This window comes from Phaseolus vulgaris, chromosome 8, assembly GCF_000499845.2.
Source record: "Phaseolus vulgaris cultivar G19833 chromosome 8, P. vulgaris v2.0, whole genome shotgun sequence".
NCBI classification, from domain to species: domain Eukaryota; kingdom Viridiplantae; phylum Streptophyta; class Magnoliopsida; order Fabales; family Fabaceae; genus Phaseolus; species Phaseolus vulgaris.
In genome coordinates, this window is record NC_023752.2 from 27,511,674 (window position 1) to 27,655,852 (window position 144,179).

At 40.8% G+C, this 144,179-nt stretch overlaps 1 protein-coding gene across 1 annotated transcript; it reads right to left on the reverse strand.

The window, feature by feature from the left end:
- Positions 1–101,163: 101,163 nt before the first annotated feature.
- Positions 101,164–104,670, reverse strand: LOC137825952 (probable sodium/metabolite cotransporter BASS3, chloroplastic). Its single transcript, XM_068631769.1, has 5 exons — positions 104,153–104,670; positions 103,122–103,217; positions 102,722–103,028; positions 102,392–102,639; positions 101,164–101,722 (listed from the first exon to the last, which is right to left on the reverse strand). Exons 1-5 carry the CDS (start codon positions 104,488–104,490, stop codon positions 101,485–101,487), a joined length of 1,227 nt encoding a protein of 408 aa, XP_068487870.1. The 5' UTR covers positions 104,491–104,670; the 3' UTR covers positions 101,164–101,484.
- Positions 104,671–144,179: the final 39,509 nt, after the last annotated feature.

Genomic DNA, 144,179 nt, shown 5'->3' on the forward strand with positions numbered 1-144,179 from the left:
CGCGGGGCCCTTCCAAGATGACTCCAGCACCGCTACCCTGCTGGTTCGACGATCCGTCCACGGAGAGGACCCAACGAAAGTCATCCCCCTCAACTCGTGTCGATTCAGATGAGAGCTCGACCACGAAATCCGCGAAGATCTGCCCCTTAATCGGACCTCGGGGCTCATACTTAATATCGAACTCCGACAGCTCCACCGCCCACTTCACCATCCTCCCGGCGACGTCGGGCTTCTTCAGGACCTTCTGGATGGGCAAGTCGGTCATCACCAGTATCGTGAAGCTGTGGAAATAGTGGCGTAACCTTCTCGCCGAAAAAACTACTGCCAGTGCAGCTTTCTCCAAGGCCTGATATCTTACTTCCGGGCCCTGCAGCACCTTACTGACAAAATAAATAGGCTTTTGAGCCTGATCTTGGTCTTGGGCGAGCACCGCACTCACCGCCCTCTCAGTCACAGCGAAATACAACCTGAGAGGGGTCCCCACCAGCGGTTTGCACAAAACCGGCGGGCTCGCCAGGTACTCCTTAAGCTTGACGAAGGCCTTTTCACACTCCTTCGTCCAGGTAAACTTGTTGTTCCGCCTTAAACACTGAAAATACGGATGGCCCTTCTCCCCGCTGGCTGACACAAAGCGAGACAGGGCAGCCATCCGACCTGTAAGCTGCTGCACTTCCTTCACGGTAGCCGGGCTCCTCATTGCCAAGATGGCAGCACACTTATCAGGGTTGGCTTCTATTCCTCTTTCAGTCAAGAGGAACCCCAAAAACTTCCCAGCCTCCACGCCGAAGATGCTCTTCTCGGGATTCAGCTTTAACCTGAACTTGGCGATCGTAGTAAACAATTCCTCCAAGTCCGCAACGTGCTTGCTCTTCTCTGGCGAGGTCACGACCATGTCATCTACGTAGGCTTGCACATTCCTTCCCAGCATTGGTGCAAGTACCCGATCCATCAACCTCTGGTACGTGGCCCCCGCGTTCTTCAGCCCAAATGGCATCACCTTGTAGCAGTAGCACGATCTCTCGGTCATGAAGGCAGTCTTCTCTTCATCCATGGGATGCATCTTTATCTAGTTGTACCCCGAGAAGGCATCCAGGAAACTCAGCAACTTACACCCTGCAGCACTGTCAACCAGGGCGTCTATGCTTGGCAAAGGATATGAATCCTTTGGGCAGGCCTTGTTCAGATCGGTGAAATCGACGCACATGCGCCATTTCCCGTTGCTCTTCTTTACCAACACGACATTAGCTAGCCACTCAGGGTACTGGACTTCCCTGATATGGCCTGCAGCGAGGAGCTTCTGTGTTTCATCCCTGATCGCCTGCCTTCTCTCCTCGTTGAATTTCCTCCTCCTCTGTCGTACTGGTCTAACCTGGTTGTCCATCGCCAAATGATGGCATAAGAAGTCGGGATCAATCCCGGGCATGTCCGAGGCGGACCATGCGAACGCATCCAGATGCCGCTCTATCACCTTGGCGATCTGGTCCTGGAGCTCAGCCTCCAGAGATCTTCCTAGCTTGAAGATCTTTCCCCCGATCTCCCTTTCGAGCCACTGCTCAACGGGTTTCGGTCTGGTCTCTCTGGCGATCACCGCCCTGGCGATTCCCAGCTCCCTCGCTTCCTCGCCTCTTCTTCCTCTAGACCGGCGTTCCCCTCCCCCAGCTCAGCATCCACCATCACCACGTCACTTCCGGCGGTCTCCTCCATTACCGTCGGCCTGGGCTTCACACCGGGAGGCGGGGTGGTTGTCACGTAACTCACGGACCTCTTGTTCTTCTGGCTATTCTCATAGCACTTCTTTGCTTCTTTCTGGTCGGATTTGATGGTGATCACCACCCCCTCCATAGATGGCAGCTTTACCTTCATGTGCCGGGTCGAGGGTATAGCGCCTATTCTGTTGAGCGTGGGTCTTCCCAACAGAATGTTGTATGCTGAAGGAGCGTTCACGACAAGGTACTTGATTTTCTCTGTTCTCGAGCCCGCCTCATCCGTAAACGTAGTCCTCAACTCAATATACCCCCTGACCTCCACTTGATCACCAGCGAAGCCATACAAGCACCCTCCATAGGGCCTCAGCTGGTCAAGGGGTAGCTCCAACTGCGTGAAAGTCGGCTAGAACATCACGTCTGCCGAGCTTCCTTGGTCCACCAGAACCCTATGGACCTTCCTTCCCGCCGTAATCAACGATATTACTGTGGGGTCGTTGTCGTGAGGCACAACGTCCCGAAGATCTTGCTTTGTGAACGTAATGTCCGCATCCGGCGAGTGGTCCTCAAACATATCCACCGTCATCACAGACCTCGCATACTTCTTCCTCTGTGACGCGGTGCATCCACCACCCGAGAAACCTCCTGCAATGGTGTGGATCTCTCCGTGGGTGGGCATCTCGTGCTGCTGAGCCTCACCACCTGCTGGTTGGGAGCTCGACGCGCCCCCCGTCCTTCTATCCAGCAAGTAATCATTTAGGAACCCGCTCTTGACCAGATCGTCGAGCTGGTATCCTAATGCCAAGCATGAGTCCACGGTGTGGCCAAAGCCCTGGTGGAACTCGCACCAGGCGTCTGGCTTTGGTCCCAACACCTTGTCGCCCACCTTCTCGGGCGCCTTCAGCCTAGCTGATATATTGGGAATGGCGATCAGGTCCGCCAATCCCATGACAAACTTGTGCTTTGGCGGGTGATTGTACTCCCGGCGTCCTGGTTGAGGGCGCCCTGGGCCCCTGCCCTTGTTCTTCCTTGGATCATAAGGATGGCGAGTCCTCTGATCCCTCTTGGCCGCCGCTGTCTCCAGCACCCTCTGTGGCTGGATCCTGGTCTGGGCACGTGGCCTAGCAGGAGCCACGCTTCCCCTCTTCTCGGCGACCTCACTTTCATCGGCGTGTGGGCCACCGCAAGTCGCCTGACCTCAGCAAATGTGGCGGGGTGAGCCCTGATCAATGCCTCGCAGAATGGTCTCGGCAGCACGCCCTTCTTGAACGCGTAGACCAGCATTTCTTCGTCTTTGGCTGGCGAGCGGACCATCTGCGCCCCAAAACGATTCAGGTAGTCCCTGAGGGACTCTCCCTGATACTGCCTTATGTCGAACAAATCATAAGACACCCTGGGCGGCGCTTTGTTCACGATGTACTGCTCGACGAAGATCTTTGAAAACTGTTGGAAGTTGGTTATGTGACCTGTAGGCAGGCTCACAAACCATTCCAGCGCCGTCCCCTGGAGTGTGCTCACGAACATCTTACAATACACAGCATCTGATCCTCCTGACAACATCATCTGCGTATGGAACGTGGTGAGATGTGCCTCAGGATCCTCCACACCGGTCAAAACAGCCTTCACAGGTACCACACTGGCGGGATAGGCGTGTCTGTAATCGCCTGAGCGAAAGGCATGGGAAAAACGCGAGGCGGCGTCGACGGCGCGACCTCTTCAGCGACTGGGCGCCCTCGCTGCTCCTGAAGAGCTTGGTGCAATTCTTCAGTAACTCTGCTGAGCTCTTCGTTCCTGGCCTGAGAGGCAACCAGGTCCTCGTGCATTTTTGCTTGCTCTATGCGCGAGGCTTCCACATTCGCCTGCAGCGAACGCATGATTTCCACCATCTGCGCCATAGTCATGGCGCCTTCAGCAGCAACGGGCGCAACTGGACTTGAACGGTTGCTTCTCATCTTTCTCATGAAAACTTGACAAACCACAGAGAGCGATGAACAACACCTTCTTCAGCGACGATCGATTCAGCGATCAATCGGTTAGAAACTCGCGAAACTTCGAAAAACCTCAAGAACGCACCTCAACAGAAAACCTCCACAGAAACTCACAACTCCACCAAGAACCAACGCTTCTTCCACGAAAATCCAAACGAGCAACAGAACTCAGATCTCACCGATTAAAACTCGCGTAAGCAGCAAAAAATCTCACCTCACCGAACAAAAACTCAAACGAACGGTGGAAAATGGTTGCACCAGCACACAACCAAACAGAAACCGCAGAAACCTCCAAGAACTCACGCTGTGGATGGGAACAGGTTTTACACGGCCCCACGGTGGGCGCCTGATGATCCTGCCTGTTGACCAAAACGATGGAGCCTTGCCTCGTCAAACTTGGATCGACTTGTGCGCCGTGTTAGCCTCCGTCTTCCACCGTGATTCACCTCAAGAATCTGCAAAAGACAGAACAGCGCCGCTGCGGCCGATCACGCTCCGACGCCCAAGTCAGCGACTGAACCACCAATTACTAAGAGAAAAACTCAAGAACTCTAAAGGAACCGTGCAAAGTTCTCTCTCAGCGTACTCTCGTTCTCGCAGTTGTAAAGAAGTAATCTAAACGCGTGCGTACCTCAAAGTTCGTTGTAAACTCTTATATACCTGGGCACTTTCTCTCTCCTGGCAGTTACACATCTGGACACGTGGCTCGCATCCAGCTGTACACCTGCTATCATCTGGAGCATCCTTGACTTGGGCGCCACGTCTTACTCTTCAGGATTTTGGCTAAGTTACTTATGCATGACACAACTCAGTGCATAATTGCCTTGGAGCGTGATCTCTTCTAGGTGGCGAGTTCGGGTGCCTTCGTACACACCCTCCCTGTGGTCTCGCCGGCCGCCTTCATGATCTACTCTTCTTGCTTCACCGTGTACGTTCAAGGGTGCTATCTCCCGAGCTCATCCTCTGGCCCGCTGGGAAAGGCTATCTCACTTAATCTTTGGCGATGTCCCTGCTTCGGCGATCTCTGACCACTTGGTCGCCCGGGTTCACATCTGGCGACTTCATCTTCAACCTGGTGACCGCCGGTTTAGGTATGCTGGAGCTCGGAGCACGCCAACTTAATAACTGGCGACTGCACGAGCCCCCGACTTCCTTCCCTTCGCCAGCCAGGTGTCCCATCAACACGCCTATACAATAGCTTGATGCCACGTCATTACTTCCGACTACCAAGGCGGTACAAAAACCATAACAGAAAAACTGTTTTCTTTGACTGAGCTTTAAATGCTTTAACTGAATACGCTCCAGTCATTAAATGCTTTGACCAATCTATTTTAAATGAAATTAAAAGTTTGTTAAGATTTGATAATGATCCTGCCTGTTGACCGGAACGCTGGAAACTGCCTCGTCAAAGGATCGACGTGCGCACCGCTTCTCACCTCCGTTCCTCTTCGAGATCCACCTCAAGAACCTGCAAAGAAACAGAGCGGCGCCGCTGCGGCCGATCGCACTCCAACGCTCAAGTCAGTGACCGAATCACCAAATACTAAGAGAACAAGAACCGTGCAAATCCTCTCTCACAGTCAGCTCTACAACTCGCAAGCGTAAAGAGTATAAACTGAACGTGCGTACCTCAGAAAGTTTGTTGAGAACTCTTATATACCTGGTTGTTTTCTCTCTCCTGGCAGTTACAGACCTGGACACGTGGCTTGCATCCAGTCGTACACGTGCCATCATCTGGAGCCTCCTTGACTTGGTGCTGCTTCTACTCTCATTTTGGCTAAGTTACTTATGCATGGTACTGCCCAGTGCATAGCTAACTTGGGAGTGCGATCTCTACTGGAGTTGGCGAGTTAGGGTGTCCTCATACACCTTCCCTGTGGTCTCGCCGGCCGCCTTCATAATTTGCTTCTCCTTCATCTTCGGCGATGTGCTTTCTCCGGCGATCTCCAACTGCTTGGTCGCCCGAGTTCACATCTGGCGACTTCGTATTTAACCCGGTGATCGCCTATTCTGATATGCTGGAGATCGGAACACGCCAACTTAATAACTGGCGGCTTCACGAGCCCCCCGACTTCCTTCCCTTCTGCCAGCCTGGCGCCTTGCCAACACGCCTATACTGTAGCAGGATGCCACGTCATCACTCCCGACTACCAGGGCGGTACACAAGCCCCCCAGTCTTAAGCGAAGACTTGTCTAGCGAAAAGACTGAGAGAGTCACGTCAACACCGGTCTACGTGGCACTGACGCAGAATTCCAAACGGTTATACCTTCTGCTTTTCTGACGCTCCACCAAACCCCTCACTCATCGCTCGACACGTGGCTTCATCAACGGCTCTCTTCAGCTGCCGTTTGCGCTTCCTAAACCCATTTCGAAAAAACCCTTAAACCTATTTTCACTCAACACTGTTCCATCACTTTCCCTCGCATTCACGAACGCTCTAACTTTCTTCTGCGGAAAACTCTCAGCGCTCTCCAGCATTCTGAATCACCATCAACCTTCATCGTTTTCCTGATCATCAAAAGGTACCTACTTTCCTTCTTCTGCTGGTTTTCCTTGCATTTTAACCGATTCGCATCATCCTGTAACTGCCTGGTGCATACGCTGTGGGTTGCTTTTCCATTTCTCCTTCTGCGTAACTTAGGGCTTCGTCAATCGTCGCAACGAACCTACATTCGTTCGTTTTTCACCTTCCTTCTATGATCGAGTCAGCCTCTGTAACCCCTGATCATTTTTCCTTTTCTTCTTCCCTTGCAGCTGCAACCATGACTCGCACAAAGATCACCCTGAATCCTCCTCCTTCATCAAGAAACCCCCCTTCACAAGCACACGATCCACCACGAGTTCGTGGCGCTTCATCTTCCCAGGCTGAGAGGCCTGCGTCTTCCCGTCCTGTCCTGGCCCAGGCGACTCCACCTATCGCCGGAGGAGCCCCCGTTCCCCTGCCGGACTTCAAAACCTTGTATCCCTGGGCCAACTCGACCCTTCTGAGGGAGACATCCTCTGTGAACACTGCGGGAGCAGTTTTGCAGCTGACTAAGGGGGATGAGCTTCATCAATCATTTCACAAGGAGCACGACGAGAAGATGATGGTGCTGCCTTGCCCCCCCGATCTGCCTGTTTGTGCCGATGACAAGGTGAGCGCCGACGGGCCCTTCTGCTTCGTCTACACGACCTTATTCAAGAAGGTGAAGCTCAAGTTCCCTTTCACCCGATTCGAGAGGGAACTCCTTACCGAGCTCAACATTGCCGCCGCCCAGCTTCACCCCAACAGCTGGGCGTTTGTTCGAGCTTTTCAAGTGATGTGCGACCACCTGGGGTTGCCCGCATCCGTGGATGTATTCCTGTTTCTCTTTGAAGCCAAGCACCCAGGAGACCGCCTGTGGGTTAGCTTGAACGCGATTGCTGGGAGGTCCATCTTTGCTATCTTCCAGCAATCCTACAAGGACTGGAAGGGGAAGTTCGTCCAAGTGCGCGCTAATGACAAGGACGCCTCCCTTCTTGACGGCTTCCCCTTGTACTGGGTGGACAAGGGGAAGAAAGAGTCCAAGAGCTGTTTCAGGAGACCCAGAAGTCCTGACAGCATGGGAGCATTGGACAGAGATCTCTGTCTCTTCTAGAAAAGGGTGGCGGACGCCAACATTACTTTCCTTACCACCACCTTGATCTGCTTCAAATTTTACGAAGACCAGCTAGAAATTCGAATAGGTTAGAACATTAAAAACTGTTGTTTTAATACTGCTTCTGTTTACCTGTTTCTGGGCGTCTTGTGCGTTATGCGCAAGACTTTGGTTTTATCTTTCCTGCACATATCATCTGCTTTGCTGTGTACTACCTTATGCACTTATTTTTTCCTTGAGTTAACCCATGCATTTTCGTTCCATGCAGATAACATGTTGGGCAAAGGCATGCTCGCTGAACTGAAGGCGCTCGCCCGAAACCACGGGTTGGCGACAGGTTCTCAAACGGTGCCCAACTCGGTGGTGGAGACAGCCATCGTCCAAGGGCGATCACCTCCCAAGGAACCTGCCCAACGCAAGAAATTGGTCCTCAAGAGACCTAAAAGGAAAGCCCCTCAGGTGATCCACGAGGAAGAGGAAGAAGATGACGAGGCCACCGAAGATGGTTTGGTCTCAAAGAGGAAGAGGGTGGCACCTTCTTCACCGCCTGCTCCACCCCCTCTTCCAACCTCAACACCTCCATCGACGCCTACTCCTCCTCCATCATCGCCACCCCCACGGGCTCCTGCCTCACCAGTCCAAGCGGTCCCACTGGCCACTGCGCCACCTGCAGTTGAGGCCCAAGAGCCAAACTTCATGGAGGACCCCCCAAGCGCCTCTACACCATATGTGTCAGCTGGAGGGGGTCCCCCTTCAAACGCCTCAACTGCAGAAGCTGCTCCAATCGGGGATGAGGTTGCTCATACCTCTCCGATTCTGATCACCGAATCCCCGATTCCGTCGCCACGCCAGGAAGCGCCTACTGAAGAACCTGCTAAGGAAGGTGGCGACGAGAACCAACAACAGGCTCACCTGGTGCCTCTACAAGCAGCAAACCTCCCTTTGGAGGTCACAAGGATGTGGGAGCCTCTAACTGCCAAGTTGAAGACCATAGCAGAAGATATCCCAGCGATCATAACCAGAGCTGTGGAGAGCTCAACCAGGAGGCTCCAAGACGACCTCTTCAACCTCAAAACCGAAAACATCACTATGAGGGTCAAGGTGGAGAAGTTGTCTTTCAACCTGACGCTCGCAGAAATCGAACACTCCCGAGTGGAGGATGCCATGAACACCGAGCTCAGGCTGGCGCGCAAGGAGGCCGCTGACCTTCGCCACAAGGTGCATCAACTTGCTCAAGAGAAGGTTGAACTGGAGAGCAAGATTGTGCCCCTTCGCGTCAGAGTGGTTGACCTGGAGGCTCTCATGAAGGCTGACGCCGTCAAGGTGCAAAAACTAGAGAAAAGGTCAGCTGACCGAGAGACCCTCCTTGGGCAGGTGGAAAAGGCGAGGGACGACGCCATAGCTGATCTTGCCAAAGCATACGAAGAGAAAGGAAAGGCAGTTGCTGAACTGGCCCAAGCGCAAGCGGAATCCAAAAAGGTTACTGAAGACCTTCTCCAGGCTCAAGAGATCAATGAACAACTCAAGAAACAGGTTGAAGAGCTGGAGCAACAGAATAAAGAGCTGAAAGAGCAAACTGAAGACCTCAAGAAGCGGATTGAGGAACTTCAGAAGCAAATTGAAGAACTCAAGCTGAACTCCGCTCAAATTCTGGCTGCTGGATTCGAAGCTGCGCGGGAACAATTTGCTTGCCTGTTCCCCGACCTGGATCTCAGCATGGTGTCGCTGAACAATGAAGTGGTGGATGGAAAAGTCGTTCCTGCTGAAGACTAATCAATTCTTCTTCATCTGCTACCTTTGTGCTTTCCCTTGTATTATAACTTGTAATAAACTTTATGTCCCTTCGTGTATATGCTCTGAACTGTTAACTGTTAATGACAAAGGCTACGTTTTCCCTTTTATAACTTCTTCACTCGCTTCAACTTTCCTTGCTTGTTTAATTTCAAAGAAATGACTTAGGAAAACTGTAGGTACAACCTTTGGCTTAACTGCTTCGGATCACTTCAGCCTTAAGCAACAAACACTTAACAATTCGTAACCTTAAGGCAATTAACCTTATCGTAAAAATATCCCTCAAGCAATGAACTGTAACTCAGTCACTGGCTTAAACACCGCTCCACTCGACCTGCTTCACCAAACAGGTCTTTTAACCTTCTCGCCGCTGTTTGAACTCTTCCCGATCGCCAAAGACTCTTGGTGATATCAGCTTCTTTCTAGCCTCATGCTTTGGCCATTGTTTCTTTGTCTGGGGGTAGAAACGCCTTTTGGGATCCTTCTTTACCTCCCTGAACTTCAGAACAAAAGACCGGTTGACTAGGCGTTCTCTTCGAACCTACCTTAGCCACCTTCCAAACTTCTTCCACCCTCTGCACCATACTTGAACTCGTTCGAGACGAGAAGGATTTTATCTTGCCTAAGCTCGCATGTAGGCGAGAAGGTCTTTAACTCGCCTAAACTCGCTCATCGGCGAGAAGGTCTTTAACTTTCCTGAACTCGCTCATCGGCGAGAAGGTCTTTAGCTCGCCTGAACTCGCTCATCGGCGAGAAGGTCTTTAACTCGCCTCTACATTGCCCTAGGGGTTACATCTTCTCGCCCCTAGAAACACGGAGGACTTTTTACTGGCACCTCTACATTGCCCCAGGGGTTACATCTTCTCGCCCCCAGAAACAGGGAGGACTTTTCACTGGCGCCTCTACATTGCCCCAGGGGTTACATCTTCTCGCCCCCAGAAACAGGGAGGACTTTTCACTGGTGCCTCTACATTGCCCCAGGGGTTACATCTTCTCGCCCCCAGAAACAGGGAGGACTTTTCACTGGTGCCTTTACATTGCCCCAGGGGTTACATCTTCTCGCCCCCAGAAACACTGAGGACTTTTTACTCTTCCTCGCCTGCACTCGCTCGACGGCGAGGAGGTCTTTATCTTGCCTCAGAACGCGCGAGGGCGTTGAGGTCTTTCATCTGGTGCCTCCGATCGCCGAAAGACGATGAGGACTTTAAAACTTTAACTGGTGCCTCCAATCGCCGAAAAACGATGAGGACTTGAAAACTTTAACTGGTGCCTCCAATCGCCGAAAAACGATGAGGACTTAAAAACTTTTTAGAAAACATGCGATATATCTTTACTTGCCTTAAATCACGTACAAGCGACAAGGTCTTTCTTCAAAACTTTTGGGAAAAAGCAAACATGCAATCTGAAAACGCCTTATACTTCGAAAACTCTTCTTTTATTGGGTGGCCTCATTAAAAACCCTCCTTAGGGAAAAAAGAGTGCCCCCTTCAAACTGTTTCATCAGAGACATTGTAATATGACCTTTGTGTTTGTCTTTACTTACAAAGCTCTTAACTATAGTACAACTTCAGGTGCGTGGCGTTCCAGGTGCGAGGAATCGCCCCTCCTTCCAGCGTCTCTAAGCGGTAGGCGCCGTTCCCGAGCACCTCGGTTATTCTGAACGGTCCAGTCCACTTGGGCGACAGTTTATTCTCCATCTCGTACTGGTGGGCCTTCCTCATCACCAGATCGCCCTCTCTAAACTGCCTTGGCATCACCTTCGAGTTGTATCTTCGTTCGATCCTCCTCTTCACCGCCTCAGCTTTCAGTCTCGCCTCTTCCCTGACCTCGTCCAGTAGATCCAGGTTCAGCCTTTTCTCTTCATTCGAGTCTTCCTCTACGAAGTTCTGGAATCTCGGCGAGCTCTCCTGGATCTCTACTGGGATCATGGCATCACACCCATAGACCAAGCTGAACGGGGTCTCATGGGTTCCTGACTGCTCGGTGGTGTGGTACGCCCAGACTATACGGGGTACCTCCTCAGCCCAACTTCCCTTGGCTTTCTCAAGCCTTCTCTTCAAACCTCTCAACAACACCCGATTAGCTGACTCTACCTGGCCGTTTGTCTGAGGGTGCTCGACGGATGCAAACACTTGTTGAATTCCCACCCCTTCGCAGAGCTTCTTCAACAGGTGGCTTGCAAACTGAGTCCCATTATCCGACACCAGGCGTTTAGGCACTCCAAACCGGCACACGATGTTCTTCCACACGAAACCTTCGATCTTGTGTGCGGTGATCTGGGCCACTGGTTCTGCTTCGATCCACTTGGTGAAATATTCAATCGCCACCACCAAGTACTTCATCTGCCTGATCGCCAGCGGGAAAGGTCCCAGGATGTCGATTCCCCAGGTATGAAATGGCCAAGGGCTATAAATCGACTTCAACTCCTCGGGAGGCGCCTTATGCCAATCGGCGTGCTGCTGGCATTGTTTACAACATTGGGCATACTTCTTGCAATCTTCTCTCATGGATGGCCAGTAGTATCCTGCGCGGAGAGTCCTCGCGGCCAGAGCTCGACCCCCGACGTGGCTTCCGCATATACCTTCGTGGAGCTCCGCCATGATTCTCGTGCACTTCTCGCCGTGTATACATTCCAGGAGCGGGTGAGTGAACCCAAACCTGTACAGATCGCCATCAATCAGGGTGTACTTGCTAGAATTCTTCTTTACCTTCCTAGACTCAGTCGGATCCAGCGGGAGAAGGCCATCTGCCAGGCACCGCTTGTACTGTGTTATCCAAGTGTCTGGCTCATGGGTAGCGCAGACCTGCATCACATTTATCTTCTCTCCTCGGCATGCTCTAATTCTCGGCGATCTCAGAGTTTCTTGCGTCAGGGACTTATGGCTTTTCGCGGCGTTCTCCGTCGACTTGCTGATCTGAAGGACCAGGTGATCTGCCACAAATGCTCTCGGCGTCTTCAGAGTTTCTTGAATCACCGTCCTCTGCCTACCCCCCTTGCCTGAGCTAGCGAGCTTAGCTAGCAAGTCAGCTCGGACATTCTGCTCTCTGGGTACATGTACTACTTCAAAGGAGGCAAAGGAACTCTTCAATTCCTGCACGTACGCCAAGTAAGCCGCCATTTGTGGATCTTTAGCCTGGAACTCGCCTGTTACTTGCCCCGTGACTAGCAGTGAGTCACTCTTAGCCATCAGCACCCTAGCTCCCATCTCCTTGGCCAGCAGAATCCCGGCGATCAACGCCTCATACTCTGCTTGATTGTTGCTGGCTTTGAAGGCGAACCTCAGAGATTGTTCGATCAGCACGCCGTTGGGTCCTTCCAATATGACTCCAGCACCGCTGCCCTGCTGGTTCGACGATCCATCCACTGAAAGTACCCAACGGAAATCGTCTCCTTCAACCCGCGTCGCCTCTGATGAGAGCTTAACCACGAAATCTGCAAAGATTTGCCCCTTGATCGGGCCTCGGGGCTCATATTTAATATCAAACTCTGACAACTCTACTGCCCACTTCACCATCCTTCCCGCAACGTCGGGTTTCTTCAAGACCTTTTGGATGGGCAGGTCAGTCATCACCAGTATTGTGAAACTATGGAAGTAGTGGCGCAACCTCCTCGCCGAAAACACCACAGCCAGCGCAGCCTTCTCCAGGGCCTGATATCTCGTTTCGGGGCCCTGCAACACCTTGCTCACAAAATAGATAGGCTTCTGAGCCTGATCTTGATCCTGGGCGAGCACCGCACTCACCGCCCTCTCAGTTACAGCAAAATACAACCTGAGAGGGATTCCCACCAGCGGTTTGCACAGAACCGGCGGGCTCGCCAGATACTCCTTCAGTTTGACGAAAGCTTCCTCGCACTCTTTCGTCCAAACAAACTTATTATTGCGCCGCAGACACTGAAAATAGGGATGCCCCTTTTCTCCGCTAGCTGACACGAAGCGAGATAGGGCTGCCATCCGACCTGTTAGCTGCTGGACTTCTTTCACCGTAGCTGGGCTCCTCATCGCCAAGATGGCGGCACACTTGTCTGGGTTGGCTTCTATTCCTCTTTCAGTCAAGAGGAAACCCAAAAACTTTCCAGCCTCCACGCCGAAAATGCATTTCTCCGGATTGAGCTTTAACTTGAACTTGGCGATCGTCGTGAACAATTCTTCCAAGTCTGCAACGTGCTTGCTTTTTTCCTGCGAGGTCACGACCATGTCATCGACGTACGCTTGCACGTTCCTTCCCAGCATTGGTGCAAGTACTCGATCCATCAGCCTCTGGTATGTGGCCCCCGCGTTCTTTAGCCCAAACGGCATCACCTTATAGCAATAGCACGATCTCTCCGTCATGAAGGCTGTCTTCTCTTCATCCATGGGATGCATCTTGATCTGATTATATCCTGAGAAGGCATCCAGGAAACTCAGCAACTTACACCCTGCAGCACTATTGACCAGGGCATCTATGCTTGGTAAAGGATACGAATCCTTCGGGCAAGCTTTGTTCAGGTCGGTGAACGCCATTTCCTGTTACTCTTCTTCACCAGCACGACATTTGCCAGCCATTCAGGGTACTGGACTTCCCTGATGTGGCCTGCAGCGAGGAGTTTCTATGTTTCGTCCCTGATCGCCTGCCTCCTCTCCTCGTTGAACTTTCTTCTCCTTTGTCGCACCGGTCTCACCAAATTGTCCATCGCCAGATGATGGCACAAGAAGTCGGGATCAATCCCGGGCATGTCCGAAGCGGACCATGCAAACGCGTCCAGATGCCGCTCAATCACCTCGGCGATCTGGTCCTGGAGCTCGACCTCCAGAGATCTTCCCAGCTTGAAGATCTTTCCTCTGATCTCCTTTTCGAGCCACTGCTCGACAGGTTTTGGCCTGGATTCTCTGGCGATCACCGCCCTGGCGATTCCCTGCTCCCTCGCTTCCTCAGGGCGATTCCGCTCCTCTTCCTCCTCCAGACCAGCATTCTTCTCCCCCAGCTCAGCGTCCACCATCTCCACATCTCTTCCGGCGGCCTCCTCTGTTACCGTCGATCTGGGCTTCACACCGGGAGGTGGGGTGGTTGTTACATAACTCACCGATCTCTTGTTTTTCAGGCTATTCTCATAGCACTTTTTCGCTTCTTTCTGATCAGACTTGATCGTGATCACCACCCCTTCCATGGATGGCAACTTTACCTTCATGTGCCGAGTCGACGGGATGGCACCTATCCTGTTAAGCGTGGGCCTTCCCAACAGGATGTTGTATGCTGAAGGGGCGTTTACGATGAGGTACTTGATTTTCTCCGTCCTCGACCCAGCCTCATCTGTAAACGTGGTTCTCAGCTCAATGTACCCCCTGACCTCCACCTGGTCACCAGCGAACCCATACAGGCACCCTCCATAGGGCCTTAGCTGGTCAAGGGGCAACTCCAGCTGCGTGAAAGTCGGCCAGAACATCACGTCTGCCGAGCTTCCTTGGTCCACCAGAACTTTGTGGACCTTTCTTCCCGTTGTAACCAACGAAATGACTATGGGATCGTTGTCATGGGGAACAACGTCCCGAAGATCCTGTTTGGTGAACGTAATGTCCACTTCCGGCGAGTGATCTTCAAACATATCCACTGTCATCACCGATCGCGCGTACTTCTTCCTCTGCGATGCGGTGCATCCACCACCTGAGAAGCCCCCTGCAATGGTGTGGATCTCCCCGTGGATAGGCATCTCGTGTTGCTGGGCTTCTCCACCTGCTGGCTGGGAACTCGACGCTCCCCCCGTCCTCCTGTCCAGCAAATAGTCATTTCAGAACCCGCTCTTAACCAGATCGTCGAGCTGATATCCCAAGGACAAACACGAGTCCAAAGTGTGGCCAAAACCTTGGTGAAACTCACACCAGGCATCCGACTTTGACCCCAGCACCTTGTCGCCCACCTTCTCAGGCGCTTTCAACCTAGCAGATATATTAGGAATGGCGATTAGATCCGCTAGTCCCATGACAAACTTGTGCTTGGGCGAGCGATTGTATTCCCGGCGTGCTGGTTGCTGGCGCCCCTGGCCCCTTCCCTTGTTCCTCCTGTCGTAAGGATGGCGAGTCCTCTGGTCCCTCCTGGCCGCCGCCGCTGTTTCCAGCACCCTTTGCGGCTGGATCCTGGTCTGGGCGCGTGGCCTGGCGGGAGCCACGCTTCCTCTCTTCTCGGCGACGTCACTCTCGTTGGCGATGTGAGCCACCGCAAGTCGCCTGACTTCAGCAAACGTCGCGGGGTGAGCCCTGATCAAGGCCTCGCAGAATGGTCCTGGCTGCACGCCCTTCTTGAAGGCATAGACCAGCATTTCTTCATCCTTGGCCGGCGATCTGACCATCTGCGCTCCAAAGCGATTCAGGTAATCTCTGAGGGACTCTCCATGGTACTGCCTTATATCAAACAGATCATAAGACACCCTGGGCGGTGCCTTATTCACGATGTACTGCTCGACAAAAATCTTCGAGAACTGTTGAAAATTGGTTATGTGGCCGTTAGGCAGGCTCACAAACCACTCCATCGCCGTTCCCTGGAGCGTACTCACGAACATCTTGCAGTAGACGGCGTCTGACCCTCCCGACAGCATCATCTGCGTATGGAACGTGGTTAGATGAGCCTCTGGATCCTGTACGCCGGTAAAGACAGCCTTAACCGGAACCACGCTCGTGGGAATAGGCGTGTCAGTAATCGCCTGAACAAAAGGCATAGGGAAAACACGAGGTGGCGTCGACGGCGCCACCTCTTCAGCAGAAGAACGCCCTTGCTGCTCCTGAAGAGCTCGACGCAGCTCCTCAGTCACCTTGCTAAGCTCCTCGTTCCTGGCGCGAGAGGCTTCCACAGTTGCCTGCAACGAACGCATCATCTCTGCCATCTGCGCCATGGTCATGGCGGTGGCGCCTTCGGCAGCAACGGGCACAACTGGATTTGAACGATTGCTTCTCATTTTTCTCATGAACTCAGCGAATCTCAGAATGCAGCGAACGACACTTCAACCACGATCGAATCAGCGATCAATCGGAGAAAACAGTGCGAAACTGCGCAAGAAAACTCAAGAACACCGTAAACCTTCAAAGGAAACCACAACTTCACCAGAAACCACCGCTTCCCCACGGACAACCAAACGAGCGAAAGAACTCGAACTTCCACCAAACAAATTACGTGTAAACAGCAGGAAACCTCACTCCACCGATCGAAAAGCCAAACGAATGGTATAAAACGCGAATTCACCGAACGAAACTCAAGCAAACAGCGAACGATGGTTGCACCAGCACACAACCACGCAGAAAACTTCGAAAACTTCCAAGAACTCACGCTGTGGATGGGAGCAAGTTTTACACGGCCCCACGGTGGGCGCTTGATGATCCTGCCTGTTGACCGGAACGCTGGAAACTGCCTCGTCAAAGGATCGACGTGCGCACCGCTTCTCACCTCCGTTCCTCTTCGAGATCCACCTCAAGAACCTGCAAAGAAACAGAGCGGCGCCGCTGCGGCCGATCGCACTCCAACGCTCAAGTCAGTGACCGAATCACCAAATACTAAGAGAACAAGAACCGTGCAAATCCTCTCTCACAGTCAGCTCTACAACTCGCAAGCGTAAAGAGTATAAACTGAACGTGCGTACCTCAGAAAGTTTGTTGAGAACTCTTATATACCTGGTTGTTTTCTCTCTCCTGGCAGTTACAGACCTGGACACGTGGCTTGCATCCAGTCGTACACGTGCCATCATCTGGAGCCTCCTTGACTTGGCGCTGCTTCTACTCTCATTTTGGCTAAGTTACTTATGCATGGTACTGCCCAGTGCATAGCTAACTTGGGAGTGCGATCTCTACTGGAGTTGGCGAGTTAGGGTGTCCTCATACACCTTCCCTGTGGTCTCGCCGGCCGCCTTCATAATTTGCTTCTCCTTCATCTTCGGCGATGTGCTTTCTCCGGCGATCTCCAACTGCTTGGTCGCCCGAGTTCACATCTGGCGACTTCGTATTTAACCCGGTGATCGCCTATTCTGATATGCTGGAGATCGGAACACGCCAACTTAATAACTGGCGGCTTCACGAGCCCCCCGACTTCCTTCCCTTCTGCCAGCCTGGCGCCTTGCCAACACGCCTATACTGTAGCAGGATGCCACGTCATCACTCCCGACTACCAGGGCGGTACAGATAACAAACTATATTCTTAGATATATTCTGAAAAACAGTTTTGATATATTAAGAATCTTGAAACATAGTTTTGATAAAAAGAAGAGTTTTTTCAAAGTATTCTGAGATTGCTAAAGAGTTGAGAGATTGATCAAAGTGTTGAATAGGGATTCTACTTGTATTGATTTCAGATTTCCATCTGTAACAAGTGTAATCTTTGTAAACTGCTGAACAATTCGTTTGTGTGTGTTGCTGAGATTGGCTGTGTGTTCTTGAGGTGTTCAAGATCAACAATCTTAGTGTTGACCAAGGAGAGTGTGTTTCTTGAGGTGTTCAAGGTCATTCTCTTGGTTGTGGTGTAAGTGATCAAGGTGTGGTTGCTTAGTGGATATCCTCAGGGTTTCTGAGAAGACTGGATGTAGCTCTAGTTTTGAGTGAACCAGTATAAACAACTGTGTACAATCTCTCTATCCTTAACTCTTTAATTTCAGTTTGTTTGTTGTTTGCTGGTATAAACAACCGATTGTTTTGAAGAAACAACCGATTGGTTTTCCTGGTATTACAGTTTTGCTTGCTGTTTTGGCTAACTGAATTGCTTAATCAATTGGTTTCTGAAATAAGTTCATTCTAGCTTTGAAAAGTTTACGAAAACCCCTTTAAACAATTCACCCCCCCTCTAGTTTAAAACCATCTTTTCTAACAGCTTTGAGATGCTAAGACATTCTCAAAGTTAGATTTCCCCTTTGAAAGCTTGTCCACAGTTTCAACAAGGTAGTGAACCTTTTTCTCAAGATTTTCACAATTTTCGCAAATGAGAGTGTCACACTTGCAAGAAGCATTTTTGAAATGGTTTTCCAGATTTTTGAAATCATTTTTAGATTTTTCAATCTCATCTTCAAGTGATTTCACTCTCTTTTCTAGCCAGCTGTTAAAATCTTTCAATCGGTTGTTTGAAAGAACCAATTGATTAACTTCATCATGAGTTTCTTGAAAAGCTTCAAGTAATTCACTGTAATTTTGTTCATTCAAGGAAGCACATGAACTTACCTCACTTGAGTTGCAAGATTCATCATCATCTTTAGCAACCAAGCAGATGTTTGCTTTCTCATCTTCACTTGATGATGACACCTCATTTTCATCCCAAGCTATGTAGGCTCTTTTTTTCTTGCCTTTCTTTTCCTTGTAGCTAGACTTTTTCTCCTTGCTTTTGTTTGGACAATCTGCCTTTATATGACCTTGCTCACCACAACCAAAACAAGTATAGTTATTGGAATTAAAATCATTGGATTTCTTGTTTCCATTGTGCTTGGAAGCTTTTAAGGCTATGCTCCTTGTGTGCTTGTCTTCACTCTCTTGAACATTGAGTCTATTCATCTCTAACTCATGTTCCCTAAGCTTTCCAAACAAAGAAGCAACACTTAATGATGTTAGATCTTTAGATTCGAAAATAGCAGTTACCTTGGGTTGCCATGCTCTATCAAGACATTTCAAGATCTTGATGTTCAACTCTTCTTTATCAAAGGTCTTGTCAAGACTCATGAGATGATTGATGATATGCGTGAATCTTTTCTGCACCTCAGCAATTGTTTCTCCTTTAAGCCTTCTGAACATCTCATACTCTTGAATTAGAGCATGCTTCCTAGCTCTCTTCACCTCATTTGTTCCTTCATGAGTGACTTCCAAGGTGTCCCACATTTCTTTTGATGATTTGCATTGCGAGACCATGAAAAACTAATCAGAATTTAAAGCAGAGGTTATAATATTTTTGGCAATGCAATCGAATTTGGCCTTTTTGCTTTGTGCATCAGTCCATTGAGACCATGGCTTCTCAATGACAGATCCATCTTTTTCAAACTTTGGTACAAAAGGACCATTTTCTATTGCATCCCAAATTCCTTTGTCAAGTGATTCCATAAATATTTTCATTCTCACTTTCCAAAATTGGTAGTTCAAACCACAAAACAGAGGTGGTATGTTAATTGAAGCACCTTCCCCAAAAGGTAGTCTATCAGCCATTTCAAAAACAGTTTTGGGATCAACTTGAATAACTTTCAAGAACCAAGCTCTTGATGCAAATTGTTAGAATGGATGGCTTTAAACTAGAGGGGGGGGGGGGGGTGAATTGTTTAAAGAGGATTTTTGCAAACTTTTAAAACAAGAATGAAATTATCTCAAGAAACAATTGATAAGAAATTCAGTTTTCCAAAACAGCAATAAAAAATAGCAGTACCAGAAAAACAATCGGTTGTTTCACAGAAACAATCGGTTGTTTATACCAGCAAACAACAAAAAAAATTGAATTTAAAGAGTTAAGGATAGAGAGATTGCACACAGATGTTTATACTGGTTCACATCAAACCCAGAGCTACATCCAGTCTTCTCAGAAACCCTGAGGAATTCCACTAAGCAATCACACCTTGATTACTTACACCACAACCAAGAAAGTGACCTTGAACACCTCAAGACACACTCTTCTTGGCCAACACACCAACACTAAGATTGCTGATCTTGATCCCCTCAAGAACACACAACCAATCTCAGCAAACACAGAAACGAAAACTTGTTTCACAGAGTACAAGAATTACACTTGTTACAGAAGATAATCTGAAATCAATACAAGCAGAATCCTATTCCATACACTTTGATCAATCACAAACTCTTAGCAATCTTAGCTCTTTGAAAAACTCAAAAACTCGTAGCAAAACACTTATCAAAGATCTATTTTCCAATATGTTTTTCTGAATATATTCAAAGATGTAGTTTGTTATCAAATCTTAACAAACTCTTAAATTGCATTAAAAGATTGGTCAAAGCATTTAATGACTGGAGCGTAATCAGTTAAATCATTTAAAGATCAGTCAAAGATAAAACAGTTTTTCTGTTATGGTCCCAAAACAAACAATCGGTTGTTTCCTCGAATCAATCGGTTGTTTTGGTTTTAACAGTTCAACCATTTGAAAAACATTTTTAAATTTTTTCTTAAAACATCTAAGTATAAACAATCGGTTGTTTCGAAAAAACAATCGGTTGTTTTAACTTAGTTTGAAAACATTTTACTTTCACAAAGATTGAGAATGCCTATGCTTTAGATTTGATCAAGGTGTGGATTACAACACTGAAACTACCCCAGAATTATACTAAACCAGCACAGCAACAACAAGCACAGCCAAGGCTTCAACATCCTTCAAAGGGTTTGGATTCTTCAAAGCTTGGACACCACTTGGTTCAACACAACAATAATAGCTGGAAAAATTGTACTTTATTTTTATTTTTGTGTCTGTTTTAACCTGTAAAAAAATTTCATATCCATTTCATTTCACTCAGTAAAACAATCCAAAATCATTAAAATACCTTGATAATTATCCATTTCATTTCACTTAGTAAAACCATCCAAATCTTTCAAATATTTATATAATTTAAAGTCAAACTAAATATTAAAGCATAAAATAGAACTTAGCAATTGAAATCTATATTGTTACTACAAAATAAAGCATAAATTACAATTGTAAATTAAAAGTTAACCAAAAGTACTAGAACTTGAAATGTACCATACTAAAATTACATAATAAAAGTAATACAAATAAAAATATTAAATGTGTCCCGTGAAGTAGAATTACCACTGATGTGATCCATAAAAACCTGTAAAAAAAACAATGAATAACTAGAACATTTAGTATATAATAGAACTGTGAAATAATTAAACTTATAGTTTGGGATGCACTTCAAAGAAGGGATTGCTCATCATGCTCTAGAGCAAATTGGTGGTGGAATTGACTTTTACCAATGGAAGCATTGTCACATTGTTGCAACAACATGACAAGTTGTTCCTTTATGTGCTTCATTTCGTTCTCCAAGTATGCATACTTTTACACAAAGTTGTTGATTTTCAGTCAACTTATCAGATTGAGAAGTATTGGTACCAGAGTAGGGCTAAGTGAGGGAAAAGACTCCTTGGCATAAGTTACCAGCCAAGTCTATCATACCATAAACTCGATCCATACTCTTCCCTCCAACAGCTTTTTCCAATCTTGAAGTTTTGTTGTTGGATCTACTTGGTGGACATCAGAGCTTGAGCCCTGAGAACTATTTGCTTGGAGGATCCTCAAACGCACATGACAGTTTTCCTACACAGTCATTAGGAGATGGAAATGTTAGGAAATTAAATTAGAAATTTTAAAAAACTTAGAACAGTAACTTACATAAGTTTCACAAGCACGAATATCAACCCAATCACCTTTCTTGTTTTTGTGGGTGGCCATGGGATGACCAATAATGATGCTCCTCATAATGTTGTACAATTAGAAGAATATATTTTGTAGAAGTAAAATGAATTACATTTAAAAAACTGACGAGTACTTACCAAGGTCACTGCAATATCTGAATGTGATTATTGACCTGTGGAGTGCAATGCTCCACCACAAGTTGAAGCTCTATTCATTTTATTTGGAGTTGATTTTTCTTTGAACTTTTGGGTATCCCAATAGTGTTAGAATATATGACCTTAAACGAGAGGAGGGGTGAATTGTTTAAGAGGGGTTTTTGAAAACTTTTTCAGCTAAAACAAAATCCTTTGTATGAAACTCAATCAGAAATTCAGTTAGCGAAGATATTAAGCACAAAACAGCAAAGCACCAGTAGAAAAAAAATCGGTTGTTTCTTCGATACAATCGGTTGTTTATACCAGCAAAGCAATAACAACTGAATTTAAATGAGTTTAAGGGAAGAAAGAGATACATAAACAGTTTATACTGGTTCACTCTTAAACCAAGAGCTACATCCACTCCCAAGAAGCCACTGGGCAATCCACTAAGCAATCAAAACAGATTACACACAAACCACCAAAGAAGTGACCTTGAACCCTTCAAGAAACACACTCTCTTTGGCACAACACACACCAAGAATGTTGATCTTCACCACCTCAAGAACACACAACACTCTTTGGCAACAACACCAGAATTTATAGAATATTCAGAACGAATTACACTTGTTTACAGAACAATCTGAAATCAACACATATGTAATCCTATTCTACTCTCTCTTGAGAAAACCCAAAGGTTGATGTGAATGTTCAAAACTTGAAAGCAATCTCTCACAACTGAAAAAATCAAATATGTTTTTCTTGTTTGTTATAAAACATAAACAAACTATTTATATCTTTCAAAGATTGGTCAAAGCATTTAATAGAGGAGTGTATTCAGTTGGAAATCATTTAAAGCACACTCAACTAACAAAACAAAATTCTGTTAGGATTTTCAAAAAAAACAATCGATTGAAACCACGAAACAATCGATTGTTTTGGTGTGACAACAAGTTAACCAACCAAAACAGTTTTCAACATTTTCAAAAACACCTAAGAGTAAAACAATCGGTTGTTTTAACAAAACAACAAGTTATTTTTCACTTAGTTTGAAAAACACTTTAATCTAAAAAACGTTTTAAAACACATTAGCTTTAGATTCAACAAAGAGTGGACTACACATTTAAACTACCCAGATCCTATCCTAAACACAACATCAACTTCAACCTTGCATCAAACACTTGGATTTGAATTCTTCAAAGCCTTTGATCACTCTTGATCAACAATCTCCCCTTATTTGATGAAGACAAATCCCTGATTGCTTATGTTGGACTTTGTTTGAATATGAAGCAGTTCATGCAAAACAAAGACTTATGCAATACACAACATCTATAACAACAGGTTAGAATAACCCATTTAGCTTCTTTTCTGCATAACCATTACAGCAGAGAAAACCAACCAAAAAAGCAAACCATATTCAAACTATAAAACATCAGCAGCAACAGTAGAATAAAAACCACTTAAGCAGATAGAGTTTGCAGAGTTTTAGACAACACAACACAAAATTCTCCCCCTATTTGTCTTCACAAATAGACTTTAGGAAGAGATAAAACAGAAATTGTTCCAGATAAAACAAAATATGAAAGGAAAGAGCAGTAAAGCTTCTACAAAGCAAAAAAATCGGTTGTCCCGAGCATTCAACCGGTTGTTTTCCTTCAGTCATCCTTGCCATATTGCAGCTCAAAGATTTGATATTGAACAACTTCAATCTGCTTATCAAGGGTCTGAAAGCGAGTGTCCATGCTCTGGAATCTGTTGTCAATGTTCTAGAAATTTGTAACACAGATCATGGAGATTTCTTTGATTTTCAGCAAAGCCATCTAGTTTATCCACCATGTATCTCTCAAATGAAGACATTGAGGGAATCCCATCCTCTTGAAGTCCAACACTTGTTCCAGCATCAAAGTCAGTTGCAGGTTGTTCTTCATTGTGAATATTCATATCAACAGTTTGATCTTCTTCATCAAAATCAGTAGCTGTAACACTTGAGTAACCACCATGATCACCATCTTTGCTTACCCATCTTCCATTGATCTTGGTGAAACCCATTTTGCTTAGTGAACCATTGTTCACTTCTTGTGTTGATTTTACCAACTCAGAGGTTTCATCTTCAAGATTCACTTCAAAATAGAGTAGAAATTTAGAAATTAAAACAGCGTAGGGGTAATGGTAGTCACTTAACCTCATGGACTTTTGCATATGCTCTTTGACGATATGAATCCAATTGATTTTGACTTTCTTCATGATGCAGTACATATAGACAAGATCTTCTTCTGTTAGAACAGAATGGTTGCTCCCCCTTGGAGTTAGAATCCAAGTGACAATGAGAGCCAACACCCTCTCATCTATTTTCAGCCCTCCAACTAAACAAGTTCTTACTTGAGCTTGTGGATTCTTCAAACAGCTTTTGTAGTATTGAATCTCGTTGAAGTCTTCCACTACACCAATGTTTCCTTTATTGATTCTAAGACCAACATACTTCAAACTAGTTACAGTAGCCCATATATCAAGGGTAATCTCCATGTCTACACCCTTAACATGTGAAACAAGATTATTTCCTTCAAACTTCAAGTTTGTGTAGAACACCCGAATTAGATCCGGATATATGTTCCCCTTCATCTCCAAGAACCTCTTTAGTAGTTGTTCCTTGAGAAGCCTTCTCACATTGTCCAGCTTTTGGCTTTTCAACCAATCAAAGGAGACAACTTTTGGATTGTTGATCACTTTTGTACTTGTTTCAAAGCGATACCTCTCAATCAATTCATTATCTCCTGAAAACCAGCCCTCAAGCCTTCCTCCTGACCTCACAACCCTCGTTTTGATCCTCTTGGATGTAGGGGGAGTGGAATCCATGAAGGCAGAATGAGACAAAGGCACACACACAAGGAGAGAAAGAGATGTTGCAAGAGATGAGCCAATGGGTTGTTTATGTGAAGGAAAACAACTGCAACAGATTTTAAAGCAAATTAGAAACCTTCCTTGATCCTTTGGTGATAGTGGGTTTCAGTCTTCAAGAAAAGAAACTAGTCTAAGCTCTACACAGAAAACGTCAGCATAGAGCAGAAAACACATGGTTAGCACATGTGACTTTTGACTAGACATAAAGGCTCTTGAATTTCCAAAATATGGAATATATTCCTTTATGACAACTTGTAACTTCCTCCATAACCAAATCAGGCTTTCAAGACTTCTTTATTGACTTAAGATCCCTTTATGATTGAGATCTGCAACAGAAAAAATGTATAGAGAAATTAAATCAATTCTTCATAGTGTTGTTAGAGGAGAAACAATCGGTTGTTTCGAGGAAACAATCGGTTGTTTCGAGGAAACAATCGGTTGTTTTTCTGCAGCAGTTTGACAGAATGTGAATTTCAAGCATAAACTGAGAAAGGTTCAAAACAGATGTAATTGCTCATAAAAAAAATGAAATTAATCATGAATTAGTAATTTGAAAAGTAAAGACAAGGAAGGTCTTATCCTTTTATGAAGTCCTTTCAATGAGTCATTGTTTGTGATCAAGAATGCTTCTTTTGGCTTTTGAAACAGCTTGGACTAGTACACATCCTTAATTCAGTTCCAGTCACAATCCTTTTCTTCCAAAAACTTGATCAGATGACTCAGAACTTCATGTTTCTCTAGTATCCCTGCATCAAAATGAATTCAAGCAACAAGATTTGGTCCCCTTACAAATGTGGGTTCATTTGATTAATTTTTTTAATTTGAAACGTCACAACCTTTGGGAATCCATTTCATGAAACCTCTGGGAACAAAATATTTCCTTATTTTACAGAATCTGACTGAATGGCCTATTTTCATGCAATAAAAGAATGTAACAACCGGTTGTTTCAACTTAACAATCGGTTGTTTTCCTAGCAGTTTTGAAAAAGACTTTGAAAACTTATCTTGCTTGTTCTGTGGATTGAAACCAAATCCAGCTCTTCCAAAAACACAATTTTGAGATGCCAAGACATCCTCAAAGTTGATTTACCTTTTGAAAGCTTATCCACAGTTCTAACAAGATAATGAACTTTCTTTTCATGATTTTCACAATTTTCACAAACAAGAGAGTCACACACATGAGAAGAGTTTTTGCAATGCTTTTCAAGATTTTCAAAATCATTTTTTGATTTTTCCAATTCTTCTTCTAGTGATTTGACTCTGTTTTCAAGTCAGTTGTTCATTCCCTTCAATCGGTTGTTCGAGAGAGCCAATCGGTTAGCTTCTTCATGAATTTCTTGAAAAGCTTGAAGCAATTGACTGTAATTTTTAGCATTTGAAGAAGTAGAGGAAATTGCACTGCTTGCATCATCTTCCTTTTTGGCCATGAAGCATAGATTGAGACCTTTTTTTATTTTGCCTCCTTTTTCTTCTTGTTTGACTTTTTTGTCTTTGATTTCTTTATTTCAGTGGTACTCTCATGAATTCCTTTGAGTGTATCCCACATCTCCTTAGTAGATTCACATTTTGAGATCCTGAAAAATTCTTTAGAATCCAAAGTAGAGGTTATTATATTTTTGGCAATGCAATCAAACTTGGCCTTTTCACTTTCTTCATTAGTCCATTGGGACCAGGTTTTTTAATAAAAGATCCACTCTTTTTAATCTTTGGAATGAAAGATTTTCATTCTAGCTTCCCAATACGTATAATTCAAACCACAGAACAAAGGTGGTTTGTTAATTGAAGCACCCTCCTCAAAAGGTAGTTTTCCAGCCATAGAGAAAAAAGGTTTAGGATCAAACTTGAGTATTTTTCAAGTACCAAGCTCTTGATGCCAATTGTTAAAATATATGGTCTTAAACGAGAGGGTGGGTGAACTGTTTAAGAGGGGTTTTTGAAAACTTTTTCAGCTAGAACAAAATACTTTGTATGAAACTCAATCAGAAATTCAGTTAGCGAAGATATTAAGCACAAAACAACAAAGCACCAAAAAAAACAATCGGTTGTTTCTTCGAAACAATCGGTTGTTTATACCAGCAAAGCAATAACAACTGAATTTAAATGAGTTTACGGGAAGAAAGAGATACACAAACAATTATACTGGTTCACTCTTAAACCAAGAGCTACATCCACTCCCAGAAGGCACTGGGCAATCCACTAAGCAATCAAAACAGATTACACACAAACCACCAAAGAAGTGACCTTGAACCCTTCAAAAAACACACTCTCTTTGGCACAACACATACCAAGAATGTTGATCTTGACCACCTCAAGAGCACACAACACTCCTTGGCAACAACACCAGAATTAACAAAATATTCAGAACGAATTACACTTGTTTATAGAACAATCTGAAATCAATACAGATGTAATCATATTCCACTCTCTCTTGAGAAAACCCAAAGGTTGATGTGAATGCTCAAATTTTGAAAGCAATCTCTCACAATTGAAAAACTCTAATATGTTTTTCTTCTTTGTTATAAAACATAAACACACTATTTATATCTTTCAAAGATTGATCAAAACATTTAATAGAGGAGCGTACTCAGTTGGAAATCATTTAAAGCACACTCAACTAACAAAATAGAATTCTGTTAGGATTTTCAAAAAAAAACAATCGATTGAAACCACAAAACAATCGATTGTTTTGGTGTGACAACAAGTCAACCAACCAAAATAGTTTTCAACCTTTTCAAAAACACCTAAGAGTAAAACAATCGATTGTTTCGACAAAACAACAGGTTGTTTTTCACTTAGTTTAAAAAACACTTTAATCTTAAAAAGGTTTTAAAACACATTAACTTTAGATTCAACAAAGAGTGGACTACACTTTTAAACTACCCAGATCCTATCATAAACACAACAACAACTTCAGCCTTGCATCAAACACTTAGATTTGGATTCTTCAAAGCCTTTGATCACTCTTGATCAACAAATAGTTCAGAAGTTCAACTCATTCCTACTCACCTATCTAAGTAGGTCGAACGAGCTTTGGCCTAACTTTGGTTAACATGTCATAAAGTCATTTTTTGACTTTGGACTCGTAAACCTATTTAATCTACCACTCATCCTCAGGTGCCCAAGTGACTCTATGATGAACTTCTACGACAAGTGCGCCGTGTTTTTCAGAAGTAATAATTGTCCCTAAGGACGGATATCGATCCCACAAGGAACAGTGAATTATCAAGTACAATAATCGCTAAAATATCAAATAGAACAATAAAAAGAGTTTTGAGGTGATTGTGTTGGCAATGATCAATAATAAAACAAACAAAGAATTAGTTGCTTCAAGTTGGAAAAATAGGGATTAGGTTTCATCTCTCTCACTCTCATGTGTTTTGATTAACATGTTAATATTAAGTTCTTTGATTGAAATTGATGCCCGTGTAAAAGTCATTTATATCGATTCCTCGCATATAAAATCCTTAAGAATGTTCCCTAACTATTTATTCCTCGCATATAAAACAACTTAGAATCAAGCTCATACATTAATGGCAATTAACATTTCAAGTCTATTCCTAGCACTCAAATATGTTAAGTATTATTGTTTAGGTCAGAACCCTAAAAGTAATTTCCAGTCAAATTTAAGATTCCCAATTTGTCACAGAAATTTAGAAACAAAACAACAATACCAATAATCAATCAAGAACTTAATATTATAATATATAAGTATCACTTCAATACATAAGAGTTCAAACAGATTACTCCAAATCCCAAAGGGTAGAATTAGCCACACGTACTTCTAGCACCTTCCATTCTCCCAATTGGGTTAGAATTCACTCTATGGTGTTTTTCTCTTAATCTTGCTCACTAGGGTTGAGCCTCTAGCCCCCTATTTAACCTAATTTACTAGGGTTAGGTGGTTTCCTGTGTTGCGTTGATGGGCTAAGTGATGAAGCATAAAAAGAGGCCGAATTTGTCTGACGCATTCTCGCTTGAGTGAGAATATCTCGCTTAAGCAAGAAAGGCGATGATTTGTGAAAATGTTACTGAAGCATTCTCGCTCAAGCAAGAATATCTCGCTCAAGTGAAATACTTCTGTTGCAAAATTGGCTTTTTCAACGCTTTTCTCTATTCTGTGACTGACCATCTTTCTCTTTTTAGCTAAAATCATTATCCTTTATTACAAATCTTCAATCTTCCCTAGAAAGTTACTATTAACACTAAATTTGGGAATAAAATGCTCTTATTCAAATAAAGATCATAAAAAAATGTAAAAAGGTATAAACTCATAAATTATGGATTATTTTATATGTAAATTAACAATTAATACTCATAAGTGCCTATATTTTAATATGAAATATTACTAAATTTTGGCACTTATCACTTTCCCCAACTTAGAATTTTGCTTGTCCTCGAGCAAAGTAAATGAATATATTTGAATTTAAATATCAAACATCTTAATTCACTAAACAATAGATCAAATTAGAAACTTATGATGCTTCCAAATTCAAATATAGAAAAATATAGATACAATCACAATTCATTTAGGAATTTCTTCTCATATGCTCACAGGTAAGTATTTCTCTCTATTTTTACTGAATCATAACAAATCACAATTGCTTTTCATTTCATCTTCAAAATTATAAACATATTAGAAAGATGAATCTTGAGTAAGGGTTATATGAAGTCGGGCTTCCAAAAAATATTGGTTTTTAAGATAACCAAATGCACTTAAAGAAGAAGAGGATACCTACAATTCAATTATAGAGAACATATATGTTATCTAATCACCATTTTCTTTTGAGTTCACACTTTTCCTCATTTTTTTTCTCTTATTCATGATTTTCATGATAAGTATTTTTTTTTTCAATAGGAATAGATTCTTCCTATTTTCAACTTTTTTTTTTTGGACCTTTTGATACAAACCAAGTAGCTACGAAGATGACCAAGGAAGAAAAAGACAAGGCACATGGTGAGCAGTCATCTCAACGAACAATTCAATACCTCATCAAGGATCTCATGGACCTCACCAGAGGAGATGGGCATAAACCGAAACACCAACTGTTCTTCCTTCTGGTTTTCTTAAAAGATAGAATATGTTGTAAATAATTTGGGTTCACTTTAGGGGTCTAAATAGCAAAGATAGGCTAGAATAAGCTGCCTTTAGCATAATAGGGGGTGTAGTTATCATTTTAGCTTGTTCTTAGCCCTTTAGGACGGAAATTTGAACTAGTTTCTAGAAGGACAAGCCTAGGGTGCGGTTTTGACTTTGTTAAACCCTAAGGTTGCCCCTTTTTTAGTGTTTCCCATCATACCCTTCATACTTGTTCTCCCAGGCTCCTTCACCTATAAATAGGAGGTCTACCTCATTGTATTTTACATGTTGAATTTTAAGAGGTAAAGAAACTCTGCACAATTTGTGTGAGCTTATAGTGAGGCTTGTTTCCTCTTTACATGGTCTTATCTTGAAGAGTGTGAGACTCTCAAGTGGAGACCCTTCCACTCATCTTGGTGGCCTCCACACCCCAAGTGGCGTGATCATCCTCACTATCCCTTCCCTAAGTTTCTTCTTCCATTTTCCATTCAATTTATGCTCTTGATTTCATATATTGTTCCTTGAATTGTGTTCTCGAGTTTTGGCTCATTTATTGAGTATGGATCATCATTTGGTTTGGCAATGACCACCATTGATGCTTACCATGTTCCCATTTCATTTCCGCAATTGCATTCCATATTCACCATATCTTGTTTTTCCATTTTTGCCTTTGTGAAGTGAACCTTCACACTTACTTAACCATTTGGTTAAGTTCATGTCCAGTGGGAATCATCCTTAGGTCCTCACCATTAATTGCTAAAATCTCAACTCTAAGTAAAGTGTCACCATAAAATGGAATCTTCTAAAAATCAACTCACATCACCTTTCAAGATTTAAAACCAACAATTCCCTTTTTTATATATATTGCATCTATGTTCTCCTTCCTTAAACATGCTAAAGGGTGGGAAATTGTATCATCAAAGGTTAGGGTGCAATATAACAACAATTCTTAGCTCAAAGGGGATATCAAATGAATTCTAATAAAATTAAGGTTTGTTATTTGGCTTTGGGTTCCTAATTAATATAAAACAAATGCATCAATCATCCTCATGTTCTTTTATGATGTAACAAAAATAAAAATTAAGCAACCACAACTATCAATTCATCAGTAAAACTCTCAAAACTGTTTAAGGTTCACACACTCACTTGGTTTAATTGGCCTTATTCCTTTTTGTTTTGTCATTCTCTGTTCTAATCAATCATCCTATTAAATTTTCATGTATCATCATTTCAACTACATTTGAATAGAGATTCAATCATATTTTCTTTTCTAACATGTTTTTAATTCATCTCACTATCTAATATTTAAACACAAAATCCTTTTTTTTTTCACAATTCAAAATTAATATTCTAGTTCTTTTTTCAATTCATATATATGATGAATTATACCGTTAAATTCATCTTCTCCTTCCTCAATGACACCTTTAACATACAAACCAATATTTGTTGTTTTCTTACCATCAGTCCATGCCTTTGTATGAAACTTATATCCATTAATGAAGTACATGTTTCATGAAGTTGCCTTTGAATTAGGTCCCCAAGAAAGTCCCTTCAAGTTTGGGTCGATAACATTCCTTTCATCATGAACCTGTGTTGTAGTGATAAGAGAACATTACACATATTTATGATTCTGATTAAATAAGCACGTATGGGTTGAGGTTACACTTACGTAGGTCTTGAACCATTTAGGAAAATTATTATGTATGACCGTTGAAGTGTCTTCATCATTGATTGAGTAAACTTGTAAGAATAATCTTCAAATATTATTAAAGTAGTTAGCAAACTACACAACCTACAATAATTTAATTCAAATCATATACAATTAAACTTACTCAAAGAATGGTTTGACCTCATCGCAATTGATGAGGACATGAACATGGGTAGAACGATGTTCTTTATCACTAAACTATTAGTCTTTGCTAGAACCACTTGGGTGTCCACATGTATTTAAAATCGAGAATGTGTATTGGACTTCCTCATGTGTATATGTTCGAGGATTATTTCTCAAACTTGTATTTGACAACAAGCTGACACTTTTGAAATAATGAGAGCACAAATATGTTATCTCACGGTGTAGGTAGAATGCACATATTGATCTTTCTACCCATGCCAAATTATCCACCGATCTCTTTGCATCTCCCATCATCCTAAAGAAAAGCAGTAATTTTTATGTTTTACACACCTTCTTGAACATTGAAATAATTAACATAATGCTTACCTTTCAAAAAGATACATCCATCGATACTGAACAGGACCACCAAGTATTGCTCGCATAGGAAGATGAATGACAAGGTGTTCCATTCAATCAAAGAAAGTTGTTAGAATATTCTTTCTAACTTATATAAGATTATTGGTATGTTTTCTTCCATTCTTACAAGATCATTCATCCTTAATGTGTTATAACATAAGTCTTTAAAGAATCAACTTAAGTCAGCACAGGCACTCCACACAAATTTTGGTAATGACCATCTGTCACTTTTGAGATGTCACAAAGAAACTCCCATAACTGTGTAGTTGGCCTTTGGCTTTGCCAACTTTCCATTTTGTAATTGAACCAACTCCAAGTGTCCTTTGACACACAATTCAACAACATTTATTTTGTTCTTTTGATTGTTCTTCGTTTTGTTCTTAACATCCATTATAGTGTTGAAGACATTATCAAAAAGGTTTTTTTCTATATGCATAAAATGAAATTTGTGCCTTAACAAATTTTCCTTCCAATATCACAGGTCCCAAAATATTCTCCTTTTGTTACAATTATGATATTGTCCATACCCAAACAAAGTTTCAAATGGACCATCTGTCACTTTTGATATGTCACAAAGAAACTCCCATAAATGTGTAGTTGGCCTTTGGCTTTGCCAACTTTCCTTTTTGTAATTGAACCAACTCTAAGTGTCCATAGAAAAACAATTCAACAACATCCATTTTAGCCTTTTGATTGTCCTTCGTTTGGTTCTTAACGTCCATTACAGTGCTGAAGACATTGTCAAAAAGTTTTTTTTCTATGTGCATAACATGAAGGTTGTGCCTTAACAAATTGTCCTTCTATCTCAAAATATTTCCCTTTTGTTCCAATTATGATATTGTCCATACCCAGACAAATTTCAAATGGACCATTTGTCACTTTTGGGAAGTTACGAAGAATTTCCCATAATTGATTTTCGTTTAAGTAATAAGGTGGGTCATCCATTTCAACTCTATTTTTAAGGAATCTCCTTTGACTACTTCTCGAAGCATGATTGGTTGGCCAAAATCATCGATGACAGTCAAACCAGCAACTCTTACCCTCATACTTTAGTGTGAATGCTTTGTGTCCTCTATACAATGAGGGCAAGCTAATTTAGTCCTCCATCCAAATAGCATCGCATATGCTGGAAAATCATTAATTGTCAACATCAAACAAGCTCGTATGACGAAGTTCTCTTTTGTTGATGTGCCATAAGTGAAAACAACTTCACTCCAGAGTTGTTGGAGGTCATCAATAAGTGGTTGCAAGTATACATTTTTTTTGGGTTAGTAGGACCAGTTATGAGACAACTTAGAAATATGTACAACTTCATCATACATATTTCAAGGGGTAGGTTATAAGGAGTGACAAATACCAACCAACAAGAATATGGGGATGCTGAAGCTTGTATTTTATAAGGAATGAACTCATTAGAACACAATCTCAATCTTACATTACAGGGTTTAGCTACAAATTTGGGATACACAGTATCAAAATGTTTTCAAGCTTTCCCATCAGATGGATGTTGCAATACATCATCATTAGTTATGTTTTGAAAATGCCATCGTATTTGGCTTGTTGATTCCATTGAGGTATATAGCTTTTGTAATCGTGGTATGATAGGCAAATAAAACATTTTTTTATTGGCACTCTTTTATATGTTTTGTTCTGACCCTTTAGTGACAAGTACCTGGGAAGACTACAAAATTTGCACTCATTTAGTTTGATGTCCTCCTTATAATACAACATGCATCCAACCTCACAATAATCAATCTTGACAACCTTAAAGCCCAGAGTAGAGACAACTTTTTTTACTTCATAATAAGTCGTGGGTATGTAATTCTCTGTTGGAGCTACATCAAGTAACATTTTAAAGAAATAATCTAAAGTTGTGTGCCAATTGGTTCTAGCGCCCAAAATCCTTATGGATATTGACAATTTAGACTCAGTTGCTCCATCATAAATGGGTCGATGAGCAAATTCTAACATATCATAAAACTTTTGCGCTTCAACATTTGGTTGTTGTTCTTCATCTTCAATAACATTGACATAGCGACTTATTATATCACTTTCCTCCATGTATGCATTGTTCACCATTTCGGCTAATGACCCAAAGTCATCATCATGCTTGATGTTATCATAACTGGTTGACGCAATATTTAAGTTAACTTTATTTGTCCTTGCTTCTACGCGATAAACCCATGCCCTGTAGTTGGGTAAAAAGCCATGTTGAAGCAGATGACTCTAAACATGAGAACGTTTGCAAATTTTCTCAGAAAAACATTTCACACACCACGAACAATATTTCACACACCACCTTATCCCTCCATCTGGTATGTATGAAACTTGATCCATTACCTTAGAAACAAAATCATGAATGCCATTTATGAAGGGTTTCCTAAATCTTCTTGAAGAATCAAGCATTTCATACATCCAATCTCGATTCATTGTTATGTATGTTGTTGATGAAATTATCAACACTCAACAATATAGTTATACTCTATACACGACCTAATACATGAATCATGTGGATATTAGTGTCCAATGTACTGCATCTGTCACATGGAAACTTTGTTATTCAAACTTAGTATATAAATATTTAAGAGATACTAATTCATGTATTTAATTTTTGGGTTAGTGTAAGAATTTTGTATTTGTAAATCCTAGACGAATAAGATACAATAATGTTCAAGTTAAATATAATACAAATTCAATACAACCTACGTATTTTAGATTCAATTTTTAATTCATATATCATTATTCATACATCGTAATTTTATTTAACGTGTAGGTAATTGATACATCGTAATTTCATTTAATGTGTACATATAAACACCGCAATTTCATTTAACACGTATATAATTCATACATCGTATTATTTTAATATACATGGTATAAAATAATATAAAATATAAAAGTATTTTATTTCATATTTTTTAATGTTTATATAACAGTATCAAATAAAATATTTTTTTCTATTTTAAAATAACTTAAATTCATTTATATGGCTTTATTAGTTTATAAAATAAATAAAATATTCTCATCTTTAAGAATAACAGTATTATTCAATTGGCATTGACATAAAACACAAATATAAATATAAAAAAGTGGATCATCATTTCTTAAATTATATATATATATATATATATATATATATATTATGTATATTTAAAAAGTAATTATTAACATATATGGGAATTTGACAAAAGTTTTCCAAACCAGTGAATTTAAATAAAATTTGAAATCAAAATAAGAAAAAATAAAATAAAATAAAACGGCACAAATTTTACGTAATATTACTAATTAGTACTTTAATTCTTTAGACCCCCTCTCTTTTATATTCCCACTCCCACGACTTCACTTTACGCAATATGTTTTGAAAAGTCTGGAGCCGTTCTGCATGAGTTTTGCTCTCTGTCACCCCTGTTTATTTTATACACCCAACAGCTTTTAATTTCTTTTTTAAATATATATAAAAAATTTAAACAAAATAATTTAAAAAAAATATATATTTAGTACTAAATTTTTAATGAGAATGCTTAATTATTTTGAAAATTCTAAAATTATTACTAATTAGTACTATAACTTTTCAAACCCCCTCTCTTTGACATTCCCACTCACAGCATTTCACTATTTGCAACATACTTTTAAAAGCTTGAGCCCATTCTGTTGCCCATTAAGTTTTGCTTTCTGCCACTCCTGTTTATTTTATACACTCATCAGCTTTTAATTTCTTTTAATATATATATATATACATAACAAATATATTAAACAAAATAGTTTGTTAGAAAAAACTATATCCAATACTAAAATTTTAATGAGAATTATTTTGAAAATTCTAAAATTATTACTAATTGGTACTTTAACTTTTCAGACCCCCTCTCTTTGATATTCCCACTTCTAGTACTTCACTATTTCTAACATGTTTTGAAAAGTTAGGGCCATTCTGCTGCCTATGAGTTTTGCTCTCTGCACTCGTGTTTATTTTATACACATACTAGCTTTTAATTTCTTGTAAATAAATATTTTAAGAAAAATAATTTGTTAAAAAAAACTATATCCAGTACTAAGTTTTTAATGAGAATGCTTAATTATTTTTTAATTTTTTAATTTATTACTAATTATTACTTTAACTTTTGATACCCCTCTCTATTATATTCCCGCTCCCAGCCTTTTACTATTTGCACCATATACTTCATATATCTGCACCATGTTTTGTCAAGCTTGGACCCTTTCAACTGGACCATGATTTTTCCTATCTGCAGCATACTAGATACACTACAAAATTTATATTCAGAAGTTAATTACGAAACAAAATTTCTCAAACCAAACTTCCCTCACATGTAACTCCCACAAAATTCCTGACGCATATCTTAACTTAAAATTTCATTATAAATATAATTAATAAATATTTTACTATATTAATATTAATAAATACAATAAATTATACTTTAATATTTTTACTACATTAAATTAATACTTTTAAAAATTCTTTCAAATTAAATAAATTAGTCAAATTTAATGGATATTTAATTCATCATTTTCGTAATATTTTGAATATTTATTTACATCTTGATAAACTCAACTATAAGTTTAAGAGAAGTAATTTAATTCATATAAAGAAAATAAATAAAAATATTAAACTAAACATTGGATTTGAAAGACATTCAATTTTAGAACAACATTTAATGTTAGCAACCAAGGTTTTAGAGACTAAATTTAGAAACTAAATAATTGGTAGATAAAACCTTGGTTGCTAATTAGATACCAATTTAAAAACTATTTAACAATAATAGAAACTAATTATAGTGACGGTTGATAATACTTAAACCAAATAATTTAGATGAGAACCTTTTGAATTTAACCATAACTATCCATAAATAATGAGTAGTAGTTATTATTTTTAAGTTTAATTAGTTTTATTTAGTAATACTTAAGAGTTGGAATTGTGTATTACCAATTATTATATGATTTTTTTTTTAAATTTGGAGGGAAAAATTACTTAAGAATATTGATTGGTTAGAACATTGACTTACTCTTAGAAAACTATTCTATAATTTTATTTTTGTAATGGAATTGCTTGGTAATATTTGTAGAATTAATAGTGAATTTTTACATCTTAGTGTGCCAGCGAAAGAGTGTATACAGATTAAAATATTAAACTTATTTAATTTTTATATAATCATCTATGTGTGATTGTGCTTACATATTTCTTTTTCTTTGAAATTGGATGTGTTAGAGACAATTAGGTTTCAGAATGGGATAGAAACTGTTTTCATAGAATTAAATAGGAATTTTAGAAAATTATATGTTGTTCATTTATTGATTGCGACTAATTGGTGTTATAGACTTTACTGAATTATCTCTAATTGGGCACATATGATTGAACTTTATTAATATTTTTATCTTAAATTTTAAGATTTTAGGTTTGGAATGTGATCCTGCCTGTTGACCGGGACGCAAGAACCTTGCCTCGTCAAACCTGGATCGACTTCTGCGCCGTGTTAGCCTCCGTCCTTCACCGTGATTCACCTCAAGAACCTGCAAAAGATAGAACGGCGCCGCTACGGCCGATCACGCTCCGACGCCCAAGTCAGCGACTGAACCACCAAATACTAAGAGAAAACTCAAGAACTCTAAGGAACCGTGCAAAATTCTCTCTCAGCGTACTCAAGACTCGCAAGCGTAAAGAAGTAATCTAAACGTGCGTACCTCAGAAGTTCGTTAGCATCTCTTATATACCTGCGCACTTTCTCTCTCCAGACAGTTACACATCTGGACACGTGGCTCGCATCCAGCTGTACACGTGTCACCATTTGGAGCATCCCTGACTTGGGCGCCACTTCTTACTCTTCAGGTTTTTGGCTAAGTTACTTATGCATGACACAACTCAGTGCATAGCTGCCTTGGAGCGTGATCTCTTCTGAGTGGCGAGTTCGGGTGCCTTCGTACACACCTTCGCTGTGGTCTCGCCGACCGCCTTCATGATCCACTTTACTTGTTTCACCGTGTATGTTCAGGTAAGCTGCCTCCCGACCTCATCCTCTGGCTAGCTGGGAAATGACTATCTGACTTCATCTTCGGCGATGTCCTGGTTTCGGCGATCTCTAATCACTAGGTCGTCGAGGGTTCGCATCTGGCGACTTCATCTCAAACCCGGTGACCGCCGGTTTAGGTATGCTAGAGACTGGGGCACACCAACTTAATAACTGGCGACCACAGGAGCCCCCCGACTTCCTTCCCTTCTGCCAGCCATGGGCCCATCCAGCTCAACACGCCTACTGATCCGATCGGTCATCGGTAGTCGATGACGTTAGCAGCAGAGAACCACGTGGACCACTCGCAGGGTGACACGTGGACCAGGTTACAGAGGGATCAGGAAGGCGATCGCCAAGAGCGGTGATCGGGGGTCAGTAACCAAGTGACCACCGACAGATCAGACGGCAGAGAGGTCAGGGGACAGATCATCCAGAACGGTGATCGGTGGTCAGTAGCCAAGCGGCCACCAACAAACCAGTTCTCAGACTAACGCCTGGGGGCAGAACGCGAGAAGCAAATAAGCACTGATCAGTCATCGGGTGCATTGTCATCGGGGTCTCGTGTTACTCGCAGTTAAACTGGGACTGAGGTTCCCGGCGAGAGCGTTACGCATGGACCTCGCATGAGCACATCTCAGGGAATCATGCACGAGAGTGGCCTGAGGGAACTAGTAAACCAGTCAATGATTGGTGATTCCCTCAACCCATTACGTGCGTGGCACCGTGAAGGGTAAGCTGTATACACAAAGAGCAACGTTTGGTGAGTGTGCCTAAACCAGCCACACCTGACGTTCTCCTAAGAGTATGCGATTTACCCAGATGAGAGAAATATCCTAAGTTACTCTGCAAGGGCGTAACTTAGGCACAAAAAGAGAAGCGCTAGAGCCCTTCCAGTAAGTGACACGTGTGTGGTTAGATGTGAGTTGCAGGCCTCCACGTGTCATCATCTGAGAGGGGTGCGGTCCAGACAAAAGTGCACTCCGTACCACTAAGGGTACAGACAGGCGCAACCAAGCGCAGAGACGCGCAGACATGCACAGACTCTCACGCTCTCACTATTGATTCTGCAGGTACACTGTCTCTGAAAAGCATAACAGGGTTCTGACACATGCCAGAAAAGCATAACAGAATTCTGTTATGCCCAGAAACAGAGAAAGAGACATAAAAGAGGGAATCAGGGAGAGATGAGGGGATACGAAAAACAGAGAGCAAGAGTTTTTCACACACACTACTAGTTTTCTCATTTGGTGGTTCTGTGGACTAACTTGATCGTCGGAGTGCAAACGGCCGCTAGAGGCGCCGTCTGTGTATTTTGCAGGTCACGTTTGGAGATTCAAGAGAAGGTTCTGAGGGTGACCCTGCAGAGAACGCAGTCGCGTAGACGGGACAGAGAGTGCTACAAAGCGATTCCTCCACGTTCGAGTTGCCGGCAGGATCATTTGGCGCCCACCGTGGGGCCCGAGTGAATCGTGGTCCCATATACACCACAGTATTGAAGCTTACCAGAGTTTTACCAACTTCTTTGATAGGGAAAGATGCCAAGAAATAGACAACCATCACCTGCGCCATCCGCTGACGAAGGAGCTGTGACAATGGCGCAGGTCCTGGAAATGGTGCGCGCGCTGCAGGATAATGCCGCAGCGTCAAAAGCTGAACAAGAAAGGATGCAGACGGAGTTGGCCGCGTTGCAAAGCAGGAACGACGAACTGAATCGCGTCAATGAAGAGTTGAGGAGGACGTTGCAGGCGCAGAGAGAACACGTGGTTGACGAAAGGATGTCTAGGCAGCCGTCACCCCCAAGAGCGTTCCCCATGCCATTCTCCCCTGAAATCATGGGAACCATGGTGCCTCCCAACCTGGTGGGGGTGAAGGCGTCGTTCAAAGGGGTAGAAGACCCGGAGGCGCATCTGACGGCGTTCCACACCCAGATGATGTTGTCTAGGGGCTCAGACGCTGTGTACTGCAAAATGTTCATGAGCACACTGAGTAGAATCGCCATGGAGTGGTTCGTGAGTTTACCAGAAGGGCATATCACGTCTTTCTCTCAGTTTTCAAAGCTCTTCACTGAGCAATACATCGTCAACAAAGCACCTGCAGTGGTGTCATACGACTTGTTCGACGTGCGTCAGTACCAAGGTGAGTCGCTGAAAGACTACCTCAACCGCTTTGGAGCACAAGTGGTTAGACTGCCCAACAAAGATGAAGATATGCTGGTGCACGCGTTTAAGAAGGGAGTGCTGCCTGGCCCCTTCAGCGAGTCTCTCATCAGGAGCCATCCCAGCACCTTTGCGGAGATCCGACGACATGCGGTGGCGCACATAGTGGCAGAAACAGAGGTTTCTGAGAAGAGGGGAAGTGCTGCACCACCAAGACCGCGTGGGGGGCAAGGAAAACCACAGCAAGCAAGGGTGCATGAGGCCAAGGAGGGGAAAAAGGTGCGGGAAAAACCTCGTCCCTATGCGCCAGGCAAAGAGCAAAGCAGGGGGCGTGCAAGGGAGAATAACGCACCCCCAAGATACAATTTCATGGTGGGATTGGCGGATCTCATCGCCCTTCCTGCTGTAGCAGCAAGACTACGCGTACCAGAGAAGACTGATAAGGTACTTGGTAGAAAGAAGAATGAGTGGTGTGAGTTTCACCAGGCCTTTGGCCACACACTTCACTCTTGTTTGGCGTTGGGGCACCAACTGGCAGAGTTGGTGAAGTCTGGTTTCCTAGCAGATTACCTGCGTGAGCCGCAGGGTGATCGCGCGTCAGGATCCCAGACTGGAGAACAGCAGCATGAAGTCCCTGTGCACGGGGAAGTGCAAACCATCGCGGGAGGCTTCTCTGGTGGGGGATGCACAGCGTCACAGAGAAGGAGGTACGCTCGGTCGGTTATGGCGGTAGACGCGGTAAATGAGAGCCATTACCCTGAAGTAGATATTGTCTTCAGGAAAGCTGATCTACGGGACGTTGTCCCGCACGACAACGACCCTGTGGTCATTTCCCTCATCACGGCAGGAAGACGAGTGCACAGAGTACTCGTAGATCAAGGAAGCTCGGCAGACGTCATGTTCTGGCCAACATTCAACAAGTTACAGTTGTCCCCTGATCAGTTGAGGCCGTATACCGGGTGTCTCTACGATTTTGCAGGATATCAGGTAGAGGTGCGGGGATACATTGAGCTGAGGACAACGTTCACTGACGGAACGACAGCCCGCACTGAAAAGATAAAGTACCTGGTGGTGAACGCCCCTTTTGCGTACAACATTTTGTTGGGTAGGCCAACACTCAATAGGTTGGGCGCAATACCATCAACGAGGCACATGAAGTTGAAACTGCCGTCGATGGAGGGAACCGTGATAACCATCAAGTCGGATCAGGCTGAGGCAAGACGCTGTTATGAGAACAGCTTGAAGCAGAAGAGAAGTGTATGTCACGTCACCACGAAACCACCACCAGGCGCGCGCGAAGAGCGATCGGTGGTTAGGGAGACACAGGGCGCTCAGAGGATGGTGAACGCTGCGGTGGGGGGCTTCCAGGTAGCCCAAGTTGAAGAAGAAGAGGAAGGCGCGATCGCTCCTCGCGAGTCAGGGATCGCGAGAGCGGTCATCGCCAGCGAGAGAAGGCCCCACCCAGCTGAAGGATGGGTCGAAGTGGACATCGGGGGGAAAAAGTTCAAGTTAGGGGGATCCCTCGTTGAAGATGAGCGAAAGCTGATCGTTGGTGTGATCGAAAAGCACATGGGTGCCTTCGCATGGTCAGCATCCGACATGCCAGGGATCGACCCCGATTTCCTTTGCCATCGTCTGTCGATGGATCCCAAGGTTCGACCTGTGCGACAAAGGCGAAGGAAATTCAACGAGGAGAAGAGGAAGGTGATCCACGACGAAGCGCAGAAGCTCCTTGCCGCAGGGCACATAAGAGAAATCCAGTACCCCGAGTGGCTAGCGAATGTGGTACTGGTTCAGAAGGCAAGCGGCAAGTGGAGAATGTGCGTGGATTTCACTGACCTCAACAAGGCGTGCCCCAAGGATTCTTACCCCTTACCCAGTATAGACGCCCAGGTTGATAGCGCATCAGGGGGAAAATTACTCAGCTTCTTGGACGCTTTCTCGGGGTATAACCAGATCAGGATGCACCCCATGGATGAGTGCAAGACCGCGTTTATGACGGAACGGTCTTGCTATTGCTACAAGGTCATGCCATTCGGGTTAAAGAATGCGGGGGCTACCTATCAGCGGCTCATGGATAGGGTGCTCTCGCCCATGCTGGGAAGGAACGTACATGCCTATGTAGATGACATGGTGGTTACGTCCCAAGAGAAGAAGCATCATGCAGCTGATCTGGAAGAACTATTCACCACCATTGCCAAGTACAAGCTGAAGCTCAACCCAGAGAAGTGTATTTTTGGTGTGGAGGCTGGGAAGTTCTTGGGTTTTCTCTTAACAGAGCGGGGAATCGAAGCTAACCCAGAGAAGTGTGCAGCAATCGTGGCAATGAGGAGCCCAACGACGGTAAAGGAAGTGCAGCAGCTCACCGGTCGCTTGGCAGCCTTGTCCCGGTTTATGTCCGCTGGAGGGGAGAAAGGTCATCCATACTTCCAGTGTCTCAAACGCAACAGCAGATTCCTTTGGACACAGGAGTGCGAGGAGGCTTTCATCAAGCTGAAGGAGTATCTGGCGAGCCCACCAGTCTTGCGAAAACCCCAGGTAGGCATCCCCCTTCGTCTATATTTCGCTGTGACGGAGAGAGCAGTCAGCTCAGTCCTGGTGCAAGAGCAAGACCAGACCCAGAGGCCTGTTTACTTCGTGAGTAAGGTGCTGCAAGGCCCTGAAACAAGGTACCAGGCCCTCGAGAAGGCTGCCCTGGCGGTGGTGTTTTCAGCCAGAAGACTCAGGCATTACTTTCACAGCTTCACAGTGGTGGTGATGACTGATCTGCCTATCCAAAACGTGCTGAAGAAACCTGATGTAGCAGGCAGGATGGTCAAGTGGGCGGTGGAATTGTTAGAGTTTGACATTCAGTACGAGCCCCGAGGATCGATCAAGGGGCAGGTGTTCGCGGACTTTGTAGTCGAGTTGTCGTCAATCGCGACACCTGCAGAAGGATTAGATTTCCGATGGGTATTATCGGTGGACGGTTCTTCTAATCAGCAGGGGAGTGGCGCTGGAGTCATTCTGGAAGGCCCAAACGGGGTACTGATCGAGCAGTCCCTCCGCTTTGCCTTCAAAGCTAGCAACAATCAGGCGGAGTATGAAGCCCTGATCGCAGGAATGTTGTTAGCAAGAGAAATGGGATCAAGAAATCTGCTGGCCAAAAGCGACTCTTTGCTGGTCACCGGGCAGGTTACAGGGGAGTTCCAAGCAAAGGATCCCCAGATGGCAGCCTACCTGGAGTATGTACTGCTCCTGAAGACGTCCTTCACCGAATTCGAATTGGTACACGTGCCAAGAGAGCAAAATGCCAGAGCAGACCTGCTTGCCAAGCTGGCCAGCTCAGGCAAAGGGGGGAAGCAGAGGACCGTCATTCAGGAGACCTTGAAGGTACCGCGAGCATTCGTGTCGGACAACCAGGTATTCCATGTGTGCAAATCAATGGAGCGTCTAACGATCGGTCATCGGTCGTTGACCCAAGAAACGCTGAGAGCACCGAGGGTGAGATCGCGACCGTCGAAGACCGATGAGTCGATGGAAGTCCACGCGGAGAAGGAACCCGACACCTGGATAACGCCATACCAGTTATACTTAGAAGATGGTGTACTCCCGCTCGACGTGGCAGAGGCAAAAAGGATAAAGAGGAGTTCAAGTAAGTTTACTCTAATAGATGGAAACCTCTTTAGATTTGGATTTTCTCACCCTGTGCAGATCTGTGTGCACGGCGAGCAATGCACCAGACTCATGTCTGAGCTGCACGAGGGGGTGTGCGGAAGCCACGTAGGTGGTCGCGCTTTGGCAAGTAGAGTACTTCGCGCAGGGTACTACTGGCCAAAGCTGAAGGAAGACTGCATAAGGTTTGCTCAGCGATGCAAACAGTGTCAACTGCATGCAGACTGGCACAAGGCACCCCCTGAGAAGTTGAGGTCCATCCATAGCCCGTGGCCATTCCACACATGGGGGATCGACATCCTAGGACCTTTTCCCCTGGCGATAAGGCAGATGAAGTTTCTCATCGTGGCCATCGAGTACTTCACCAAGTGGGTGGAGGCAGAACCAGTCGCACACATCACCGCACAGAAAGTCGAGCACTTCGTCTGGAAGAACATCGTCTGCCGTTTCGGAATACCCAAGATGTTGGTCTCCGACAATGGCACCCAGTTCACGAGTCATCAGCTGAGGAAGATGTGTGAGGAGCTAAAAATACAGCAGGTTTTCGCTTCAGTGGAACACCCACAAACCAATGGGCAGGTGGAGTCAGCAAATCGAGTATTGCTCAGGGGGCTGAAGCGAAGACTAGACAAGGCCAAAGGAGGCTGGGCAGAGGAGGTCCCCAAAATTGTATGGTCTTATCATACCACCCCACAGTCCAGCACCCATGAGACACCCTTCAGCCTTGTCTATGGGACAAACGCCATGATTCCCGTGGAGATACAGGAGAGCTCCCCCAGATTCTTGAACTTCATTGCTGAAGAGTCCAATGAAGAACGTAAGGTGAATCTAGACCTGCTGGACGAAGTGCGGGAAGAAGCCAGAGTCAGTGCTGAAGCCGTAAAGAGAAGAGTAGAGCGGAGGCACAACTCTAAAGTGAGGCCCAGGCGCTTCCAGGAAGGTGATCTGGTGATGAGAAAGGCGCATCAGAATGACATGCAGAACAAATTGTCTCCAAAGTGGACAGGCCCGTACAGAGTGGTTGAGACGTTGGAGAACGGAGCCTATCGCCTAGAGACTTTGGAGGGAGGAGCAATCCCCAGAACGTGGAACGCCACCCATTTAAAATTTTATTTCAGTTAAAGTTGTACAGTAATTGCGTTCTCGCGCTAAAAGATACATGCTTTGTATGTGGTGGAAACAGTTGAACAGACAAGGGGGCACTCTTTTCCCTAAGGAGGGTTTTTAACGAGGCCACCCAATTAAAGAAAAAAAATTTCCAGCATATCAAGTGTGCTCAAGTATTAAAGTTAAAATCCTCCTTGCCCCAGGTGCAAGTGCAGGTGATTGGTTAGGCCCTACTTGCCCTAGGCGCAAGTACTGGCACCGATCTAAGTCTTCCGCACCCCAGGTGTGAGCGCAAGCAGTTAAGGGTTTGAAAAGCCAGGGGTGCTCGTAAGACCAAGGGAGGGAAAGGAAAGATTTTGACAAAATGTCCTTACCCACTTGGCATACACCAATACTGGCCCAGTAAGGCTCTTAGTCCGAAACCCTCTTCACCCCAGGAGTGAGGCAGGGAATGAACGACTCAACCCGCCAAAGGGCGATGACCTTGGGGAAAGTAAGAGGGGTTAACGAGAAACACTTTTCTTTCCCCAAAACGAGGCATCACCTCGAGCGAATGATGTCAAAGTCTTCTATGCACTTAGCGCTAAAGCGACAGAGAAGCTAAGTGAAGACTAAAGAACGACCACTGATGAGTCGTCAGTGATTGGTTAGTGGTGCAAAGCAGCGCACAAGGACTGTTAAACACCAAGCTAAGGGAATAGCTAGTCGTGATCAAGTAGAGGCCAAGAGCAAGGGAGGCAGATCGCGCTAGGCCTAAGCTGGTTAACACTTAGTCGTGTGCGAAGGGAAAGACAAAGCTTAAGATCGCGCTGAACCTAAGCTAGCTAACAGTTAGTCGCGCGCATAAAGGAAAGTGAAGCTCGAGAAAAATACAAGAGAAGAAGCTCATACAAATTGAGAGTTTATATTCACAACCAAGTCTTATACAAATTTTGAAGTACTAAGAAAAGTTGTGCAGAAGTTAAATTTACAAGGAAGAGAAGAGATTAAGGGGCAGGAGGGATGAGCTTTCCATCTACCACTTCGTGATAGATGCTGAACTGCGAGAGGTCCAGGTCTGGGAGAACGCATCTGATTTGCTCGAGTGCTAGCTCGAATCCGTCAGTAAGGGCATCAGCACCCACGTTCATCAAATCAGCCTTCTCCGCCTCCAGTTTTTGCTTTGAGGCCTCCGCAGCATCTCTTTCAGTGGTAAGGGCAGCAAGGGAGGAGGCAGCTTCTTCTAGTTGGCCCTTGGCTTCAGAAAGTTTGCCCGCCACCTCCTCAAGCTTTTTCTCTCCAGCAACAGCCGCTTCTTTGGTGGACTCGAGCTCCCCCACTAGTTGAGAGTTCTGTTGGCGTAGGGAGGAGGTCTCGGCCCGTAGCTCCACCACCGCGCAGTCCAGAGAGCTCACAGTCTGCCCCATCAAGATCTCCGTCTTGATGGTCTCTTGGACCTGCGCTAGGTACTCCCTCCTAGCTTTCTCCACCATGCCCCGCATTATCTCCACAGACCCTTGAGCAGCTTCGAAGTCACTTCGCAGTGACTCCTTGTCGTGCTCAAGCTCTTTCACCCTCTTCTCCAGGGCTATTTGCTTGCGATGCTGGGTGGAAAACTCCAGGGAGAGCACCATCTGCCTGGCCAGGTGCATGTCCACCTCATCACCATTCCATTCGACGAGCTCCCAGTTGCTAATGAGCTGTCGGACCAGGGTGATGACCCTGCTAAAGTTCTCGTGGCTGGCTCCAGAGGCACTTGGGCGCGAGCTGGATCCACCACATTCAGCAGTGGCAGCGGAGACTGGCAGTGGTGGTGGGGGACCCCCAGGTTGAGCAGAAGCACCCCCAGCAGGATGAGCAGATGGACCAGGTGATTGGCCTGCTGGGGGGAAAGATGGCAGTTGAGAAGTTGGAGGCAACTGCTGGCATGGAGAAGGAAGGCATGTGGGCTCTGAGGCAGGTTGAGTAGAGGGAGGAGGGGGTGAACCTTCCTCTACCTCCACCACCTCGATCTCCCCAGGCTGGAGAGACGAAGCCCCCTCGACCGCTGGCATTTTCCTCTGGCGGTGTATAAGAGGAGAGCCAGAGCTTTCCTCTTCAGTTGAGGCAGCAGCAGCAGCAACAAGTGAAGTAGAAGCCTTCACCAGTCTTTTTCTTTTCCTCCCTTGCTCGAGGCCTTTAGCTGGCGCGACCGAGAGAGGGGGGACTGCAATGGGCTCAGTGGTAGAAGAAGAGGAGCCAGTTCCCTTGGCTCCCCGACGCTTGGCAAGCTCCAGCAAGGCTAGCCTCCTGTCTTTCCCCGACATTGAGTCTACATAGATGAGAAAAGGAAGAGTTAGATGGCCAAGTTATGCAAGTAAGTCAAAACACATAAAAGCATGCATGAGAAGGGGCAAGTATCCTAAGAGGTGGAAGAAGAGCTACCTATATACTTTTTCAGGGCCACCACATCGAACTCATCTTTGATGAGCCGAGCGGAGTTGTACTTGGCCCCCAGGAACAGCCCACATAGCTCGCGCTCGTAGGGGGCCATAGCTTCGAGGTCCCTGGATTTCTTGAATTCAACCCCAGGAACCCAGTAGAGGGGGTACCCCTCGAGCAGATTTGGACTTTGTGGGGTGGCAGATATCATGTAGAACCTGCCCTTCCAGTCTTTGAAGGATTGCTGGTACAGGCCCAGGAGCACTCGTCCAGCAACCCCGTTCAGGCTAACCCAGGACCTGTCCCCAGGATTCTTCGCCTCGAAGAAATAGAGGAACACATCCACGGAGGCGTTGTGCCCGAAATAATTGCAGAGGATCTGAAATGCCCGGATGAAGGCCCAGGCATTTGGATGGAGTTGGCAGGGCGCGACGTTCAACTCCATCATCAGCTCCTTCTCGAAAAAGGTGAAGGGGAGGCGCAGCTTCAACCTTTTGAAGATGGCGGAGTAGATGAAGACGAAGGGCACCCCATTGGTGGCCCTATCATCCGCACAGATGGGCATTCCTCGAGGAGGAATGCGGATTTGGATATTAAAGTCGTTCTCCCTGTCGATGGCGCAGGAAGGCTCATCAGGATTGTGGCTCAGCAGGGACGTGAGGTGCCCCTGGGGTAGTAGGGTGGAGGTTTCAGCGAGCAACGCCAGGGGGGCCCAGTCGTAGACCCTGGCATTGTCGTGGTAGGAGGTAGCCACAGGCGGTGGTGGAGCTGGCGCACTCGCGGAAGGCTGTGCACCAGAAGATGGGGCAATAATACGCGCGGTTTGTTTCAAGCGAGCCATCGCGAGATAGCTGCAAATGGAGGAAAAACGAAAAGTCAGAATGAATGGAAGAATAGGGAATGATGAATGTTTCGGTGAAAACAGAGAGGGGAAAGAAGAAAGAGATGCCCAGGTGAAAAGAGGAAGAAGAAGAAGCAGAAGTCAGAGCGAAAACGCGAAAAAACCTTAGCGCGGGTCGAGAGAGGGAAAATAGAGAAGATGAATGCATGATAGCGAGAAAGATAAATGCAACCGGTAAAGATGACCTAAATAGACCAAGGAAGAAGAAAAACCATACCTTTGGATGATCGCAAGAGGTTTGGAAGCAGAAAACTTGAAGAAAGATGGGTGTGCAGAGAAAGAGTTCGCAGGAAGTCTGAGAGTCGAGCGAAGAAGACGAAGGAACAGTGAAGGAGCGCGCCAATTTGAATAAGAGAAGCGCTAGCGACACACCACGCTGGCCGTCGATGGGGCCACGTGTCGCGAGATTAAGGAAGGAAGTCCAAACGTTAAAAAAGCAGCACGTGAGGTGGCACGTGATGCGGTCCCACTTGCCACGTGGACTGAGGGCACGACCACTTAGTCTCTTCGCCAAGAACGAGTTCACGACTCGAGACTGGGGGGCTTGTGATCCGATCGGTCATCGGTAGTCGATGATGTCAGCAGCAGAGAACCACGTGGACCACTCGCAGGGTGACACGTGGACCAGGTTACAGAGGGATCAGGAAGGCGATCGCCAAGAGCGGTGATCGGGGGTCAGTAACCAAGTGACCACCGACAGATCAGGCGGCTGAGAGGTCAGGGGACAGATCATCCAGAACGGTGATCGGTGGTCAGTAGCCAAGCGGCCACCAACAGACCAGTTCTCAGACTAACGCCTGGGGGCAGAACGCGAGAAGCAAATAAGCACTGATCAGTCATCGGGTGCATTGTCATCGGGGTCTCGTGTTACACGCAGTTAAACTGGGACTGAGGTTCCCGGCGAGAGCGTTACGCATGGACCTCGCATGAGCACATCTCAGGGAATCATGCACGAGAGTGGCCTGAGGGAACTAGTAAACCAGTCAGTGATTGGTGATTCCCTCAACCCATTACGTGCGTGGCACCGTGAAGGGTAAGCTGTATACGCAGAGAGCAACGTTTGGTGAGTGTGCCTAGACCAGCCACACCTGACGTTCTCCTAAGAGTATGCGATTTACCCAGATGAGAGAAATATCCTAAGTTACTCTACAAGGGCGTAACTTAGGCACAAAAAGAGAAGCGCTAGAGCCCTTCCAGTAAGTGACACGTGTGTGGTTAGATGTGAGTTGCAGGCCTCCACGTGTCATCATCTGAGAGGGGTGCGGTCCAGACAAAAGTGCACTCCGTACCACTAAGGGTACAGACAGGCGCAGCCAAGCGCAGAGACGCGCAGACATGCACAGACTCTCACGCTCTCACTACTGATTCTGCAGGTACACTGTCTCTGAAAAGCATAACAGGGTTCTGACACATGCCAGAAAAGCATAACAGAATTCTGTTATGCCCAGAAACAGAGAGAGAGACATAAAAGAGGGAATCAGGGAGAGATGAGGGGATACGAAAAACAGAGAGCAAGAGTTTTTCACACACACTACTAGTTTTCTCATTTGGTGGTTCTGTGGACTAACTTGATCGTCGGAGTGCAAACGGCCGCTAGAGGCGCCGTCTGTGTATTTTGCAGGTCACGTTTGGAGATTCAAGAGAAGGTTCTGAGGGTGACCCTGCAGAGAACGCAGTCGTGTAGACGGGACAGAGAGTGCTACAAAGCGATTCCTCCACGTTCGAGTTGCCAGCAGGATCACCTACATTATAGCTCGATGCCACGTCATCACTTCCGACTACCAGGACGGTACACAAGCCCTCCAGTCTTAAGCGAAGACTTGTCCAGCGAAAAGACTAAAGAAGTCACATCACTACCGATCTACGTGGCGCTGGCGCAAAATCCCAAACGTTCGTACTTTCTGCTTTCCTGACGCTCCACCAAACACTTTTCCAATCGCTCGACACGTGGCTTCATCAACGGTTATCTTTAGCTGTCGTTTACGCTTCCAAAAATCGTTTGAAAAACCCTTAAACCCATTTCATTTCTACTATTCCATCATCTCTTTGCCTTCTCAAACGCTCTGAGTTTCCTCTGCAAACCCACGACGCTCTTCAACTCTCTCAATCCCCAACTCCCTTCAGCGTTCGTCTGATCATCGAAAGGTACTCCTTTTACTTCCTCTGTTGATATTTACTGCATTTTAACCGATTCGCATCATCCATTAACTGTCTGGTGCATACGTTGTGGGTTGTTTCTTCTGCTTCTCCCTTCTCGTAACTTAGGGCTTCGTCTTCCATCATAACGAACTTTCGTTCGTTCGTTTTTCATCCTTCTTTCACAATCGAGTCAGCCTCTGCAACCTTCGCTCATCTTTCCCTTCCTTTTTCCTTTGCAGTTTCCGCGATGGCTCGTTCAAAGATCACCGCGAATCCTCCTCCCTCGTCGCGAAACCCTCCATCTCAAGCTCATAACCCACCGCGAGCACCTGGTGCTCCCTCCTCCCAGGCTGAGAGGCCTGCAACCTCTCACCCCAACCTTGCTCAGGCAACTCCACCCATCGCCGGAGGTGCCTCCATCGCTTCTCCAGACTACAAGAAGCTATACCCCTGGGCCACCTCAACTTTGCTGAAGGAGACTTCCTCAGTAAACTCTGCTCTGGCGGTGCTTCGATTGAAGAAAGGGGACGAGCCCAACCTTTCGTTCCACAAGGAGCACGATGACAAACTGACGGTGCGACCTTGCCCCCCCGACGTGCCAGTCTGCGCAGATGACAAAGGGAACAACGGCGAGTTGTTCTGCTTTGTGTATACCACCCTCTTCAAGAAGGTGAAACTCAGGTTTCCCCTTACCCGTTTCGAACGGGAACTACTAACCGAGCTCGACATCGCCAGAGCCCAGCTCCATCCCAACAGCTGGGCATTCGTGCGGGCGTTTCAAATTTTGTGCGCACATTTGGGACTACCGGCCTCGGTAGACGTGTTCCTTTTTCCTGTTCGAGGCCAAGAACCCTGGAGTTCGCCTTTGGGTGAGCCTGAACGGAATTGCTGGGAGGTCGATACTTTCTATCTTCCAGCAATCTTACAAGGATTGGAAAGGAAAATTCGTCCAAGTGCGCCAGAATGATCGGGACACTTAGCTGCTCGACGGCTTTCCCTTGTACTGGGTAAACAAGGGAAATAAAGACTCCAAGGGAAGCTTTAGAAAGCCAAGAAGCCCCGACAACATGGGCGATTTGGACAAGGACCTGTGCCTCTTCTGGAAGAGCGTGGCAGCCGCTAACATCACCTTTCTCACCTCTGCGATCATCTCCTTCGAGTTCTTCGAGGACCAACTCGAGGCTCGCATAGGTTAGTGCTTACCTCAACATTCAAGTTTTTGCCCTGTGCTGCATCTCTGTTATCCATTACTGGGCGTCCTGTCTATTGCGCACTAGACTTGGTCTTTATTTCCTGCACCATTTGTTTGTCTCATTTGCACACTTACTCATATGTTTTACTTTTGTCTTTGAGCTCACCTGTATACTTTGCACTATGCAGATCTCATGCTGGGTAAAGGCAAGCTAGCTGAATTGAAGGCGCTCGCCCGAGCCCACGGGTTGGCGTCGGGCTCCCAAACTGTGCCCACCTCAGTAGCGGAGATCGCCGCTGCTCAGGGCAGATTGCCCCCTCAAGGCCCAGCTCCTTCAGAAGCATTGCCCGCTCAACAACGCAAGAAACTCATCTTAAGGAAGCCAAAGAGGAAAGCTCCTCAGGTGGTTCATGAAGATGAAGAAGAGGACGATGAGGTAACCGAGGATGGCCTCATCACCAAAAGGAGAAGGGTGGCACCTTCTTCACCACCTGCTCCACCTCCTCTTCCAACACCAACACCGCCTTCTCCGCCAGCTCCAACTCCAACACCGCCTTCTCCCCCAGCTCCAACACCGCCAGTCCAAGCAGTACCTTTGGCGGCTGCATTTCCTGCGGTTGAGGCTACTGAGCCCAACTTCATGGAGAACCCTTCGAGCGCCTCCACGCCATTCGTATCTGCTGGAGAGGGTCATCCTTCAACAGCCTCAATCGCCGAAGCTGGGCCAGGTGGGGATGAAGGCGCTCATAACTCGCCGATAATCATCACTGAATCCCCCACATCACCACCACGCCAAGAAGCCCAACCTTTACCAATCCAAGAGGGCGGTGGTGAGAGCCAGCACCAGGCTCCTTCAGCGCCTCCACCACCAGCGGTTGCGAGCCTTCCCCTCGCGGTTAAAGGGATCTGGGGACCCTTCACAGCCAAACCCAGAATGATGGCAGAGGACCTCCCCTCCATCATATCAAAAGCTCTGGAGAGCTCCAGCAAAAAGCTTCAGGACGACATCTCCGTGCTCCAAGAGGAGAATCGCCTAATAAGGATCGAGGCGGAGAAGTTGTCCTGCAACCTTATGATGGCGGAGATCGAGCATTCGAGGGTGGAGGACGCCATGAGCACCGAGCTGAGGGTGGCGCGTAAGGAGGCCACCGATCTACGCCAGAACGTGCACCTCCTAGCTCAAGAGAAAATTGAGCTAGAGAGCAAACTGGTTCCCTACCGTCTCAAGGTGGCTGACCTGGAGGCATCGATCAAAGCAGATGCAGCCAAGGTAGAGAGCCTTGAGAAGAGGTCGGTAGATCGGGAGGTCCTCCTAGGAAAAGTCGAGAAAGAGAGGGATGACACCGTGGCTAAGCTCGCCGAGGCCAGAAAGGAGAACGAGAAGATCGCCGCAGAGCTGGCCCAGGCGCAGCCGGAATGCAAGAAGGTTGCTGAAGACCTCCTTCAAGCTCGTGAGACAACTGAAGAACTAAAGAAACGAGCTGATGAGTTAGAACAGCAGACCGAGGGGCTCAAAAAGCAAACTGAAGAGCTCGAGCTGAGCTCCGCCCAAATCCTCGCTGCTGGGTTTGACGCCGCCCTGGAGCAATTTGCCTGCCAGTACCCTGATCTGGACCTCTCCATGGTGTCACTAAACAACGAAGTGGTGGATGGGAAGATCGTTCCTTCTGAAGATTAGCTGCTTCCCTCCATCACTTATTCCTCTATTCTTCTCTTGCACAACTTACTTGTAATAACTTTTCTCCTTTTGGTATATGTATTTCGAACTGATACTACTGTGTTATGAAGTTTTTCTGCTCCTTCTTACAATCTCTCTGTTTGCCTCGCTTTTCCTTGTAAAAAATCGCTTAAACGAAATTGACTTAGTAATTCTGCGAGCGCAACTGTTTACTAACTGCTTCAAACTATCAACTTTCGGACGATATCATTCTAATAACTTGTGAACTTTTTAAGGCAGTCGAGCTTCAGCGTAAAACTATTTGCTAAACAGCACGTTTTATCCCAACTGATAGTTTAAGGCATAGTTCACCTGATCTGCTCCATCGAAACGGGCCTTAACTCTTGCCATCGCTTGAATTTCTTCTGATCGCCAAGGAGTCTTGGCGATACCGGCTTTCTCTTGCCCTCATAACTTGGCCATTGTTCCCTCATCTGGGGGTAGAGGCACCTTTCAGATCCTTCTCTACCTTCCCTGACTTTCAGAACAGTAAGCTGGATAGCTAAGTGTTCTCTTCGAACCTACCTTAGCTATCCTTTAAACTTCTTCCACCCTCCACACCGTACCTGAACTCGTTCGAGACGAGAAGGATTTTATCTTGCCTGAACTCGCTCGACGACGAGAAAGTCTTTAACTCGCCTGAACTCGCTCATCGGCGAGAAGGTCTTTAACTCGCCTGAACTCGCTCATCGGCGAGAAGGTCTTTAACTCGTGCCTCTACATTGCCCCAGGGGCTACATCTTCTCTCCCCTGGAAACACTAAGGACTTTTTACTGGTGCCTCTACATTGCCCCAGAGGCTACATCTTCTCTCCCCTGGAAGCACTGAGGATTTTTTACTGGTGCCTCTACATTGCCCCAGAGGCTACATCTTCTCTCCCCTGGAAGCACTGAGGACTTTTTACTCTTTCTCGCCTGCACTCGCTCAACGGCGAGGAGGTCTTTATCTCTTTCTCGCCTCAGGACGCGCGAGGGCGTTGAGGTCTTTTAAACAATGTCGATGCCTCCGATCGCCGAAAGACGATGAGGACTTTTAACATTAACTGATGCCGCCAATCGCCGAAAAACGATGGGGACTTAGAAACTTTTAGAAAGCATGCAACATAACTTCAAAACTCGCCTTAAATCAAAACTCGCCTTTTAAAACTTTCAACAAGCATGCAATCTAAAACACTTTAAACTTCGAAGACTCTTCTTTATTGGGTGGCCTCATTAAAAACCCTCCTTAGGGAAAAAAGAGTGCCCCCTTCAAACTATTTTAACAGAAAGCTTGCAAACTCTTCGTGTTTGTTTTTACTTACAAAGCTTTTAACTGTAATATAACTTGAGGTGCGTGGCGTTCCAAGTGCGAGGAATCGCCCCTCCTTCCAATGTTTCTAAGCGGTAGGCGCCGTTCCCGAGCGCCTCGGTTATCCTGAACGGTCCCGTCCACTTAGGCGACAACTTGTTTTCCATCTCGTGCTGGTGGGCCTTCTTCATCACCAGGTCGCCTTCTTTAAACTGCCTTGGCATCACCTTCGAGTTATACCTTCGTTCAATCCTTCTTTTCACTGCCTCAGCCTTCACTCTCGCCTCCTCCCTGACCTCATCCAGCAAATCCAGATTCAGCCTTCTTTCCTCATTCGAGTCTTCTGCTACAAAGTTCTGAAATCTCGGCGAGCTCTCTTGGATTTCCACTGGAATCATTGCGTCGCATCCATAGACCAGGCTAAACGGGGTCTCATGGGTTCCTGAGTGTTCGGTGGTGTGGTATGCCCAGACTATACGGGGTACTTCCTCAGCCCATGATCCCTTGGCTTTCTCTAGCCTTCTCTTCAAACCTCTCAGCAATACCCGATTGGCTGACTCTACTTGGCCATTCGTCTGAGGGTGCTCGACGGATGCAAATACTTGTTGAATTCCCACCCCTTCGCACAGCTTCTTCAACAGGTGACTTGCAAACTGAGTTCCGTTATCTGACACCAGGCGCTTGGGCACACCAAACCGGCACACGATGTTCTTCCACACAAAGCTCTCGATCTTGTGTGCGGTGATCTGGGCCACTGGTTCCGCTTCAATCCACTTGGTGAAATATTCAATTGCCACCACCAAGTACTTCATTTGTCTGATCGCCAATGGGAAAGGTCCCAGAATTTCGATCCCCCACGTATGAAACGGCCAAGGGCTGTAAATCGACTTCAATTCCTCGGGAGGAACTTTGTGCCAATCGGCGTGCTGCTGGCATTGATTGCAACACTGTGCGTACTTCTTGCAGTCCTCCCTCATTGTTGGCCAGTAGTAACCTGCACGGAGGGTTCTTGCGGCCAGAGCTCGACCCCCGACGTGGCTTCCGCAAATCCCTTCATGGAGCTCGGCCATGATTCTTGTACATTTCTCTCCGTGCACACATTCTAGGAGTGGGTGTGTGAACCCAAACCTATACAACTCACCATCAATCATCGTGAACTTGTTGGAGTTCTTTTTTATCTTCCTGGCCTCCGTCGGATCTAGTGGGAGAAGGCCATCCGCCAGGCATCGCTTGTACTGTGTTACCCAGGTGTCTGGCTCATGGGTAGCGTAGACCTGTGCCACACTCACCCTCTCCTCCCGGCATATTCTTATTCTTGGCGATCTCAAGGTCTCCTGAGTTAAAGACCTGTGACCCCTCGCCGCTTTCTCCGTCGATCTGCTTATCTGAAGGACCAGGTGATCTGCCACAAATGCTCTAGGCATCTTCAGAGTTTCTTGGATCACCGTCGTCTGCCTACCCCCCTTGCCTGAACTGGCGAGCTTAGCTAGCAAGTCAGCTCGGGCATTCTGCTCTCTAGGCACATGGACCACTTCGAAGGAGACAAAGGAACTCTTCAATTCCCGCACGTACTCCAGGTAAGCCGCCATTTGTGGATCCTTGGCCTGGAACTCGCCTGTTACTTGTCCTGTGACCAACAGCGAGTCACTCTTAGCCATTAACACCCTAGCTCCCATCTCTTTGGCCAGCAAGATTCCGGCGATCAGCGCCTCATATTCTGCTTGATTGTTGCTGGCTTTGAAGGCAAACCTCAGGGACTGCTCAATCAGCACGCCGTTGGGCCCTTCCAAGATGACTCCAGCACCGCTGCCCTGCTGGTTCGACGATCCATCCACCGAAAGCACCCAACGAAAATCATCCCCCTCAACTCGTGTTGCTTCTGACGAGAGCTCGACCACGAAATCAGCGAAGATCTGCCCCTTGATCGGACCTCGGGGCTCATACTTGATATCGAACTCCGACAGCTCCACCGCCCACTTCACCATCCTCCCAGCTACATCGGGCTTCTTCAGAACCTTCTAGATGGGCAAGTCGGTCATCACCAGTATTGTAAAACTGTGAAAATAGTGGCGCAACCTCCTCGCCGAAAATACCACAGCCAGCGCGGCTTTCTCCAAGGCCTGATATCTCACTTCCGGGCCCTGCAGCACCTTGCTGACGAAATAAATAGGCTTCTGAGCCTGATCTTGGTCTTGGGCGAGCACCGCACTCACCGCCCTCTCAGTCACAGCAAAATACAACCTGAGAGGGGTCCCCACCAGCGGTTTGCACAAAACCGGCGGGCTCGCCAGGTACTCTTTAAGCTTGACAAAGGCCTCTTCACACTCCTTCGTCCAGGCAAACTTGTTGTTTCGCCTCAGACACTGAAAGTACGGATGGCCCTTCTCTCCGCTGGCTGATACGAAACGAGAGAGGGCGGCCATCCGACCTGTAAGTTGCTGCACTTCCTTCACGGTAGCCGGGCTCCTCATCGCCAAGATGGTAGCACACTTATCATGATTGGCTTCTATTCCTCTTTCAGTCAAGAGAAATCCCAAGAACTTCCCCGCCTCCACGCCAAAGATGCACTTCTCGGGATTCAGCTTTAACCTGAACTTGGCGATCGTGGTGAACAATTCCTCCAAGTCCGCAATGTGCTTGCTCTTCTCCGGCGAGGTCACGACCATGTCATCCACGTATGCTTGCACATTCCTTCCCAGCATCGGTGCAAGTACCCGATCCATCAACCTCTGGTACGTGGCCCCTGCATTCTTCAGCCCAAAAGGCATCACCTTGTAGTAGTAGCACGATCTCTCGGTCATGAAGGCGGTCTTCTCTTCATCCATAGGATGCATCTTTATCTGGTTGTACCCCGAGAAGGCATCCAGGAAACTCAGCAACTTACACCCTGCAGCACTGTCAACCAGGGCGTCTATGCTTGGCAAATGATACGAATCCTTTGGGCAAGCCTTGTTCAGATAAGTGAAATCGACGCACATGCGCCATTTGCCATTGCTCTTCTTCACCAGCACGACATTGGCTAGCCACTCAGGGTACTGGACCTCCCTGATATGGCCTGCAGCGAGGAGCTTCTGGGTTTCATCCCTGATCGCCTGCCTTCTCTCCTCGTTGAATTTCCTTCTTCTCTGTCGCACTGGTCTGACCTGGTTGTCCATTGCTAGATGATGGCACAGGAAGTCGGGGTCAATTCCCGGCATGTCTGAAGCAGACCATGCGAAAGCATCCAGATGCCGCTCTATCACCTTGGCAATCTGGTCTTGGAGCTCAGCCTCCAAGGATCTTCCCAACTTGAAGACCTTTCCCCCGATCTCCCTTTCGAGCCATTCCTTGACGAGTTTGGGTCTAGGTTCCCTGGCGATCACCGCCTTGGCGATTCCCAGCTCCCTCGCTTCCTCTGGGCGGTTCCTCGCCTCTTCTTCCCGCTCGGCGTTCTCTCCCTCAGCCTCAGCATCCATCATGGCGACGTCTCCTCCGGCGGCCACCTCCATCGCCGCACCAACAACCCGCCACTCTGTTGGCTTCGGCCTCACACCGGGAGGCGGCGTCGTCGTGATGTAACTCACTGACCTCTTGTTCTTCAGGCTATTCTCATAGCACTTCTTCGCTTCTTTCTGGTCAGATTTGATGGTGATCACCACCCCTTCCATCGATGGCAACTTCACCTTCATGTGCCTGGTCGAAGGCACAGCTCCTATTCTGTTGAGCGTTGGTCTTCCCAACAGAATGTTATATGCTGAGGGAGCGTTCACGACGAGGTACTTGATTTTCTCCGTTCTTGAGCCCGCCTCATCCGTGAAGGTAGTTCTTAACTCTATATATCCCCTGACCTCCACCTGGTCGCCAGCGAAACCATACAAACACCCTCCATAAGGCCTCAGCTGGTCAAGGGGCAACTGCAACTGTGTTAAAGTCGGCCAGAACATTACATTTGCCGAGCTTCCTTGGTCCACCAGAACTCTGTGGACCTTCCTTCCCGCTGTAACAAGCGAGATGACTATTGGATCGTTGTCATGAGGCACAACGTCCCTGAGATCTTCCCTTGTGAACGTGATGTCCACGTCTGGTGAGTGATCCTCGAACATGTCCACCGTCATCACAGACCTCGCATACTTCTTCCTCTGTGACGCGGTGCATCCACCACCCGAGAAACCTCCTGCAATGATGTGGATCTCTCCGTGAGTAGGCATCTCGTGCTGCTGAGCCTCACCACCTGCGGGCTGGGAGCTCGACACGCCCCCCGTCCTTTTATCCAGCAAGTAATCGTTTAGGAACCCGCTCTTGACCAGGTCGTCGAGCTGGTATCCTATAGCCAAACATGAGTCCACGGTGTGGCCAAAGCCCTGGTGGAATTCGCACTAGGCGTCTGGCTTTGGTCCCAACACCTTGTCGCCCACCTTCTCGGGCGCCTTCAGCCTGACTGCTATATTGGGAATGGCGATCAGGTCCGCCAACCCCATGACAAACTTATGCTTCGGCGGGCGATTGTACTCCCGACGTGCCAGTTGAGGGCGCCCTGGGCCCCTGCCCTTGTTCTTCCTTGGATCATAAGGATGGCGAGTCCTCTGATCCCTCTTGGTCGCCGCTGTCTCCAGCACCCTCTGTGGCTGGATCCTGGTCTGGGCACGTGGCCTAGCGGGGGCCACGCTTCCCCTCTTCTCGGCGACCTCACTTTCATCGGCGATGTGGGCCACCGCAAGTCGCCTAACCTCAGCAAACGTGGCGGGGTGAGCCCTGATCAATGCCTCGCAGAAGGGTCCCGGCAGCACGCCCTTCTTGAATGCGTAGACCAACATCTCTTCGTCCTTGGCCGGCGAGCGGACCATCTGCGCCCCAAAACGATTCAAGTAGTCCCTGAGGGACTCTCCCTGGTACTGCCTTATGTCGAACAGATCATAAGACACCCTAGGCGGCGCCTTGTTCACTATGTACTGCTCGACGAAGATCTTCGAAAACTGCTGGAAATTGGTTATGTGGCCTGTAGGCAGGCTCACAAACCATTCCAGCGCCGTCCCCTGGAGTGTGCTCACAAACATCTTGCAATACACAGCATCCGATCCTCCTGACAGCATCATCTGCGTGTGGAACGTGGTGAGATGTGCCTCAGGATCCTCCACGCCGGTAAAAACAGCCTTCACGGGTACCACACTCGCAGGGATAGGCGTGTCTGTAATCGCCTGAGCGAAAGGCATGGGGAAAACGCGAGGCGGCGTTGACGGCGCGACCTCTTCAGCGACTGGGCGCCCTCGCTGCTCCTGAAGAGCTTGGCGCAATTCCTCAGTCACTCTGCTAAGCTCTTCATTCCTGGCCTGAGAGGCGACCAGGTCCTCATGCATCTTTGCCTGCTCTATGCGCGAGGCTTCCACATTCGCCTGCAACGCGCGCATGATTTCCACCATCTGCGCCATAGTCATGGCGCTTTCAGCAGCAACTGGCGCAACCGGACTTGAACGGTTGCTTCTCATCTTTCTCATGAAAACTTGATAGATCACAAAGAGCGATGAACAACACATGCTTCAGCGACGATCGATTCAGCGATCAATCGGTCAGAGCTTCGCAAAACTCCCAAGAACTTCAAGAACACAACCTCAACAACAAACCTTCACAGAAACTCACGACTCCACCACAAACCACCGCTTCTTCCACAAAAATCCGAACGAGCGGCAAAACTTAGATTTCACCGATTAAAACTTGCGTAAGCAGCGAAAAACCTCACCTCACCGAACAAGAACTCAAACGAACAGTGGAAAACACGAAACTACCGAAAAAAGCTTAGATGAACGGCGGAAAATGGTTGCACCAGCACACAACCACACAGAAACTACAGAAACTTCCAAGAACTCACGCTGTGGATGGGACAGGTTTTACACGGCCCCACGGTGGGCGCCTGATGATCCTGCCTGTTGACCGGGACGCAAGAACCTTGCCTCGTCAAACCTGGATCGACTTCTGCGCCGTGTTAGCCTCCGTCCTTCACCGTGATTCACCTCAAGAACCTGCAAAAGACAGAACGGCACCGCTGCAGCCGATCACGCTCCGACGCCCAAGTCAGTGATTGAACCACCAAATACTAAGAGAAAACTCAAGAACTCTAAGGAACCGTGCAAAATTCTCTCTCAGCGTACTCAAGACTCGCAAGCGTAAAGAAGTAATCTAAACGTGCGTACCTCAGAAGATCGTTAGGATCTCTTATATACCTGCGCACTTTCTCTCTCCAGACAGTTACACATCTGGACACGTGGCTCGCATCCAGCTGTACACGTGTCACCATTTGGAGCATCCCTGACTTGGGCGCCACTTCTTACTCTTCAGGTTTTTGGCTAAGTTACTTATGCATGACACAACTCAGTGCATAGCTGCCTTGGAGCGTGATCTCTTCTGAGTGGCGAGTTCGGGTGCCTTCGTACACACCTTCGCTGTGGTCTCGCCGGCCGCCTTCATGATCCACTTTACTTGCTTCACCGTGTATGTTCAGGTAAGCTGCCTCCCGACCTCATCCTCTGGCTAGCTGGGAAATGACTATCTGACTTCATCTTCGGCGATGTCCTTGTTTCGGCGATCTCTAATCACTAGGTCGTCGAGGGTTCGCATCTGGCGACTTCATCTCAAACCCGGTGACCGCCGGTTTAGGTATACTAGAGACTGGGGCACGCCAACTTAATAACTGGCGACCACACGAGCCCCCCGACTTCCTTCCCTTCTGCCAGCCATGGGCCCATCCAGCTCAACACGCCTACATTATAGCTTGATGCCACGTCATCACTTTCGACTACCAGGACGGTACAAAATGTACTAGAAAAAAATAATGTAGAATTAGTTATATATTTTAGAAAATTTTATTTTCTCGTGACCTTGATAAATTTGTAACCATGATTTTTTTGGATTTTGTGTTTGAGTTTGTCAAGTGAGTTGAGCTCTAGTGACACCATATGACTATCTGACTTCATCTTCGGCGATGTCCTTGTTTCGGCGATCTCTAATCACTAGGTCGTCGAGGGTTCGCATTTGGCGACTTCATCTCAAACCCGGTGACCGCCGGTTTAGGTATACTAGAGACTGGGGCACGCCAACTTAATAACTGGCGACCACACGAGCCCCCCGACTTCCTTCCCTTCTGCCAGCCATGGGCCCATCCAGCTCAACACGCCTACATTATAGCTTGATGCCACGTCATCACTTCCGACTACCAGGACGGTACAAAATGTACTAGAAAAAAATAATGTAGAATTAGTTATATATTTTAGAAAATTTTATTTTCTCGTGACCTTGATAAATTTGTAACCATGATTTTTTTGGATTTTGTGTTTGAGTTTGTCAAGTGAGTTGAGCTCTAGTGACACCATATAGTGAGTTTAATATAATAAGACTGTCTAACACGTTTAATACTATGAGACCGTCTAACACATTTTGTATAGTGAGATTGTCTAACACATTTCGCGCAGGATACCATCTAAGAGGTTAATCATTGTGAAAGTTAATCACAATATAGTAACTCTTAAATTTTTCACATAAAGAAACATAGTTATAAAATTTAACACATCTTATAATGTTTGTTATTTTTAAAACCTCATACACTTATTTATCTGCATAAGATTGTCTAGTGGGCTATTATACTATCTAACAAGGATTAGATCGTCAAGCGTCTTAACACAAATGATGTGAAGTCTGGTTTAATAAAATCTTGTCTAAATGTTCCTAAATCTTTTACTGTTGCTAAATCGTCCATAGTTTCATATGTTGTTTCTGTCAATTTTTGTAAATGGTTTGAATAGACTCTTTAGTCTCTTAGCATCTAGTAAGACCTTAATCATATGGTGAAATCGCCTAAGCATTAATGAGAAACAATGTTCATGTATCTTTCTCATTAGTCTAAGTGTGTTTCACACGAGTAGGTTATAATGGTATTGATTTTTAAATAGGGCATTTTTATTATTATAAGCTAATGTATTGAGTTGTACTTGAGTAAGAGTTTGTTATGAAAGAGAAATTGTAAAAGTCATTTTTCCTGCCGGTTGACTCGATTGTCTTCGTACGTCTACGACGAACACACGTCCAATTATCTCTGCCTTCGTTCGTGCCTTTCTTCGATCAAACACCTGAAAATGCAAAGACAAAGGGCGCCCTAAAGACCGTTTGCACTCTGACGCTCAAGTCAGTATAGGGCTAGGAAACACCGAAAGTAAGCTGTAAAAAACTCTCTGTAATCTGTGTGTGTATTAGCGTAAAAGATGCGTAAGAATTCGTGTCTCAAAACTGCGTCCCTTATTAGGTTTGATACTACCCTTTATATACTCTAGGGTTTCCGCTAACCATAATTAGGTTTACTGAGGGTATGCCTTACGCCGCTATCACCCACTCTTAGGGCAATTGATGCGGACATCCTCCAAGGTCTTTCTCAAGAGGGAGGGAATGATGCGGACATCCAAGCCCAAGGGCCACGCACAACAAGATTGGAATATTAAAATAAAATAATATTATTATTTTATTTGGAGTTAGGATTTGAACTCAGGACCAAGTACAGAGTATCAACCTAACCACTGGGACAAATGATCATTCTTGAAATATAAGGATTGTAGTATCGTCTTATTTTCTTACAAACAAGAAAAGACCTTTGTAATTTATACACTGTTGAAACTCAGATTAGAGGGACGAATATTTTGATAATTTTAGAGAGTGTTTCTCTGCTAGGGTTTTTCCCTGTATCTTGCGATCTTATCAAGAATCCACCAATTCTTGTGGCGATCATCCTTAGGCTTATCAAACTTTGTTTGTGGCGCCTTCTTTTATCCAGGTTTTTATTGTTACTGTTTTGAATTTATTCCATTCCGTAACCCTAAATTCCCAATTTTATTGTCATGTCTATTTGGATTCATATCAGCAATCTAGCACGTAAGGCTCCCTTACTGGAGTGCAACCTCTGACGGGATGACCACCTGGGTACCAACTTGTGCACCTTATTTATTGGGCCATCGTCCTAGGAGTGCCCTAGCTGTTCACGTGCCATGCATGCAACTCACCCCTGGAACATGACCCTCACGGGTCATATCTCTTCGAGTGGCTCTTTACCTGTGTTACTTGAATGCGTCATCCACACCGCACGCATGGACCCCTCGTGACCTAGGCTTCTCCCTAACTGATAACTGGTGTGTGGTATGGGATCCATCTCTCACGGCCCAACTCTGTTGTTTGAGTCACCGATGTCCGATGTCCCATCGCCCTCACTATATCGCCGAGGACACATCAGCATATCCTGGTGATCGACGCCCGACCACTCTTCGGCACCTTGGCTCACGTGCCTTGCGAGACACTGGCCCACGCCGCTTGTGGGACCTAGCTTACGTGGCCCCATCTTTACTAGTGGTCAGCGACATCCGAGGACTAGTCGGTACATTCATAATCTTTGAGTTTAGTCAATTCAGAATGGAGGTAGATTAAAGTTCATTAGTACTTCAATCAAATCAAATCACATTAAATGTATGTGTACAAGTCTTTCTTTTTCTTTCTCTTAGGCATTGTTTGGATCTGGGTGATTACTGTTCACCCGGATTGAAAAGCAAAGAAACTTTATGTTTGGATCAAGGTGTTTCCAGTCATTAGAGAGAGTGGAAAAGTAAAGAAATTGAAGAATGGCTCTTTGCTTGTTCGTGAAGATTTGGTGAAAAAGTTTTGACTTTTACCATATTACCCTTTGCCACCTATTATCCCCATGTGCCATAAGAGTGCCATGCAATTGCAGAGATTCACGCGCATGACATTCCACCAACATAACACAAATTCGTATAAGGTTCTTCAAATGTGGTGGGTTACTTCAATTGTGGTGGGTGATAAGTTAATAGAGTAATAAATATGAGAGGGATGATAAATATGGGAGGGGAGAGGGGGTGAGTTATGTGTTTTGAGTTGAGGGAGGACCTTAGAGGTGGTTGAATGTGCACGGTCGTCGAAGGTGAGCAGTCATAGGAGATGTGCATTTGTAGGTTTGCAATCGTTGGAGGTGTGCGATTGTCAGAGGTGCAAGGTGTGGGTGGGGTTTCGTTCGTGGTGGTGTTCTGTTGATGGCGTTGGTGGTGCTCGGTGCACGGTTGTGGTCCGTGGTGGTCGATGTTGGTTCCGCTGGTGGTACTCAGTGGACGGTTGTGGTTCGTGGTGGTTCCGTCGTCGGCACCGTGGTTCTCTACATTTTTTGCATGTATAAATTTCATAGATAATGGATTTGGAATGTGGAGAATCAAATATGGAGAATGAACTTGTAGTATTTATTTATTTATTTATTTGTTTTATTTATTTTAATAGATGTATATTGTTGACCTTTGATTTTCTAAGTTCTTTATTCAAGCACATTAATAAGCATTAATGAAATTTTAAATGAGTTTCATTTTTATGTAGTTAAAAAAATTTAGAAGAAACTTATTAATATTTAATTTTTTCTGGTATTTGAAAATACATAGAGTTTATATATAATATTTAATTTTTTCTAAAAATAAAATAAAAAAACTTTATAATATTATTTTAAATTTATAAAATAATTATAAGTATACAAAATATTTAAATATTTTAAAATACTACTTTATAGATAGTCTACATATAATATTTAATTTTTTATAAAATCAAGTAAAGGAACTTTATAAATATTATTTTGAATTTATAAAATAATTATAAGTATACAAAATATTTAAATATTTTAAAATACTACTTTATATAGTTTATATGTAATATTTTTTTTAAAAAAAATCAAGTAAAAGAACTTTATAAATATTATTTTGAATTTATTAAATAATTATAAGTATATACCACTTTACAAAGTTTACATATAATATTTAATTTTTCAAAAAAAAAATTGAGTATAAAGAATATTTTTTGATGAATTATATAATTTTATTTTTAATTTTATGCACTATTATTTCTTTAAAATTTGGTTCTTTAGACCTAATAGTTAAACTTATATGATTGTTAAGGATTTGTGATCATGGATAACGATAACCATTGATCTATGTATTTCGAAAATGTCGAAATGTCTAATACGAATGACATGAATCCTGATGTAGTTGGTGTTGATTTCACAATAATTTCACAAATACAAGAGCAAATCAATTTGCGGAGACAAGTTGATGGCATTTCAGGAAGGTCTTCTTGAATCATGTAAGAAAAGTGGTGCGGAAGCTATGAAGGTGTGTGATCAAGATCCTCCTAAGAGTGGTGTTGATCTTGAAGGTGCATGAAAGGTATGATTATAGGGAGGTTCGGCCAGCCCAAGGAATGGTGAAGGATGTGAAGTTTAGAGCCTAGAATTCTAGGAGAAGCAAAGCTTGGCACAAAATGGCAGCATAACTTTACTCACAATAAACTTGCAAATACAAGGTGTAGGCCTTCCTATTTATAAGCTAAATGGCCGTAAGTTTTAAGCTAATATCTAATGAAATGAAAGCCAAATTAAATGCAATTCACAAAGCACATGTGCCATGTGCTCATGACCGGCCAAACCTAGAGAGTTTCTAGAATGTTTCACTCAAATATGCTTTCTACACTACTCTAATTACTAAGCACCCCTAATGGGCCTTTATGCAACATGTACAAAGCTTTCTCTCTTCCATCCGTGGCTTCATTCAATTGGGCTTGAATATGCTTAGCCATTGACCTTGTGATAGGCCCTAGACGGTCTAGGTCTCCTCCTAGACGCTCCATGGGTAGCCTTTCCCCTTCACGCCCTAGACGCTCCTTCCTTCTAGCTAGACGCTTATCATGGTCTAGACGCTCTTCATGGTCTAGTGTTGGGCTTTGGCTTTCATGGCTAGATGTGCTTGGCCCTCCTCCATCATCCCCTCCCCCTTGGAAAGGATTTGTCCTCAAATCCAGCTCGTCATCGTCATTGGTACCTACAAATGGAGAAAGGTCAATCACATTAAAAGTGTCATGTACTCCATATTCAAGAGGTAGGTCCAATTTATATGCATTGTTATTGACTCGCTTGAGGACTTGAAAGGGTCCATCACCTCGGGGACTTAGTTTGGACTTCCTTTGAGTTGGAAATCTATCTTTGCGAAGGTGAAGCCAAACTAAGTCTCCTTCCTCAAAAATTATTTCTCTCTTCCTTTTATTGTTGTATTTTGTGTACTTCTCATTTTGTTGTTGTATTTGGAGTTTAATCTTCTCATGCATTTTCTTTACAAAGTCAGCTTTGATTACTCCTTCCTTATGCACAAAATCTTGTGGATTAGGAAGAGGTATCAAATCCATGGGTGTGAGAGGATTAAAACCATATACTACTTCAAAAGGAGAAGCATTAGTAGTCTTGTGAACTACTCGATTGTAAGCAAATTCAATGTGGGGAAGATACTCATCCCAAGATTTGTGGCTGCCCTTCATGATAGCCCTAAGCATAGTTCCAAGAGATCTATTGACTACTTCGGTTTGCCCATCCGTTTGAGGATGACAAGAAGTTGAAAATTGTAGTCTTGTTCCAAGTTTACCCCAAAGAGTTTTCCAAAAGTGGCTTATAAACTTGGGATCTCTATCGGACACTATACTTCTAGGGAGACCATGGAGTCTCACCACTTCTCTAAAGAAGAGTTTAGAAATATTTTGAGCATCATCTACCTTGTGGCATGGAATAAAATGGGACATTTTGCTAAAACGGTCCACTACCATAAAGATAGAGTCATGGCCTCTTGCAGTCCTAGGAAGTCCTAAAAGAAATCCATGCTAATGTCTTCCCAAGGAGCATTTGCAATCGGCAAAGGGGTGTAGAGTCCATGAGGCATTGTTCTAGACTTTGCTTTTAAACATGAGATGCATCTAGAACAATGTCGTTGGACATCTTTCCTCATGTGTGGCCAACAAAATTTTGCTTTTAAAAGATCTAGAGTCTTATCAACTCCAAAATGGCCCATGAGTCCCCCCTCATGTGATTCTTTGACAAGGAGTTTCCTATGTGTTCCTTGGGGAATGCAAAGTTTTCCCTCTTTAAAAAGATATCCCTCGGACACATAGTAACCTCCTTGCGCTATATGTAGACATTGGGCATAGATGGATGAGAGTTCTTGATCTTCTTGGTAAAGCTCTCTTATGTGGTCAAATCCAAGAATTTGGGCACCCAATTTTGAAAAGAGTGTATGCCATCTTGAAAGAGCATCGGCCACTATATTGGTGCTTCCTTTCTTGTATTTGATTACATAAGGAAATTGTTCAAGAAATTCCATCCATTTAGCATGTCTCTTGTTGAGCTTGTGTTGGCCCTTTAAATATTTTAAAGACTCGTGATCATTATGGATGACAAATTCTTTGGACACAAGGTAGTGTTCCCAAGTCTTTAGGCTCGCACAAGAGCATAGAGCTCTTTGTCATAGGTGGGGTAGTTGAGGGTGGCACCATGGAGTTTTTCACTAAAATAAGCAATGGGGTGTCCACCTTGCAACAAAACCGCACCTATGCCTACCCCCGATGCATCACACTCTATCTCAAAAGTTTTGGAAAAATTTGGGAGAGATAGAATTGGTGCATTGGTGAGTTGAGCTTTTAGCCTTTGAAAGGCTTGCTTATGCTTTTCATTCCAACAAAATACAACATCTTTTTTAACAAGTTCATTCAAAGGAGAAGCTAGACTAGAAAAATTAGGCACAAACCTTCTATAGAAGCTAGCTAACCCATGAAAACTTCTTACATCACTTACATTTTGTGGAGTTGGCCACTCGCGGATGGCTTTGATTTTCTCGGGATCTACATGCACCCCCTTTTTGTTTACTATGAAGCCTAAGAAAACTACACTATCTACACAAAAGGTACACTTATCCCTATTTGCAAAAAGACTATTTTTCCTAAGCACTATAAGAACTTCCCTAAGGTGACTTAGATGGTCTTCTAGGGTTTTACTATATACTAAGATATCATCAAAATAAACTACTACATATTTACCTATACAATCCCTCAAGGTGTGATTCATAAGCCTCATGAATGTACTTGGGGCATTAGTAAGCCCAAAGGGCATCACCAACCACTCATATAATCCAAATTTGGTCTTAAAAGCGGTTTTCCACTCATCACCTTCCTTGATTCGAATTTGGTGATATCCACTTTTAAGGTCAATTTTGGAGAATAGAGTTGACCCATGCAATTCATCAAGCATATCGTCAAGCCTTGGGATTGGATGCCTATACTTGATGGTGATGTTGTTGATTGCTCTACAATCACAACACATGCGCCATTTTCCATCCTTTTTGGGCACCAACAAGACAGGTACAGCACAAGGACTTAGGCTCTTTTGAACCCAACCCTTCTCCAACAAGTCTTGAACTTGTGATTCTATCTCCTTTGTTTCCTCGGGGTTGGTTCTATAAGCAGGCCTATTTGGTAGGCTTGCCCCCGGAATGAAGTCAATTTGATGTTCTATCCCCCTAAGAGGAGGAAGCCCAATGGGCCCCTCATGGGAGAATAGATCTTCAAATTCACTTAAAAGGTTTTCTATTTGAGGAGGTAAATTCATAAGTTCACTACTTGTGGCAGTGCATCTAAGTGCTCCTTTACAAAAGATAAGGCTTGGTTGTTCAACAAGAAGCAAATTTTCAAAAACGTTTTCAAGAGGCTTTTCTTGTTGACCAACCTTGTGGGAAGGAACACTCTTCTCCCACGCCTTCCTATCCCTAAGGATTTTCTCTTTTTCTAGCGCTCTTTTTTTTTTGTTTTCCTCATCCCTCTTTTGCTTCATTTGTATTTGGTCTTTTACCACTTGAGAATGAGGTAAAGGACTAAGTACAAACTTTTTATACTTGTGGGTGAAGGAAATTTCGTTAGTGAGACCATCATGCAAGGTTTTCTTATCAAATTGCCATGGTCTCCCTAATAAAATATGACAACCTTCCATAGGTACTACATCACATAAAACCTTATCTTTGTAGTTCCCTATGGAAAACTTGATTTCCACTTGCTTGTCTACATGTAGTTCCCCATTTTCATTAAGCCATTGAAGTTTATAAGATTTTGGGTGAGGAACTACTTGTAGCTTAAGCTTCTCCACCATTCTAACACTACAACAATTGCAACTAGATCCACTATCCACAATGAGAGAGCATATGTTTTCTAAAACATTGCATCTTGTATGAAATATGTTCTCTCTTTGTGTTTCAATGGATGTGCTAGGGTGATTGTTGAGGGTTCTCCTAATCATAAGCAATTCTCCCTCTAGTGGAGCTACCCTCTCATCCTCTCCCCCCTCCTCTCTCTCACTAGGCTCATCCTCGCCACTAGTGTACTCGTCTACACCCTTAAGAAACAAAGTCCTTTGGTTTGGACATTGTGCTTGCACATGCCCTCTACCATAGCACTTGAAACACTTGACATCTCTAGCTCGGATGGGTGCGGTGGATGTTTTTTTGGTAAAAGGTTTGGTAGGTTCTTTTGGTTTTTCTTTTGATGTACTACCCTCCCTTCTAAACTCTTTCTTGGGATAAAAGTTAGAGTAAGGGATCACCTTTTGACTTGATGTTTTGCGTAAAATTTGTTGCTCAACTTTAATGCAAAGTTGAACCAAATCATTCAAGTTTTGGTAAGGTAAGAGCTCCACTCTATCTCTTATCTCAAGTGATAGGCCACTAAGGAACCTAGCTATTGTGGTATCCTCCTCTTCTCTAATGGAGGCTCTCATCATGTAGAGCTCCATTTTTTGTCTATACTCTTCCACACTCATGTTTTTTTGTTGGAGTCTTTGGAGCTTGTCCATCAACTCCCTATGGTAGTAGGAAGGTATGTGTCGGCGTCTTAGGGCTCCCCTAAGGTCATTCCAATATGTAATGGGAGGTTCCCTATGAAGACACCTTTCTCTTTCGAGAGAGGTCCACCAATACATGGCGTTCCCTTGGAAGCTAAGGGCGGCTAAGGGTACTTTACGTTCCTCACTTACCCTATGGCAAGCAAAGAGTTGTTCTACCTTCATCTCCCAATCTAGATAGATTTCTACATTTTCCTTTCCATGAAAATGAGGTAGGTCTACTCTAGTTTCCCTTGGCACCTCTTGCTCCCTTTGCCTATTCCTTCTAGGGGGTGGTTGGTAGTAGTCATTAATTCTAAGGCTTCCCTCCCCTAGAGACTCATTACTCCTAGATGCATGAGTATGAGTTTTTTTTTTTTTTTTGTGATTTTTGTGATTTCTCTTCTTGAGCTTTAGCCATCTCATTGATTTTGTTCTCATTCTCCAATTGTCTAAAAGAAATTAATTGTACCGCTTGTGATACTTCTTTCAAAAGAGTTTTCAAAGATTTTACTTCACTTTCAATAGACTTTGGAGAGTGAGAAGAAGAAGACATGGCTAAAACTTTGTGTATATAGGTGTTTGACCTTGAGAAAGTTTAGGAAAGTTAAAGAAGGTAGTTTTCCAGGTAAGGGAGGTGAGTCACAAAGGACTACTTAAGTACCAAGCCTTTTCCTTGCCAAAAACTATCCCCCAATGTCTTTACACAAAACTTTCTCTTAGTAAAGCACTTAGAACACAAGTAAGTTGAGAAAACAAATGCAATAAGAAAACAAATGTATGTTTCTAATTTAACAAAGCTAGTCGGTTTAACACAAAAAAAATAAGCATGCAAAGCGTCACTACTAAGCAAAAGAAAAGACAATTACAAACAATTAACAATTGCTAATTAAGAATTCTATACTAGTCGGCCCTAGGTGAGGCTTCTTGGACACTTTGAGCCCTTGAAGACACACTCACCGTCTAAATCGCAATTAAGAGGTAATTAACACAAACTAAGTTGCAAAGAAATTAAGAAAAAACTCCCTTTGTTGATCCTCTTTTTGCTAAGTGCACTTCCTTGTTGTCTTTGCTTGTTGATCCTCCAAGTGTTTGTAGTGTTTTTCAAGAATGCTTGTTTCGGCCTTGGCTTTGTTTCCCCTTAGAATGAAGGTTTTAATTCTCCAATTCCAGCACCTATCAAAAGACTAGACCTTACCCAAGTCAAGTTTCCATTCAATTAAGCACCAAATTAGAGGTCAAAGAACAAAAGCAAGAAACAATTTAATTGAATAAAACAGTACCACCAAAAGGAGTTAGATTATGACAACTAGAAAGAGGTCCAAGAAATATTAAGCAAGCAAATAAAAGGTACCAAAATAAAGGTAGGCACACAAAAGAATCCTAAGAATGGCACTAGAATTAGATGACCAAATAAAAAAAAAAAAACAGCACCACTGGAAAATGTTGTGGGCCAGAAACGTGTTTTTCCCCAATTTATGCTGAGCTGTGTTTTTAAGATATGATTCTGAAATTTGATATGCAAGATATTCAAGATCTTAGCTAATTTCTGGCTTTGGAATCACTCAAAACTCATGCACCAATTTGTTTTAATAAATTTTGAAATTTTGGTGTTCAGTTACGCCAGCTGTAGCGCCTCAGATTTGCACACTGATTTTAAAAGATTTATCATTTTTTTTCTGTTGATTCTTTTGGACTAATTCTTTTTTTGTCCTTTCTATAACACTTCAAACTTGCAAATTCCAGAGAATCAAAATTTTCCTATGAGTGAAAATATTTTTCTGGATCAAAACAGCCAGCACAGAAAATTTGAAACAGGGGATTCTGGAAACTGGAAACAAAAACAGCAAGATACCAAAATTTAAATACAATGAAAATTTGTGAAATAGAATTGTGTAGGATCTAAACACAATATGAACTCAAACTAAAATTAAAAAGGCACCAAAAGATCAAAGAACAGCAGATTCAAAGCAATTAAAGATACCCAAAATCAAGAAACAATCAAGCCAAATAAAGGACTACTAAGAATTGTTGACATTGTGGATGAACATGACTTGACAAAACATATAAGATTCAGAAATTAAAGACTCAAAAGCATAATATGAACCAAATAAGAAAGCAATAAAGACTCAAAAGCCTAAAAGAAAATAGCAACTCAAAGGTGTATGGAATCCTATCACAATTTACATAAGAACTTGTTCAAGATCAATTGAACAAAAGTGCTTCGGTTGGATCTTCCACAAAGCACACCAAAACAAATTAAAATACAAAAAACAGCAAGACAATTATGGAAAAGATAAACAACATGAAATAAAAGAAGAACTAGAAATGAAAAGACCAAAAGCAACTCATCTTGAAGAACCCAAGCTCATGATACCAAATGATGACATTTCATGAAGATCTTCTTGAATCATGTAAGAAAAGTGGTGCGGAAGCTATGAAGGTGTGTGAGCAAGATCCTCCTAAGAGTGGTGTTGATCTTGAAGGTGCATGAAAGGTATGATTATAGGGAGGTTCGGCCAGCCCAAGGAATGGTGAAGGATGTGAAGTTTAGAGCCTAGAATTCTAGGAGAAGCAAAGCTTGGCACAAAATGGCAGCATAACTTTACTCACAATAAACTTGAAAATACAAGGTGTAGGCCTTCCTATTTATAAGCTAAATGGTCGTAAGTTTTAAGCGAATATCTAATAAAATGAAAGCCAAATTAAATGCAATTCACAAAGCACATGTGCCATGTGCTCATGACCGGCCAAACCTAGAGAGTTTCTAGAATGTTTCACTCAAATATGCTTTCTACACTACTCTAATTACTAAGCACCCCTAATGGGCCTTTATGCAACATGTACAAAGCTTTCTCTCTTCCATCCGTGGCTTCATTCAATTGGGCTTGAATATGCTTAGCCATTGACCTTGTGATAGGCCTTAGACGGTCTAGGTCTCCTCCTAGACGCTCCATGGGTAGCCTTTCCCCTTCACGCCCTAAACGCTCCTTCCTTCTAGCTAGACGCTCATCATGGTCTAGACGCTCTTCATGGTCTAGTGTTGGGCTTTGGCTTTCATGGCTAGATGTTCTTGGCCCTCCTCCATCACAAGTAGCAGCAATGACAATCCTTTGCATGATTGGATATGGATTGAATGTGTTGCGTGTGTTAACCAAGACAAATAATGTTATACCGAAGTTTGTTCCACAAAAAGAGCGTCGTCGACAAGAACTGATGTTGTGACATTATTCGCATGGGTCCGGAAGCATTTATTAATTTATGTCAACGAATAAGAGGAGCGAGGATGGTTAAAGATGCATTCAAATCTACAGCTAGGACCGAGGTTGAACCTCATATCTTAAATAACAATCGATTGTTTCCATACTTTAAGGTATGAATATGAGAAACAATAGTTTAATATTTAATTCATGTTGTATGCAATGCAAGTTATTTATAAATGTGAATTTGTTGTGTCTTAGGATTGTTTAGGTACCATAGACGACACTCATGTCCCTGTTAAAGTCCCCAAGCTGATGCTCCTCGTTTTCGTGGAAGAAAAGACTAGCCAACGCAAAACGTATTTGTTGCTTGTGATTTTGACATGAAATTCACATATGTTATTGTCGGGTGATAAGGAACAACCTCTGATTCCAGGATATTGAAGGATGCGTTTGTATGAGAGGATCCATTGGTCATTCTGAAAGGTTAGTTTAATGTGTTTTGAAGTGCAATAAATATTCATTTGGTCACATGACTTATAAGTAATAAGTGTTAATGGATGGTTTAGGCAAATACTATCTTAGAGGCACGGGTTTTATGCTCAAAGCCCAAATTATAACTCCATATTGCGGAGTTCAATACCATCTAAAAGAGTATTTCCGAAAAGGTCCACAAAACGCCCGTGAGTTGTTTAATCATCGTCATTCCTCACTAAGAAATGTTATGGAAAGAACATTTTTGGTGTCCACAAAAAGCAATTTCCAATTATCGCTAGCGGAATAGAGCCTCATTAATTTGTGGACACTATGACCGATATTGTTTTAGCATGTTGTATTTTTCTTAACTTTGTTCGTGGGGTGGATAATGATGACTCTTTGTTGGAAGATATAGATGTGTCACACTCGAAAACTCGTGAGGATGACTACAGGCTCGGGTCACAAATTAGGAATACTAGAGGAAAATAAATATGGCAAGTTATTGTAATAATTAATTTTATGTAATATCCCTAAACTCATTTATATTGTTGTAAGAACAATTTGTTGGTTTAATGTTCACATTCGACTTTTATTAATCTTTATGTATGAAACTATTTATGTTATTGCAAAAGTTTAACCTTTTTTATTAGTTTTTATCATGGATCGCGGTAGGGTATTGTTTCAGAGTCATTTGCAAGTGTCCGTGAACACAAAAAATGGACTACCGACATGGATTTCCGACTACTGAATGCCATGATCGATGAGGCATCTATGGGTAACCGCATTGATGGTAGTTGGACGACGCAAGGTTACACAAACATCGCTAAATCCCTACATCGGAGTGGATTGGTAGGGATTACAAAAAATAATGTGAAGAATAGGAAGAAAAGCATTAAGGACAAATGGCGTGAGATCTATGATCTATTTAGTGGACTGAGTGATTTCGCTTGGAATCCAAGCTCGAAAATTTTTGAGGTTGAGGATGAAGTGTGGGACATGTTGATCAAGGTAACGTATTCAACCTGATGTTCACTTATCATATACATTAATCAATAATTATGAATGAGTGTATTTCTTTTCATTAATGAATAGGCAAAGCCCTCGGTCGCAAAGTGGCGCGTAATTCCATCCCATCAGGCACTACAAGTTGATGGAAGACTTATGAGGGCTTGATCGTGCTACCAACCACGGTGGGAGAACAACACTGCATTCATCAAGTCGAACTCAGTCTCATCATTTTAATGATCACAATATGGAGTACATCCTAGAAGAGCTAGAGTTGGATGCGACCCAATGTGAAACTCCTCGCTCAGCTGACCCTAATGTCAATTCATACAGCCTCGACCCTAATCTGACACCCCAATCGGTGCCACCTCAACCATCTTAGTCATCAGATGGTACTTCTTCTTCTAGGGGCTCAAAAAGAAAAGCCCTCATGGTGGACATTATTGATATGCAATTGGAAAGACTTAACACAAGGTTTGAAGGATTAACTGATATCCTTGGGAGGGGTAGTGATCAATCAGATAGGTTATGTCATATTGTTGAGCGACAAGCCATTTCATATGAGCTTATCGCTTTGTCATCACAACAAGTGGCTAATGCTACGAAAGAAAATTTGCAATATAACAGAGGACATGTTGTTGCAGAAGAAGAACGAATTTCCATATTTCGTGAACACACACGCACACTCTATCGTACATCGACTCTCCAGTACTCTAAATCTGATATCTGGGAAATGTTAGTAGAGATGAACATACAGGATGAAGATTTGTTGGATAACTGTTACGACTTCTTGTGTGGTCATCTTAATGTGGTAAAACAACTCTTTGGTCTGCCTCTCGAGCGACGAATGAGAAAGTTGGTGAAGATAATAAATACAAATTCCTAAACTATGTAAAAATTTGGATGTATTTTATTATGCATAGGTGTTTTTCTTTTCGGATCTGTAATCTTATTTATGACACGAATCCCTAAAAAAATTAAGGACTTCCATAACTCTTTTGAATGATACATATATTTTTTTTATTATTATTATGCACAAACTTTATCAATGAATTTTTCTTTAATAAACTAAAATACTGCACTAATATTTATTTCATAAAAAAAATGCTTTATCAAATTATAGCTCCAACACATTATCAGAAATAATTTGTTCCAGTACCGAAAATCATCTTTTATTTGCATACAACTATAATTGAAAGATAAATAATTCACAATTACAACTTTGTTCTAAATAAAGTTTATGACAATCATAAATATGGTCCAAATTTTTTACATAATTTATATTTTTTCGAAATTAGCTCGAACACGGTATTGGAAATAATGTTTCAATTGCCAAAAATAATATTTTAATTAAAAAACAATTATAATTCATAAGTAATCAATCAAATTAATTTTTTATCAATTTTTAAATGCAAGGGCAGATGTGTAAAGTTACATTTTTATCATTTAAAAAAAATACAATTTCAATCACACTCATCATATCACTCGCAAACTTTAACAAACTTTCCATACACTTTCCGCTCTATTATACTTTAATCCAAACACCCTATCTTTCTTTACATTTTCCCTTCAAATCATCTCAAATTCACTCCCTCATCTCCACTCCCTAATCCAAACAAAACATTAGTGTTGAATTTCTATTTTCAATTATGCGGATTTCTCTATTATCATTATTTATTTGTATGGTAATTTTTTTAAAGTGAATTTGAGTGTGCTAAATTGTGATACAACAATTTCATTGTTGATTGTTTCATGATAATTGTCTCAAAATTTTATTTTTTTATAAAAGAGGCTTGAGACCCCCGATAAAGGTATGTTGTTCCTGAGTACTAGAGACTAGAACTGATTATTATTTTGTATGCTCTCACTGACTTGATCGTTGGAGTGTGATCAATAGGTAAAGCTCTCTCTATCTCAGCGGAGCATTGTTCCAATGCACCAAGAGGAGGCAGATTAGAAGTGGAGCTTGCCCATCCAGTCAACCTGAAGGCCAACTGGCGAGAACATTTGGTGCCCACTGTGGGCAAAATAAAACTTGATCCCATCCACATTCGTGTTTGAGCTTTCCGACGTGATAAGAAACACTAGGCAAGGACTGCAGGGATTTGGAGGAAGTGATGCCCCCACCTTACAGCAACTTACGAAGACCATAAGGGCTCTCCAAGAGGCTAACGAACAATAAAAACATTAGCGAGAACGGATCCGAGAGGAAGCCAAAGCTAAGCAAGTACTTCTGCAGGATCGGGTGATGGCAAAGATCAAGGCCTCCCGGATAGCCAACAAGGAATTGCACAAGTCCAATGAGAACTTACGTAGAAATCTACACCAACGTGACCGACGTTCCACCAGGGAACGAGGTCTAAACTTGCCTTTGAGATATAGTTTCGAGCCATTTTCGCAGGCGATCATAGATGAGCTTGTGCCACCTCATTACATCACACCCAAGATTGCCTCTTTCACAGGGAGAGAGGACTCTGGAAATCATCTTACGGCATTCAATGCTCAGATGGCTGTAAGATGTACATGAGTACTTTTACAGGTACAACCCTACAATGGTTCAGTGGGCTTCCCGACGGTCATTTCACCTCTTTCGCTCAGTTCTCAATATTGTTTAGGGAACAATTCTCTATCAACCAGGTCAAGCCTCTTAAGTTGTATTACATTTTCAATAAAAGATAGAGGGAGGAAGAGTCGTTGAAGGACAACCTGAATAGATTCTGGGCACTTACGGTAAGACTCCAACGCATGATGAAGACGTGATGGTCATCGCTTTCGAACAAGGGATCTCGGCAGGACTGTTCAGCGATTCGCAAATCAGAAATCCGACAAAAACATTTTCTGAGATACAAGAACGAGTTGTAGCTCACATCGAAGGAGAGGAGGTCGTAGTCAGAATGAACGACAGGTCTCGTTTAAGGCAACCTGGGCCTAAGGAAAGCAATCAAGCTTGACCCTTGCGAGTCAAAGAAACCTCGACCGAGAAGAGAACGGACTCGAGGTACGTGTCATACATAGACAAGAGGGACGAGCCCAAGACAAAGGGCAGGGAGGAATCAGATACTCGACCCAAATTTTGAGTGTTCTACAAAGAATTGTTGAGTATGGCAGGGGTAGCAAACAAGCTGAAGTTTCCCCAAAAGAAAGATTAGAATCTAGGATCACGAAGAGATGCTTGGTGTGAGTTCCACAAAGCATTTGGGCATAATGTCGAGCGATGCATAGCTTTGGGCCACCAACTAGCTTGGTGAAGGAAGGATTCCTGGAGGAGTATCTTAAGGCTGATCAGGGAGAGCCAAAGGGAGAGGTCACTCTCAGGGACCAAGTAGATGAGACACCGGTTCATGGAGAGATGAACACCATCTCGGGAGGATTTTCAGGAGGAGGAAACTCTGCTTCCAAGTGTAAGTGATATGCACGAGTAGTGATGTCCTTGGAGTGGATGAGACCTGATCATCCCCCGTAGCCCACTCTTTACTTCGTGAGCTCTGACCTAGAAGACGTGGTTCCTCACAAGAGTGATCTGGTGGTGATATCTATCGTCACCGTAGGAAGGAAGGTGTACAGAGTCTTGATTGATCAAGGGAGCTCGGCTGATGTGATGGTCTAGGGAACATTCACTAGCCTGTAGTTGTCCCCTGACCATTGAGGCTATACGATGGGTTCTTGGTCAGCTTCACGGGAGATCAGGTAGAAGTACGAGGGTACGTTGAGCTAAGGACGACCTTCTCTGACGACGTCACGGCCAGGACGATCACCATTAGGTATATCGTTGCTAATGCGTCCTTCACTACAATTTTTTTTTTGGGAGACCTTCCCTGAACAAATTGGGTGTGATTACCATTAAGTCCGACCAGAAGACAACACGAAAGTGCTACGAGAGTAGCCTGAAGAATAGAAAAGGAACTTATGCAATCACTATTCAGGCAGGAGAGCCAAAATGGATTGCGGAGGCATAAGTTGTCAACGAGAGATGACCTAGACCTACTGGAGAGGTTTAGGAAAGGGAGATAAAAGGGAAAAACTTTAAGCTCAGCACCTCGTTAGGAAAAGTGATCGAAGATAAGATAGTCGAGGTGATATCGAGGCACCTAAATGCTTTTGCATGGTCAATCGCAGACATGCCTGGGATAAATCCAGACTTTTTATGCCATCGACTTACCATGGATGAAAAGGTCAGGCCAATGGTCTATAGGAGGAGAAATTTCAACGAGGATAAGCGTCTCGTCAATTGAGAAGAGACTCAAAAGCTTTTGAATGCTGACCACATAAGGGAAATCCAGTACCCTGAGTGGTTGGCTAATGTTGTGTTGGTAAAGAAGGCCAACGGGAAGTGGAGAATGTGCATCGACTTGACCGACCTGAACAAGGCCTGTCCCAAGGATTCTTATCTATTACCAAGCATAGACTCCTTGGTTAACAGTGCATCGGGTTGTCTGTTATTGAGCTTTCTGGATGCATTCTCGGGGTATAATCAGATTCGCATGCACCCGAAAGATAAGACTAAGACAACCTTTATGGCCGAGTTCGCCAACTACTGCTATAAGGTCAAGCCCTTTTGATGCAAACCAATCCCACAAGGATATGACCAAGGATCTTAAAGCACACAAACAAAAGTCATATCAAAGTAGAGACCTCACCAGAGGGAGGATTGGACAAGGACTAGAGCACTAAAAGTTCTTCCTGCTAGTCCTTTTCATATTTAGAAAAATGTTGTAAATAAGTTGGGTTCACATGAGGGGTCCAAATAGTAGAATAAACAAGAGTATGTTCATATAGCATAATTAGGGGGTAAAGACATAAGAATGGGCCCATAAGAAGTCCATTAGGGTAGAAAGAAAACCCTAGTTTCTAGAATGTGTGGGATGGTGCGGTTTTGACCAAAGTCAAGACCTAAAACCACACCACTTCTTCCTTTCCCATTCTACCCTTTTTTTCTTCTTTTCTAAGGCTCCTAAATCTATAAACAGGGAGGCCTACCTCATGTATTAACAAGTTGAATGAATAGTTGATATGATTCCAATAGCAAAGAAGAGAATGATTCTTGACATTCTTAGGAATCAACTTGAGTTGGACAATAGTTAGGCACTTTTTCTTAGAATTAGATCAATGTTCTAAGTCAATAACTCACCAAAACTAGCAACAAATCCAAACTCATATGGAAGTTCCAATTATAGTCAAATTGAACCGATTAAAGTGAAAGAAGAAGCAATTGCACCGAATAGAAATAGCTAAAAACTGAAATGAATCGAACATAAAGGCTGGAAATGAATAAGAGCAACAATGAACATCAAGGAAACAAAGGAACCGAACCAAAACACCACAGAAATGAAAACTGCCGAACAGAAATTCAAGAACAACAACCTAAACATGAACAATTGAAAAAGAAGGAAGGAAGGAGAGGAGAAAGCTCATGAAGATGGATGTATGGTTGGATGATCACGCCACTAGAAGGATGGATGCTCCTAGATGAGTGTGCAAGCCGCCACTTGAGGTAACCATGGAACCATCAAGATAAGACTAGAGAAGAAGGCTCAAAGCTCTCCAATGCTCTCTCAAAATTTGAGTATAGTTTCTCTAATTGAAATTTTAAATCTGAAATGTACAAGGGCAGCACCTATATTTATAGCCTAAGGGTGCTGAAAAACAAAGCTAAGAGAATTCAAAATTCCCTCCTAAAGCTATTAGAACCGGCGCCTAAACCAAGCATGAGGAAGGTGTGACCTCTTCCTTCACTTTGGCACCTCCTTTTCTACTCCTACACCTATCTACTAACACCCCCCCCCCTCCTAAAGCTCCTAACTAAAGACTAAAAGATGCTATAACAATAGAGGTTTCTAATGTTTCTCTCTAAGCACCTTCAACCAAAGAAATTACAAAAAGAGAAAATAATTGTCCCCTAGCTCCTAAAGCTTTGAACATGCTTCTTGTAAGCCTTTGAGGTGGTGATGGAAGAGGCCCAAGCACAAGTCCACATGCAAGCCCACCAAAGGGTAGATTTGGGCCAACCATAGAGTTATGGCAAAGAGGATCCAAGAAGACGTTCTTTTACATGTTCAAATGCCATAAACTCTAGTGTAGAGTAGACTTTAATTTCTTGTCAACATTAGCATAGGAACTTTATTTGTAATTTTCTTAGAATTAATTTTGGCACCTAAAACACCAACCTAGGTAAACTTAGAGTTTCTAAAAAAACCTCTAAATTTACCAAGGCCGGTCTAGAAAGCCCATGGAGGGGGTGAGCATAAAAACTAGACACACCCCTCCCCATGTGCTCATTTGTGCACCCATGTGCCATGTGCACCCATGTGCTTCACATTTACATTTCATTTGGCTAGCATTAGGGTTGCATTATGCTTCTCCTTAGCCTATAAAAGGAGGAGCCTACACCTTGTATATTCAAGTTTATTGTGAGTAAAGTTATGCTGCCATTTTGTGCCAAGCTTTGCTTCTCCCTAGAACTCTAGGCTCTAAACTTCACATCCTTCACCTCTCCTTGGGCTGGCCGAACCTCCCTATGTTCATACCTGTCATGCACCTTCAAGATCAACATCACTCTTAGGAGGATCTTGCACACACACCTTCATAGCTTCCGCACCCTTTTCTTACATGATTCAAGAAGACCTTCTTTGACTTCCCTAAATTTTCTCAAGGTAAAATACTTGTATACACAAAGTTTTAGTCATGTCTTCTTCTTCTCATTCTACAAAGTCTATTGGAAGTGAATTAAAATCTTTAAAAACTCTTTTGAAAGAAGTTTCACAAACTGTGCAATCAATTGCATATAGACAATTGGAGAGTGAGACTAAACTTAATGTTTTGACTAAAGCAAAGGATGAGAAGTCTCACATTCTAAAAAAATTACCTTCTCATGCATATATCTCTAAAGATCATGATTCTTTTGGGGAGGGAAGCATTAGAGTAAATGATTATTATCAAGCACCCCCTAGAAGACACAGAAGAGATAGAAAAGAACAAGAAAACCCAAGAGAGGTTAGGGTAGACCAACCCCATTTCCATGGAAAAGAAAATATAGAAGCTTGACTAGATTGGGAAATGAGGGTAGAAAAATTGTTTGCTTCCCAAAAAGAAAGAAAGGAAAGAAAAATACAAAAGAAGAGAGGGGAAGTCGAAAGGGAAGCTAAAGAAAAAGAAGAAAAAGAAAAGCATGAGAAGACCCTTGAAGAACAAAAGGCGTGGGAGAAGAGTGTTCCTTCCCACAAGGTCATTCAACAAGACCAAAGATTTAAAAATACCTTTGAAAATATGTGTCTTGTTGAACAACCTCAAAGCCTTACCTTTTGTAAAGGAATACTTGCAAGCCTAAGTGAAAAAGAAGAGTCTTTAAAAGAAGCTTGCACAGATAAAAATGAAATAGATTATTTTTCATATGTGCTAGGATATCACCAAGTGAATGTCAGGCTTTTTATAAGCATCTACAAAAACAAATTTTTATGTGAAGTAGGGCCTAAAGAAACTTGTCATGTCTTATTGAGACAACCATTGCAAAGTGTACAAATCCTTATAAACAATGGTTGTCACAACGAGACTATCCTTACACATAAGAGAAAAAGTCTTCATGAAGGAGAACTCATGGGACAAATTAGAGTTGATAAAACTCTAGAGCTTTTAAAAGGAAAACTTTTGTCCCCCATGAGAAAAGAAGTTCAAAGACATTACCTTAGGTACAATTCTTGTTTTCAAACTACACCCAAGGCAATGTCTCATGAACTCTATACTCCTTCACCTTTTGCAAATGATCCTTGGGAAGATATAAATTTCATATTAAAACTCCCTAGGACAACAAAAGGTTGTGATTCAATCTTCATGGTTATGGATAAACTCTTCTCTAGAGAAGTGATACATCTTCATGGTTTATCTTCAAGCATAGTGTTGAATAGAGTTCCAAATTTCGCAAACCATCATTTGAGGATTTCCTTTGGAAAACTTGCAACTAAGTTGCACCCTTTACATTCTTATCATCCTCAAACACATGGTCAAAATACATTTGAAAACCTAGCTCTTTCTACTATGCCTAGCATAATCATCAAGTGCACACACAACTCTAGAGATGAGCAAACATACCATAAAGTAGTTCACAAAACTACTTATTTTTCTACTTTTAAAGTTATGTGTGGCCTAAATCATCTTTCTCCTTTTAGGTTGTTACCATCTCCTATAGGATTTATGCCTAAAGAGAAAGTAACCACAAATGAAAATTTTAAAATGCATACGATGATTAGAGACCACACACAACCATTAAAAGAGAAACTTTGTCCAAGGTTGCCAAAACCAAAAGAAAAACAAAAATGGCAACCTAGTAAAATTAAATTGCAAACTAACACCTATGCTTTATTTGATTATTTCTATAGGTGGACGTTTGATCCAGAAGGACAAGCTTTGGCGAAGCAAGAAGCTGCTATCCGAGATCAAGTCTAAAGATCTGAGGATAGGTCTTCTCAAGAAAGAGGAGATGATGGACACCATCCAGCCACAACCATTCCCTTAGGAAGCAAAAGCATTGGATTTGAGGACAAATCCTTTTCAAGAGGGAGGGGATGATGGAAGAGGGCCAAGCACAACTTCACAAGAACGACAAAAGCCAAGACATGAGCATCCAAAGCCAAACCAAGAGCGTCTAGGGCTAAGGGAGGAGTGTCTAGGCCAAAGGGGTGGAGCGTCTAGCTCAAGGTGGAGAGCGTCTAGGCCAATGAAAGGAGCGTCTAGGACCAAATTGCTAAGCCCATGGCCAAGCGAATCCATGCAGATTTGTTTATGCTACATGAAGGCCCATTAGGGGTAGCTTAGTATTAGTTGTGGTGTAAATAGCATAAACTTGATTCCATGAGACTTGACCTAGATTTGCTAAAGATTTGGTCACTTTCTAGAAGGATTCTCCACATGGCCATGTGCTCCATGTGATGTAAATTTGCATTTCATTTTGTTTAGCATTAGGGTTGCATTATGGTCCTCTTTAGCCTATAAAAAGAGGAGCATACACCTTGTATTTTCAAGTTTATTGTGAGTAAAGTTATGCTGCCATTTTGTGCCAAGCTTTGCTTCTCCCTAGAACTCTAGGCTCTAAACTTCACATCCTTCACCTTTCCTTGGGCTGGCCGAACCACCCAATATTCATACACACCATGCACCTTCAAGATCAACATCACTCTTAGGAGGATCTTGCACACACACATCCATGGCTTCCGCACCATCTCTTACATGATTCAAGAAGAACTTCATGAATTTGCCATCAGGTGGGCTTTGACCTCCATGGGCGTCCTCCATTTGCGCCTCTACCTCTTCTTGATCTTGTTGATTGGCCTCCATGTCCACTTGAGCTTGATCTCCATCAAGAGTAAAGTTATTATACACAAATTGTGTTAGAGTGTGTGAGCATTGTATCCCTAAACCTTTGTCTTATCTTGTGAGAAATTGAGAGCTCTCAAGTGGCGACATTCATATTTATCTTGGAGCAAATCACCAATCCAAGTGGTGTGTTTCACCTTCTCAATATCATCTCCTAAGTTTCTTTTCACTCATCTTTTTCCATTCCATTTCCATTCCAATTTCAATTTCAAAATATGTCTTGTTCTTGTTTTTGCTCCTTAAATTCAATTCGGCCATGGATGTTCGCTTAACTTTCCTTGGTTTAATTTAAAATCTAAAATGAATCAATCTAAAATCAACTCACACCACCTTTGGCCTTAAGAATGTCGGCGCTACTTATCAAAGGTCGATGGATAGGATCCTCGCCCCAATGCTTGGGCGGAACGTATAGGCATATGTAGATGACATGGTCATCACATCGAAGGAAAAAGACCGGCTCATTGCTGACTTAGAATAGCTATTTACGACAATAGCTAAGTGCAATTTGAAGCTTAATCCGAAAAAAAATGCGTGTTTGGGGTAAAAGCAGGGAAGTTCCTTGGATTTTTGTTGACTGAAATAGGTATAGAGGCAAACCCCGAAAAATGTGTTGCGATCATAGGAATGAGGAGCCCGACCAATATAAAAGAGGTCCAACAATTCTCTAGGCGCATGTCCGCCCTGTCTGCTAGTGGCGATAAGGAGTATCCTTATTTCCAATTCCTCAAAAAACAATCGTTTTGTATGGACCACAGAATGCGAGGAAGCCTTCACCAAGTTAAAAGAGTATTTGGCCAGTTCCCTATTCTCGGTAAACCAGTTCCAGATACCCCTGTTTGTTATTATTTTGCGGTTACAGATCGGGCGATCAACTCGGTTATTTTGCTAGATCAAGACAAGGTCCAAAAGCAGTATACTTTGTGAGTAAGGTACTGCAGGGATCGAAAACTCGATATCAGGCTATCGAGAAAGTTGCTCTAGTCATGGTGTTTACTGCTCGGCTACTTTTCCACTACTTTCAGAGCTTCACCATGATTGTGATGACTGATTTGCCTATTTGCAAGGTCCTCCAAAATCCCAAGATAGCAGGGCAGATGGTCCGTTGGGCAGTGGAGTTATCTGAGTTTGACATACAATATGAGCCTAGAGGGTCGGTCAAGGGTCAAGTATACGTGGATTTCCTGGTAGAACTTTCATCTGACGACACCTAGCTCGATCCTAATGATTTTGAGTGGGTCCTTTCGATAGATGGATCCTCCAATTATCAGGGAAGTGGGGCTGGGGTCATTTTAGAGGGACCAAGCGAGTTGTTGACCTCACTAGAAGAAGAACTTGGCATAGACTAGAACATCAACTGTTCTTTCTTCTAGTCTTCTTAAAAGACAAAATGATGAGAATCAAATAAAGGAGGCTTTTATTAATGGAGGAAGAGGACATCCACCCTCACATTTGAAGTTCTTCCTTCTAGTCTTCTCAAAATTAAAAGAAGACATAAAATAAAGATGAGGCCCAAGCCCAAAGCCCAAGCCCAAGAAGGCCAAAGCCCAAAGAGCCCAAGTCCATCCCATGAGGGGCAAGGCCAAGCTTTCAAATACTCTTGTATAGTTTTAGGAGGTGTGGTTATTAAATAAAGGAGTGTGAAAATGTAAAATAAAGTCACATTGTCCATGTGACTTAGGAGAGTGGTGTAGGTGTAGTTTTTAGGAGGTGTTATAGTAGAAAAAGGTCACACCTCCCATGTGACTTGTTTTTGGTGGGAATTTCAAATGAGTTTATTTGAATTTTCCCACCTATTTTTCAGCACCTCTAGGCTATAAATAAAGGTGCTTAGCTTGTACAATTCAGATTTGAATTTAGACTAAAGAAACTATACTCAAATTTTGAGAGAGCATTGGAGAGCTTTGTGCCTTCTTCACTAGTCTTATCTTGATGGTTCCATGGTTACCTCAAGTGGCGGCTTGCACACTCATCTAGGAGTCTCCATCCTTCTAGTGGCGTGATCATCCAACCATACATCCATCTTCATGAGCTTTCTCTTCTCCTTCCTTCCTTCTTTTTCGATTGTTCATGTTTAGCTTGTTGTTCTTGAAATTTTGTTCGGAAGTTTTCAATTCTTATGTGTTTTGGTTCGGTTCCTTGGTTTCTTTGTTGTTCATTGTTGTTCTTCTTCATTTCTAGCCTTTATGTTCGGTTCATTTCAGTTCTAAGCTAATTCTATTCGGTGCATTTGCTTCTTCTTTCATTTTAATCGGTTCAATTTGACAATATTTGGAACTTCCATATGAGTTTGGATTTGGTGCTAGTTTTGGTGAGTTCTTGACTTACAACATTGATCCAATTCTAAGAAAAAGTGCCTAACTATTGTCCAACTCAAGTTGATTCCTAAGAATGTCAAGAATCATTCTCTTCTTTGCTATTGGAATCACATCACAAAACATGTTTGTAAATAATTTGGGATCACTTCTGGGGTCTAAATAGAAAAATAGGCTAGAGTAGGTTCACATATCATAAAAGGGAGTGTACTTAGCAAAATGGGCTTGTACCAAGCCCACTTTTTCAAGACATGCATCTAGAATTAGGGTTTTTAACCTACCTTCTACAAGTTATGGCTAAAGGTGCAATTTTGACCATGGTCAACACCCTAGGTAGACCCTCTCCCTTGCCATTTCTACCCTTCACCCATCTTGCCCACCAAGGCACCCCTTCCTATAAATAGGGTGTCTTGCCTCATGTATTTTCACCTAGATTTTGAATATAGTAAAGAAACTTTGCTTGAGTGATTAGTGAGATTTGTCTCCTAAATGATTTGGATCTTATCTTGAGTGTGTGAGCATTTCAAGGGGCAACTCTTCCTTCACTTATCTTGGAGTTTCCCACCCTCCAAGTGGCGTGATCATCTTCACCATTTTCACCATAAACTTCCTTCATCTCATCTCTTTTTCCATCATTCCTTGCGCCATTTATGTTACTTGTTTAGTTCTTGTTTATGTCATTTCCTTTTGGTCATATTCATTCATCCTTTACTTCCATTGTTCTTAAATTTTGCCCCTTGCATCATAATGAACTTTTTCTTGTGTTTTTCTCTTTGCCCTTTTGAAGTAAACCTTCACACTTACTTAACCACTTGGTGTTCGTGTCCAGTAGGAATCTTCTTAGGGTTCTCACCTTAAATTGCTAATCTCAAAATCGTAAACAAGAGCAACCAATTAAAATGTGTAATCCTAAAATCAACTCACATCAAGCGTACAGGCTAGAAACCCTAGAGGGGGAGCCATCCCTCGAACGTGGAACGCGAAAAACCTCAAGTTTTACTTCAGTTAAGATGTTTTGGTTAATGCTTTCTTTTTAACAATATGATGTTTAAGGTGATGCTCTTTTTCCTTGAAGGGAATTTTTAACGAGGTCATCTAGTGATAAATTTGTTCTTGGAAGATGGTGTATTAGTTTTGATCAATGAATTTGTTGTTGAGCACATGGTAAGACGACCTAGCTCGAAATGAATAGAGTCATACGAGTATAGGCGCCCTATGAAGATGAATTTGTTGTTGAGCACATGGTAAGTCGACCTAACTCGGCGTAAGTATGTCTACCCGAGCATAAGCGCCCTATGAGACTAATTTGTTGTTGAATTATTTGAGTTAGCACACGATATGCCGACCTAGCTCGGTGTAAGTATGACTACTCGAATATAGGAGCCCTATGAGATTAATTTGTTTAGTAGATAGTAAGTCAACCTAACTCGGAACAGACAAAGTTAACCGAGTATAGGCGCCTTGTGAGATTAATTAACCGAGTATGTGTGGTAAAGTGTTCTTCCATGTATTTCTATGTCATAGGCAAGTTTGTTAACACCCTAATAAGGCACGGTAAGACATAATTTGGTCAGCCGAGTAGGCGCACTGCATTGACAAGTAATAAGGCATGGTAAGACGTCTCGGTTAGTCAAGTAGGTGCACTGCATTGGTAAACAATAAGGCATGGTAAGGTGTCCTAGTCTGGATTGAATAGAGTCATCTGAGTATAGGCACTCTGTGTATAAATTGGTTATCTAGTGTCAGGTAAGACGACCTAGCTCGGTGTCAGTATGACCACTCGTGTAAAAGCACTCTACAGTTTCATTTGTTATAACTAAGTTGTTTGACTCGAGGCAAGGTAAGACGACCTAACTCGATGTAAGAAATATCACCCGAGTCTAGGCGCTCTGCAAATAAGTATTGTTTAAGTGCATGGTAAGTCAGGCTAACATAGTGCACGAGCGATCACCTAAGTTCAGGCGCTGTGTGAAATGGATGACTGTTGCGTAGCGGAATCATTCGCTCATACCTTTGGTAGTTAGGGGTTAACTCAGTGTGTGAGTGAGTATCCGAGTTTAGGCACCCTAAGAGAGGAATGAACCATTCTTGACTCATGATAAGACGACCAAGCTCGGAAGGGTGTGACTATCCGAGTAGGCGCTCTGCGAAGCAAAGCTTAGCAAGATCACGATACATGGCCCCTGACCAAGTTTGTGAAATACACCTATGCACGTTGAGATTGAGCATAGGCTTGTTGTAGCTATGGGTGTATAGTTCATCAAAAGGTTAGTTCTTTGTTAGTTGAGAACTCCACAATTTTTCATGCTTAGATTTTGCCTAAGTTACATTCTTCTTATCTTTATCACTTCATACTCAAGATGTAGAAAAGAGCTAGCTTAAGTGGTAAGTTATCCTCATGTATATTATCAGTAGTTGTTAAAGCTAGTTGAAGTTTGCTATGTTGAGTATCATAGCATGCATTCGCAAAAGTTTTAAAATAACTGTACATGACAAAATGATTCAAAGGAAATAAATATAAAGTGTTTGAATTCTTCAAGAAGGATAACATATTACAGAAAGATAAAGTTTCAAGCTATTCATCCCTCAATTGACCATCAACCATGGTTTTACCCGGGCCAAGTCTTGAGTAGTCAATTTCGGGATGGAGTCCTGAGGCTTGTTTAGCAGCTGCCTCGAATTCCACAAGGTAGGATTGGGCAGCGTCCAATTTGAATGCCTTTGTAGCATTGGCGAGGTCGTCATCCTTCTGAGCCAGTTCCCCTTTCAGTTTGTCAACTTCAACCGAGAGCTTGCTCCTTTCTTCAGCTAGGCGTGCAACCTCTTGGCTTCAATCTATTGCCTCCATAGCGTTTTCGGCTTGAAGTCGCTCGGCTTCCTCTTGCAAGTTCGTGGAATGCTTGAGCTCATTTTGTAGAAACTTTATTTCCTTATGGAGCTCAGCATTCTCTTGGGCCTTCAGGTCCTCTGCCACCCTCCGATTTTTCATCTTGGTTACAGCCAAGCAACCCATGGCGAAAGCTTGCCCAATTTGTTTCATGGCATCATGAACCAAGTGGTCATCGCCGAAATCCATAAGTCTATCTCTATCTTCGCTAGGCAGGAAGGCCTTCTCAAAGTAAGTAGGAATTTAAGGCTTGGATCCCACAGGCTCTCCCCTTGGAGCTCCCAGCTTCGCACTCTTGAACAACAATTACATCTTGATGGCCTTCGGAGTGAATAGTGCCTGGATGTGGAGTTCGACCATCAAAGTGTGAGTGCTCGGCAAGGGGAGTAGTCGCCTTTCTTTTTCTCTTAAAGACCAACCCAGAGGTGGTTTCCTCGTTTTGTTTAAAAGATTCATCAGGCATCTTGGCAGCTGCCCTCATCCTCTTTTCCATTTCTTGTAGCTCCTTATTGATGATTTTGGACAACATCCTCTCTGCAAAGAAAACAAGTGAATTGTTAATAACAATAGCAAGGTTAGTTTCACTAAGGGTAAGGAATGAGGAGTACCGGTATAAGCCTTCAGAGCACAGGGACTGTACTCTTTGTTTAGAAGGAAGGAAGTGTCAAAGGTGACCTTTAGGTTCATCAAAAATTTGCATACCTCCTGATTTGATGGGGGCAGGTCGTCTAGGCACCGAGCGCTCTGGAATCTAGGTTTCGAGGTCCAATACAAAGGAAACCCTTCCAAAAGGATCAGATCTCCCTTATTAGCTCGAATTTTGAGGAATTTGCCTTTTGAAGTTTTTGTAAGAAGATTGGAAGAGGGTGTGCAAAGCTCTTCCAAGGGCATCGTAAGGATACCCATAGTTGGCAGCCCGAATGTTTGGCCTCAAAGAAATAAAGGAAAACCTCCACAACACAAAAAGGTAAAGGCACGAATGAATGCCCAGTTATTTGGGTGTAGCTGGGCAGAAACTACATTGAGCTTGGTTAACAAATCCTTTTCGAAGATAGACAAAGGGAAACGCAAAAGGACTTTTTTAAAGATGGTGGCATAAAAGAAACAGAATGGACCCTCGGGGTTTGAGGATTCATCGCAACACACCGGCTTGTCTTCCCTACATGCCGCTATTCTTACGAATCGATCATGTGCCTTACCGAAGTGACAACCACTTTTTCTTAAGGTTACAACACGCTCACTGGAGGTATAGAAGGAGGTTTCGTCTAAAAGGGTTTTAGGGGCCCAAGGATACATGGTATTGTAATCCATTGCAAATTATATCTAGAACACAAAAGCACAAACACAAAACAGATACAAGCATTGTTCAGACCAAGCAGTATGAGCAAGTTAAGAGTAAAATGAAGGCACATTCTAAATCCATACAATGCAATCAACGGGTAAGCAATAATCATCGGCAGAAAGTAATGAATCCAGAGAAAGCTTGGGCAGTACAATCGGCAAGATGAATGCTCGATGATAAGCTTGGGCAGTACAATCGGAAAGATGAATGATCGATGATTGAGATTGGTAAAGGGAAAATACATGTTACGATAAATTATTGAAAAGAAGAAGTTTCTTTGTTGTGGAAGATCTTGAGGGCACGAGAATTTCTAGAGGGAGGAAGTGGATGCAGGAAGGGGAAGCTGAGAAGGATGAAAGGGTTTCAGAGGTTTTAGAGAAATGAAACAATGAAATGGGAGTAATATTTCGAATGTAGACTTATTCGAGTAAGGGAATGCCGAGCAGGCAATGTTTTCCCGTCGTGGATGAGGATGCCATGTGTACGCTTAGGATAAAGTGTGGTGAGACGTCACCTCATAAATGCTTTGTGTATCGTGCCTCACCTACCCGTTGGGGAAAACGTCGTGTCAACCGCCAAAACGCTATAAGTCCTCTTCGCCAAGTTGAGCTCGGCTCGAGGCTGGGGGACTTGTGTATTGGAAAAGAATGCTCGGGACCTCAGTCCAAGCATTTGGTTGTGGTCAACTCAGCTTTGGACCCAAAAGCAACTCGACCCAGTTTTAATGGTAAGCTTGGTAAAAGGGCAGGAAATATTAAGTTTGGTTATATGGTATTATAAGGCAGACGTTAGTTAAATATATATGTGAATATAAAGTTATTAGTTGAATATATATTAATGAATATATAAGTGGTTAACTAAGTAGCAAACATCCGTGAATAAAGGTGCTCAAGATTCTCTTTTGTTGTTAGCACCGTGAGTAAAGGTGCATGTAGGCAAAGTATTGTTTTTGTTATGCTTTCAGTTGAGATTATATTCTCGTGAGAGAAAGATGTTAAATGGATAACTATAAAAGGGGCTTGAGACCCCCGGTAAAGGTATGTTGTTTCTGAGTACTAAAGACTAAAACTTATTATTATTTTGTATGCCTCACTGACTTGATCATCGGAGTGTGATCAACAGGTAGAGCCCCCTCTGTCTCAACAAAGCGTTGTTCCAGTGCACCAAGAGGAGGCAGATTAGAAGTGGAGCTTGCACATCCAGTCAACTCGAAGGTCAACCGGCAATAACAATTTACCTCCTGAATAATTCGTCTAAGATATTGTTCTGAAAACTAAAATAAGAGTTTAATTAAAGACAAAATTGAATTATCAACATGTGTTCAAAAATAATTCTCAAAACAATCAAACTCAGAAAAAGATAATGAGACACTTAACACGGTAAGATTTTGAAGAACGAAACTTTAATTGAAAAGAAGCTAAAAATTCATTGTAAAATTACAAGGGAATCAAACCAATGGAGTTTAGTCTTCCATGTGCAAGAAAAACTAAATAATTATAAAGAAGAAAAAAAAGAGAGTATAATGCTATATTTTTTGAATGTCGTTGTCAAGCTTTGAAGGTTGATGATTTCTTCTTGAAGGTTGTATCTTTTTATAGATTTTTCTTTTTCAAGGATCTTAGAATAATATTTCTCTTCAAATGTTGTTCATAATTTCTCAGTTTCCAAATTTCCAAAATTCTCAAATTTGTTTTTATCGTGATTTTGTTTTGTACCGACCAGTCATCAGTCATCGGGGCCAGAGAAAGACATCAGATATTGGTGTCTGATAGTAATGGTGGGCCACGTAAGGTGGGCCCCATAAATCATATCAGATACCAGTTAACACCTAGATATAAGGAAAGACCTAAGTCACGAGAGGATCATGCATGGGGTGTGTATGGTACATTCGGTTACGGCACAAGCAAGTATTCCTTAGTGGCACTGAGGCCCGTTAGGGTTAGGGTTTCCAAGGGAAGACCGCATGCATGGCACGTGAATACTTAGGGCACCCATAAAACAGATGGCCCCCGCAACATTGGTGCATGAGTTGGTACCTTGGCGGTCATACTGTTAGTCGTTGCACTCCAATAAAGGGAAGTCTTATGTGTCAGATTTTGCTAAGATTGTGTAATTGTGGCGCAAGGACGTTCTCCCAGGAACCCTAGATGTGGGTAACATAACAGAAGTAACCCTAGTTACAACCTATATAAAAGGTGCTAAGAACCCTAGCAAGGTACGTCGTTTCTAAGACTGAAACTACTTATACACATTATTGTTTCTCTAGCCCTTACTGACTTGAGCGTCAGAGTGCAAACGGCCGCTAGAGTGCCCTTTGTCTTTTTAGGAAAGCGTTCTTCAACCCTAAGGAAGTTCGATTCTCAGGTGGAGACAGGCGGGCCAAAGACTGTCCTTCGAGTCAACCGACAATCGAGTCAACCGACGAAAACATGTTTCTTCGTATTTTTACATAGGATTTGGTTCCAATTATGTTTCTAAGATATAAGAAATTTTATTTTTTAATTCTTTAACTCAAATTTTGTTTCCATTTTGATTAAAAAAACTACATGAACTTTCACGTGATTCAAATTACTTGTAGTGGTACCGTTTACTCCGACTAAAAACGTTACAGTAAAATGGAAAACACGAAGAAACCATTGGAAGACATGAAAATCAGTAGATAATATAGAACGCAAGTACTTCATGAGAGACAGATGATGCAACACATTACAGTTTTTACTTTGTCTGAAAAATAAAATATTCATTAGACTATAAAATATTCATTATATTCTTTAAGCGCATTGTAGGAAATGTCTTCATCCACAAAGGAGAAGTTTACGTCATAATTGACATCACGAAATGGATAATGAGTTATGTTTTGGACTATAAAAAATCGGGACTTAAATATTTTAGCTGTTTGTTCTCTAATTTGATATTATTTGAAAAAACTGTAACTTTTAATCCTATCGAGTTCTTAAATTAAATAAATCAAATTTATAACATTTGTTTTCATAAGTTAAACCTTTATTACACGTCACTTGTTTCATAATAATAATTTTAGAATTTTAAGATTTTTATATTTTATTTCCTTAAAATTTTATTTTTTGTAAGTTATATTTTTTTCAATTTATTTTAATATCACTATACAATATATATTATCCTTTTTATTTTTTACGGGCCACGCTAGTTTAGTTCATAAGATATAATTTTATTATATTGTTTATATTTTAAGTAATTATAAAAAATTGAAAGGTCATGAAAGAAAAAAAAAAAACAAGTTAAGACTTAACTATTTTAGTGATTAAAATAAGTTTATCTATTTCATCATTTTGGTTAGTGATAGTTGTTGTTTAGCAGTTAAAAAAAAATTAGTTGAGTTGATAGTTGTTGTTTAGCAGTTAAAAAGATTTTAGTTGAGTCCGTCTAATGCAGTGTTAAACCATCTAACATAAAAAAAAAATATAATAATATAAATAAGGTTAGATGATCTCAAGTCTTCTTTTAACAAATCCAATAATTAAATCAGTCAAACAATGTTCAGAATCTATCTATAAATAGTAAGATTAGCAATAACAATAAAGTAAAAATGAGGTTTTAAATTGTTGTGTTGAAAAGTAGAGTAGACGATAAAAAACAATAAAGAAAGTATATTAACTATCCAACTTTTCCATCAATGAATTTATCAGTTGATAAATATATCATTCATTTAATCATCTAAAAAGAATTGAAATGACCAAACACGCGCCAAGTAAATACAATTGAATCTCATTAATGAAACATGTGATCACTAATTTATTCAGTAGCTTACTCGTCTCCATGCGTATACTCATAAGATTTTTAATCATTTACCTCTTGAATAATCCTTCTAAGATATTGTTCAGAAAACTAAAACAAGAGTTTAATTAAAGAAAAAAAATTAAATTATGATAATGCATTAAAAAACAATTCCCAAAACAAAAATTAAACTTAGAAAAAGACCAGACATTTAACATAATAAGATTTTGAAGAATAAAACTTTAATTGCACAAAAACTTAAAATTCATTGTGAAATTACAATATAATCAACCCAAGGGAGTTTATAGTCTTTCACGTGGAAGCAAAACTAAAGGAATACAAAGAAGAGGATAAAGAAAACTGAAAAACTCTAATGTTTTGTTTTTCGAACACCGCTGTGAAACTTTGAAGCTTGATGATTTCTTTTTGAAACTTGTATCATTTTATAGGTTTTTCTTCTCCAAGAATCTCATAATAATATTTCGCCTCAGATGTTGTTCATGGTTTCTCAACTTCCAACTTTCAAGAATTCTCAGATTTTTTTTCCATTTTTATTGCGATTCGGTTTCTTCGTTTCTTTACAAATGATTTGCTTCCAATTTTTTTCTGAGATATAACAAATTTTATCTCTAATTTTTTAACTCACATTTTGTTTCCCATTTTTATTCAATAAAGCAAATTGAACTTTCACGTGATTCATCTCACTTGCTATTCAAACTGTTTACCTTGACAAAAAACATAAAATTAGTGACAATAACTGTTAAGGTAAAAGTAAATCCAATTATATGGATTTCAATTAAATCAGCGAATTTATTTATGATTACATTCCAAGAATATATGATTAAAACTTTAAAATGTGAATAAAATTATGTTCATCAGTTACTAAAAAGTATTCATTTATCTTTATAATAATTATAATATAACATTTTATCGTTTTCATTTCAAGTGTCAATATTTTAACATTAAGTAATTATGTTAGAGAAAAAAATCCAATAATCTCATAATTTTGGTTACATGTTTGTTACAATAAAGTGAGAAACATGAAAAAACCATCGTTTGGAAGACATTGGATTATGAAAATGAGCAAATAACGTAAAATGCTAGTACTTCATCAGATAAATGATACCTAATGCCTAAAGAAGTTTTTAAATATATGGGTCTCTGTATCCTTGAGTCATGGCCTGAGATGGTCACAGGATAGTCTAGCGAACTCAAACAAATGATACAACACCTTGCATTTTTTACTTTTTTTGGTAAGTAAAATATTCATTAGACAATAAATTCACACAAGCCCTATGCTTATATTGTACCTTACAAAAAAAATTCTTTAAGCTTATTAATGTATTGTAGAGAATGTTTTCATCTTTGTCACAAATGATCCGCTCAAAGTAGAAGTATACATCAAGATTCTTTGAGATATGACCTAAAGTTTTGTTGTTTCAAAAATAATTCTAACACAAGCTTCTTTCAACTTTGGTCCAATTATCTACTTTGTATTGTCTCTTCTTTTACTTCATTTTGAGTAAAAAGTTATTTGGCCTAATGTTGATAACTACCACTAGCTATCCAATGTTGTTTTTAGAAGAGATTGGCTTTTAATGTTGTATGGAGTGCATTTAATGCATCTCTACGTCCATCCTTGTTAGATAAAAGAAGATAAAGCTATTTGAGTTCAAAAACCCTCCATGGCCAAAAAAGAACTTACAACAATTCTTTCTTCTAAGCTTTATATAAATTTATCCTTTGAAGAAGAAAATGAGACAAGTGATCAATTGTGAAGTGTCAAAATGTTTTCAAAATGGTCGTGTGTATTTTAAATTCAATTGAATTCTAAAATTGTATGAGCATTCTGCATTTAGACATAACTGCATATTCCTTAAGCAATCTTGATTCATCAACATGTCCACTTAAAACATTCCTCCAACAAAAGTGATCCAAATCAACCAGATCAAGTAAGAGAAGATCTTCACTTGTAGATGAACATTTAACCCCTGTGTTTCCACCTATTTCTTAGGGTTCAAGGGCTAGCCACCTTAAACTTGGTTTTATGGAAATGAAGAAATTATGGGTGTACTTCTGCAAGAGATGAGCACAAAACAAATTAATCCCAGAGTTTTGAAGGAAGATAAGCTTTATGGTGTGAGGAAATTGTTGGACCATCAGAAGTTGAAAACCTTTCTATTGTTGACTAGTCGCATTTATCCTAATCTTGTGAAATTTTTCGCCAACTTGACCATTGAAGGTTCTATTCTAAGATCTCAAGTCAAAGGCTTTGATCTTAAAATAACTCTTGAAATATGGGAAGAAATTTATAGACTCTATGAATGAGTGCAAGTGAGTAAAGGTAATATTGGGACTTCTGAGAACTTCAACAAAGTTCAATATTTCATAAGTTATTTAAAGAAATCTTCTACTTCACTCAAAGGTTTTCATGCGGGAGGACTTAAGCTTGAAGAATGATTGTTAGCCTTCATTGTTGCTTGGAAGATTACACCTAGGGGGAGTAATCCTGCTATGTTGAATGAAGATGATTGGTGTTAATGTACTACATCCAAAATAAGATTAAGGTAAACTAGGTTTATGTGATCAAAGTCTACATGTAGAAGTCCAAAAGGTTATAAAATTACAAGTTTCCCGATGTTGTGTTAATTTTTAAGTTTTTGGTCTACTTTGGAGTAAATCTTGATGGGGATCTATTTGAGGTGAATAAAGGAAGATATGAAATCACCAATGTGACACTTCATAAGATGAGTTTTACCAAAGTGGATGATAATTGGATGAGCAAAGATAATGAATAAGGTTTTGTTGCACCATGAAATGAAAATGTTAATGAAGTTGGTCCTAGTAAAACTGAACATAATCAAGACATTGATTCTATTATTAATGCATTGATTCCTTACATTCCACTAGTTGATTGTGGTATTCTATTCTCACTATTTATGAATTCTATGCTGCAAGATTCCAATACCTAGATTATCATGTTGGAGTGGTTCAAGATCAAATTGATGAACTCAAGTTTGCTAGGGATGAGTAGGCTATGTTTTCATCATATTTTCTTGTTTGATGTTGATTTTCATGTTTCTTTATATTATATGGTATGTAATCTTTAACTACATTTTTTTCTTTTTACCCCGTCTGATGTAGTCAATGGAGGAGAAATCATGTTAATTGTTTGTTTAATGTTTTTAACTAATAAATGGGTTATGTTATCTTTGTTGCAATTATTGTTGGTGTGTTTACCTCCTATGCATTTTTTTTCTTGTATTTGTAAGGACCGAGAAAAATAGTCTTAGAGTAGAAATGGTACAATTAAAATGGCAACTGAATATTTTATTATTAAAGTGAAAAGGTTATATAAATAGAAATTTAGTTATTCAGGTTTCATTTTAAAAGAACCATCATCTCTCTAAAACCACATTTTTCTTTCCTCTGCCTTCTCTCTAAAATTTCGACCTCCTCGCTCATCAGATCAACGATCGGAGTCCTCCATTGGACTCCTGGCAGTGAACTCTACAAGATTGACCGATCAAAATCTTAGATAGAGTAAGTTCATTCTTGGCTCCTTTTCCTTTGAGTTAGTTTTGATCTAGTTAGGTTGCCTTTTAGTTTAAGTTTGCATGTGAGGTTTTTATCTTCAGAATTATTCTTTGTTAGCTCAGGGTCCTAGTGATATAGTTAGATTTGTGATCAGGACTCTGTGGTGCAGGTTAGTGTAAAGTCCATGTAAGGGAGCTAGTTTAAAATTTTCAATAGAATCCTAGGTTAGAAGATTTGAATGTGAGTGTGACGTGGTCACCAATTCCAAATTTTTGTTGCAAGATTTCTTGTTTTGAGTAGATTGTAGTTTGATTGAAATTGAAAGTGTTGTGATTGAGAATTGGTTGTTTGATTTAAATGGTTTTGGAATTAGAAAACATATATATGTATAGATGACATAATAGCTCAATGATTCAATGAGAGTGATTCTATCATGCTGAACAGGAACTGCCAATGTAATGTGTAGATTTATAAATTTATGAATTGAATGAGATGTTGATTTATAATCTAATAGGTATATTAAGTTATGCATAATTTTTCTACATATTTCGCTCAAGCTAGATAATTCTAGCTCAAGCTAAAATTATGGGTGCTCTCGGGTTGACTTTAGCTCAAGCTAAAATTACACTAGATAATTTTAGCTCAAGCTAAAATTATGGGTGCTCTCGGGTTGAGTTTAGCTCAAGCAAAAATTGTGGGTGCTATCGGTTTAGCTCAAGCTAGCAAATTCTAGCTCAAGCTAAAATTATGGGTGCTCTCGGGTTGAGTTTAGCTCAAGCTAGCAAATTCTAGCTCAAGCTAAAATTTTGGGTGCTCTCGGGTTGATTTTAGCTCAAGCTAGACTCTCTAAAAAAAATAAAAAATCTGAAATTTGTTTTCTACATATATATTTGTTTTTAAAAGGTTGGTTTATTTCTTTTTGTATAGTTATAAATTATATAGACTTTTATTTCATGTATATTTAATTGAAAATCTCTTTAATTAGATATGTATATGATTAGTAGATGAATTGTGGTATGTTTAGGAAATTCTAAAATTTTGTATGATTTGATTCTTTGATGTTGGATTTTTGTGAGGTTCAGAGTATGAATTTTAATCAAGACATAGTATTTTCAGGAAAGAAAATACCGTGTTAAGATTGTTTAGGATGTGCATTAACTAGGGATTCGTCTAGAAGGAGATATCCTGACTCTACTGAGATAATAGATTCATATAGATGAAGTTATTCAGGTGATGAGAGTCGAAGGAGGTTCATATGAATGGGTAAGTTGTTTGAAAGATAACTAACTTGACCTGTTATATGAGTTAACCCTGTCATACTAGGAGAGAGATGATATTGAGATTATTTATGCGCATAGCTATGTAGATTTCACAGTGATGTAGTATGATAGGTGCAAATCTCTGATTCTAAGTCAATGCACGAGTCTTCCGGAAGTAAAGTCAAGTGTCTATGTGTTATGAGTTAGTAGAAGTCTGACATAAGAAAGATGAATATTGAAATTGTTGATAGACACTTGATGGTTATGTGAAATGCATGAGAAAGGATGGATTTATGTGGATGTTTAAAGTTATATTTATGTTATAAGTTTTAAAAATATCTAGCTTACCCTTTGTTTTGTTTTATGGTTGTTTTTTTTTTATCTCTGATGATCGTGTATTTTACACGGGAGCAGATGATGTTACAGGTGATAAAGTTTCTCGGTGAGAAGGTGTATGATGGAAAATGTTTATTTTTCTTTTGAATTGTTGTTCTTAATTTTATGTAAATGTTTCAAGTCTTATGAAGAGAGATATATTTTGAAACATTATAATAATGAAATTGTAGATATATTTGTATTATGTTTATATATTTATTTTAATATTTCATAAATTATGGTTATTAGATATAGGAAAATATAGGGATATTACAGTATTGGTGCAAGTTATTTCAACACAAGTTCTTTCATACAAATCCACACACACTCAACTAGATTGTCTTAGTCAAATAGGAAGTATGTTGAAATTGTTGGAACTACAATATTTGATGAATCCACTCTTAAAGAAGCCTTGAAGATTGGGGACTTCAATTTATATAAAGTGTGTGTTGTGTCTTTTGATTTGTATGTCTTTCCTCTTTGTGATTAGTTTTGTCTTTATACGTGCTTAAGAAAACTTATTGAAGTCTTGGTTAAAACTTATTTTGGTTGGAGAATAATTTTAATTGATTAAAAGATAGTTTAATCCATTAAAATATTCTTAACCAAAGTCCTAAAAGACTATAATAGATATTTTAATGAATTACTTTGTCTATTTAATCGATTGATATTACTTAAAACCATAAACAGTTCTAGAAAAATGTTTTAATTTGTTAAAACGAGTTTTTAATAAATTGTAATTTCTTGTGTTTTCAAAAGAATCTTTATCAATATATTTTAACATATTGAAATATTGATTTAATCCATTCTTTTCAATAGTGAGTGAAATCAACAAACATGTTAATGTATTTTTAATCCATTAAAGTTGACATGATCAATTTTGTATACTTCTCATTCTTAGATTTTTTCAATACATTTTTTGAAGTTTGAGATTTTAATAATAATAATAATAATACGTCAGAAAAATAAAAGGAATAGAAGAGTAAATTTCACGTGAATTTTTTATATAGGCATATAGATGTCGTGATTTAACGATCTACTTCTCTAACTTTCATGTAATGGGATGTCCCACTATCTTTGTCCTTTGTCGACATTATTGCATATATATAACAACATCTTTGGTATTTTCAATTTTCTTGTAATCTAACTGACGTCCCACTCTTTCATGTCCATAAAAATAAACAGGAAATAATTTTAGAAAATTATATATATGTGTGTAGAATATTCCTTCCCTTTCCTTTATTCTTAGATTTTAGAAGGAGACGTGGAAGAAATGAAAATCTAAATTTAACTTACTATTTCTATGTATTGTTTTCCAAATTCTTCTTAAAGTCTGAATTAACGTTTTAATCTTATCACAATAATCATTAAAAAATAATCCCCTTACTATTGTTAAATATCTTTAGCTCATTGTAAATTGTAATATTGAAAAATTTAAAACATAAAAAAGATGAGCCATTCCTTGCAAAAGAGAGCTTGATCACAACACAACCCTCGATTGAAGATCTTAGGTTCATACAATGGAAGAAAAGCACAGAAAGCGACAGAGAAAACTGTTAATTGGTAAATGATCTATTGCATTCTTTGAGTCTATATACAGAAGTGTACTGATTTGCAGCCAGGTAACAATTGGTAGTATCTATGCAATCTATATCTCCGTTACTATGTATTTTTTTTTCACGTAATCTGATGAAACTTCTTTATTGCTCATTCGTGTGACTAACCTATACACTTGAAAAAATTTCCTATGGATCTCCCTTCCCTAGCCATCTCTAATTGATACCACAGGATCAAATTTATGAAGTTCCCAGCCTTCAACCGACGCTTAAAAATAAATAAGACCCAATGACATGCATCAGAAACAAAAAAAATTATGCTTTGAGAGCAGAATTGGTTCTTTGTGGAGCAAATGGTAACAGGTTTCTAATTGCAAAGCCACTTCCCCAAAAAGAAGCAAGACAGAGACCCATTATAGCCATAGCAATGACAGAACACGCAGGAGGAACTGCCTGACTACTATCCAAAAATTGGGTTGCAAGAAGACCTGCAAGGGTGGAACTCTGCATTCCACTGCATAGTGATAAGGTTCTGCTCACGTGTTCCTCTTGCCTGTCACAGTATTTACTGCATTAGTCAATTTTGAATATGGCACAAAGTAAAATATTCTTGGTCTTGACAAGTTTTTACTCATCCATCTTGACAATAAAAGTTATTGCAAGAAAATTATGTTAGATGACACACTTCAAAGATCAGTTAAAGCAATAAATCTCAGTCAGAAATATAATAGTTTCCAAATGGAGAAATGTCTACTTTATGTATCACTACTATTTTATTTCAGATCTTTGACCAAAAATCAACTTCGATATGGAACAGCTTAATGAAAATTAAAACAAAACCGTGCAATTTAACCACAGCAATAGATGTAGTCATATACATATAACCAAGCAGAATATGTTTTCTGTAGGAATTTAACTTTAAAGCACTTCATTAAAACATAAACAAGTTGTTTGGATACAAAATTATAAGAACTTTTGAGAGCTTCTTTATTAGAAAAAAAATATATATTTCAGTAAATAAGCTCTTAAAAACACTTCTAGCTAGTATCCAAACAAGTCATGTGTCAGTATCACATTACCAAATTTAATGTTTTGCCAATTTCAATTTCAATTTTCATCATAACATCTATTTTGTCAATTAGAAGTTTGGATGGCCAGGTCCTAAAAATTTGCAAAGCTATAACAACTAACTGGTTACAGAAGAGGGCATGGACACACATACCTCAACGATGGAATCTTGGAGAACCAATAGCCTAAACTGAAGGCAACAATATGGAATGTTAATACTGGAAAAACCAATCGGAGACCTTCGACTGACAAAATTTGACTCCTGTTTAAAGCAAGAGGGCTGCCGATGCACAGTGAAGTACAAATCATAGCAACAAAGGGCATCACAGGTTGAAGAACAGATACTACTGGCTTTGCATATGTATTGAGGATAAGACCAAGGGTCACCGGAATAAGAACAACCTGTCAAATATTTACAATTAAACCCGTCATCAAACCAAATTCAAGTATAATATTACTGGAGCACTCACTAGTCTCTACACACCTGCAGAATTGACTTTGACATGGCAACTGCATCAACTGACACAACTGAACCAATCAGAAGACCAGTTAACAGAGGTGTAACAACAACTGATGCAATGGTGGTATAGCTTGTGAGAAGAATGCCCAGGGCTACATCCCCTTTGCTTAAAAAGTTTGCATAGCTGGATAGCTGAGCCCCAGAAACACAAGCTGTGAGGACAAAACCTGCATAAAACATCCTAGACAAACCAAAAGCCTTCGCAATGAAGACCCCAAGAACAGGCTTAAGCACATATTGCGCAATTAACCCAAGGGTAAGTGGCAAAGGTCTGCAGCAAAATGAAAATAATGAACATTGGAAGAAGCTCAATTACTTCACGTGCTGCCAAATTAAGAAGCAAACAAAAATAGTGAAATCTTACCTCTTAAATGCAAGAGCAAAATCATCAGCCGATAGTCTTATTCCAATAGACAACATAATCCCACCAAGAGCAGGTGCATATAAATCTTTAGATACCCTGCTCAAGTTAAAGCCACTTTCTCAGTTTCTCAGTTTTTATACTATTCCACCATACATGCCCTCACTGAATAACAAAATAAAAAATTCTAACTGGAGAGAGAGAGAAAAAAAGAACAACTACAACAGAAAAATAAAATAACTTTTACTTACTAACACGCTCACAGAGAAAGGCCAGAGTACCATTACAAAGGTCCCCACTGTCAATACTATCCTACAAGCCATTAATCAAATACATCATAGCTGTTTCCCATGTACACAATAAATAACATCGTTTCTTATGTGTTTTTTGGGTTATTCTCTGTTAAATAATTGTAATTTCATCTCGAAAATCTAAGCGTAATTAAAAACGCATAAAAAGTCAACATGAAATATCAAGGCAAAACTCTAAATAAGTAACAATCTAAAGAAAACCATTTAAGTTTTGTCCATAAGCCATCAGTTCAAGAACACAAGTCTAATTTTAGAAGAAAAAAAATCCTTGAAGCACACAAAAATCCGTAACAACAAACAGATGGTTAGTTATAGCAAGTGGTTAATTTAAAGCAATACTTCATTAAATAACAAAACAACTATCAATTTTCTTTTCAATAAATAATCTGTTTTTAAGACATTGAATGACAAACATGGATGTATTCGTATTAGATTACAATTAAAAATAAAGTTTTTTTCATAAGATAAATATAGTTTATAGATGATTAAAATCTAAAACATGGAGAAACTACTTAATAAAGTAACCTTAAACTGAGATAACTAAGGGTATATTCTTTAAGTATAAGAAAAACAAAATAATATAAACTTTTCAGTTAAAATCAACTCATCCATAAATTAAAAAATAATAAGAAAGTAAATTAGGCTCTTTCTAAATTAATTTTAATTTGTCTTGTTTCATCAACCAGAGAACATAAATTTGTTTATGAAAGAAGAGAAGCTCACCAAGTAAAGGTGGAAGGTTGAACGAGAGCGGCAACGGCAGTGGCAGCAACAACAACGGGAAGCAATGCGGACAGAAGCTGAGACAAGTCTCTTTCTCTCACTTCCCCAACGGCGTTTCTATTGTCAGCGCCGAAAGAGAGCGACGATAACTTCCCTGGCTGTCTTCGGAGGAAGTGGAACCCAATTCTGCCGCGGAAGTGCGAGGTGGAGCACGCGAAGCTCGACGCCGCGCCACCCCTCTGAACGGTCAGCTTTGAAAGGCAGGCGAGGGAGCGCGAGGGTGGTTGGAAGGGTGAGAGGCGGAGGTTTGGGGAACAGGAGATGGGTATTAAGGCCATTGGTGGTGAGCGACGGCGGAGATGATGCGGCGGCGAGGTTAGAAAGAACGGAAGCGAGAAGATGAGGTTATGGGGATAGTTTGGGGGATATGATGGTGAAGCTACGTGAAAGTGACAGTGAAACAAAGAAAATTGTGTGATTGTGTAGAATGAGATTATAGTTTGATTGTACACGGCTGAGTTTGTTTTCACCGGTGTGGGATTAAATAGGTACTGTTTTAAGGGCACATAAGTAACTGTATCAAGATTGATTCAACTGTTTTAAGGGCACATAAGTAACTGTATCAGGACTTATTCAACTGTTTTAAGCACAATATAGTAATCTCCGAGAATAACAAAACAGAAATTATTTTTATTAATTTTCTTTTCTAAAATCTTACTGGTCAATCAAATTATTTCAAACAGACACAAATAATATTGAAAAATATACAATATTATAATCTTATCATTTTTTTAAAACCAAAATAAAACAGGAATTTTTAAGTTCTTAACATTTAAAAATATAAAAAAAATTAATTGTAATATTTATAGATTGAAATTTCCATAATATACATCAATATTTATTAATAGTAACAGATTTATACGTAAAGGAAAAAAATATCAATATTTTAAATTTTATTAAGAAAAGATGTTGAAATTTTGACCTATTATTACTTTTTTTATCCTTGGACCAGTTTTAATTAGTTTATTACCGATGTTGTACCACTGACTCGTTCTCCGTCCAACCCGTTTAATCCTGAGAACCATGGGTTTTATTATAGTAAAAAATATATATACTTTGTAGTATTTTATTTATCCAAATGGTGTTTTTTTTTTAAAAAAAACAATTTTTATTATTTTATGTACTCTTTACTTTTAAATTATTTATTAAATTTAGTTAAAATATTTTGTTTCTTATATTTCAAACCAAATTTAATTTTAGTCTTTTCTAAAAAAACTATTTTAATCCTTTAAATTTATCATGCTTACCAAGATTAGAAGTATCAACAGGCTCTCTTTCCTCGTCAAATGGATCACTTACCAAATTTATGTTAGTTCAACCTAACTAATATTATAAATGAAAAACAATTTTTTAATCTAAATCAATATACCGAATCAATTAACCATTTTTCCATGTTTCAAAAAAGTAAAATTAAATAAATAATAATTTTATATAAAATTTAAAAATATACTTTTATTTTCAAATGTAAGTTATATTAATAAAACTAATTTTAATTTTAACATAATAATTTGATATATAAATTATAATAGATGTATATATGTACTAGACATGAGTGCTCGTGTGTTCGGGACCTCGGTCTAAGTATTTGGGTATGATCACCTCGGCTTTGGACCTAAAAGCAAGTTATGGACTCAGTCTAGTTTCGTTGGTAAGTCCATATATGGAGAATAATCAAAATGGAAAAAATAATAAGTTTAGTCATATATTAATATAAAGTTGTTAGTTAAATATATATGTCGATATATGTTAAGTTGTTAGAATAGAATATATGTGAATATACACATAGTTGTTAGTTAAATAAATATATGCATAAAGTTGTTAGTTGAATATATAAAGTTGTTAAATAAGTGGAGAGCATTTGAGAATAAAAGTGCACAAGATTTTCTTTTATTGTTAGCACCGTGAGTAAAGATGTTCGTTGATGTGAACCAAAAATACATGAAGATGACCAAGGATACTATACTTGAGGGTTATTTCAACAAGCAAATAAAAACTTCATCAATAGAAGAAATGGATAAAGCCCAAAACATTTGAAGTTCTTCTCATTAGTCTTTTCAAAATGAGGCCCAAGCCCAATTAATATCTTTTTGTAATATCTTTAGAATAGATTCTAAATAGAACATTAGAAGGGAAATAGTAGGAAAAGTCACTTTTCTAGAATAAGGAAGTGACTTGGATACGGGTGGCATTTACATTGTCTTTTCATGTACCTTGCCACTTCATTTACAATGACTCTTCATGTATCCTAAATACACATTAGGATCACTATCTCCATTAAAACTTGGTAATTTTACAAATGGAAAATAAGGCTTTGCCACATTTTGGCGCCTATCTTCATGATGATGATGATGCTTCCTCCATCCACTTCAAATTCTTTGGGCTTTGTCCATTTCTTCTATTGATGAAGTCTTTATTTGCTTGTTGAGATGACCCTTCAAGTATAGCATCCTTGGTCATCTTCATGTATTTTTGGTTCACATCATTCGTGGACAAAATATTTTCCTATTGTTAGCACCCAAACTCGAAAGGTGCATGAGAGGAGGTAGTTTTCTGTTATTATTTTATGCTTTTTGTTCCTGTCGGTTGACCAGATTGTGTTTCGTGCATAGCTAACACTCGCGTATCATGGACTCCTTCGTCTTTGTTCCAAATCACCACCCTTCGCCGCTGTGAGTACCTGAAACATAGAGAATAAAGGGCGGCCTCGCAGCCGTTTGCACTCCGACGCTCAAGTCAGTAACGCAGTAAACACCGTGCACCTCCGTATCGGAACACTACAACTAAGGTATTCTGAAGGTGCGTAACTGTTTTCTAACTAACTTCTCTCTTGTGCTCCAATCACTCGTGCGTATAGTGTGTAAGCTAGCAAATGATTAAAACGTACCTCACTAAGCTTTCGGAAAAGCTTATATACCTTAGGTTTCAGTGCTACTGCCACGTGTCACTTATGACTTAAGCGCAACTCCACGTGGAAGGCCTTACGACGCCCTAACCCAACTTAGGGAAATCCCAGCGCGTAAGTCTTCCCTCCTCGAAGTGCATCCGGCGCAGGGGATGACTACCTGGGTGCCAACTCATGCGCCCCAGCCTCTAGTCACTCGCCCTGGGAGTATCTCAGCCTTCCTCTCGCACCATGCATGTAGATTACCCCTGGGACGTGGCCCTCTCCCGGGTTGTGTCTGTCCCAGCAGTTCTCCAAAGGTGGTGTGCATTGCTGTGTCCCTACACCTCATGTATGGGTACTTCACGAGTCAGGTCACTCCCTGCTGGTACTGGGAATATGGCCTTGAAGCCACCTTTCTCTTCTCTTTATTACTATTATGTGGTACCGAGGCCCAAGGCCTCCACGCCCGTACCGTGGCCTCTTACCGTGCCGCCCCCTCCACGGTCTTCCCTACCCGTGGGTATCAGGGGGTGGCCCCTCCTATCTATTGGCATGTCCTATGGTGCCGCCTCCTCCACGGTCATTCCTACTCGTGGGTATCGGGAGGTGGTGCCCATCGAATGTAAGCGCCCCTTGGTTCAGACCCAGTCAACGCCTGAGGCCGGTCAACGCCTGAGGCCGGACCAAATGTTCCCTTCTTCCCAAGGTACACCCCTGAAGGATCCTACCAAGTGTGGACTTTGGTCAACGCCCGAGGACGGGTCGGTACACTTTCAGTAGAGATTATATTCTCGTGAGTGAAAGTTGTTAGAGGAATAACTATAAAAGGGGCTTCAGACCCCCAGTAAAAGTATGTTGTATCTGAATACTAAAGACTGAAACTGATTATTATTTTGTATGCTTTCAATGACTTGATCGTTGGAGTGTGATCAACAGATAGAGCCCCCTCTGTCTCAGCGGAGTGTTGTTCCAATGCACCAAGAGGAGGCAGATTAGAAGCGGAGCTTGCCCATCCAGTTAGCCTGAAGATCAACCGGCGAGAAAATTTGGCACCCACCGTGAGGCACAATGAAACTTGATCCCATCCACATTCGTGTTTGAGTTTCCTAACGTGATGAGAAACACAAGGAAAAGCCCGCAAGGATCTAAAGGAACTGATGCCTCCACCTTACAACAACTCGTGGAGACCATGAGTGATGGAAGAGGCCCAAGCCCATGATAGAAAAAGCCCAAGCCCAAGCCCAAATACAAGTTCAAGCTTCAACTCAAGCCCAACAAATAGAAGATATGGGCAAACTAAGCATCATTGGATGTCTTTCTTTTATAATTACTTTTGAGTATTTTTAGTAGAACATAAAAGGAGGTGTAGATATAAATATAAGAGGTGCAAATGTATAAAGCTAAGTCACAACTTCCATGTGACACAAAAGAAGGTGTAGGTATAGATTTAGAATTTCCCTCCACTTTCTTTTTAATTTCCAGCCCCCTAAACACTATAAATAAGAGGGCTTGGCTCATGTATTTTCAAGATTAATTGAATAGTGAAATGTTGCCAAAATTGTGTCATTCTCACTCCTTGCCTAAACTTTCTTAGGAATAGGCTTTTAATCTTCAAACCTTTCACCACCTTATAAATAGGAGGCCAACGGATAGTATAAATAGGAGCAAGAACAAATCCGAGAGGAAGCTAGAGTTGAGCAAGTAGTTATGCAAAATCGACTGATGGCAGAGATCGAGGCCTCCCGGGTAGCCAACGAGGAAATGCGCAAGTTCAATGTGGAATTACGTAGAAATCTACACCAACGTGACCAATGTTCCACCAGGGAACGAGGTCTGAACTTTCCTTTCAGATAGAGTCCCAAACCATTTTCGCAGGCAATCATGGATGAGCTTGTTCCAACTCATTACATCACACCTAAGATTGCCTCTTTCATAGGAAGAGAGTACCCTGAAAATCATCTCACGGCATTCAATGCTCAGATGATTGTCTTTGGAGGAACAAATGTCATCCACTATAATATGTTCATGAGTACTTTTACAGGTACATCCCTGCAATGGTTCAGTGGGCTTCCCGATGGTCACATCACCTCTTTCGCTCAGTTCCCCATATTCTTTAGAGAACACTTATCTGTCAACTAGGTCAAACCTCTTAAGTTGTATGACCTTTTCAACGTAAGGCAGAGGGAGGAAAAGCCGTTGAAGGATTATCTTAATAGATTATGGGCTCTTACGGTAAGACTCCAAACGCATGATGAAGACGTGATGGTCATTACTTTCGAACAATGGATCGCAACGGGACCGTTCAGCGATTCGCTAATCAGAAATCCAGCGGAGACATTTTCTGAGATACGAGAACGAGTTGTCGCCTACATCGAAGCAGAGGAGGTCGTAGTCAGAAGAACGACTGGTCGCATTTAAGGCAACCTAGGCCTAAGGAAAGTAGCCGAGCTCGACCCTTGCGAGTCAACAAAACCTCGACCGAGAAGAGAACAGACTCAAGGTACGTGTCATGCGTAGCCAAGAGGGACGAGCCCAAGACAAAAGGCAGGGAGAAGTCAAATACTCGGCCCAAATTCCGGGTGTCCTACAAAGAATTGTTGAGTATGTCAGGGGTAACAAACTAGCTGAAGTTTCCCCTGAAGACAGATCGAAATCTGGGATCATGAAAAGATGCCTAGTGTGAGTTCCACAAAGCATTTGGGCATAATGTCAAGCGATGCATAGCTTTTGGCGACCAACTGGCTAGCTTGGTGAAGGAAGGGACCTGAAGCAGTATCTTGAGGCTGACCAGGGAGAGGTCGCTCTCAGGGACCAAGTACATGTGATGTGAGTTGATTTTAAATGTTTTCATTTATGGTGACACTTTTACTTAAGGTTGGGATTTTAACAATTAATGGTGAGAACCTAAGGAAGATTCCCATTGGACACGAACTTAAGCAAGTGGTTAAGTAAGTGTGAAGGTGCACTCACAAAGGCAAAGATTAAAAAACAAGATATGGTGAGAATGAGATGCAATTGCGGAATTGAAAATGGGCACAAGGTAACATCAATGGTGGTCATGGCCTCCCAAATAATGCACCATACTCATGATTATGAGTGAAACCCAAGAGCAACAAAGAAGAGAAACTGAGAGACAAACACATAAAATGGAATGGAGAAATGGAAGGAAAATGGAATGAGAAAACTTATGATGGTGGGTGAGAAATATCACGCCACTTGGAGGGTGATGTGCCCTAAGATGAGTGTGTTGGCCGCCACTTGAGAACTTCCAAAATCACTCAAGATAAGACCTCAAACCTAAGAGGACAAAAGTCTCATTAAGAGTTCACACAATTTGTGTAGAGTTTCTTTACTTCATTCAAATTCAACTTGTCAAATACAATGGGTAGGCCTCCTATTTATAGGTGAAGGAGCCTTAGAAAACAAGCAAGACAGGTAGGATGGGAAAAGGGAAAAAATGGACAACCTTAGGGTTTGACCGCACCCTAGGCTCGTCCTTCTAGAAACTAGGTCAAATTTCCTTCCTAAAGGGCTAGGAACCATCTAAAATGATAACTACACCCCCTATTATGCTAAAGGCACCTTACCTAGCCTATTTTTGCTATTTGGACCCCTAAAGTGAGCCTAAATTATTTACAAACATATTCTATTTTTTAAGAAGACCAAAAGGAAGAACTTATGGTATTCTGATTTATAACTTCTTCTTTTGCTGATTCTTTCTCGAGGCTTGGTGGGGTCTGGCTTTGTATCTTGAGATGACTGACCCTTTTGGAAAATGCTTGGAGCCCACTCTCTGCTTCGTGAGCTTTGACCTGGAAGTCGTGATTCCTCACGAGAAGGATTCGGTGGTGATATTGTTGAATCAAGAGTGTTCAAGCTTTGAAGAATCCAAATCCTTTGTGTTTGATGGAAGGCTGAAGGTGCTTGATATTGCTGAGGTGCTTTAGAATAGGATCTGGGGTAGATTATATTTGTAATCCACTCTTTGTTGAATCTAAAGCTTAAGTGTTTTCAAATCTTTTAAGTTTAAAGTGTTTTTCAAAACTAAGTGAAAAACAACCTGTTGTTTTGTCAAAACAAATGATTGTTTATACTTAGGTGTTTTTGAAAAAGTTTGAAAACTGTTTTGGATGGTTGACTTGCTGTCAAACCAAAACAACCGATTGATTCATTGTTTCAACCGATTGTTTGTTTGGAATCCTAACAGAAATAGTTTTGTTTGTTAAAAGAGCTTTAATTGATTTCATAACTGAATACGCTCCTGCTTTAAATGCTTTGACCAAGATTTGAATACTATAAATAGTTTGTTACTGTTTTATAACAAACAACAAGAAAGAAAAACAGATTTGAGTTTTTCAAAGAGTTTTCAAGCATTTGAGTTTTCACTTTGAGCTTTGGTTATTCAAGAGAGAAGTGGAATAGGATTACTCTGTATTGATTTCAGTTGATTCTTAAACAATGTAATTCGTTTTGTGATTTTTGTACATTCTGGTGTGGTAAAGCCAAGAAGGGTTGTGTGCTCTTGAGGTTGTCAAGATCAACATTCTTGGTGGAGTGTGTGCTGAGCCAAAGGAAGTGTGTGTCTTGAGGGGATCAAGGTCACTTCTTTGGTGGTGTGTGTATGTAATCTGGATTGGATTACCTAGTGGATTCCCCAGTGGTTTGTAGGAAACTGGATGTAGCTCTTGGGTTAAGAGTGAACTAGTATAAACTGTTTGTGCATTTCTCTCTTCCTTAAACTCTTTAATTTCAGTTGTTGTTATTTTTACTAGTATAAACAACCGATTGTTTCTGCGAAACAACCGATTATTTTTTTGTTGCTTTTCTATTTTGAGCTTTGTTCTTGGCAAACTGAATTCCTAAATCTGGTTTCTTGCAAAGAATTTCATTCTATCTTAAAAAGTTTGCGAAAACCCCCTTTAAACCATTCACCCCCCCTCTAGTTTAAAGCCATAAATTCTAACAGATATATGTTGTCACCGTAGGAAGGAAGGTGCACAGAGTCTTGATTGAGCAAGGGAGCTCGGCTGACGTGATGTTCTCGACAAAGTTCAATAGTTTGTAGTTATCTCCTGACCAGCTAAGGCCATACGATGGGTGCTTGGCCAGCTTCGCGGGAGATCAGGTGGAAGTATGAGGGTACATCGATCTGAGGACGACCTTCTCTAATGGCACCGTGGCAAGGACAATTACCATAAGGTACATTGTCGTTAACGCGTCTTCAGCTTATGAATTACTTTTAGGAAGACCTTCGCTGAACAAGTTGAGTGCGGTAGCCTCAACGACTCATATGAAGATTAAGTTGCCTTCTCTTGAAGGAGGATTAATTACCATCAAGTTTGATCAGAAGATGGCACGAAAATGCTACGAGAGTAGCTTGAAGAATAGAAGAGGAACCTACACAATCACTGTTCGGGCGAGAGAGCCAAAATGGATTGCGGAGGTAGAAGTCGCCAGTGAGCGGCGACCTGGACCTGCTGAAGAGGTTTAGGGAAGGGAGATAGAAGGGAAGAAGTTCAAGCTCGGCACCTCGTTGTCAAAGAGTTGCAAGATAGGATAGCCGAGGTGATCTCAAAGCACATGAATGCTTTCGCGTGGTCATCTGCGGACATGCCCAGGATATACCTAGAATTGCTTACCATGGATGAAAAGGTCAGGCCAGTGGTCCAGAGGACAAGAAAGTTCAACGAGGATAAGTGCCTTGTCATTCGAGAAGAAACTCATAAGCTTTTGAATGTTAATCACATAAGGTAATCCAATACCCTAAGTGGTTGGCGAATGTTGTGTTGGTAAAGAAGGTCAATGGGAAGTGGAGAATGTGCGTCGACTTAACCGACCTGAATAAGGCTTGTCCCAAGGATTCTTACCCACTACCGAGCATAGACTCCTTGGTGGACAGCGCTTCGAGTTGTCGGTTGTTGAGCTTTATGGATGCGTTCTTGTGGTATAACTAGATTCGTATGCACCCGAGGGACGAAAGCAAGACAACCTTTATGGTTGAGTTCGCCATCTACTGCTACAGGGACATGCCCTTTGGCCTTAAGAATGTTGGCGCCACTTATCAAAGGTTGATGGATAGGATCCTCGCCCCAATGCTTGGGCGGAACGTACAGGCGTATGTAGATGACATGGTCGTCACGTCGGAAGAAAAGGATCAGCACATTCCTAACCTAGAAGAGCTATTCACGACAATCGCTAAGTACAACTTAAAGCTTAATCTTGAAAAGCGTGTGTTCGGGGTAGAAGCAGGGAAGTTCCTTGGTTTCTTGCTGACTGAGAGGAGTATAGAGGCAAACCCCGACAAATGTGCTATAATCACAGGAATGAGGAGCCCCGCCAACGTGAAGGAGGTCCAACAATTAACTAGACGCATTGTCGCTCTGTCTCATTTCCTATCAACTAGTGGAGATAAAAGGTATTCATATTTTCAGTGCCTCAAGAAGAACAATCGATTTGTGTTGACTGATGAGTGTGAATAAGCTTTCACCAAGTTAAAAGAGTACTTAGCTAGTCCCTCTGTTCTTGGTAAGCCAATTCCTGGACCCTTATTCGTCTTTATTTTGCAATTACAGATCGGGAAATTAGCTCGGTCATTTTGCAAGATCAGGATAAGGTCCAAAAGTCGGTCAACTTTATGAGTAAGGTACTACAGGGACCAGAAACTTGGTATCAGGCTATCGAAAAAGTTGCCTCAGTCGTGGTGTTTACAGCTTGTCGACTCCGCCATTACTTTTAGAAGCTCACCGTGATTGTAATGACTAATCTTCCCATTTGCAAGGTCCTTCAAAAGCCCGACATAGCAGGGCGGATGGTCCATTAGGTAGTTGAGTTATCTGAGTTTGATATACAATATGAACCTCGAGGTTCGATTAAGGGTCAGATGTATGCTTATTTCATAGTAGTGCTTTCACCAGAGGGTCCCCAATCTAACCCTAATGACTTCCAATGGGTCCTTTTGGTAGATGGATCCTCCAACCAACAGGAGAGTGGACTTGGGGTTATTTTAGAAGGACCAAGTGGGTTGTTAATCGAGCAAGCCCTGAGGTTCGCGTTCAAAGTGAGCAACAATCAAGCTGAGTATCAGGCCTTGATAGTAGGAATGCTGCTAGCCAAGCAGTTGGGAGCTCAAAGTTTATTGGTGAAGAGTCACTCGTTGCTTGTCACAGGGCAAGTCACAGGTGAGTATCAGACCAAGGATCTGCAACTAGCCTCATATCTCATGTATCTAATGCTTTTGAAAGCAGTTTTCTCTACGTTTGAACTTGTACATGTTCCTATAGAATAGAACTCCCAAGAAGACATGTTGTCAAGCTTGCAAGTTCAGGGAAGGGAGGTCAGCAGAGGTTAGTCATTCAGGAGACATTGAACTCACCCAAGATAGTTGAAGAAGGACCAACCGAGGTCAGCCACATAGACGTCTTAGAGGTCAGCTCGAAGAAAGGGAGGAGGCATCGGTCAATGACTCAATAGACCCTGAAAGTCCTTAGGTTAACTACCTATGGGTTCTAGGGGGATGAGTTTCTTGAGGTTTTGCAGGTCAACACCACAGAGACTTGGATGAACACAATTAAGAGGAATGCATGGAAATATACCCTGATAGATGGCAAGCTTTTTTGTCACGGCTATACTCACCCAATCCCCACTTGTGTGAGTGGAGATCAGTGTACCCGCATCTTGGTCAGGCTTCATGAGGACATTTGTGGTAGCAACATAAAAGGACGAGCTCTCTCATTGCAGGTCATCCGAGTTGGGTATTATTGGCCAACCATGAAGGAGGATTGCGTGAAGTATGTGTTGAACCAAGTGGTGTTCAAGCTTTGAAGAATCCAAATCCTTTGAAGGATGTTGAAGCCTTTGCTGTGTTGGTTTAGCTTAGTTCTGGGGTAGTTTGAATGTTGTAATCCACCCTTTGATTAAATCTAAAGCATAAGCATCTCAATCTTTGTGAAAGTAAAATGTTTTCAAACTAATTTAAAACAACCGATTGTTTTGTCGAAACAACCGATTGTTTATACTTAGGTATTTTGAGAAAAAGATTGAAAACTGTTTTTAAAATGGTTGAACTGTTAAGAACCAAAACAACCGATTGATTCGAGGAAACAACCGATTGTTTGTTTTGGGACCATAACAGAAAAACTGTTTTATCTTTGACTGAGCTTTAAATGTTTTAACTGCTTACGCTCCAGTCATTAAATGCTTTGACCAATCTTTTAATGCAATTTAAGAGTTTTTTAAAATTTGATAACAAACTACATCTTTGAATAAATTCAGAAAAACAGATTTGACAATCAATCTTTGACAAGTTTTTGCTAAGAGTTTTTGACTTTTTTTAAAGAGTTGAGATTGCTAAGATTGTGTGATTGATCAAAGTTGTGGAATAGGATTCTACTTGTATTGATTTCATATTATCTTCTGTAACAAGTGTAATCCTTGTACTCTCTGTAAAAACAAGTTTCGTTTCTGTGTTTGCTAAGATTGGTTGTGTATTCTTGAGGGGATCAAGATCAGCAATCTTGGTGTAGGTGTGTTGACCAAGGAGAGTGTGTTTCTTGAGGTGTTCAAGGTCATTCTCTTGGTTGTTGTGTAAGTGATCAAGGTGTGATTGCTTAGTGGATTTCCTCAGGATTTCTGAGAAGACTGGATGTAGCTCTGGGTTTGGAGTGAACAAGTATAAACAACTGTGTACAATCTCTCTATCCCTATCTCTTTAAATTCAGTTTTGTCATTTGATAACTGGTATAAACAACCGATTGTTTCGGTAAAACAACCGATTGTTTTTCCAGTATTGTGCTTTTGCTTTATGTTTTGAGAAACTCAATTCTTAATCAAGGTTTTCTTGAAGTATTTTCTTTCTAGGCTTAAAAGTTTACGAAAATCTTTCTTAAACAATTCACCCCCCCTCTCGTTTAAGGCCATATATTCTAACAATTGGCATCAAGAGCTTGGTTCTTGAAAGTTATTCAAGTTGATCTAAAAATCTTTTTTCTATGGCTGGAAAACTATCTTTTGAGGAAGGTGCTTCAATCTACAAACCACCTTTATTCTGTGGATTGAATTATAAGTTTTAGGAAGCAAGAATGAAAATCTTTATTGAATTTATTGATCAAAGAATTTGGGATTCAATTGAGAATGATCCTTACATTCCAAAGTTCAAAAAGGATAATTCTTTCATTGCAAAACCTTTGTCCAAATGGACAAATGATGAATGTAAGATGGCCCAACTTGATCGGTCTGCTCAAAACATTATAACTTCTGCACTAGATACTAATGAATTTTTCAGGATATCAAAGTGAAAAACTACTAAGGATATGTGGGATACACTCAAGGCTGCTCATGAACAAAAGGAAGCAATGACAAAGAGTCAAGCAAGAAGGAAAAGAAGGCAAAATAAGAAAAGCCCCAATCTTTGCTTAATGGCCAGAAGGGAGGATGACTCAAGTAGTGTAAGTTCATCAAACTCCTCAAACTCTTAAAATTATAGTCAATTACTTCAAGCCTTTCAAGAAACACATGAAGAAGCCAACCGATTGGCTCTCTTGAACAATCGGTTAAAAGAAAAGAACAACTGGCTTGAAAACAGAGTAAAGGCACTAGAAGAGGATTTAGAAAATTCAAAAACAGATTTTGAAAATATGGAAATCATTTACAAAAACTTCTCTTGCAAGTGTGATACTCTAGTTTGTGAAAATTGTGAAAATCTTGAAAAGAATGTCCACTATCTTGTTAAAACAGTGGATAAGCTTTCTAATGGCCAATTCAACTTTGAGAGTGTTCTAGCATCTCAAAACTGTGTTTTTGGAAAATCTGGATTGGGTTTTAATCCACAAAACAAACAAGATAGATTTTCAAAATCATTTTCGAAAATGCCAGAAAAAAAATCGATTGGACCATTGAAACAACCGATTGTTACATGCTTCTATTGCATGAAAAGAGGTCATTCTGTGAGGTTCTGTAAAATTATAAAACATGTTGTTCCTAAAGGTCTTATGAAGTGGATCCCTAAGGGAAATAAAGCTTTAATTGATGAGTATAAACCAGATGGACCCACATTCATAAGGGGACCAAATCTTTGTACTTGAAAATCTCTTTTGTAGGAAATCTTGGAGGAGAGCAAGCAACTATGGTACTTGGATAGTGGATGCTCCAAGCACATGACAGAGAACAAATCAAAGTTCCTGTGTATCTCCTTTAAGCAAGAAGGTCATGTCACCTATGAAGACAACAACAAAGGAAGGATTCTTGGGAGAGGATCCATAGGAGACAAAGACATCTTGGTAATCCATGATGTGCTTTATGTAGAAGGCCTAAAGCATAATCTGCTGAGCATTAGCCAACTTTGTGACAAGGGATATCAAGTGATGTTCAAGGCAAATACATGTGAAATATGTCTACCCAACACCAAAGAGGTAATGTTCGTAGGTAAGAGAGTTAATAATGTGTATCTTCTAGATATTTATTCACCATGTTCAATTGGATGTCTTCTATCCAAGCAAGATGAATCTTGGCTTTGGCATAGAAGAATTGCTCATATTCACATGAATCATTTGAACAAGCTAATTTCAAAAGATCTTGTGATTGGGTTGCCAAAGCTCAAGTTTGAGAGGGATCACATTTGTGAAGAATGCCAAACAGGGAAACAAGTGAAAAGTTCTTTCAAAATTAAAAATGTTGTTTCATCTTTGAGACCTCTTGAACTTCTTCACATGGATCTCTTTGGACCCTTAAGAACTGAGTCTTGGTGGAAATTATTATGCTCTTGTTATTGTTAATGACTTTTCTAGGTACACTTGGACTCTTTTCTTGGAATCAAAGAGTGATGCCTTTGCTGCATTCAAAAAGTTAGCAAGAAGACTACAAAACACAAAGAACATCAACATAGGTTCTATTAGGAGTGATCATGGAGGAGAATTTCAGAATGAGAAGTTTAGCAAATTCTGTGAGAAGTTGGGAATTCTGCACAATTTCTCTGCTCCAAGAACACCACAACACAATGGAGTGGTAGAAAGGAAGAACATGTCTCTTGAAGAGTTTGCAAGGACAATGCTTAGTGAATCATCACTTCCTAAGTACTTTTGGGCAGATGCAGTGAGCACCTCATGCTATGTGATGAATAGGGTGCTTATAAGGCCTATTTTGAAGAAAACTCCATATGAACTTTTCAATGGAAGGAAGCCTAACATCAGTCACCTCAAAATCTTTGGCTGCAGCTGTTTCATTCTCAACAATGGAAAAGAAAACTTGGGAAAGTTTGATGAGAAAGCGGACCTTGGTATCTTCATAGGTTATTCACTCACAAGTCATGCATATAGAGTATACAACAAGAAGTTGATGACTGTAGAAGAATCAGTTCACGTTGTCTTTGATGAGGTAGATCGCAGAATCAATCAAATCCCAAAGACCAGTGTTGAAGAAGATGAACAGAGCATCAGTTTGGAGAAGCTGGAAATCTGTGCAGAAAAACAACCGGGTGATTCGCAGAAACAACCGATTGAAATTCTGCAATAGAGTGAGTTGCCCAAGGAGTGGAGGATTCCTAGAGATCTGTCAGTGGATAACATCATAGGGCAGATAAAGGAAGGTGTCTCCACACGTAGCTCCATCTCAAACTTCTGCAGGCACACAACTTTTGTCTCTCAAATTGAACCAAAGTCAATTGAGGAAGCTCTCAAGGATGAGAAGTAGGTTGAAGTTATGCATGAAGAGCCGAATTAGTTTGCAAGGAATGAGGTATGGTTTCTTGTCCCTAAAACTAATGAAATGAATATTATTGGTTCGAAATGGGTTTTCAGGAACAAGCTAGATGAGGATGGTGCGATCACAAGGAACAAAGCAAGGCTAGTTGCCAAAGGCTACAATCAAGAAGAGGGCATAGATTATGGTGAGACCTTTGCTCCTGTTGCTAGATTGGAGGCTGTGAGGCTGCTGTTGGCCTTTGCATGTATGAGTGGTTTTAAACTCTTCCAAATGGATCTCAAAAGTGCCTTCTTAAATGGCTACATCAATGAGGAAGTCTATGTAGATCAACCACCGGGATTTGAAGATCATAAGTATCCCAACCATGTCTTCAAGTTGAAGAAAGCTTTGTATGGACTGAAACAAGCTCCAAGGCAGTGGTATGAAAGGCTTAGCAACTTTCTGCTATCTCATGGATATGAAAGAGGAATGGTAGGAAAGACTCTCTTCATCAAGAAGTCAAATGCAGAAATAATTCTTGTGCAAATCTATGTTGATGATATCATCTTTGGTGATACACAAGATAGATTGTGTGAAAGGTGAGTTTGAAATGTCTATGATGGGAGAACTATCTTTCTTTCTTGGATTGCAGGTTAAGCAAACGAAGGATGGGATCTTCTTAAGTCAATCAAAGTATTGCAAGGAGATTCTCAAGAAATTTGAAATGGAGAGTTGCAAAGAAGCTAGTACTCCAATGCCAACAAGTTGTTACATGGATGCGGATGCTGCTGGAAAATGTGTAGATCAAACAAAATACAGAGGATTGATTGGATCTTTGCTTTATCTAACAGCTAGTAGGCCGGACATCATGTTTGTGGTGTGTCTATGTGCAATATATCAAGCAAATCCTAAAGAGTCACACTTCAAAGCTGCAAAAAGAATTCTGAAATATCTCAAAGGAACATCATCTGTATGATTATGGTATCCTTCTCACTCTCCAATACATTTAATTGGTTATTCACATTCTGACTTTGCAAGTTGCAAGCTAGATAGAAAGAGCACAAGTGACACTTGTCACCTTCTTGGCTCAAGCCTAATCTCATGGCATAGCAAGAAGCAAGCATGTGTTGCTCTCTCTACTGCTGAGGCTGAGTATATTGCTGCTGGAAGCTGTTGTGCACGGATTCTATGGCTCAAGCAACAACTTGCAGATTTTGGTTTACAAATCAGCAAGGTTCCCTTAATGTGTGATAACACAAGTGCCATCAATCTTACCAAAAATCAGATTCAGCACTCAAGGACCAAACATATTGAGATAAGGCATCATTTCATCAGGGATCATGTACAAAATGGGAATTGTGAAGTGAAGTTTGTGGAGACCAAACTGCAGTTAGCTGACATCTTCACCAAACCATTACCAAAAGAGAGGTTTTTCTTCTTAAGATATGAGTAAGGTATTCTTGATCTTAATAATCTCTCCTAAATTTGTTTTTAATACATGTTAAAGTCTATTTGTAAAGACAAATAGGGCGAGAATTAATTGGTTCTTGTATATCTTTATCTGATATTGTATAATCTGTTAAAATCTCTGATATGAAAGTGTTTTCTGCTGCTGCTGATAGAAACAACCGATTGTTTCGTGTAAACAACCGATTGTTTATCATGCTTTACTTAGAATATGTAAAAATCTAACTTGCTGTTGTAAGAAGCATTGGGTAGTATAAATGTTATTTTTGCAGGTACTGCTTCAGATTCAATCAGAACAAACACAAGCACCAGGGATTTGTCTTCATCAAATAGGGGGAGATTGTTGAACCAAGTGGTGTTCAAGCTTTGAAGAATCCAAATCCTTTGAAGGATGTTGAAGCCTTTGTTGTGCTTGGTGTTGCTGTGCTGGTTTAGCTTAGTTCTGGGGTAGTTTGAATGTTGTAATCCACCCTTTGATTAAATTTAAAGCATAAGCATCTCAATCTTTGTGAAAGTAAAATGTTTTCAAACTAAGTTAAAACAACCGATTGTTTTGTCGAAACAACTAATTGTTTATACTTAGGTGTTTTGAGAAAAAGATTGAAAATTGTTTTTAAAATGGTTGAACTGTTAAGAACCAAAACAACCGATTGATTCGAGGAAACAACCGATTGTTTGTTTTGGGACCATAACAGAAAAACAATTTTATCTTTGACTGAGCTTTAAATGTTTTAACTGCTTACGCTCCAGTCATTAAATGCTTTGACCAATCTTTTAATGCAATTTAAGAGTTTGTTAAGATTTGATAACAAACTACATCTTTGAATAAATTCAGAAAAACAGATTTGACAATTAATCTTTGACAAGTTTTTGCTAAGAGTTTTTGAGTTTTTTCAAAGAGATGAGATTGCTAAGAGTGTGTGATTGATCAAAGTTGTGGAATAGGATTTTGCTTGTATTGATTTCAGATTATCTTTTGTAACAAGTGTAATCCTTGTACTCTCTGTAAAAACAAGTTTCGTTTCTGTGTTTGCTAAGATTGGTTGTGTATTCTTGAGGGGATCAAGATCAGCAATCTTGGTGTAGGTGTGTTGACCAAGGAGAGTGTGTTTCTTGAGGTGTTCAAGGTCATTCTCTTGGTTGTTGTGTAAGTGATCAAGGTGTGATTGCTTAGTGGATTTCCTCAGGATTTCTGAGAAGACTGGATGTAGCTCTGGGTTTGGAGTGAACAAGTATAAACAACTGTGTACAATCTCTCTATCCCTATCTCTTTAAATTCAGTTTTGTCATTTGATAACTGGTATAAACAACCGATTGTTTCGGTAAAACAACCGATTGTTTTTCCAGTATTGTGCTTTTGCTTTATGTTTTGAAAAACTCAATTCTTAATCAAGGTTTTCTTGAAGTATTTTCTTTCTAGGCTTAAAAGTTTACGAAAATCTTTCTTAAACAATTCACCCCCCCTCTCGTTTAAGGCCATATATTCTAACAGTATGCACAACACTGTGAGCAATGTTAGAAGCAAGCTGATTGGCATCACGCACCAACCGAAGAGTTGCAGTTGATTTACAGCCTGTGGCCTTTCCATACTTGGGGAATAGACATCCTGGGTCCTTTCCTTTTGACAATACGGCAGATGAAATACCTTATTGTGGCGATCGAGTACTTCACCAAGTGGGTCAAAGGTGAGCCAATTGCACAAATAACTTCCCATAATGTGCAACATTTTGTGTGGAAAAACATTGTGTGTCGTTTTGGGATCCTGATGAAGATCTAATAGAGGAGGCGCCTAAGGCCCAAGCCCAAGTGGGGGCCCAAGCCCAACCCATGAGCTCATCATCCTTCATGCCTCAAAGGATTACTAGGAGCAAGGCTAAGGCTTTAGGAGATAAGCATCATTGGATGTCTCTTTTTGTAATTTCTTTTGAGTAGTTTTTTTAGTAGAACACAAAAGGAAGGTGTGGATATAGATATAGGGAGTGCTAATGAACAAAGACAAGTCACACCTTCCATGTGACATAAATAGAAGGTGTAGGTGTAGTTTTAGGAGGTGCCAAAGAAAGAAATTAAGTCACACATTCCTTGTGACTTGTTAGGCGCCGAATTTGAATAGCTTGCATTTGAATTTTCCCTCTTCGTTTGCAGCCCTCTAAACACTATAAAAAGAGGTGCTTGGCTCTTGTAAAATTAGATTAAATTTGAAGTAAAGAAACTATACACATTTTGTGCTAGAATTGTGAGAATTGCTTTCTCCTAGCCTAGTCTCATCTTGTGAGTGTTTGGGAAGCTCTCAAGTAGCGGCATCTTGCACTTATCTTGGATCAATCACCATCCAAGTGGCGTGTTCTTCCCTATCATGTCTTCAACCACATAAGTTCCTTCTTGCTTCATCTCCATTTCCATTTTCGTACCTTAATTCTTCATTCTATTCGGTTATGTTGTTTTGTTCTTCAATTCTACCGATTGTTCGTCTTGTTCTTGTGTTTCCTTTTTTCAATTCTGCACTTAGCTCTCCATTTCATTCAGTAATTGTGTTTAATTCCTTGTGTTCCTTTTCGGTTTACATTTGTGTTGTTCTTGTGAATCGGTTTGTGGAATGGCACTCATATTTATGAGTTTGGTTCATCACTTGGAAAACTTTAAGCTCCATTGATGTTTCCTTAAGTTTCTCCACTTAACCGAATTGTTCCTTGTCTTTACAGCTTCTAATTGTCATCATTCATCACATATACTTGTGTTTTTCCTTGGACCTTTGGAAATGAACCTTCACATCTACTTAACACTTGTTAAGTTAATGTCCAGTGAGGATTTTCCTTAGGTGACTCACCTTAAATTGCTAAGAATCTAGATCTTAATTCCTAAAAGTGCTACAATATTAATGAATCTAAAATCAACTCACTTCATGTGGTATCTAGAGTTATGGTTGTGTTCAAAAAAAAATTGAGTTGATTGGCACTTTATTTCTGATTTTGTGTTAGTTGATTCTGTTTTTTTGCTTTAATTGAGTCTTTTCTGCTGTTTTAATTGGTACAAATTAATTGTGTTTGAGTCATTTTGATTTTTGAATCCATATATGTTTTGTCAAAGTCATGTTTCTCCTAAAAAGTCATCAATTCTATGTAGTACTTTTATTCATAATTTTGGTTGATTGATTTTCTTTGAGTGCAGTTTTTATAATTCTGTTTCTGATCCTTTGGTGCATTTTTCTTTTTAGAATTGAGTTCATGCTTGTTTGTTAGATCCATACAAGTTCCTACACATCAATTTCATTGTATCTTTGAAGTTTCAATTCTGTTTTTTTTAATTCCAGAATAGGTTTCTTCTATTTTCCAGTATTTGTGCTTACTGAAATTGCTTATGAAAATTAATTTTGTTGGAGAAAAATTCTGAAGTTCTGGATTTAAGTAGTTTTAAGTGTTATAAAAAAAGTGGAAAAAACAGTTAATCAAAATTCAAAATACAGAAAAAATGATAAATAAAAAACAATCAGTGTCCAATTTTGGTGCGGAAAATACGGTGAAGCGGCAGTGATTTTGAAAAATTTATCACAATTAATTGGCGCACTGTTTTTGTATGATTCCAGTGCCTAATTTGAGATAAGATCTTGAACTTTCAGTGGTTTAAATTTCAACTTCCAGTTTCCATTATCTAGTTAAGCATAAATTGTTCAAGTCACGCACATTTTTTACACAAATTCCAGTAGTACTGTTTTTGGTTTTCTTCATCTTCTTCTAGTACTATTCTTTAGGTTCCCTTTGTGTGCTATCTTTTCATTGAGTGCCTTATTTTCTTGTTTTTCTTTTTCATTTAATATTCTATTCACAGTTTTGTCATCTCTTTTACTTCTATTTTTGGTTTAGCTATTTCTTGTTTACACCTTTTCTTGCTTGTCTTTTCTTGTTTCCTCAAGTTTTGTGGTGATTTGTTCTTTGAGTAAGTGTACTTTGCTTTGGCATATTTCACTTAAGGCTCATCCAATCCACAAGAGAGGCTTGGTTAAGGAAAGAAAAATTTTATTTGAGTGGTTTGAGTGCTCTTTATCTTGTTGCCGCAAGCACTTTCTTTCTTTTCTAACAAGTTTTCTTTAATTGTTTGCTCTTTGTGTTCTTTTTGTGTTTCTTTGCTATAATGGCTAATTTTTCTAGTGGAGAATCCTCTAAACCTCACTCTCCTCAAAAAGCAATCCTCATTGATGAATTAAAGGATTCTAAAAGAACTATTGCACAAAGAGATGAGGTGATAAGACAAATGGAGGTAAGACTCCAAAAATTAGAGTTGGATAACACAAGCAATCTCCAATACCGAGAGAGAAGACATCATCATCATCATAGGCATGCCTTACAGACTTCTCAAAGTTCTTGTGGACATCATGATGAAGCTGAATGGAGGATGCGCCATAATTTTGAAGATAGGCGCCAAAATGTGGCTAAGCCTTATTTGCCTTATGTAAAATTACCTAGTTTTAGTGGTGAAGGGGATCCTAATGTGTATTTGGGATGGGAGGCCAAAGTTGAGCAAATCTTTCATGTATATGAGGTCCTAGAAGACCAAAGGGTTAGGTTAGCTTCTTTAGAGTTCATGGACTATGCCATGCAATGGTGGCACAAAACTCTTATGGACATTGGGCTAAACAAGAGGTCGCCCATGGTCTCTCGGGATGATTTAAAAGCTTGCATGCGCGCTAGATTTGTACCTCCACATTTTAGGAAAGACCTTTTGTTGAAGCTCCAACGGCTTCATCAAGGCACGCTTAGTGTGGATGGATATTTTAAAGAACTTGACACGCTTTTAATTAAAGTTGATATGCAAGAAAGTGATGAAGCTAAAATGGCTAGATTTGTTAGTGGTCTTAGAAGGGATATCCAAGATGTGGTGGAACTTTATGAGTATTGCAGTTTGATTTGTTATAACTAAGTTGTTTAACTCGAGGCAAGGTAAGACGACCTAACTCAGTGTAAGAACGATCATCTGAGTCTAGGCGCTCTGCAAATAAGTATTGTTTAAGTGCATGGTAAGTTGGGCTAACTCGGTCCGCGAGCGATCACCTACGTTCAGGTGCTCTGCGAAATGGATGAATGATGCGTAGCGGAATCATTCGCTCATACCTTTGGTAGTTAGGTGTAGGCACTCTGCGAAGCAAAGCTTGACGACATAAAGATATATGGCCCTTGGCCAAGTTGGTGAAATACCACTATGCACGTTGAGATTGAGCATAGGCTTGTCATGGCTATGGGTGTATAGTTCATTAAAAGGCTAGTTCTTTGTTAAATGAGAATTCCACTGTTTGTCATGCTTAGAATTGCCTAAGTTGGATTCTTGTTATCTTTATTACTCAAGATATAGAGATGAGCTAGCTTAAGTGTTAAACTATCTGCATGTATATTAATAATAGTTATTGTACTTAAGCTAGTCGAGGTTTGTTATATGATAAGTGATTTAAGTTAGTTGAAGTTACCATGTTAGGTATTGTGGCATGCATTCACAAAGGTTTTAAAATAGTTATAAAGTGATTTAGAGGTCATAAATATAAAAGTGATAAACTATTCGTCCCTTAATTGACCATCAATCACGGTTTTACCCGGGCCGAGTTCGGAATAGTCAATTTCGGGATGGAGTCTTGATGCTTGTTCAATAGTTGCCTCGAATCCCACAAGGTAGGATTGGGCAGCGTCCAACTTGAATGCCTCAGTAGTATTGGCGAAGTCTTCATCTTTTCGAGCTAGTTCTTCTTTCAGATCGAGAGCTTGCTCCTTTCTTCGGCTAGGCATGCAGCCTCTTGGGCTCGTTTTGCTGCCTCCTTAGCTTTCTCAACTTGAAGTTGTTAGGCTTCTTATTGCAAGTTGGTGGAATGCTTGAGCTCATTTTGTAAGCGCTCTATTTCCTTGCAAAGCAAAGCATTCTCTTAGGCCTTCAAGTCCTTTGCCACCCTCTGGTTTTTCATCTTGGTTACAGCCAAGCAACCCGTGGCGAAGGCTTGCCCAATTTGTTTCATGGCATCACAAACCAAGTGGTCTTCGTCGAAAGCCATGAGTCTTTTGTTATCTTCGCTGGGCAGGAAGGCCTTCTTAAAGTATGCAGGAATGTCAATGCTTGGATCCAAAAGGCTTTTCCCCTTGAAGCTCCCAGCTTCGCACTCTTGAACAAGAATTATATCTTGATGGCCTTCGCAGTGAACAATGCCTGGATAGGGAGTTCGGCCATCAGAATGTGAGTGCTCAGCAGGGGGAGTAGTCACCTTTATTTTTCTCTTAAAGACCAACCCAGAGGTGGTCTCCTTGTCTTGCTCAGTTGAAGTTTGGGCAACTATCTTTAGGGCCTTCTTTTTTTTAAGAGATTCATCGGGCATCTTGGCAGTTTCCTTCATCCTCTTTACCATTTCTTCTAGCTCTTTCTTGCTAATTTTGGATAGTTCTGCAAAGAAAACCAGTGAATGGTTAGTAATAATAGTAAAGTTAGTCACACCTGTTGAATCAAGTGTGTTCAAGCTTTGAAGAATCCAAATCTTAAGCGTTTGATGGAAAGTTGGAGGTGCTTGTTGTTGCTGTTGTGCTTTATTGTAGGATTTGGGGTAGATTATATTTGTAATCCACTCTTTGTTGAATCTAAAGCTTAAGTGTTTTCAAATCTTTTAAGTTTAAAGTGTTTTTCAAACTAAGTGAAAAACAACTTGTTGTTTTGTCGAAACAAACGATTATTTCATACTTAAGTGTTTTTGAAAATGGTTGAAAACTGTTTTGGATGGTTGACTTGTTGTCAAACCAAAACAACTGATTGATTCGCTATTTCAACCGATTGTTTGTTTGAAATTCTAACAAAAACAGTTTTGTTAGTTAAATGAGCTTTAATTGATTTCATAACTGAATACGCTCCTGCTTTAAATGTTTTGACCAAGATTTGAATACTATAAATAGTTTGTTAATGTTTTATAAAAAACAACAAGAAAGAAAAACAGATTTGAGTTTTTCAAAGAGCTTTTCAAAGATTTGAGTTTTCACTTTGAGCTTTGGTTATTCAAGAGAGAAGTGGAATAGGATTACTCTGTATTGATTTCAACTGATTCTGTAACAGTGTAATTCGTTCTAAAGATTTGTGCACATTCTGGTGTTGTAAAGCCAAGAAGAGTTGTGTGCTCTTGAGGTTGTCAAGATCAACATTCTTGGTGTGTGTGTGCTGAGCCAAAAGAAGTGTGTTTCTTGAGGGGATCAAGGTCACTTTTTTGGTGGTGTGTGTATGTAATCTGGATTTGATTACCTAGTGGATTCCCCAGTGGTTTCTGGGAAACTGGATGTAGCTCTTGGGTTAATAGTGAACCAGTATAAACTGTTTGTGCATTTCTCTCTTCCTTAAACTCCTTAATTTCAGTTGTTATTATTTTTACTGGTATAAACAACCAATTGTTTTTCTGGTGCTTTACTGTTTTGAGCTTTGTTCTTGGCAAACTGAATTCCTAATCTGGTTTCTTTCAAAGAATTTCATTCTATCCTAAAAAGTTTGTGAAAACCCCCTTTAAACCATTCACCCCCCCCCCCCCCCGCTCTAATTTAAAGCCATACATTCTAACAATTAGCATCAAGAGCTTGGTACTTGAAAAATACTCAAGTTTGATCCGAAAATCTTTTTCAATGGCTGGAAAACTATCTTTTGAGGAAGGTGCTTCAATTAACAAACCACCTTTATTCTGTGGTTTGAATTATAAGTATTGGGAGGCTAGAATGAAAATCTTTGTTGAATCCATTGATCAAGGAATTTAGGATTCAATTGAAAATGGCCCTTTCATTCCAAAGTTTAAAAAGAATGGATCTTTTATTAAAAAACCTTGGTCCCAATGGACCAATGAAGAATGTAAGATGGCCAAGCTTGATTGTATTTCCCAAAACCTAATAGCTTCTGCACTGGATTCTAATGAATTTTTCAGGATATCAGAATGCAAATCTGCCAAAGAAATGTGGGACACACTCAAAGCTTCTCTAGAAACATCACTGAATCAAAGGAAGTAAAGACAAGAAGTCAAGCAAGAAGGAAAAGGAGGCAAAATCGAAAAAGCCTCAACCTCTGCTTCATGGCCAAAAAGGAAGATGATTCAAGCAGTGTAAGTTCCTTTAATTCTTTAAATACTGAAAATTACAGTCAATTTCTTCAAGCTTTTCAAGAAACACATGAAAAAGCTAACTGATTGGCCCTCTTGAACACCCGGTTAAAGGGAATGAACAGCTGGCTTGAAAACAGAGTCAAAACACTGGAAGAATAATTAGAAAATTCAAAAACAGATTTTGAAAACCTTGAAATCTTTTACAAAAAATCTTCTTGCAAGTGTGACACTCTTATTTGTGAAAATTGTGAAAATCTTGAAAAGAAAGTTCATTCTCTTGTTAAAACTGTGGATAAGCTTTCAAAAGGGCAATCCAACTTTGAGAATGTCTTGGCATCTCAAAATTGTGTTTTTAGAAAAGCAGGATTAGGTTTTAGTCCATAGAACAAGCAAGATAAATTTTTAAAGTCATTTTCAAAACTGCCAGAAAAACAACCGATTGATTTGTCGAAACAACCGGTTGTTACATGCTTTTATTGCATGAAAAGAGGTCATTCTATCATATTCTGTAAAATCAGGAAATATGTTGTTCCTAGAGGTCTCATGAAGTGGATTCCCAAATGTTGTAAAGCTTTAAACGATGAATGTAAACCAAATGGACTCACATTCATAAGGGGACCAAATCTTTGTACTTAAAAATCTACTTTGTATGAAACCTTGAAGGAGAGCATGCAGCAATGGTATCTAGACAGTGGGTGCTTAAAGCACATGACTGGGGATAAATCAAAGTTTCTAAGCATCTCTTTTAAGCAAGAAGGCCATGTAACTTATGGAGACAACAACAAGGGAAGGATTCTTGGAAGAGGATCCATAGGAGACAAAGATATCTTGATCATCCATGATGTTCTTTATGTAGAAGGCTTAAAGCACAACTTGCTAAGCATTAGTGAACTGTGTGACAAAGGATATCAAGTGATCTTCAAGACAAACTCATGTGAAATCTGTCTTCCCAACTCAAAAGAGGTAATGTTGATTGGTAAGAGAATCAATAATGTTTACCTCTTGGATATCTCTTCTCCTTGCTCTATTGGTTGCCTTCTTTCTAAGCATGATGAGTCTTGGCTATGGCATAGAAGAATTGCTCACATTCACATGAATCACTTAAACAAATTAATATCAAAAGATCTTGTGATTGGGCTGCCCAAGCTCATGTTTGAGAAGGACCATATTTGTGAAGTGTGCAAAAGGGGAAACAAGTAAAAAACTCTTTTAAAATCAAAAATGTTGTTTCTTCTTTAAAACCCCTTGAGCTACTTCACATGGATCTTTTTGGACCTTCAAGAACCATGCGCCTTGGTGGCAACTATTATGCTCTTGTTATTGTGGATGACTTTTCTAGGTTCACTTGGACTCTCTTCTTGGAATCAAAAAGTGATGCCTTCTCTGCCTTCAAGAAGCTTGCTAGAAGGTTGCAAAACACAAAGAACAACAACATTGGCTCAATAAGGAGTGATCATGGAGGGGAATTTCAAAATGAGAAATTCAGCAAATTCTGTGAAAAGATGGGAATTCTGCACAATTTCTCAGCTCCAAGAACTCCACAACATAATGATGTAGTGGAAAGGAAGAATAGATCCCTTGAAGAATTAGCAAGGACAATGCTAAGTGAATCCTCTCTACCCAAGTACTTTTGGGTTGATGCTGTTAGCACCTCTCGCTATGTGATGAATAGAGTGCTAATAAGGCCAATCTTGAAGAAGACTCCCTATGAACTCTTCAATGGAAGGAAACCAAACATCAATCACCTCAGAGTATTTGGTTGCAACTGTTTTGTTCTAAACAATGGGAAGGAAAACCTAAGGAAATTTGATGAAAAAGTTGATCATGGAATCTTTATTAGTTATTCCCTAAATAGTCATGCATATAGGATCTACAACAAAAGGCTAATAACTGTATAAGAGACTGTTCACGTGGTCTTTGATGAAGTGGATCGCAAAAGCATTCAAATCTCAAAGAACAATGCTGAAGAAGATGAGCAGAACATCAATTTGGAGAAGCTGGACTACTGTGCAGAAAAACAACTGATTGAATGCTCGAAACAACCAATTGAAATTCTGTAGCAGAGTGAGTTACCCAAAGAATGGAGGATCCCTAGAGATCTGTCAGTGGAGAACATCATTGGGCAGATAAAGAAGGGTGTTTCTACATGTAGCTTTATCTCAAACTTCTGCAAGCACACTACTTTTGTCTCTCAAATTGAACCAAAGTCAATTGAAGAAGCTCTCAAGGATGAAAAGTGGGTTGAAGCTATGCATGAAAAGCTGAATCAGTTTGCAAGAAATGAGGTATGGTTTATTGTCCCTAAAACAGCTGAGATGAACATCATTGGATTGAAATGGGTCTTCAGAAACAAACTGGATGAGGATGGTATGATCACAAGGAACATGGCAAGGCTAGTTGCCAAAGGCTACAATCAAGAGGCTAGTTGTCAAAAGTTCTTTTCTCAATGGCTACATCAATGAAGAAGTACATGTGGATCAACCACCGAGATTTGAAGATCATCAACACCCTAATCATGTCTTCAAGTTGAAAAAGGCTTTGTATGGGCTTAAGCAAGCTCCAAGGCAGTGGTACGAAAGGCTTAGCAACTTTCTTTGTCACATGGTTATGAAAGGGGAATGATTGACAAGACTCTCTTCATCAAGAAGTCAAATTCTGAAATTATCCTTGTGCAAATATATGTTGATGACATCATCTTTGGTGCTACACAAGATAGTTTGTGTGAAGAATTTGTGTCAGCTATGAAAGGTGAGTTTGAAATGTCTATGATGGGAGAACTTTCCTTCTTTCTTGGATTGCAGGTCAAGCAAACAAAGGATGGAATCTTTCTATGCCAATCAAAGTATTGCAAAGAAATTCTCAAGAAATTTGAAATGGAAAGTTGCAAGGAAGCAAGCACACCTATGCCCTCAAGCTGCTATATGGACAAATGCTGCTGGAAAAGCGGTAGATCAAACAAAATATAGAGGTTTGATTGGCTCTTTGCTCTATCTCACAGCAAGTAGATCGGACATAATGTTTGCAGTATGTCTTTGTGCAAGATATCAAGCAAATCCAAAGAAATCCCACTTCAAAGCTGCAAAGAGGATTCTGAAATATCTCAAAGGAACAACAAATGTTGGTTTATGGTATCCTTCTCACTATCCTATACATTTAATTGGCTATTCAGATTCTGATTTTGCAGGATGTAAGCTGGACAGAAAAAGCACAAGTGGTACTTGCCATCTTCTTGGTTCAAGTCTCATCTCATGGCATCGTAAGAAGCAAGCTTGTGTAGCTCTCTCTACTGCAGAGGCTGAAGACATTGTTGCTGGAAGCTGCTGTGCACAAATTCTTTGGCTTAAACAACAACTTGCAGATTTTGGATAGAAGATTAGCAAGGATCCATTGATGTGTGATAACACAAGTGCCATAAATCTTACCAAAAATTAGATTCAGCACTCAAGAACTAAGCACATTGAGATTCGCCATCATTTCATAAGGGATCATGTGAACAATGGAGACTGTGAAGTGAAGTTCATTGAGACAAAACTGCAACTGGCTGATATTTTCACAAAATTACTACCAAAAGGAAGGTTCTTCATTTTGAGAAATGAGTTAGGCATTCTTGACTCTCAAAATCTTTCTTAAAACTGTTTTATAACTGTTATAGTCTATTTGTGAAGACAAATAGGGGGAGAATTGATTGGTTCTTATGTGTCTTTCTCTGAAAAAGTGTTTTAAATCTGCTAAAATCTCTGATATCATAATTGTTTTTCCTTTTGCTGACATAAACAACCAATTTTTCGTGCAAACAACCGATTGTTTGTCTGGTATATTATTTTCAAAATGTGAAAAACTAACATGCTGTTGTAGGAAACACTGGATTGTATATATGTTGTTTTTGCAAGAACTGTTTCAGATTCAATCAAGTCCAACACAAGCAACCAGGAATTTGTCTTCATCAAATAGGGGGAGATTGTTGAATCAAGTGTGTTCAAGTTTTGAAGATTCCAAATCCTAAGCGTTTGATGGAAAGCTGGAGGTGTTTGTTGTTGTTGTTGTTGTGCTTTATATAGGATCTGGGGTAGTTTATATTTGTAATCCACTCTTTGTTGAATCTAAAGCTTAAGTGTTTTCAAATGTTTTAAGTTTAAAGTGTTTTTCATACTAAGTGAAAAACAACTTGTTGTTTTGTCGAAACAACCGATTGTTTTATACATAGATGTTTTTGAAAATGTTTGAAAATTGTTTTGGATGGTTGACTTGCTGGCAAACCAAAACAACTGATTGATTCGCTATTTCAACTGGTTGTTTGTTTGAAATTCTAACAGAAACAGTTTTGTTAGTTAAATGAGCTTTAATTGATTTCATAACTGAATACGCTCCTGCTTTAAATGTTTTGACCAAGATTTGAATACTATAAATAGTTTGTTAATGTTTTATAACAAACAACAAGAAATAAAAAGATATTTGAGTTTTTCAAAGAGCTTTTCAAAGATTTGAGTTTTTACTTTGAGCTTTGGTTATTCAAGAGAGAAGTGGAATAGGATTACTCTGTATTGATTTCAGTTGATTCTGTAGTGTAATTCGTTCTAAAGATTTGTGTACATTCTGGTGTGGTAAATCCAAGAAGGGTTGTGTGCTCTTGAGGTTGTCAAGATCAACATTCTTTGTGTGTGTGTGTGCTGAGCCAAAGGAAGTGTGTTTCTTGAGGGGATCAAGGTCACTTTTTTGGTGGTGTGTGTATGTAATCTGGATTTGATTACCTAGTGGATTCCCCAGTGGTTTTTGGGAAACTGGATGTAGCTCTTGTGTTAAGAGTGAACCAGTATAAACTGTTTGTGCATTTCTCTCTTCCTTAAACTCCTTAATTTCAGTTGTTATTATTTTTACTGGTATAAACAACCGATTGTTTCTGCGAAACAACCGATTATTTTTTTGGTGCTTTACTGTTTTGAGCTTTGTTCTTGGCAAACATAATTCCTAATGTAGTTTCCTTCAAAGAATTTCATTCTATCCTAAAAAGTTTGCGAAAACCCCCTATAAACCATTCACCCCCACCCCCTCTAGTTTAAAGCCATACATTCTAACAACACCAAGGGTAGGGAATGGGGAGTACCGGTATAAGCCTTCAGAGAACCAAGAGTGTACTATTTGCTCACAAGGAAGGAAGTGTCAAAGATGACTTTCAGATTCATCAAGAATTTGCAAACCTCCTGATCTGACGGGGGCAGGTCGTCCAGGTGTCAAGCGCTGTAGAATCTGGGTTCCGGGGTCTAATACAAAGTAAACCCGTCCAGAAGGGTCGGATCTCCCTTGTTAGTTCAGATTTTGAGGAATTTTCCTTTGAAGTTTTTGTAGGAAGATTGGAAGAGGGTGAGCAAAGCTCTTCTAGGGGCACCATTTAAAGATACCCATAATTGGCGGCCCGAATTTTTGGCCTCAAAGAAATATAGGAAAACTTCCACAGTCAGCAAAATGTCGAGCTGGGAACACATAATGGTAAAAGAATGAACAAACACCAAGCTATTTGGGTGTAGCTGGGCAGAAGCTATGTTGAGCTCGGTTAATAATTCTTTTTCAAAAACTGACAGGGGCAGACGCAGGAGGACTTTTTTAAAGAAAGTAGCATAAAAGAAGCATAATGGACCCTCGAGGTCCGAGGATTCATCCATACACACAGGCTCATCCTCCTTACACGCAAATATTCTTACAAACCTATCATGCGCCTTACCGAAGTGACAACTACTTTTCCTTAAGGTTACAACACACTCACGGGAGGTATAGAAGGAAGTTTTGTCTAAAAGATTTTTTGGGGCCCAAGGATACATGGTATGGTAATCCATCGCAATTATATCTATTGCAAAAGCACAAACGCAAAACAGATACAAGCATAGTTCAGGCAGCGGATGCGAAATGAAAGATAAATCTAAGTTCAGACCAATGCAATCGGTAAAACGAATGAGCATTCGACAATAGAAATAGTAGAGGGAAAATACTTGGTGTGGTAGCAGATTGGAAAGAAGAAGTTTAAAGGAAGATTTTTTGTAAGAGAGGTCAGAAAGCGCAAGATTTTCTGAAGAGTGAAGGTTACGTGAAAAGTAAGAGAAGAGAATAGGGTTTTATAGGTTTTAGAGGTTTTAGAGAAATGAAACAGTGAAGTGGGGTGAGGTTTCGAGCGTGGACTTATTCGAATAAGGGAATGCCAAGCGACAATGTTTTTCGACCGTTGATGAAGACGCCACGTGTACGCTATGGATTAAGTGTGGTGAGACGTCACCTAAAAAATGCTTTGTTTAGTGCACCTCACCTACCCGCTGGGGAAACCGTCGTGTCAGCTGCCAAAGCGCTTGAAAGCCTTTTCCCCTAGTCAAACTCGGCTCGAGCTTGGGAGGCTTGTGTACTGGACAGGAGTGCTCGTGTTCTCAGGACCTCGGTACCTCGGTCCAAGTATTTGGATATGGTCAGCTCGGCTTTGGGCCCAAAAGCAGGTCATGGGCTCGACCCAGTTTCGTTGGTAAGCCTGGTGGAGAATAATTAAAATAGAGAAAATAATAAGTTTGGTCATATATTAATATAAAGTTTTTAGTTAAATATATATGTTGATATATGTTAAGCTATTAGAATAGAATATATGTGAATATACACAGAGCTTCTAGTTAAATAAATATATGCATAAATATATAAAGTTGTTAAATAAGTGGAGAGCACCCGAGAATAAAGGTGCACGAGATTATCTTCTGTTGTTAACACCGTGAGTAAAGGTGTCCATGGACATAATATTTTCCTGTTGTTAGCACCCACACCTGAAAGGTGCACGTGAGCAAGTGGTTTTATGTTATTATTTAATGCTTTCAGTATAGATTATATTCTCGTGAGTGAAAGATGTTAGAGGAATAACTATAAAAGGGGTTTGAGACCCCCGGTAAAGGTATGTTGTTTCTGAGTACTAGAGACTGAAACTGATTATTATTTTCTATGTTCTCACTGACTTGATCGTCGGAGTGTGATCAAAAGGTAGAACCCCTTTTGTCTCAGCAGAGCATTTTTCCAGTGCACCAAGAAGAGATGGATTAGTAGCGGAGCTTGCCCATCCAATCAACCCGAAGGTCAACCGGCATGACCAATATATTTTTATAATTAGTTTTATAAAATCGATTTGGTCCAGTATAAACCTATTTAGACTGCAAGTTAAATGAGTCGAATAAAAAATGGTGTGATTCAATTAACGATATATTTTTGTATTTTACTCATTTTGTGAGATTGTTTGGATCAATTCATTGAACCAAACTTATTTAGAGAGCTCTGTCTAATAAAGTGAGTGTAATACATATGATAATCTCTTAATTAATTTTATAAAATATCACTTTATATTAAAATATTATTAATTATTAACTAAAATTATTTTAGAAATATGATCATATCCAATAAAAATATCACTAATGTCATGTTTGCTTCTGCTCATGCACTTGGAGCGTTGATTTGCAAGGGTGAGTAACATGTTTGCTTCAACTAGTTTGAAGGCGAGTGTGCAGATGAAGGAGTGGGTACTATGTATTTTTCTTTCTTGAGATAATTACACGGGTTAGTGTTGATTACAAGTAGGATCATAAGATTTTACATACATATCCTCAACACTAATATTATGCAGGCATGACATTCAAGTTCTTCAAGTTGTTTTCGTGGTTAAGGAGCAACAATGTTACCCATGGAAGAGTAAGGTGGAAGAGGTAAAATTGATTGGATATTGACATACTTGAGTTATGAGAATCAATTTTGTGTTGATTGTTTTAGGAGAATTGATTCTCGTTCACGTTGATTTCATGAGAATCGATTTTGTCTCAGTGTTGCTTATGAAAATTGATTCTCATTTAAGTTGATTTCATGTGAGAATTGATTTTTAGTAGTTGTTGGTGCCTTTGAACCCATAATTGATTGTCATCCACATTGTAGGGAAGGGAGAATCAATTTTATTCATTTGTTGGTTATGAGTATCAACTTTGATGGTTCTTGAATATATGGCAGAAACGAATCTCATACTTTTGGTGCCTCAATTTTGTGTGTTGTGAATACAAAGGAGAATCGATTCTCGTCTTCCTTTGTTTGTGGTGGAATGGATTCTTTTTGTTATTTTTTTTATGAAAATTGAAATGCTTAAAATTGATTTTGAATATTTTAAGAATTTTAAATATTTCATATTTTTATTTAAATACCACATTACATATTCAAATTGTATTTATTTAAGATTTTGAATATTTTATAAATTTTATATATTTTAATTTTTTATTTAAATAGGACTTTAAATATTTACGAATTGTATTTATTTAAGATTTTGAATATTTTAGAAATTTTTAATATTTCATATTTTTAATAGGACATAAAATATTTAATATTTATATTTATTTAGAATTTTGAATATTTTAATTATTTATTTTTATATAACAATTTCAATTTTTACATATATAACCATAATTATGTTACGTAACTCGTATTTTGTCCGAAAATAATTATTCAAATGTATCGAAACTAATTTACAACAATTTAATTAACTCAAATCTATAAAAAAATATATCATAATTCATTATTCAAATATTTTTTAATAAAAATGATAAATTTGTAAACTTACATTTATACCTTTAAAAAAAAAATTCCCTCCTAATCGTCTATCAGAAACTTCAATAAGTCATTCTCACAAATTCACTTTAACATCTGACGAGAGTTGATTTTAGGATTGTTCATTTTTTACGTGACACTTTACTTATATTGGGATTTTAAGCAAGAATATGGTGAGAACTCTAAGAAGATCCCCATTGGACACGAACTTAACCAAGTGGTTAAGTAAGTCTGATGTATGTTAGAATATATAGCCTTAAACAAGAGGGGGTGAATTGTTTAAGAGAGGTTTTTCAAATCTTTTCAAAGTTTAACAAAATACTTTGTATGAATCCATAAAAGAAATCAGGTTAGCCAAGAACAAGATCAATAAAACAGCAAAGCAGTAGAAAAACAATCGGTTGTTTCTGCGAAACAATCGGTTGTTTATACCAGTAAAACTAAAAACATAATGTAAATGAGTTTAAGGGTAAGAGAAAGATACACCAACAATTTATACTGGTTCACTCTTAAACCAAGAGCTACATCCAATCCCCAGAAAACCACTGGGTAATCCACTAAGTAGTCAAACCAGATTACAACACACAATCCACCAAAGCAGTGACCTTGAACCCTTTAAGAAACACACTCACTTTGGCAATTCACACACCAAGATTATTGATCTTGACCACCTCAAGAGCACACAATACTCCTTGGCAACACAACACAAGAAATACAAAAGGTTGAGAAGAGATTACACTTGTTTACAGAACAATTTGAAATCAATATAAATGCAATCCTATTCCACTCTCTTAGAAAACCCAAAGCTTTGATGTAAATGTTCAAATCTTGAATCAACTCTTTCACAACTAAAAAACTCAAATTTGTTTCTCTTGCTTGTTCGAAAACATAAACAAACTATTTATATTTTCCAAAGATTGGTCAAAGCATTTAATAAAAGAGCATATTCAGTTGGAAATCATTTAAAGAACATTCAACCACCAAAACAGAATTTTGTTAGGATTTTCAAAGAAACAATCAGTTGAAACCACGAAACAACCAATTGTTTGGTTTGGCAGTTAAGTCAACCAAACTTAAACAGTTTTCAACATTTTCAAAAACTCCTAAGAGTAAAACAATCGGTTGATTCAACAAAACAACAAGTTATTTTTCACTTAGTTTGAAAAACACTTTATTTCAAAATGATTTAAAACACATTAGCTTTATATTCAACAAAGGAGTGGATTCAAATAAAACTACCAGATCCCTCCCAAAACATAGCAGCAACACAGTCTTGCATCAAACACAAAGGATTAGATTCTTCAAAGCACAATTTGAGTTCTTCAAAGCACTTGATCACTCTTGATCAACAATCTCCCCCTATTTGATGAAGACAAATCCATGGTTGCTTGTATTGGTCTTTGTTTGAATCTGAAGCAGCACCTGCAAAGCAAGACTTATGCAAACTAGAATATCGTTAACAGCAGGTTAGAATAGCACATTAACTGATTTTCTGCATAAACCTTAGACTAGAAAAACCAGCCAAAAACCAAGTTAAAAGCATCAGCAATAGCAGCAGAAATTAAACAACATTCAAACGAATCAAACAGATTAGAGTTTGGCAACACACAGATATTCTCCCCCTATTTGTCTTCACAAATAGACCTTAGGAAAAGATAAAACATAATAGTTCAAAATAATGAAATATAAAGAAAGAAAAAAATAAAGCCTTGACAGACTGGCTTAACAATCGTTTGTTTCGACAGATCAACTGGTTGTTTTTCTTCAGTCTTCCAAACTCAAACAGTTTTCAACTTTTTCAAAAACTCCTAAATCGTAAAACAATCGGTTGATTCGACAAAACAACAGGATGTTTTTCACTTAGTTTGAAAAACACTTTATTTCAAAAGGATTTAAAACACATTAGCTTTAGATTCAATAAAGGAGTGGATTACAAATAAAACTACCCAGATCCTTCCCAAAACACAGCAGCAACACAGCCTTGCATCAAACACAAAGGATTTGGATTCTTCAAAGCACAATTTGAGTTCTTCAAAGCACTTGATCACTCTTGATCAACAATCTCCCCCTATTTGATGAAGACAAATCCCTGGTTGCTTGTATTGGTCTTTGTTTGAATCTAAAGCAGCACCTGCAAAGCAAAACTTATGCAAACCAGAATATCTTTAACAGCAGGATAGAATAACACATTAACTGATTTTCTGCATAAACCTTAGAGCAGAAAAACCATCCAAAAACCAAGTTAAAAGCATCAACAGTAGCAGCAGAAATTAAACAACATTCAAACGAATCAAACAGATTAGAGTTTGGCAACACACAGATATTCTCCCTCTATTTGTCTTCACAAATAGACTTTAGGAAGAGATAAAACAGAATAATTCAAAATAATGAAATATAAAGAAAGAAAACAATAAAGCCTTGACAGACTGGCTTAACAATTGGTTGTTTCGACAAATCAACCGGTTGTTTTTCTTCAGTCTTCCTTTGCATACTGTAGCTCAAAGATTTGATTATGAACAGCTTCAATCTGTTCATCAAGCGTTTGAAACCTTGTATCCATGCTTTGGAATCTGTTATCAAAGTTCTGAAAGTTTGAGACACAAAGATCATTAAGATTTCTTTGATTTTCTACAAAGTCATCTAGCCTATTCACCATGTAGCTTTCAAAGGAAGTCATTGAAGGAGACCCATCTCCTTGATGTCCAGCACTTGTTCCAGCACCAAACTCAGTTGCAGGTTGTTCTGCATCTTGAACATTCATATCAACACCATATTGGTCTTCTTCATCATTTTCAGCTTGTGCAGCACTTGAGAAACCACCATGTTCACCTTCCTTGCTTACCCATCTTCCATTGATCTTGGTAAAACCCATCTTGCTTAGTGAACCATTGTTAACTTCAAGTGTTGATTTCACCAACTCAAATGTTTCATCCTCAAGATTCACTTCAAAATAGAGTAAGAACTTAGAAATTAAGATAGCACAAGGATAATGATAATCACTTAACCTCATAGATTTTGCATGTGCTCCTTGATGATATGAATCCAATTGATCTTGACTTTGTTCATGATGCAATAAATATAGACAAGATCTTCTTTAGTTAAAACAGAATGGTTGCTTCCTCTAGGTGTTAAAATCCATGTAACAATGAGGGCTAACAACTTTTCATTTAACTTCAAACCTCCAACAGAACAAATCCTTCTTTGAGTTTGAGGATTCTTCAAACAGCTTCTATAGTACTGAACTTTGTTGAAGTTTTCCACCACACTAATGATTCCTTTATTGATTCTCAGCCCAGCATATTTCAATCTAGTTACAACAGCCCATACATCATGGGTAATCTCCATATCTACACCCTTAACATGAGAAACAAGATTGTTACCTTCAAACTTCAAGTTTGTGTAGAAAACCCGAATTAGATCCGGATATATGTTCCCTTTCATCTCCAAGAACCTCTTCAACAACTGTTCTTTGATAAGCCTCCTCACATTGTCCAACTTTTGGCTTTTCAACCAATCAAAGGAGACAACTTTTGGGTTGTTTATCACTTTTCTACTTGTTTCAAAGCGATACTTCTCAATCAATTCATTATCTCCTGAAAACCATCCCTCAAGACGTCCTCCTAATCTCACAGCCCTGGTTTTAATCCTCTTTGATGTAGGTGGAGTGGAATCCATGAAAATAGAATGAGAAAAAGGCACACACACAAGGAGAGAAAGAGATGTCGCAAGAGATGAGCCAATGGGTTATTTTTGTGAAGAAAAACAGTTGCAACAGATTTTATAGCAAAACAGAATCCCTCTTTGATCTTTTGGTGGTAGTGGGTTTCAGTCTTCAAGGTAGAAACTGGTCCAAGCCTTGCACAGAAAACGTCAGTCCAGAGCAGAAAAAAAAAACACATGGTCATCACATGTGACTTTGACTAGTCATAAAGGCACTTGAATTTCAAAGATATGGAATATATTCCTTTTTATGACAAGATGTAACTTCCTTCAGAACCAGATCAGACTTTAAAGATAGCTTTATTGACTCAAACTCCCTTTAAGATTGAAATATGTAAAAGATAGAATTTATAGAGAAATTAAATCAATTCTTCACAGTGCTGACAGAGGAGAAACAATCGGTTGTTTTTCTGCAGCAATAGCAGAGCTTTCATTTTAAACAGAAACTGAGAGGAGTTTAAAATAGATGCAATTTCTCTTATGTAGATGAAGAATTTGATATCAAATTATAATTGAAAATCAGAGATAGGGAAGGTCTTATCCTTTTATTATGAACTTCCTTCAATGAGTCATTGTTTGTGATCAAGAATGTTTCTTTTGCCTTTCAAGATATATTGGACTGGTACATGCCCTTAATTCAGTTCTAGTCACACTTCTTTTCTTGCAAGGACTTTATCAGATGACTCAGGACTTCATGTTTCTCTAGTATCCCTGCATCATAATGAATTCAAGCAACAAGATTTGGTCCTCTTACAAATGTGGGTCCTTTTGATTTATCTTTATCACTTGAAACCTCACAACCTTTGGGAATCCACTGTAAAATACCTTTAGGAACATAATATTTCCTAATCTTACAGAATCTAACTGAGTGGCCTCTTTTCATGCAATAAAACCATGTAACAACCGGTTGTTTCGATCTTTCAATCGGTTGTTTTTCTGGCACTTTTTGAAAAAGGCTTTGAAATTCCATTTTTCTTGTTTTGAGGATAAAACCCCAAACCAGATTTTCCAAAATCACATTTTTGGGATGCTAAGACAGTTTCAAAGTTGGATTTACCCTTTGAAAGTGTATCCACAGTTTTTACAAGGTAGTGGACTTTACTCTCAAGAGTTTTACAATTTTCACAAACTTTAGAGTTACACAAATGAGAAGAGTTTTTACAATGCATTTCAAGATTTTCAAAAATCATTTTTTGAATTTTCCAATTCTTCTTCAAGTGTCTTAACTCTATTTTCAAGCCAGTTATTCAACCCTTTCAATCGGTTGTTTGAGAGAGCCAATCGGTTAGCTTCTTCATGAGTTTCTTTAAAAGCTTGAAGTAGTTGGCTATAATTTTATGCACTTAAGGAAGCACAAGAACTTACACTGCTTGAGTTGTTTGAATCATCATCTCCTTCTTCCATTAAACAAAGATTGGCTTTTTCATCTTCACTTGATGAGGAGGTTGAGGAGGAGACTTCGTTTTCATCCCAAACAATGTATGCTCTTTTTGATTTTCCTCTCTTTTCCTTATTGCTTGACTTCTTTTCATTGCTTTCTTTATTTGGGCAATCAGCTTTTATATGCCCTTGTTCACCACAACCAAAGCAAGTATAATTGTTAGAATTGAATTCACTAGTTTTCTTGTTTCCATACCTTTCTTTGTTGGCTTCTTTGTAGCGATTTCTCTTCAAGAATTTGCTGAACTTTTTGGACAACAAGCTTAGATTTTCTTCCTCACTTTCATCACTTGAATCTTGCTTCTTCTTATGCTTGGCAGCTTTCAAGGCAATGTTCCTTACATGCTTGTCCTCACTTTCTTGAACATTGAGTCTATTCATCTCCAACTCATGTTCTCTAAGCTTACCAAACAAGGAAGTCGTAGTCAAGGATGTCAAGTCCTTTGATTCAGAGATTGTCGTTACCTTAGGTTGCCAAGATCTATCAAGACACTTGAGAATCTTGATGTTTAGTTCCTCTTTATCAAAGGTTTTCCCAAGGCTCATTAGATGGTTGATGATGCGAGTGAACCTCTTTTGCACTTCAACAATTGATTCTCCCTTGAGCATTCTAAACATTAGATACTCTTGTATTAGAGTATGTTTCCTAGCTCTCTTCACATCATTTGTTCCTTCATGGGTGACTTCAAGAGTATCCCAGATTTCCTTAGCGGATGCACATTGTGAGATCCTGAAAAATTCATCTGAATTCAAAGCAGAGGTTATGATATTCTTGGCAATGCAATCAAATTTGGCCTTTTTATTTTTAGCATCAGTCCATTGGGACCAAGATTTTCAATAGAAGATCCATCCTTTTCAAATTTAGGAATAAAAGGGCCATTTTCAATTGCATCCTAAATTCCTTTATCAAGATATTCAACAAAGATTTTCATTCTAACTTTCCAAAATTGATAACTCAAAACCACAGAACAGAGGTGGCCTGTTAATTGAGGCACCCTCCCCAAAAGGTAGTTTTTCAGCCATAGAAAAAAGAATTTAGGATCAAACATGAATATTTTTCAAGTACCAAGCTCTTGATGCCAATTATTAGAATATATGGCCTTAAACGAGAGAGGGGTGAATTGTTTAAGAGAGGTTTTTGAAATCTTTTCGAAGTTTAACAAAATACTTTGTATGAATCTAGAACAGAAATTGGGTTAGCCAAGAACAAGATCAATAAAACAGCAAAGCAGCAGAAAAACAATCGGTTGTTTCTGCGAAACAATCAGTTATTTATACCAGTAAAACTAAAAACAGAATGTAAATGAGTTTAAGGGTAAGAGAAAGATACACCAACAATTTATACTGGTTCACTCTTAAACCAGGAGCTACATCCAGTCCCCAGAAAACCACTAGGTAATCCACTAAGTAATCTAACCAGATTACAACACACAATCCACCAAAGCAGTGACCTTGAACCCTTCAGGAAACACACTCACTTTGGCAATTCACACACCAAGAGTATTGATCTTGACCACCTCAAGAGCACACAATACTCCTTGGCAACACAACACCAGAAATACAGAAGGTTGAGAAGAGATTATTACACTTGTTTACAGAACAATCTGAAATCAATACAAATGCAATCATATTCCACTCTTAGAAAACCCAAAGCTTTGATGTGAATGTTCAAATCTTGAATCAACACTTTCACAACTGAAAAACTCAAATCTAATTCTCTTGCTTGTTTGAAAACATAAACAAAATATTTATATTTTCCAAAGATTGGTCAAAGCATTTAATGAAGGAGAATATTCAATTGGAAATCATTTAAAGCACATTCAACCATCAAAACATAATTTTGTTAGGATTTTCAAAGAAACAACCGGTTGAAACCACGAAACAACCGATTGTTTGGTTTGGCAGTTAAGTCAACCAGACTTAAACAACTTTCAACCTTTTCAAAAACTCCTAAGAGTAAAACAACCGGTTGATTCGACAAAACAACAGTTGGTTTTCACTTACTTTGAAAAATACTTTATTTCAAAAGGATTTAAAACACATTAGCTTTAGATTCAACAAAGGAGTGGATTACAAATAAAACTACCAGATCCCTCCCA

Bases quoted from the DNA above. Each gene is read 5' to 3' on its own strand.
- LOC137825952 (XM_068631769.1), bottom strand. From the start codon at position 104,490: ATGGCCTTAATACCCATCTCCTGTTCCCCAAACCTCCGCCTCTCACCC. The intron at 103,029-103,121 runs GTAAGATTTCAC...ATTTTGCTGCAG, and splicing joins TTTGCTCTTGCATTTAAGAG to ACCTTTGCCACTTACCCTTG. The intron at 102,640-102,721 runs GTGTGTAGAGAC...AATATTTGACAG, and splicing joins TGTCAAAGTCAATTCTGCAG to GTTGTTCTTATTCCGGTGAC.